The sequence below is a fragment of the Phaenicophaeus curvirostris genome, chromosome 1, assembly GCF_032191515.1.
Source record: "Phaenicophaeus curvirostris isolate KB17595 chromosome 1, BPBGC_Pcur_1.0, whole genome shotgun sequence".
Classification (NCBI taxonomy): domain Eukaryota; kingdom Metazoa; phylum Chordata; class Aves; order Cuculiformes; family Cuculidae; genus Phaenicophaeus; species Phaenicophaeus curvirostris.
In genome coordinates, this window is record NC_091392.1 from 83,674,118 (window position 1) to 83,813,234 (window position 139,117).

Below are 139,117 nucleotides of genomic sequence, written 5' to 3' on the forward strand. Positions count from 1 at the left end.
TGCCCTTAGGAAACAATGCTAAAAGCAGCCCTTGACTTCAGAATTCTTGGGTGTAAATGATCTGTATGTGATGATTTAAAAGTGACTCTGCCAGACAGAAATAGCAGCTTTATATCCTTCCCAGGTGTGACGGGACAGGGAAGTACTTCAATGTCATCACATGACATACACCAATCCTGGTCCAAATCCTAGCCAAACAGAGGTAATTGTTCCATTTCCATCTCCTTTCCATCCATCACCATATCACCCTCCCTTTAACAACTTCAGAGGTTCATACTTGGTGTTACTCTCATATCTTCTCTCCACAGCTGCCCAACTGCTCCTCCATCAGCCCGCCTGATTCCATCGCTCCCTTCAAATTTCCATGTAATTTGATGTTAGTTCTCCTTTGAGACCACCCAATCCAGAGCACCTCCAGTTGTCGCTCTGCTTGTCCAAACCTGTGGTCTAAACCAGACAAGCCACTCCCTTTATGTCACCTAAGAGTGATGCAAGAGTGACATCAGCCTTAGTCCTTACTGTTCCCATCACCCTGATGGCTTTCCTTACCCACCCCTACATCTCCCAGGGGTTTCCTTGGTCCTTACAACATCCTCCTCCTTGTTCTCTCTCATATTCCTGGCTCCTTTTGCTTCCTTTTGTAGTTTTGTTCTTCAGGGGGATTTTCAGTGTTTGCGTCATTTGGATTTTCGCCCTTTAACTGACCTTTCCCCAGCTGGATTGTCTCGTCTGTTTTGTGCTTCCCAATTATACTAAACATATTCGTCAGGATTTGAAAAGGTCAGAAAGAGCCCATGTGGCTAATGCAGCCCCTTCCAGAGCTTTCTACCCTCTGCTACCCCTAGGTGAGAAGGCAGGGGGAGAAGGACTAGAGAGCAAGACAAGTTGATTGTTGGCTTGTGCCACGCCACCGTGTCGCCGGCTGTGTCTGTACAGGTGGCTGCTTGGGGTGAGTGTGTGAGGGATCACGGAGTGAGGTGCTGGAGGTGAAATGGCTGGTGAACGTGACAGAAGCCTGGATAAACTCTGACATGAAGTCCCGTTTACACGAGGGGGACAAAAGGCGGGGGGCTCAGATGTGCGCACGCCTGTTGACACACAATGGCACTGTGCATCACACAAACCCGGACCGTGACATCGACCCCAGCAGTACCGTCCTTCCATGCCTTGACCTCCCAGTAATTGTAAGCCCTAACACAACCGCATCCCTGTGCCGATATATCCAAGCACGCAGAGGCATTACTCCCAAACACATGCAAAACCTGTTGATTCTCCCAAACACGCTTACAAAAACACATGCAAGACTCAAATGTCCTGACACGGGAAAGGTCGGATCAGCGTGGTTCGTTAGCACGAATGCTCATGGGAGGCCTGACGAAGGACAACGGACCCAGCCCCCCCAGGTGCTTGGCCAAAGTTGGCACGACCTGTTCCAGGCGTCCTGCCATGCAGGAGTTTGGTACTGTCTGTGTCCATTTGTCATCCGTATTCATTCCTAACACAGTGGCAGGTTGCTTTACAGCTTGGTGCTGTCTCTACTATTTCTTTCATTTTTTTTTTTCCTTTTCTTCCCAGGGTCAGCCACAGTCTTTCCTCATCGCTTTATGATGAAAAGTTTGATTGTTTCTGAGGATCTGAGGAAATTACTTTCTCTCTTCCTCATATTTCAGACCCTGGAGTGGAAGCTGTCTGTCTGTCATTGGCTTTCTTCTCTTGCCTGCTGCTCCCTTCTGATTTGGGCTGCGCTTTCTGTTTGGTACTTGATGGTGGATGGAGATTATCCCTGTAAAACACCCAGACCCTCAAAAGGCACATCGGCTTCTTTCTTTCATTCCGCTGTCACATCCCTACCGTTTCCAGACGCATCCCATCGATCCCCATCAGAAACGCGCTTTGGAAACGCGTTCAAACGACCGGGCTGATTCCTCCACTGGGAGGGGGGGGGACCCCACCTCGGGCAGCCCCCCCCTCACTGCTCCCACAGCACCCGTGCATCCCACGCCGTGCCCGTAAGCCTCGACCGAGCCCCACCGGGAGCTCCCGCCTGCCTCCCGGTACCGCGGCGGGCCGGGGGATGCTGGAAGCGGGGATGCTGGATGCGGGGACGATGGATGCGGGAACGCTGGAAGCGGGGATGCTGGGTGCGGGGATGCGGGTCCGCGGGGTCGCATCTCCCCTCGGGGACCGGTGCGGGGAGCCCGTGGGAGGGGGGTTTCGGGGAACGGACCCGTCCGGGGGTGGCATTCGCCGGAGGGAGCTGGAGCGACGGGTCCCTTGGAGACACCTCTCTCCATGGCAACCCGATCGCTTCCTGTGAAGATCCCGAAATAACCGCGGAGCCGGGGGAGCGGGAGCGGGCGGCGGGGGCAGGTCCGGCGGGCGGCGGGGAGGGCTCGGTGCTCAGCCGGGACCGGGGCGGGGGGGGTCGCGGGGCGGGGGGACACGCGGGGGTCCCTCCCGGCTCCCCCCCCCACCCCCGGCTCTCCCCGCGGGCTGCGGCGGGGGACGCGGCGGCGGTGCCAGCAGCCATGGGGTTAACGGGAGGCAGCGAGCGAGGGAGACGGAGACGGAGAAAGAGGGGCTGGACCAGTCCTCGGCAGCTGTTTATTTCAAGGCATCTCTCGCTCCCTCTCCCTCTGCCAGGGCTCAGCCTCACCGAACCTTCCTCCTCCTCCTCTCCTTCCTTCGTCCTGGCCATGGGAGGCTCCGGCGGCAGCAGCTGCGCTCCCGCAGCCCCCCGCCCCGCCAGCCTGACCCGCTCCTCTCCCCGCAAGGTAAGTTCATCCTCTCGCTCCGGGTTTGGGGGACGGGGTGGGGACCGGGCTGCAGGGGCGAGGGGTGTCTGCCTCCAAGTCATCTCCCCCTGTCTCCTTCCCCGCGTCCTTTCTCCCCTTTCTTTCCCCCCTCTCTCCCCACCTCGCCGCCCTGTCTCTTTCTAGCTGGTTGCCTCCTTCCCCCTATCTCCTTCCCCTCCTCTCTCAGCCCGGGGATGCCCGAGGGGCCGGGAGGGAGAGGGCACAGCCGAGGCATCGCTGCCTCTTGCCCTCCAGGTCTGGGCTCCATCACAGACCTGTTGTGCTGGAGCTCCGGAGCCTGCGCTGAGGAAGGCAACTTCAGCCAAATTGGCGCAGCTGGAGAAAGGCAAGAAAGGGGTCAATCCCTCCTCCTGCCCAGCCAAGGGTGCCCCGTGCGAGAGAGAGAAAGATTTGGGTACGGAGACTCGGCACCTCGAGCCCTCGGATGCCCGGGAACAGTAGGGAACCGTGAGGCAGAAGATTGGCAGACTCATGACATGTATTGCAGGCGCTAGATGGCAGGGGACCGGCATCCTAGAGTGCTCCTTGGAATGGGGCCGCACTCACAGCTCCCAGATGCAGGAAGGCTTGAGATCAGAGGACCACTGATGAGCTTCGCACGCCCATCCCCTACCTACCAAAATGCCCAAATGCACTATCTCCTTTCCAGCCCTGGATTCTGCCCCAGCCTAGGATTTCCATACCCAAGCCGTAAGTGCTCGCCCTGGTACCGTGGCACAGGAATTCCCCTGGCAGTCAGAGCGCTGCAGGACCTGCTCTAACGCAGGGCAAGCACTGTCAGTCCCTCCAGCAGTGTCTGCCAGATGCTCCTGGGTGTTCCCACCGATCCTCTCAGCCCCAGACACCAGGTAGAGCAGCCTGACGTGGGCCACTGCGTTCAGACTGTCAGGCCCCAAATTCAGGCTGCTCTGCCAGCTGTCGCCCCCGGCCCAGCACACAGCAGGAGCTCCTTCCCCAGATGGGCTTGGCATCTCCCAGGGTACCAGCATTCGGATTTGTGCTCCCAGCTGCCGAAACTCCTCTGAGCGCAGCAGAATTACCTCCCTAGGGCAGCTGCTCTGGGATTCCTCCCTTTCCCCATCCCCACCCAGCTGAATGCAACCCTTTTTCACGCTTCCTGCTGCCAAATGAGCAATGACTGCATCTCTGCCTCTTGGACCATGAACTCTGGGATGTTTGTGGCCACTAAGAAAAATATAGGTGTGGGGCACCCGAAGCACCAAATAGTGTGTGTGTAGGTCTCACTGACAGTGCCTGAACTCACTCTGCTCGATACTTGGCGATAGGTTCCACGGTCCCAGATCAGTCTTGTATCGGTAGCTGTCACTGTAGTCCTTAATGCTGGCTGCGAATGACAGCTAACCTAGCGTTCTTTCCCTGCAAAGAGGGCTGGGTCCTCCTCAGGTTTGTTTTGATTTTTATTTTTTTTTGCCACTATTTTGAGTGAGATTGTTGCTGTGGGGGAGCTGGGCGAAGAAAGGATTTGCATGAAGCTCTCGGTGCTGCGGGGTTGCTAATGGCAAGCGTTATTTCATCTGGCAGTAAGTTTCATCATCTTGGCCCAGCTCCGGTGGATGTTCTGTTCCTCAGGGTCATGAGCCTCTTTCCCCTTCTTCCATCCCTTCCCCCTCTCCCCAAACTGGTTGGCAATTTCATTGTTCCAGTGGAATATATCCGTCATGTGAGGTCATCGCTGCATAAGGAGAGGTGATTGATTGCTTAGGTCACTGGGGCCTGTCCCATGCTGGGCTTTGAATGCTGGGTTTGGAGACCTTGAACCGGACTCTGTGCTCAAAGACGAGGTGATGTGGTGTGTGGAGGGGCACGGTGATGCATTCCCGGCAGCTTGAGTCGCCGAGCAAACAGACTGCTGCATTTTGAACTAGCTGGAGAGCTCTGAGAGCAGACGGCTTCATTCCTAGAGGCACAGTATCACAGCAGTCAAGCTCGAGATGTTACAAAAATACAGATAGATCATCATCTGGCAGCCGAGTGAGACGGAATCGGGTGCAGCTCCTTTCCCATCCCCGGATGGAGGGAGACTCTACCCGCTTCTCACTAACACAGCTTGTGTGTGCTTAGCTTCATCCAATTGCTCTTCAGTCAGAGCTGATCTTGGGTAGGCATCGAGAAAGCGGTGAGATTCTCAGATTTTAAGGCCAGAGGGACCATTTTGATCATCGAGTCTGACCTACAGCAGAGCACAGGCCAGAGCTTTTCACCAATTTCGTTTCCTGCATCAAGCCCATAACTTCTGATTGAACTGTAGCCTCTCTTTTAGAAATACGGCGACGCTGAGGCTCCAGGCAGTAGGGGAATACACCACCTGCCTAGGTGAATTGTGCTAGTATGTGACCCTCTTTATTAATAGTATTGTTCCTCATTTGAATTTGTCATACTTCAGCATTTTGTAACAGAAGGTTACAGATTGCATTTGATGCGAGGGAGCTACAGCACGGCTATTGCTTGCAAACAGCTGGCTCCTCGGCTCTTTTATTCCTGTTACAGCTTTTATATTTGGATAGGATTTATCTTTGGGACCGTGGTTTATTGGTGTCCTGGACACAGAGAAGGAGTTACTGGCAGCAAATCCTAGGGCTTCCCCAGGGCACAGTAGCAGCTGAACTCTGGAGCTCATGGTGTCATATTCAGGGTTTAGTCTGAGCTCCCTGCTCAGAGCAGGAGCGCAGCGGGCTTTGCTCCTAGCCATCAGTTAGGAGATAAATTCCCAGCCCCATTGGTGAGCTGGGATACATGCTTTGGGGTCTGGCTACTGAGAGCTGCTCTCTCATGTCCCAGCGGCAGCAGGTCCGTGCTATGGCAGACTTACAAAAAAGGGGGAAATACAGCTGGGTCTCCGAAGCTGAGGAACAGCAGCAGGATTCATGCTTCCATCCTGCAAATGTGATGAGAGCAGCTCCTAATAGATTAGCCCCAGGGATGTCTGGTCTGGACCAGTAGTGGGGTCCATATGCAGTAGCAAAAAGCAGAGTAATTCTTACTCACAGCTTTCAAGCACCAAGATTCACAAACTGAGCTCAATGAAGTACCCTGGGGAAATAGCTTTGTCATTCACACTTTGTCATCTGTGCATCACAGGACTGGAATACTGTGATGAGGGCTCTGTACCTGAAATGAAAATATACCAGTCCATCTTTGGACCCTGGGAGTTGCCCTTGTCCATTTTTACCACAATTCAGCCTAGGAGACAGATCTGAAAGCAAAAGCCATGCCACACGGCACTGGTGCAGAAACCCAGTCTCTCTGCTCTGGCACACAGAGGCCTCTTGAATGGTGTAAGGTGCATGAATACTAGGATTTATATATCCAGGTGGTAAGAACCTTAACATCCCCTCCTCCCTTGTGAAGATCTACCAGTTTATTCAGCATCCACACCGGGAGCAGCGTACAGACCTGGATGAAAGATATTTATTACACTTGCCCTCCAATGCAGCAGGGGCTGTGCCCAGGACACAATCTCCCCTGCTGGTGGTTAACTGCAGAGTGCCCCAGACATGCTTTTTCTGCTGCTTTGTCAATAAGCCACAGGGACATCCATGCTCTGCTTTGAACATGAGTGCTCCATGCACAGTGGAGTCAAGCCTTCGCTGCCTGGCATTTCCACCTGAAACCTTCCTTTGCTCTCATGGCATTCATGCTATGGGACGAATGGGATGAACCGTGCTTCCCAGCTCCGTAACCCTGCCTGGGGGTGCTAGTGCAGGACACACTCTCAGTCTCCAGCCCTGATATGTTTAGCAAACCAGAACATGTATGACTGAGACCAGCTGACTTTGCCGCAGTCCTGCACTCACCTAGAGCCACCTTATAGGCACCAGGAGTCACCTGCTCTTTACCAGGACCTGTGCACAGCAGTGTCTCAGGTCTAAGGCATTCACCTGATGTCCGGGCCGTCACCTCCACAGCATCATGTGTACACGAGGAAGCCAGTGCTAGGGCTCCTTCTTTCCCCTCAGCTCCAGTTACAGCCATTACCTGCTCCGTAGGGCTGAAATTCAGACTACCAGGTGTGAAAGCCGTTCAGCATTTGGCTCTTTGGGGTTTCTTATTCCCAGGCTTTAGGCTGGGGTTCTGTTGCTGGAGCTCACAATCTCAGCTGAGAGAGAGGTCTCTTTTATAAGACATCCTAACAAGCAAGAAGAGTGCAGTGAGCTGGGTAACCCATAAGACTGTGCACCTACATCCAGGCACACTTCTGCTGGTAGAGCCATCCATGTTAGGAGGAGTGCTAGCAGTTACACATGGATGCCTCACTTATCATAGAATCAAACAATGGTTTGAATTGGAAGGGATCTTAAAGATCATCCGGTTCCAACCCCCCTGCCATGAGCAGGGACACCTCCCACTGGATCAGGCTGCTCAAGGAATCATCTACCTGGCCTTGAACACTTCCAGGGATGGAGCAGCCACAGCTTCCCTGGACAACCTGTGCCAGTGCCTCACCACTCTCATAGTGAAGAAATTTCTCCTTATGTCTAGTCTAAATCTTCACCCCTCCAATTTCTACCCATTGCCCCTAGTCCTATCCCTACAAGCTTTTGTAAACAGCCCCTCTCCAGCTTTCTTGTAGCCCCTTCAGGTACTGGAAGGTCACTATAAGGTCTCCTTGGAGCCTTCTCTTCTCCAGGCTGAACAACCCCAACTCTCTCAGCCTGTCCTTGTATGGGAGGGCTGGAGCACTTAAAATATTCCTCTGTGGGACTGATACTGAGGTCTAGCTGTACCTGCCCCCTCCTGGGGTGGGACTGTCCAGATCCACATCTCCTGCTGCGTGGTGTAAAACAGCCACCCCCGTTCTCTCCCCCCAAGACCACAGCTGTAACTGAGAATGCTGCGGCACAAACAGAGCAGGCTTTTCGCCCCAGGGAACTACCATCCCCTGGTGAGTCCTGGACATGGCCCGAGGCACTCCAGGCCACCTTGAAACCACTTGGGTGGTTTGTGTGCCCTCCTACCCAAGGACTCACACGGGGAGGTCCCCAATTCTTGGAATTCCCTGCCTTTCCAAAGTCCAAAATAAATTCTGTCACGGATTTGTGTTGCCAGACATGATCCTCCACGGCATCGTGATCATAATCCAGATGGCCAAGATCTCGCCAGCCTCTGGCTTCGGAAGAAATTTGCTCTGTTCTGCTGCTTCTCTGCAGAGCTGCATTTTAATACTGAGTCCCCTCCAAGGCTTAGAGTTTCAGGAGCAGAGTACAAAGAAATGCTGAGAATAGCTGCTCTTTTCTCCTCATCTTCATCTCAGGATCCCTCCTGAGACTGATCTTGCCCCTGAGGGAAGGGCAGGGCACATTAGCCGACAATTCCTTTTTTTCTGTGAACTTTGTTTAAATATTTAACAGAAGGAAACTAAAAATATCCCCGGTTAATGCAGCAGGAGCTAGAGAGCTACTCAGTCTTGGTGCCCTTCTTCTCATCCCCTCTCCTCAGGTGTACAGCAAGGGAGTGAGTCCCCTGACCACAGCAAGCACCTGGCTCTGCCCTCAGCAAGCAGAAGCCTCCCATTCCTGAGGGGCTGCGGTTTTAGTTCAGGGCATGGGCAGAGCGGGAGGGGATGCCAGTAATCCCTTGGGAGTCGGGAGGTGCATCACATCTGCTTCAGGGCTGGAGGTGCGGGGTTGGCCTCTGTGCTGGCTGCCTCAGCCAAGCGTCCTCATTTCTCCATCCTGGCAGCGTGACCGTGGGTTGTTGGCATTCATGCTTTCCCCTTCATGATGAAAGAGCGAGCTGAATATCTTGAATGATTTTATGTGTGTGTGCGTGCGTGTGTGCAGTCTTTGTTGCGGAAACGGTCCCGGGTCAGGCGCATAAGAGCTCCTCAGGGATGGGCCAGGGCTGCTCGGTGCCCAGCCAAGGGAAGGGGCAGACTGCATGAAGGGCAGCCTCGCTGACTGATGCCAGAGGGCGGTGTGTGGTCGATGCAGAAATCCATCCAGGGGGACCAATCCTTATTCCCTGTTACCACTGCTAACTAGTGCTGCTCAGCCATGGGAGGTGGGAAAAAAAGGAGAGGGATGGGGTGGCAAAGAGGACACTAGGACAAGGAGTGTGGGAAAGTAATTCTGTGTTAGCTAAGAGGAAAGTAAATACTAAATATTTGATAGTCATATTTTTTTCCTCTTGAATTCTTTAGTAAGGCTGGACTTTTCACATTGATTCACTCTCTCAATCTTCTTGGTTTATCACTCTTACGCTTCCCTTCTTGCTCCCTCACTCTAGCACACACTGAAGAGTCTCTTTTTTTAATAAATGGATTACATGCTCTACACTATAAATAAACACAGGAATTAAGATTCTGACTTGTTCCAGCGATAAGCAAACAAAGATGCCGAATCCCCCTCTCGGCCCTCAGACAGGAGAGTCCCTGGGGAAGCTGCGCATGTTCCTCTGCACGTGTACTCCAGAGACTGCTCTTTGCTTTCTCATGTATACGCTGACGTGCGTGTGTCTGGGAGGCATTTGGGTTGGGCAATGATGCACCTCCATGCAGGAGAGCACACGGGCATGGGGGTCACGAGAGCAGGATCTGGGTGCACGTGTGGGTGCTCACTCTTGGGTGAGGGCACAATGACACCCCTCCCTTTTGGTTCCCAGTGAAGAAGATGACACAGGCTCCTTGCTGAACAAAGACGCTGTTGCATCTGAGATGGAGCCCAGTGCCTGGTAGGTTCACAGCTTCCCCTGTTTGCTGGCAATGCAGGAAGATGGTGGGAGCATGGTCAGTGGGCTGCTCCCGGCTTCTCTGGGCTTGGTCCTTTGACCAGAGGCACATTTCAGCTAAGAGTCTCTTCTTCCTCCTCCCCACCCCACAGCAGGATGCCTCCACTCCTCTCCTGCATCCACTCCCTACAGCTTTGGCATCTTGTCCTCCTGGTCTCAGCTGTCCCTCCTCCTGGCGTCTGGTCTCTTCGCTCTCGTGGCCCAGCTGCCGCTCGACCTCTCTGTGCCCGTCGGAGCCCCTCGGCATCGCGGCCCATTTGCATCTGGGACAGGACCTCACTGCCAGAGAGGGATTCTCGTTTTGCCTCGCCACGCCAGCGGGCCCTGGCACCCCGGGGGACAGAGCTGCGGCACGTTGTGCGGCTGAGGCGCCAGGCGGCGGGGGCCCGTCCCGCCACCCCGTCTGGGTTTGAGGACGGCATGCCCTCCTCCCAGTATCCCTGGGCAATCGTCTGGGGTCCCACGGTGTCGGATGAGGATGGAGGGGACACCAACTCGGCCAACCCCGGCTTTCCACCGCTGGGATACACCTTTGTCTCGCCACACGGGATGGCAACAGCTCAGCCCAACTCCCACTCGCTCCTGCACAACGCGGGGCTCAACCTGCGTGAGACACCAGCCACCCTGCGGCCCTTCTTGTTTGGCCCCAGGGGGGAAGGTAAATCTGGACTTGGCTTTTTTTGCTCCCCTCATCCGTGCAAGAGCAGGTCCTGCAGAATGCAGGAGGATCCCAGCATGAGCCTCTCCTTGTGCTGCTGCTCTCCAGGGGCTGGGGTGGGCACGGCCATCACACCCACCTCTCCCCTTCTGCCTCACAGGTGTGGATCCCCAGCTGTACGTCACCATCACCATCTCCATCATCATTGTCCTGGTTGCCACTGGGATCATATTCAAGTTCTGGTGAGTGAGGTTTGGGCCGATGGAGACCATCACCATGCCAGTGTCTGCAGGTGGGTGGGCAGGACAAGTAGACTTGGAACCCAGTTGTCCCAGGGGTGCAGATGTGATGCTGGAAGCCCTTGGGATGTTTGGCATGTGGCTACACTGGGGTCTCACACTGAGCACAGCAGATCCCCGTGAATCTCTCTGTCATCAAGGGCCAGGGCTTGACTGAAAAGGCATTCTTCATCTCACCCCTCATCTCTCTCCAAAGCTGGGACCGTAATCAGAAACGCCGGCGCCACTCGGGGCAGCAAAGCAGTGGGAGGCAACAGGAGAGCCAGCAGCCCCTCACAGACCTCTCCCCCACCGCCGTCAGCATCCTGGGGCCCTACGGTGACTCCCTGGCCCCCACGCCTGAGGCAGAGGAGTCCAGGCAGGGCCAGGAGGGTGTGGAGAAACTGGGAGGTCATGGGAAGACCATGGCCTTCCAGCTCAACCGGTGAGCGGCTGGTGAGCTGGGGTGGGAGTGGGTGGCAGAGGCAGGGCAAAGGCTCTGGTTCTTTAGCAGGGGTGGGGGGAGCAGCATAAGCACCCATCATTAATTAATTTCTCATTCCCTTTCCCCCCTAGAATCCCTCTGGTGAACCTGTGATGATCATGGGAGAGGCAGAGCTGGCACTACCCACCCTCCTGTCACAGCCGGCGAGTGCAGATTCCCGACGCCTCTGCTACCCCAGGACAAAAATGACCTCCTTGTGCCACGGCGCACCACCACCACCATTATTAATTAATTCCACCAGGGCATACCTGGGCAAACAGATGAGCTGGGCCTCCTTAGCCTCCCGCTGGGGGAATGCTGGGGACCTCTCCACCCACGCAGGACAGGGTGATGAGAGAGCAGGATGGTGGGAAGGAAGACAGCTGGTGGTGGTGTGAAAACTTGGCCTCCCTGGCCCCTCTCCTAGCACACGTGCAGACACACACACACACACACACACTTGGATTTCTGTGACTTTCACCAGTGCATGCCTAACATCAGGGGTAGGTGAGGTGGAAAGGCATACCCCTGTCCCCATAAGCCCTAATCCCTCTGTGTGTCTCTTCCCATGTCGTGTTCTTTGAAGTGAACATCTGGAGTTCAGTGGCTGCAGGATTGTCCATTTGGGGCTTGGTCTCACCTGAGCCAGGACTCAGGTCATGGCAGGTTCTTCTGTTCCCAAGGCTTGGGTCCTCCCAAGGGTCCTAAGGGCGGGTGAAGCTTGGGCAGTAGAAGCTTACACAGCAGCTGGCCCCACCTCACCAACCCACTTCCCTGAAGGAAACATTACCTCCTCCCCTAGACAGAAGACACATCTTCCCATTTTCTTTCTGCCTAACACCCCTCTGTTTTTTCTCTTCAGCTGTATCCTTCTTCATCCTTCATCCCTCATTTTTTCTCTCAGCTCTTCCTCCCACCACTTCTCTGGCCAGTTAAAGCTGGAAAATGTTCCTTTAGCTTTTCAAAAATTTTGTTCTCTTGGAAACCTCTTTACTGTCCCACTCCATCCTCTTCCAGCAAGGTTTTTCTGAAGAACATCACTCTATGGCGAAGTTCTTCAGAAAACCTGAGGTGAAGCCCTCTGCCTCTTAATTATTTAGCAAGTGTCTTGTACATTGGGATAGTGGCAAAGGAGCTAAAACATGGCTCGCAGATATAGCTGGGCACGGACATCTTGAGTTTTTCCAGGCTGAAGTAGGGAATTCCTTTCTGACACTCATGCTGCAGGCAACAAGCAGCAGACGTGACTCTCTGTACCCGGGATGACAAAGAGCCGTTTAGAGCTGACCTTGGGAAGAATTGGAGGGTTGCCATGTGCTGCTGGTAGGTCTCTCCTGGAGTGCAAGGTGACTGGGGACCCACGAGGAGATGCTCACCAAGGGTAATTGAGAGGGAATATCTGGGGTGCCAGATTTCATCAGTGGCTGGGAGGCTGGCTGGGGACCCCAACCAGCTAGTTGAAACCAGTGGCACAGGTATTGGTGCAAATCAGTTTTCTGAGTATTTGGTCTAGGGTTGTGGTGGTCTGTAGGGCAGGCAGCCACGCCGTCAATTACTTGTGTGAGCAAGATCAGTGCATCTCAACCTCTTTCTGTGTGTGGACCCATAGGTGTCACTCCGAGGAAGTGTGAAATGGCAAATTTCAGTTTAATTTCAATAGTTCCTGTCCCTTGGCTTTTGTGAACACCTTCAAAATAATGCACAAACCCCCACATAGACAGCCACCATGCTGAAATGTTGCAAATTTAGGCAAGGTTGCCCCTATACTGTACAAACACTGCTGGACAGATGTGGCAGACAGGAAAATCACCCATAATTGGAAGGCCCTAATGCACCAGACAAGGTCTCTGAGAAAAGTCATTTGGGAGGAAAAAAATGGTCCTTTCATCCTTTTCTCTGCAGTAGAAGCCTATTCTTTATAGGACAAAGCACAGGGAGTTTCATACGGTGCCTGGTTCTGCCCATATACCCGGACGAACTATTAGGTGATCTTGGGTCCCATCTGACTCACCGTGAAGGACATTTAAATAAGAAGGTGAATTACAACAAGCTTCACAAAAAACAGCAGAGATTTGGAGAAAATGACAGGTCATATAAAATTACTGACTTATTAAAAACCCAGAATGGCTGAAAGATGTAGGTGGAAAAGGACTCCGGAGGTCTCTAATCTAAGCACAGCTGAGTCTCTGCGTATAGCAGGGGATATTATTGCTTTACTGTCAATCGATATATTACCCAGCCTTTTCCTTATTCAGGCTCCATTCAAGGCTTTAGTGGACAATCAAGCTACGGATGGACAGGATAGAGACAGGGGTGGCTGTGTGCTCCTGCCTGCTGCCCTTCTCACCATGGCCCCTGCAAGCTGAGGGCATCTCTGGGCTGTTCCACCTCTCGCTGGCACATCTGGTGCTGAGGAAGGACATCTGCACGCAGCCTGCAAAAGGCAGCAGAGCTTATTGCTGGCAATTTACGATAGAATGCCTCCAACTGGTTTAAGTAATCCTCCAGACCAGATTAATTAGATTGCTCTTTGATCAATAGTGCTTATTGAAACAAGGCCAGAGTCTAGACTCTACCACTTCAAGGGCTGTTCTTGGACTTTCCCTTTCCATATGCTGCGTGGAGAGAAGGTCTATAAGAAAGTGGCAGAGCACTGCCGGAGGCTTAGTGGAAACATTTTGCAGCACTAGATGCAAGGAAGCCCTGGGCTCTGCTAGCCAGACTTTTGTAAACTCTGCAAACGAATCAGAATTCACTGTTTTGGCGCTTTTCCTTCCCATAGCATGTCTCTCTTTCTGTTAAAAGTACCTCCAGGGTATGAAACCTTCCACAGATGCTGTGGTAAGGGGAAGTTGGAGAATGCAGTGGAGAAAACTCCTGCGATGACAGAAGCTTGGATAAGCTGAACATCTTTTCCAAGACCAATTTTTCTAGCCAAATATATTTTTATCACAGTCACTGACTCTCTCACACAAAACAGGTTAATATGGGAAACAACTTCATTGTCCTGCCACAACTTTCATTGCTATATTTTGTCTCTGAACAAAACATTCAAAACACACGTTTGGACATACAAGCTTCTTCCAGTCAATAAATAATCTCACTGGGTTTGGCTGGAGCCTTATAAACCATCTTCACTGGAGCCAGAGCATGTCTGCAGTTTCTTCCCTGACCCAAGCTGATATTCTGCCAGAGGTGCACAGGGACAGCTTGACAGCACCAAGTGCCAAGCCAGGGCAGAGGCCAGTCCCTTCTCAGTCACAGCTCTTCAGGTTTCCCAGTCTTCCAGGTGCCTGGAGGAGAAAGATCTAGACTAAGTTTTTCCAGGGAAATTATACAGAGAGAAAGGTGTGTGGGAAAACTGACTGAAATGGTTTGTAACCTTGGGCTGAGCCCACTCAACATCTCTGTGCAGTTAGAAGGAAACATCCATAAGGGTTAGGTGGGTTGAAGGAACCGAGCTTCTTCTGAGCTCTTGGAGGGCTTGTTAACGCAGGCATGTGAGTGCAGCAGGAAGGAAGGAAGAGATGGGGGATAATCTCTCCCTTCTGCCCTGTATTGTTTTGGAGCAGAAACTGGATCTCCCTTTATTTACCCAGCAGAATGGCATGACCACAAGGCCAAATCCTGTTTGGGCTTTCCCATCTGGTTGGTTGTGGCTGGTAGGGAGGGTAGCAGATCTCTAGTGTGTGCTTCCTCACCGCTCCTCCAGTCCATATTCCAGAGACTCACATCCAGCCAAGCATCCCATGACTTCAGAGAGGGCTATCTACCTCTTCCTCAACGGCACCTAAGTGCCCTTGCAAATCTGGTCCCTTCATTCCCCAGTCCCTTTCCCAATAAGGAAAAATGCTTGGAAAAGAGCGGTTTGTTCATTGCAAGTTCTCAAACACGATCACCTTCAGACTGTTCTGAATTAAACTGTGGTTTCGGGTTTTTTTTTTCACTTTGACAAACCACATCTATGGCACAGCCTTAGAGCCAAGTCCTGCAGCACAAAAGCCCTGGGCCAAACTCCAGCTCCTGACTGCATCCCCGCTGGTGTCTCACTGTAGTCCTGGCCCTGCCTTGGCAAGACCACAGAGGGCGGCACCCTTCCTTCACCAACTGCTGGCTGTCTACTCCTTTTTTCCTGTTGTTTTCCCTCTCCCGCTGTTTTCCCGCTTCCCACTCCTGTCCTGTACCACAGTCTCCCTCCTGGTTCTCTCTCCCCTCCTGCTGTTTCGCTTTCCCCACTCCTCTCTGTTCTCCCTTTGCCATTTGGTCTCGTTCCGCTGCAGCTCCTCATCCTTCCCTCTGTCCTCCCTCCTGCTCCTCAGCTCAGTCTCGCTCTTCCCCCTCCCCTGCCCTTGTGCGCTGTGATATATATTTTTGTAGAATTTCTCTTCTCCTTGTCGTGAAATATTCAATTCTTGTGGGATGTTAGTTTCAACATTTTTAAATAAACCTTTGCAAAATACTGAAAGCAGAGCTCTTGCTGCTGGGGAAGAAGCTGTAATGTTGATCTCAGCATGGGATGAGAGAGACTTCACCCTGGGCAGAATCCACTGGGATGGGGACTCAGACAACTGGCATCCTGTGTTTTCCTTAGACTGAGGAGTGTAGATGGGGTGATTTGGCCTCACATCCATCTCACCTCGGTCTCCTCACTGGACGAAGTGATTCTTTGACCCTCCTCATGCATTTGCACAGGAGGTGGCTTCTGATGGAGGAGGCTACTGGGGCCTCACACAACCACCTCTCTGCCGGGAGAGGCTGTTTTGCCTCCAGAACTGCTGCATCCCAGCCAAGCCTTGGGTCTGCCTGTCACACGTCGGTTTGTGCTGGGAGCCAGGGTGGCCGGGAGAGGTGAGAGGAGCTGAAGGGAAAGGAAGGAGACAGAGCGATGCAGGCGCAGAAGCCTTCCTCACTCTGCTCCCTGCGGCTGCCTCCGCAATTTCTATTTACAGCCCTGCTGCCTCCCCTCCTGGCCACAGTGCCGCTGCCGTTGCTGGTTTCCAGGGCTGCTCTGTAATTAAGCATCCTTGTCTCCTGCAAATCCCCCACTTTGCAAGTCTCGGCAGCGATCGATCGGTGCTGGGGTGGGCATGGAGGGGGTGCTGGACACCAGCACCAGTAATGGTGGCTACTCCAAAGTGCATAGGACTTCTGGGTATTGGGGATGGTGCTTAGCCTCTGCTCTCTCTGCTTGTCGCTATCCAAGTTCTTCGGGGACTGGAAGCGTGCCTGATCGGCTGCTTTACTTTTGGAGGAAAGAGCAGGCTCCCCATACCAGACTTAACCTCAGACTCTGTCCTGGGGTCTCTGCCCACTGGATGGACCCAGGACATGGCACTCTGTGCCCTGGACTGGATCCCTGGGGGCTAGAAGTGGCCCATTAGAGAGCAGACACGCCTGTGGTGGCTGTTCCAGGGCATGCATGCACGAAAGGCTGAACAGCACCTCTTCTGCCCCTGTGCCAAGTGTGGGAGGAGGGACTCCCTCACCCCTATTGCTTTAGGTGGGTGATCACCTGCTGCTGGGGCTGATCCTCTCCAGTCAGCCGTGTGCTGTGGCTCTGGGGCTGGGCAGGCTGGAGAGCTTGACTGAAGAGGTGGTAGATTCTCACTGTGCTGAAATTACAGGCCCACGTGCTCATCGGTGCAGTGAAATATCTTGCACAAACCTCATCTCCTTCCAGCCACAGCTTCATCCCTTCCTGCTGATTCCTCTGTCATCAGGTGTTTTTCTCTCGGTGCAGACTGAGGCTGCAGGTGCTCAGTCAAAAGTTCCCTTTATTCACCAGGATTCACTCTCTGCCTCACAAGAAAAGCTCCATGAGCTGCCCCTTTTACTTCTGGCTTTTTAATTACAGGCTCCCCAGTCTAGTCCCTTTCCCGTCACCACTTGCCATCAGGTCACTCCTGACCACTTCCCCACATTGACTTCCCACTCTTCCAGTCTAGTCCCATCCCTGCCTCCTTCCCTAGAATCTCCTCAGTACCCTGTTCTCCGACAGGGGTCTAGAACAGGGAGCTGTGTGCTGCATGATGATGGCAGAGATGGAAGTTATGAATGCTATCATTTAAATAGAAGAAGAACAACTAAAAGCTGTACAACCTCATCAAGACACATGAAAAGCTCCCCAATAAGTGGTCAAAACCAAGCATGAAGTATCGCTGACCACTGTGATTTCCTGGGAAACACAGTATTTCAGAAAAGCATTATGAAAACATCTCCCAAAGCTGGGATTCCCTCCAGCTGAGTGCCTTCTAGAACCTGCAATAAATTATCCCATTATAGAAAAAAAAAACTAAAAAATCAAGCAACTGTCAGCTGGAAGCGCCTGTCAATGTAGGGATTTGGCAGCGAGCTAAAGAGCTTGCTTGCCTCCCCTGCTCAAGCAGTCTCTCCTAAGCTGGGGCTGGAAGTTAGGTCTCCATGTTCTCCAGCTCTGCCCTCCTCCCCAGGCTTGTCCTGTTGGTTGTCACCACTCTGTGTGCCATCACAGCACACCCTGTGAGGGAACCAGCGTGATGCTGTGGGCGGCAGGGGCCCCTGCGGAGCTGGAGGCATCACTGTGTTCCTTGGAGCCATGGTGTGGACAGGGCACGGCAGCACGGATGAGCTGTGCCAACTCAAGCATAAACCTCGGTGCAGAGGGGACGGACGGCTTAAGTTAGAGATGTCTTTGCACCCTGCTAAAGGGATGTGGCTGTGTAGGTGCCCGTTAAAATAGGAGCAACACACAACTTGAAACTGCCATGATGAATCGCCCTGAAACAAGAAACTACCCTCTTCAGCATCAGGTAAAAGGAACTGAGCAGTTCCCTTGGTTCATTCCCACCTTGATTCTCGGAGGCAGAATTGAATCTTTATTGAGGGCTGCTGTGTCTCTGGTTTGGGTTTGTGCAGCAAGGTTTTGATAGTGGGGAGGCTACAAGGGTGGCCTCTGTGAGAAACTGCTAGAAGCTTCCCACAACAATCCCATGCAGTGCTACAGACTCGGAGAAGTCTGTCTAGAAAGCTGCCTGGAGGAGAAGGACCTGGGGGTGTTGGTTGACAGCGACTGAACATGAGCCAGCAGTGTGCCCAGGTGGCCAAGAAGGCCAATGGCATCTTGGCTTGTATCAGAAACGGCGTGACCAGCAGGTCCAGGGAGGTTATTCTCCCGCTGTACTCGGCACTGGTGAGACCGCACCTTGAATCCTGTGTTCAGTTCTGGGCCCCTCACCACAAGAAGGATGTTGAGGCTCTGGAGCGAGTCCAGAGAAGAGCAACAAAGCTGGTGAAGGGGCTGGAGAACAGGCCTTATGAGGAACGGCTGAGGGAGCTGGGGTTGTTTAGCCTGGAGAAGAGGAGGCTGAGGGGAGACCTCATTGCTCTCTACAACTACCTGAAAGGAGATCGTGGAGAGCAGGGAGCTGGCCTCTTTTCCCAAGTGACAGGGGGACAGAACAAGAGGGAATGGCCTCAAGCTCCACCAGGGGAGGTTCAGGCTGGACATCAGGAAAATTTTTTCCATGGAAAGGGTCATTGGGCACTGGAACAGGCTGCCCAGGGAGGTGGTTGAGTCACCTTCCCCGGAGGTGTTTAAAAGACAGGTGGATGAGGTGCTCAGGGACATGGTTTAGTGATTGATAGGAATGGTTGGACTTGATGATCCGGTGGGTCCTTTCCGACCTAGTGATTCTATGAATCTATGTCTGATTGAGCCAATCCCAGCTGGCTCCAAGATGGACTTGCTGCTGGCCAAGGCTGAGCCCATCAGTGATGGTGGTAGCATCTCTGGGATAACATATTTAAGAAGAGGGAAAATACTCCTGGGCAACAGCAATTGCAGCTGGGGAGTGGAGTGAGAATTGATGAAACAATTCTGCAGCCACCAAGATCAATGAAGAAAGCAAGGGAGGGGGTACTACAAGTACCAGAGCAGAGATTCACCTCCAGCCTGTGATGAAAACCATGGTAAGGCAGGTTGTCTTCCTGAAGCCCATGGATGTCAACAGTGGAGCAAATATCCACCTGCAGTCCATACAGTATCCCATGCTGGAGCAGGCAGATACATCTGATGGAGGCACCATGGGAAGCCTATCCTGGAGCAGGCTCCTGGTGGGACCTGTGGGCTCATGGGGAGAAGAGCCTACACTGGAGCAGGTTTGCTAGCAGGACTTGTGATCCCACAGAGGACCCACGCAGAAGCAGTCTGTATCTGAAGGACTGCACCCCATGGAAGGGACCCGTGCTAGAGCAGTTCGTGAAGGACTCTCTCCAATTGAGGGACCTCATGCTGGAGCAGGGGAAGAGTGTCAGGAGTCATCCCCCTGAGGAGAAGGATTGGTTGAGAAAATGTGTGATGAACTGACTGAAACCTCCTTTCCCTATCCCCTGTGCCGCAGTTTGGGGGAAGGAAGTAGAAAACTTAGGGAACCTAAGCCCAGGAAGAAGGAAAGGGTAGGGGAAAGGTGTTTTTAATATTTAGTTTTATTTTTCATCATCCTACTCTGATCTTATTGGTAATAAATTAAATTAATTTTCCCCAAATCATAGAATCATAGAATAACCAGGTTGGAAGAGACCCACCGGATCATCGAGTCCAACCATTCCTATCAAACACTAAACCATGCCCCTTAGCACCTCGTCCACCTGTGCCTTAAACACCTCCAGGGAAGGTGAATCAACCACCTCCCTGGGCAGCCTGTTCCAGTGCCCAATGACCCTTTCTGTGAAAAATTTTTTCCTAATGTCCAGCCTAAATCTCCCCTGGTGGAGCTTGAGGCCATTCCCTCTTGTCCTGTCCCCCTGTCACTTGGGAGAAGAGGCCAGCACCCTCCTCTCCACAACCTCCTTTCAGGTAGTTATAGAGAGCAATGAGGTCTCCCCTCAGCCTCCTCTTCTCCAGGCTAAACAACCCCAGCTCCCACAGCCACTCCTCGTAAGACTTGTTCTCCAGTCCCTTCACCAGCTTTGTTGCTCTTCTCTGGACTCGCTCCAGAGCCTCAACATCCTTCTTGTGGTGAGGGGCCCAGAACTGAACACAGGATTCAAGGTGCGGTCTCACCAGTACCGAGTACAGAGGGAGAATAACCTCCCTGGACCTGCTGGTCACACCATTTCTGATACAAGCCAAGATGCCATTGGCCTTCTTGGCCACCTGGGCACACTGCTGGCACATATTCAGTCGCTGTCAACCAACACCCCCAGGTCCCTCTCCTCCAGGCAGCTTTCTAGACAGACTTCTCCTAGTCTGTAGCACTGCACAGGGTTGTTGTGCCCCAAGTGCAGGACCCGGCACTTGGCCTTGTTAAACCTCATGCCATTTGACTCAGCACAGTGGTCCAGCCTGTTCAGATCCCTTTGCAGAGCCTCCCTATCCTCCAGCAGATCGACACTTACACCCAGCTTAGTGTCGTCCACAAACTTGCTAAGGGTGCACTCAATGCCTTCATCCAGGTGCCCGTCATGGTAATTGCTGAGTGATCTCCCTGTCCTTATCTCGACCCATGAGCCTTTTATTATATTTCCCTCCCCTGTCCAGCTGAGGAGCGGAGTAATAAAGCAGCTTTGGTGGGCACGTGGCGTCCAGCCAGGGTCAAACCATCATAGTCTCTGAGTGCACGTTACAGTCAGTGAATAATAGACTGTTCAGTGACACATTCCATATTGATCCAAGTCCTGGCTTTCTCTAGGAGTGACCAGCATACAAGCAAAACCAGCTTCAACTTCAGATCAGTCCCCACGAGGGATCTGGCAGAGAAACAAATGCCAGTCTCTGCTCCAGGGACTTGTCCTGCATCTCTGTGGCTCCTAGTTAGATCTCCAGTGGCAGGAGAGCTTTAGGGCAGCCCGCCTAGTTTGAAGCCTTAGACTTCCTCAACAGCTGGGCATGCCATGAAGGTTCAACAAACAAGCTAACAAACAAGCCTGGGGTGACTCATTTTGTGAATGTCAGAGGAATATAGCGCGATGCCTACAGTGTGCACTGGTCAAATCTGCACTACAGCCTGGCCTGGCTGAAGAGATGGTTGGTTTCCCAGTTAGTTTGCCTAAGGAAGGTTGGTTGAACAGGCATACATGATGCCCTAGGGTAACATGAAGACACAGAATGTAGTATCTTTTCGAATCCTTCCTAAATCAAGGGGCAGTCAGTGGTGGGTGTCCTTCGTTGGTGCCAGGGGAATCAATCTAGCAAGGCTAGTGCACTGTGAACACACACAGATTTGGTTGAATGTGTGCATTAGCCAAAAAATGAGTGCAACGCACGAACACGTGGAGAGGAGGGAGCTAGCCTCTTCTCCCAAGTGACAGGGGACAGGACAAGAGGAAATGGCCTCAAGCTCCACCAGGAGAGGTTCAGGCTTGACATCAGGAAAAAAATTTTCATGGAAAGGGTCATTGGACACTGGAACAGGCTGCCCAGGGAGGTGGTTGAGTCACCATCCCTGGAGGTGTTTAAAAGACGGGTGGATGAGCTGCTGAGGGGCATGGTTTAGTGATTGATGGGAATGGTTGGACTCAGTGATCCAATGGGTCTTTTCCAACCTAGCGATTCTATGACTCTGGGAACACGCCTACAGTGGAGGCTGGTGCAGTCTCATTACATTGATTCAGGCCCATTTCATGATACCAGGATGAGTTAGTTAAGCCTGAAATGGTTTCTATCTGATGTCTTTTTCTGCTTTGCCAATTCCTTTCTTCTGTGGCATATTGCGTGTGAGTGAACTTCACTCAAATGAGGTCTGAGGCACTGGCTTAGTGTTACACTGCGTTGGCTGGATCCACAGCAGGAGCCGTAAGAGGTGGAAGAGATTTTCCTTATTCCAAGTGTCAGCACCAACATGGCAAAACTAATGACCAAAAAAATGATTGCTAAATGGAGATTTCTTGTAGATACTCACGTTGTCCAGCTTACCTGTAGCTAATAACACAGTGCAGTAATTCTAAGTGCAGTAAATGAGGAAGAGAGAGATTTTCCCCTGACACCCGCAAGTTAGAGGAGAGCTGGAACAAAATGGTGACTAAACATAACACTGCCTCTTCCAGGGTTTTGGTGACAGTTCTTTGCTGATACTCAGGCAGCCCTGTGGAGAGAAACAAATTGCCTACCTAAAATACAAGGAGCTGAAGCTGTTGAGCACAGGCCTTAAAGAAGAGAGTTACGAGGTAGCACGAACATGAGGGAGGATGGGAAAAGTCACAATGAGGAGAGAATGGGCAGAATCAGAAATTGTGGCTAGGACTAAAATATGGGGCAGGAAGGTGAACTAGGGTCAGAGGAAGGGATCAGGATGGAAGTTTAGAGCTAGAGGGTTTTAAAAGAGCTGGGTAAATGAAGACAAGATGGGTAAAGTAGGTGTCTGGGAGGTCAGGTGTATCACGATGCTGCTGATGCCTTTGTTTAGCCTGATCCCTGTGTCCTAGCCCCACTGATCCTTCCAGCTGTCTCAGGAGCAGCAACCAGAGCCCCCCACCACCTGTCTCCTGGGGAAGGAAGGAGAAGCAGTCGCGACTGTACCTGTTCTGGCTTAGCCCTCAGAGCTCAGCCTCATTGCTGCAGCATGGACCCAGCCCATGTGTCAGAGATGCAGGATTGTCATAAAATGTAGGTCGGGGGTAAAAGTCCCTCTTGGCAGGTTTAAAGGTCTCAGCCCTCTGAAGGATGATGCATTTCCACATAAGGGATGTTGTTCCCTTTTCTTGCCAGCCTGCTTTTCTTATGGTAATCCCTCCGTCATCATTTTCCAGGAGCTGAGATGGAGGCCACATCCCCTGATCTACAGGGGCACCAAGAATTGAACCATAGGGATTGTACTCTGAACAGACACAGCACCGGGACCACTAGTAATTAGACTGTTGGTGTCTGCCTGAGGAGTCCCAGAACCAGTATTTTGGCCTCTGGCTACTCCCGCTAATGGGCAAGAACTTGTGGGGTGGTGCGTGGTGAGAGAAGAGTCCCTCAGACTCAGAGATGAATGCACTAGGAAGCCCAGAGAGAATGACGCATAGGAAAAGTGTTTTGCAAAGATGAAGCCAAGGATGCAAATGTGAAGGAGTGAGTAGTGGCGTGATACAGTGAGCACCATCCTCTGCACCAGAAGGGTCTGGTGGAAAAACAGCGCATGCCTATGTAATGAGAAACATCTATCAGAATGGTGGATGAAGGAAGGGGCTGGTGTTTCACAACTTCTGAGCTGACTTTGCATCCTAGGTGGTTGCTGCCATTTGTTTTCTTCTTCTGTGATAATTGTACGTTGTTTCTCTGCATGGTTCACTGCACAAATGATTTCACATACCCGCCTGAGCTATGCTTTATTGTATTTTGTTTAAATATGCAAAATCGTATGCAACTCCATGTGACGTCTTATGCAAATTGCTTCTTGTGTTACTGTGCATATTTGAAATTAATTTGAGTATGATCACAACTCTGACTCTGAAGCCATTGTTTAGGCTGAGCCCTTACCCAGCTCCCCTGATCCTTCCAGTTATCTCAGGAGCAGCAGCCTGAGCCTCCCCCGCCTGCCTCAGCCTTGATCCTGAGGCAACGTGTGCTGGAGGTGACACGGCTTAGATGAAGGTCATATTTCAGGCCTCTGCTGAGTTTGCCAGTTGGCGCAGTCAGAGAGTGAGTATTTAACAGGGAAGCTGGAACACCAGACTCATGTCCCAGAAGGGTCTACAGACATGCACTCACAGGGAGTGATTTTTAATCCCTGCAGAGCCAGGCCAGACTTTGGACAGTGACATGTCATCCAGAAGTTCAATAGCTCACTAAGATGTTCAGAGTCATCTAGGCTTACAAAAAAAGCACCGATGTTTTAACACCAGGAATTAAAGTTGCTTTCTGGAGAGGCTTGTTTCTTAAAGATCTGCCCTTTATGGCAGTAGATCTGCAGATTCAGGCAAATGCTTTACATACAGGTGCCCCATCTTCTTAAAAAGATCAGATTCCATTAAAAATATTTACTAGACACACAAGCCATAGCACAATATGGGTGCAGCGGTACAGTAACCACACTAATCTCTGAACAGACACAAGCCATTCCAGCAATGTTCTTCGTGCTAATTTTCCCTTTTCTCTTCTGCCTGGTTATGAGTCAGCAGCAAGGCTTGAAACCCCTAACCTTCATCACTGAGGAAGATGCAGACGTCACTCTGCCAATGCCTTAATCTTCTATTATAAAACAGAAAAGCGACAGTCAACCACAGAGTTTGCTGTAACTCTCATTTTATCCTCAGCTCGTATAATCCACTGTGAGCCGGCAGTGAAGTATTTCATGAAAGGATTTCTGCTTTGAGTGGCTGAGTGCAGGCGTGTGCCGAGAGGCAGGGGTGGCTGGGAGCTGTGTGCTGTGTCCCAGGGCTGCTGGTCTCCTGGGTTGGTGGCAGGAGGGAGTGAGGCAGGAGGTGCTCCAAGGCAGATGCCACCGGTTCACAGAAGCACGCAGCCTGCAGCTGCCCTGGAAGAGCTGCTGCTGTCTTTCTCCTTGACAGCTGCTTTTGGGGCATCCCCTTCTCTCATCTGTTTTTGCCGACCTGTGCCGAGCTGGTCTCATCCAACTGACCACCCTCTCAGAGAAAGCGGTGAACGATGGGTCTTGGCCCAGGCCGGGTACTAAGACACAATTAATGAAGGTGAGCTAAGATGGTGGAGGAGTTGGCTTCAAAGCCCTAGGTGTCAAGCTAACAAGGGCGCTTTGTCCCCTGCAGTGCGGAAAGGCTTTCTTCTGTTCATCAGAAGTCCCCTCAGATCTCCAAGACATCCAGCTGTCACCCAAGGCAATTGGTCCTGGGCCTGCCTGTCACATGCTGTCCCCTCCAATTTCTGTGCTAGCTCCTGACATGCTGGAGGTGGCCGGGATGCGGGCCCTGCACTCCCTGGGTAATTACAGCCCTACAGCACTGTCTGCAGTGTCCCCAGGACACCATCCTTGCAGTCCTGAACACCAGCATGTCTCCAGACAAGCCTTGGGCACCCAGCTTAGCTTATGCTGCATTAAAAGCATCATTATGTAAATGTCCTGCAATTGCATAAGAAGAGAGGACTGGCAGAGAGCTCCTGGCCTGTGGCAGGCAGCCCCACTGCATACTCTTGCTCAGAGACTTCCAATCCCAAAACAAGTTCAGTCTCTGGCCTCACTGCTGCTGTTGAAAGGCTGTTCCAGATCCTTGCAGTGGCGGGTAGGAAGCTCCTTCTAATTTTCAATCTCAGCGTACCCATGGCCCAGCCTGTCATAATTCATTCTAGTGCCAGTATTGTCCTCAGGCTTGAATTCAATGTCAAAACCCTTTGTTAACACAGAGTTAATGTTGCTTGGTGATAGCTCATTCCTTTCCAGAACATTACGTTCATCAAAACTCAAACCTGTGGAAAAACAGGACATTTAGAGTTAAAGTACATGCCCAGACAACCTTACTTCTGCTCCTTCTGAGCTGGCAGCTGCCAGAGGAACTGCCAGCTCTCCATCTGCATTCACTGCATCAAGCATAAAGCATTCAGCAACGACCAGAGGGACCATTACCTGGGACATGTTGCTGGACGGTGAGCACCGGAGTGGGTGAGCAAGGAGGGGACAGTCAGTCCTTTGGGGGCAGATGAGGGGGAATGTCTGGCTCCCATCTCTGAGACGAAAGGCAAAGTGTTTCTGTCCATGGGATGCCCAGGCCTTTTCAGTGCAGCACTTTCAAGGACAGAAGAAGATATGATTGGGACATCCTGGGGTAAAGATTTCACCAGGCACTCTCCACTCTGCAACACAGAAAGGAAAACCTTTCTGGTATAAGTGAACTTAGAAAAACTCAGTTGTGTGGCGGCATCAGTCCTCTGAGAAGAATATCAGTGTTCACAGAGAGTGCACTGCAAAGTCACTGGGGTCAGGGAGAGCCATCTCCAGCAGCAAGTTTAGTTAGTCCAGTAGATTCAGCTCTACCACCGCTAGGGAGAACTTATGCAATTCCTGGTAGCAGCAAGCTGTCTGCCCTTTCGTGCAGTCACAGTCATGCTGCTTTGCCAAAGAAGCTGCTGTGTCTAAGGGGAAGGATGCTAGGAGGTTGCCACAAGCTTCAGCCCCACCCATGGCTGTCAATATTAAGAGCAGAGTATTCAAGGCAGGGTTGCCAGCAGGGCCATTGAAATGCATGGTGGGCCACAGGTGAAAATTTCAGCAGATTTAATACGTGTGATTGCAGGAGCTTCAAGCACAGAAGCAAAGAATAGCTATAGGGACTTCCTCTCTACATCCCTCTCTATGCTACTTCCAGATTATCCACGCTGCTGCCACTTCAAGCTCACCTTCCTCACTGCATTAAACCATCAGTGCTTTAGAAACTCCTGATGTTTTAAAAGGCTTCTAACAGTCTTTTCTGCTAAGAACGTATTTCCTAAGCACTGCCTTGCAGGAGCTTCAGTATGAAGTGCAGCCACGAATCAGGTCCTACCCTAGACAGGCTGCTCATTGTCACAGAATCACAGAATCACAGAATCACTAAGTTGAAAAAGCACTCCAGGATCATCAAGTCCAGCCATTCCTATGAAACACTAAACCATGTCCCTGATGGGAATGTCCTTCTGTCCAGCCAGGCTTTGTGCTGGCCTCCTGATATCCAGCAATTTTGGCGTGTCAGGCAGCATTTCTGAAATTTATTGCCTACTTTCCATAGTTATTTACATGTGTAGGACCTGCCCTCTGCCTAGAATTGCCCCTTTGCTGACCTAGAAGGACAGGTGGCCACGCCTGCCATGGCAAGTACATGCAGATGGCAGGAGCTGACCTAGGAGAAGCTAGGGCTGTAGACTAGCAGGTCTGAAGGGCTCTGCTCCAGAAAACGGAGGGAGGTAATGAGTATGAATCTGTTTCCCAGGTGGCAGCTGCTCCCTAGACAGAGCCAAAGGCTTCTGTGACAGATGCTCACTCTGCCTGTGAGGCTGGAGGAAACAAAGCCCCAGGTGACCGCAGTGCTGAGGGAGTCCCTGGAAAACACAACCATCCTTGCTAAAATGAGGCCCAGCAATGATGCAATTTTTTTTTCTAGGAACTCTTGAGCATCTAAGTGAGACTGAGAACTGCCCTGAAGATGTAGAGATCATCATGCCTCCTGTCTGGGAGGAGGAGATTAGCCAGCTGAGTGAGAAGTAGGCACTTGCACCTGCAGAGTGCTGCCTGCTTCAGCTCTGAACTCACTTGCCCTGACCCAGGGACTTCATAGAATCACAGAATAGTTTGGGTTGGAAGGGATCTTGAAAATCATCCAGTTCCAACCTCCTTCCCATGGGCATGGACACTTCCACTGGATCAGGCTGCTTAAGGTCGTACAACCTGGCCTTGAACACCTCCAGGGATGGGGCAGCCACAGCTTCCCTGGGCAACTTGTGCCAGTGCCTCACCGCCCTCATTGCGAAGAAGTTCCTACTTATATCTAGTCTAAATCTGTCCCTCTCCAATTTATAGCCATTGCCCCTAGTCCTGTCACTACAAGCCTCTGTGAACAGTCCCTCCCCAGCTTTCCCGTAGCCCCTTCAGTTACTGGAAGGTCTCTGTAAGGTCTCCTTGGAGCCTTCTCTTCTCCAGGCTGAACAACCCCAACTCTCTGAGCCTGTCCTCATAGGGGAGGTGCTCCAACCCTCTGATCACCCTTGTAGCCCTCCTCTGGAGCCATTCCAACAGCTCCGTATCCTTCTTATGTTGAGGTTTCCAGAACTGGACACAATACTCCAGGTGAGGTCTCAAAAGAGAGGAACAGAGGGGCAGAATCACCTCCCTCACCCTGCTGGCCGCACTTCTTTTGATGCAGCCCAGGACATGTTTGGCCTGGGCTGCGAGTGCACATTGCTGTCTCATGTCGAGCTTCTCATCAATCAGCATCCCAAAGTCCTTCTCTGCAGGGCTGCTCCCAATCACATCATCTCCCACCCTGTATTGAAACTGCAGCTTGCCCCAACCCCGGTGTAGGTCCTTGCACTTGGCCTTGCTGAACCTCACAAGGTTTGCACAGGCCCACTTCTCCAGCCTGTCCAGGTCCTTCTGGATTACATCCAGACTTGCTGCTTCTGAGGAGGGATCAGGCAGGAAACATGTTTTCCTCTGGCTGGAAGACCTGGCAACTTCTAAATTCCCTAAATTTGTATTTGAAGTTAGAGATGCTTCCACGCGGAGGAACCGTAAAAAATCCAGGAGCTCAGCTTTTGGGTCTATAAAGAGGCCCCAGGAATAAGCTCACAACTATAATGTGCTCAGCTTGAACAGTGGAAAACTACCTAGAAACCAGACTGCACTGTGGAGTGTGAGGAACATAAAGATGGAGTGTACAAAATGAGAAAAGAACAGTGCTCTGTCAAACAGACAGAACACATTCCTAGATACAGGCAGCTGGATCTGCTTGCCTGCAAAGCAGAACCACCACATCAAATCCTGATGGGATGAAACCACAAGTGCAGAGGGAGCTGGCAGATGTCATTGCAAGGCCACTCTCAATAATCTTTGATTGATCATAGCAGCTGGGATAAGTACCTGAAGACCAGAGTAAAACAAACATCACTTCTATTTTCAAGAAGGGCAAGAAGAAGGACTCAGAGAATTTACAGGCCAGTCAGACTGACCTTGATCCCTGGGAATGTGGTGAAGCAGTTAATCCTGGGAAACATTTGCCGGCACATGAATGACAAGAAAATACTCAGGAATAGTTGGCATGGATTCACCAAGGAGAAGTCATGCTTGACCAACTTGATAACCTCCCATGATGAAGTGACTGGCCTAGTAGACAAGGGGAGAGCTGTGGATATTGCTCTACCTTGACTTCAGCAGGGCCTTTGACAGTGTCTCGCAGAACACCCTCACAGATAAGCTGCTGATGTATGGGCTGGATAAGCACGCAGTGTGGTGGGTTGAAACCTGGCTGAATGGCTGGGCCAGGTAGTGGTGAGCAGTAAAATCAAGTTGGAGATCAGTACCTAGGACTGACCCTCTGCAATGCAGTGGTCAATACTGGGTCTAGTCCTGTTTAAAATCTTCATCAACAATCTGGACGACGGGGCAGAGTGCACCCTCAACAACTTTGCTGATGACACTAAACTGTGAGGAGCAGCAGATATGCCAGAGGGTTGTGCTGCCATCCAGAGGGACCTCAACAAGCTGGAGAAATGAGCTGGCAGGAACTTCATGAAGTTCAACAAGAAGTGCAGAGTCCTGCACCTGGGGAGGAACAACCCCATGCACCAATATATCATAGAATCATAGAATCACAGAATAACCAGGTTGGAAGAGACCCACCAGATCACCGAGTCCAACCATTCCTAACATTCACTAAACCATGCCCCTTAGCACCTCGTCCACCTGTGCCTTAAACACCTCCAGGGAAGGTGACTCAACCACCTCCCTGTCAGCCCGTTCCAGTGTCCAATGACCCTTTCTGTGAAGAATTTTTTTCCTAATGTCCAGCCTAAACCTCCCCTGGCAGAGCTTGAGGCCATTCCCTCTTGTCCTGTTCCCTGTCACTTGGGAGAAGAGGCCAGCACCCTCCTCTCCATAACCTCCTTTCAGGTAGTTGTAGAGAGCAATGAGGTCTCCCCTCAGCCTCCTCTTCTCCAGGCTAAACAACCCCAGCTCTCTCAGCCACCATATGCTGAGGGCCGCCCAGTTGAGAGGCAGCTTTGCGGAAAAGGACCTGGGGGTCCTGATGGATACCAAGTTGAACATGAGACAGCAATACACCTTTGCCTCAAAGAAAGCAAATGGTATCCTGGGCTGCACTAGACAAAGTATTCCAAACAGGCTGAGGGAGGTGATCCTTCTCCTCTACTCAGCTCTGGTGAGGCCACACCTGGAGTTCGGTGTCCAGTTCTAGTCTGCTCAGTAGAAAAGAGACAGGGTTATACTGGAGAGAGCTGCTAAGATGATTAAGGTATTAGAGCATCTCTCCTATGAGCAAAGGCTGAGAGAGCTGGCATGGTTCAGACTGAAGCAGAGAGGGTTCAGAGGATCTTGTCAATATATCTGAACAGCTGAAGAAAAGCTGGTGCAAAGCAGACGGCACCAGGTTCTTTTGAGTGGTGCCCAGTGACAGGCCCAGAGGCCACAGGCACAACCTAAACCACAGGAGGCTCCCTCTGAACACCAGGAAATCCTTTTTTACTGTGAGGGTAATTGAGCACCAGAACAGGTTGCCCAGAGAGGTTGTGCAGTCTCCCTCCCTGGAGACAGTCAAAACCCATCTGGACATAGTCCTGGGAAGCTGGGTTGAGGACCCGTTGAACAGGGTTTCCAGAGGTTTCTTCCAACCTCAACCACTCTGAGATTCTGTGAAACTACTCACTGGGAATGGTCGCCGAAATGTGCCACCCCCCAGCCACGACCAGGATTTGTCTCAGGTAGTAGCAGTAGTAGCTGGATTGGGCCAAAACTGCAGCTGCGCTGTGATAAAATGGGTGGTTTCAGATCCCCCTCAGCACTGTGTCCTGTGGCTGTGGACTCCATAGCACAAATACAGTCACAGCTTCTGGAAGACTACCTCAGGAGATGGCAGGCTGAGGCTGTCCACAGCTGTGTCTTCTCACAACAAGGGCAGGGTGACTTAAGCATCCCAGATGGAGGTACAATGAAGGAAGGATATAGGTAAAGACACAATGGCAGGGAAACTGCCTGCATCTTGCTCTGCTTCTCTTCAGGAACTGTCCCCTCCCACCAAATGGCTATATATCTTGCCTGCTGGGGAGAAAGAAGTGTCCAGGTATGCCATACAGGTTGAGAAACAGTGGAAAGCTTGCAAGATGTATTGTGGCTGGATAATACTACTGCTGCTGAGCTTAGCTCTTTGAGAACTACAGCATGAGGAGGACAATGAAGTATTCCTGGGAGATGGACTGTCCGCCGTACAGTGAGAGGAAGCAAGGCAGCTGGTGAGTTTTCGTGATGATGTTGTAAACACATCTAAAAAATTACTTCCCTGAACATTATGTTTACCTGAAGTGTTGGAGCTTTGCCCAGAGGGATCTGCTCCAGACACTGGGAAAGCTCTGGGACACAATAAAGGGGCAAGAGCTACTGAAACCTGAAAAGCTGCCCAGAGTGATGCAGCCCGAGTCTGTTACTCTGAAAACCTCTCAGTGTTTCTGAGTCTGTAATGAATTCCAGAGGGGTTCACGGTGCACAGACTTGATGCATTCCTGATGTTACAGACTGTTAAAACACTTGTAGCAGACTGTCTTTCCAGGCTTTTGGCACTTACCCAAGGGGCTCCTGGCAGACCCTGTTATGCTCAGAACCCAACAGCAGACTACTTGTCCAGCACTGCATTTTATCCTGGCTGGTTTTGCCCCTACGGCTTGCCACAGCCCCAAGTCCCTTTCTCCTAGCCTCTTCTCATCCTTGTCAGGCAGCAGCTGCACGTATGAACTGGCTCCCCCTCCAATGAGTGCTTCAAGCCTGAAAAAAACCTTCCAACGTCAATTCATCAGGAAAATCACATCAAGCCCACAAACCTCAGTCTCTGACAGCCTAACTGGCCTCATGGACTGAGGGGATGTTGTAGATGTGATATGTCTTGACTTGAAGGCTTTTGATGCAGTGAAAACCATGAAGCTCTCATAAACAAACTATGGAAAAAAACCCCACAGTCAGAATTGCTGAAAGGTGCACGCAATAGCCAAAAAGTATACACAACCGGTTTGGGGAGATTGCACTGTCAGAGTGGAAAAGCACTTTCCAGCGAGGCTGTGGAAATCAACAGATTCATTTTTGTCAGTGAAAGCTTAAGCTGTGTGGTAGGAAAAGCTTTTTAAATAGCTAGCAATAAAATGCCGGACTAGACTGACCAAGGGAGCCTTGTCAGTAGAGGCTGTTCAGAACTTGTTCAACAAATACCTGTCAGGGATAAGTTGTGCTTACTTAATCTCGTCACTGGGTCAGGAAGATGACTTAGATGATTGCCTGAGGTCTCATCCCAATTTCATTTCCCTCAATTAAATTAAATAAACCTCACAAATCATTGGCAAAAGCAATCTGTACACAGGGCATCCCCGCGTGTCAGATGTTAGACCAGCACTAACCCTGTCCAGGCGTAAACTAGGTTGGGGACCAATAAGGACTTGTCCCCCTGATGCTGAAAAGCAGCATGATGAAACCCTTTTGGCTCTGCTGTCTGCACAGACATGTGTCGTGCATTTAGTTCAGACGGGCTTTTGTGTATTTCTCCAAAGAACTGATCCTTTTCGGAGATGGTGGTTTTAATTTCCTTCCTCAGAGGGCTTATGGGAGCAGGCGTTATGTGGGAGAAACACTAAGCAGTTGCCTGCACAGAGAACACAAGGCTTTGGACTGTTCTCTTACCCTTTAAGGAAAAACTCTTTGGGGGATGGCGCAGGGAAATGGAGCAGGGAAATGTGGGCTTGTGGGCCTGTGCTCAGCACCTCTTTTCTTATAACGCTCCACTTGTGCTAACCTGCTCTGCCTGCCAAGGAAGAACAGCAAATTGCAGAGAGAGGTAGATCTGTGCAGCCTTAAAATGAGCCAAACTCTGAAGAGAAAAGGATTGCTTGCCTCGATCATGGCTGAGCTCCTTCCATTCTATAATGGCTCATTTTGCTGGGCGCATCCCTCTATATATAAAATGGATTTCTAGAGAGTTCACCCATCTCAGCCTTTTGCTAAGCTAAACAAGCCAACCCCTCTCCACATCTGTTCACACAGTGAGCAGGAGGAGGCACAGAGACAGACTCTGTTATTCTGGCTCCCTGACACTGCAGCCAGCCCCAAGCCTACTTCCCTGTATGGGTGACAAATTTTATATGGCATCCTAAATAAGATTAGTGTAATGATCTCTTTAAGGCTGTTGTCTTTGTGATCACGTCACTCTGGGGCTTCATAATCATCTTGTGAATGAGGAATGCACCCAGATCTGTCTTTTCCCCTGTCATTTCTAACCTGTGAATCTGTGTGTGTAAAAGACATTCCTGTTAGCAGGAGCAAAGAGCAGGACCTCACGCTTCTCTGCTCCAGACTGTGAGTAATTCCTCTAAATGCATTTAATCAGCAAACTTCCCTCTCATGCTGCTTTTTTTTGCTGAGGTAGAGCCATTACTGCAAGTAGAATTATTCCCAAGGCCAGTAACATTCCTCCATGGTGGCAGTTCTCTTTTGACTTCCCATGTCATCTGCCTTTCACCAGCATTTTACCCACCTAAAATTCTCCTATTAATTCGTTTCACTTTAGCTTACCCAGCTGCCTTCCAGCCTTCTACTGTATCAAATGCCCTACTCAAATCCAGACAGCTTACTTACCAATTTATTTGTTTTCACCCAGGTAAGGCAAAGGAGGTAAAGGAAAGGATCAAGTTAAGGGCACACAGTGCTTTTGTTGATAAACCCATTCTGTATTTGATTCCATTTTCCACTTACTGCTGTAGCTTTAATTTTGTTTTCCTTCTGTAATTTGTTCTTAACCTTATGCTCTATTGAGACTAGACTAATGGGCTTGCAGCTGCCCGGGGTACTTTGTTTTCTCTCTTCCTGAAATATAGCTCCCTTTTCCCAGCCCTGGCATGCTTAGCCTTTATTTGATGGATATGCTGCAAATCTTTGCTCCCAAACCTGCAGTTTCCTCGGCCATTTTTGAGAAAAACACAAATACAGAGGTGAGCTGGTGAACTCCAGTCTTATAGAATCATAGAATCATTAAGGTTGGAAAAAACCTCTAGGATCATGTCTTGCTGTGATAGAGCTTCGTGAGTTCTGCTTCTGCCTTAATACAATAATTCACTGCTCTCCACCCTTTCTTCTATCCTCCTCTCCCATCTTTTTCAGCATCATTCTTCTTATTGAGAAATTATACAAGGTAGCTGTAAAGACCCAGAGGTGCTTTAGCAGCACTGTGGTGAGCACTGAAGGCAGCATGAGGAGTGCATCAGCCAAGCACCCACCACTATGCTCTCCTAGTGGATTAAATGCTACAATTTAGGCTAACAGATGTGTACATTTCTGAAAAACGGGGAATTTGTGAAGGGACTATATAACTTCTGAATGAGAGCAGAGATCCCCTGAAGCTCATCACACATTCTCTGATCATACAGAAACATGCAGACACGTAAAACGAGAATGAGAAGGGGTTATTAAAGTTTCTCTCCTTCTGAAAACGTGAAGGTAGTGGTGAGGGAGAAAAATCCTAGAGTCTGCAATATGGTTTTCAATGACATTTTGGTCAGTGCTGCTGTTCAGAAGAACATGGATGTCACAGGTTAGGGAGTCACCCCCAAAGCAAACAGGCTCCACTGTTGGGAGAGTCACCTGTACTTAGAACAGTAAGATGGTTCAAGTAAGGCTACAGAAGGTGGCAAGCCAGCTGGAGTAGAGATGTTCACGCGGAAGGGCTTCACAGATGCTAAGGCTCCTGTCAAAATAGATGTATTTTCACAGGATCAAGCAAGCACACTACCCTTCTGGCTTCCAACATCATGAAGACACTGAACATTGGCTCACAGCAGATCAGAAGCACAAAACCACTGATCCACAGGAAAAATCAAATGGGAAGGGACCTCCAGAATTCTCTAGCCCAACCCCCTGCTCACAGCAGGGTAACTCCAAAGCTAGACCAGGCTGCTCAGGGCCTTGATCACAGAACTTCTGAACATCTCCAAAGGCAGAGATTCCCCAAGCATGCGTTCCACTGCTGAACTGCTCTCAAGGGGAAGAAATTTTCCCTTATACATGTTCAGAATATCCCTTGTTGCAACTCATGTCCATTGTTTCTTGTCCTTTCACTGTGCCCCCTTCTCACAATCTGGTTCCATCTTCTCTACAACTTTCCTTTAGGCAGGAGCACACAGGGATTAGATACCCCCTTGGCATTCTCTCTTGAACAAACCCAGTTCCCCAGCCTTTTCCTTGCACACTGTGTGCTCCAGCTCTCCACTGTGGGGCCCTTTTGCTGGCCATGTGGCACTTTGTCAACGTCTGCCTCATACTGAGGAGCCAGCCCTGGGCATAATCTCCCAGGTAGCGACTCACAGCTCTCAAGTGGATAGGAATAATAAATTCCCTTGATCTGCTGGCTACACTTTTGCTAATGCAGCCTAAGCTGCACAGGGATCCGTCAGTGCTTAGAGGGTTCACTGCTGAATTATGTTCAAAATGCTTCTAGAGACTTTTTGTGGCGATCTAATAAAATCCATTTTGTTCAAGCCTGTTGAGGTTATCACCACAGGGAAGATATTGCCCCACTGGAACAAGTTTTGCCTATGTATGTGTGGTGTGCTTTGGCTGTGAGCACGGAAAAGAGATTCCCCCGCCAGGCCCTTCTGAAGTGACTGTGATTTCAGACTTGTGCTGAAGGTCCTCAGGCACAGCCCCTCTGGCTGTCTTGACACATCCAGTGATATTTTTTCCTCCTCTCAAATTACAGAATTTATATTCACAGCACACTGACCAGAAGGTTCGGTAACTAATTGCCCGTACTAGAGCGGCCAAATGAACTCAGCCTGTAGCTAAGGTTGATCAATCCCAGGTCACCACATTCCTGCCCAACACGGACTCCCACAGCCCCACTTCCAGAACAACCTACTTCTTTCAGCAAAAAAAAAAAAAAGCAGTGGATTGTTGCCACGTATGCTTCTAATTCCAAAGTATATTCCAAGTGCATGGTTTCAATTCCTTGCCTATAAGGAGAGTAGAGGCCACTAAAATGCAATGATTCAGGCAAGCAAGCACATGCAGGATAGCACACACTGTAACTCTGTTACTGTGTATTTCTCAAACCTTAAAGGACACTAACCAGAGAAGTTACCAAGCAGGGGAAGGTGCAATTTATTTCCATGCAGTGGAAAAAAAAGCCAGGAATGAAGTACTAAAATGCACTCTGCTGTGCGCTGCCAGGGGATTTAATCAGCTGATTGCCAAAGAGATGTCAGTTCCCTGAAAGAGTGAGGACAACATGCCTTGCTGAGAAATGTACTCGCAGGATTAAAATACCAGCTTCAGGATAAACCTAATATTGTCCCACAGGCAGATGAAAATCTGGGCAAGAATGAGCAGCCTCCATCCTTAAAATGTGTGTTACTACATCATCACACCTTCTGAGCCCATCTGTACACCTCTGCCTACTGCTCAGCTACCTCCAGCTAATGCAGGTACCACTGAAAACATCAGGCCAGGTCTAACAGGTCTAGCAGCCAACCAAGCAGGATCCCATGACACAAAGTCCCACCTATATTAATGGGATGGACACTGTGAACAGCACAATTCACACACAGAAAGCAGACTGAAGGTTTTGAAGAATAAAGCACACACAGTGGCAACGAGAGCTGGTATCTAGTCATTACTGAAGGTCTAGTCTGGGTGCCTTGTGTTAGAGTGGTGAGGAAGAAGAGAGATAAAGAAATCAGGCGAGCTGAAAGAGAAGGGAAGAGCTGAAGTGGGAACGTGACAGTCAGATGTGACTGTGGAGGAGTTAACAAGGACGGGGAATGGAACAGGCAGCCAGCATGGAGGTGTGTGTTTGCCACCCTCCTGGGTCAAAGCTGTGTAGAAGAGTTTATTACAAAGGTTGTAAGAGCAACTGCCATGGTAACTTTGGGCTCAGATGGTTTACTCTACACATTTTCTTTTCTAAGCTTGTTGGTAGCTGATGCCCTCAGCAGGAGGTGGGCAGCTCGCTGTGCTGCTCGCACACTCTGCTCCCAAGAGCCCCACTAACCTCCACCTACCACCCTCTCCAGGGCTCAGTTACCTCCTACAGCTGCTTTTACATTGCTGCTGGCTTATTTTCTTGCTGCACAACTGTAAACTTCTTCAGTCACCCCCTTTCCAGCTATCAGCCTGGGCTGGCAGCGCTACTGGGCAAACCCCACAGCAGGGACAGTGTGGTCACCCCTCCTCGCATCGCTCAGAGCCCTGCGATGGCAAACTCTAAATGACAAGGACTTGTATGTAAGGAGACTGTACCAAAGCAGAGTTTTATAAAGAAATGAGCCAATCTGGTAGCAGCCGCTGGGCCTGAGGGTCCCATGACACTTGGCCAGGGTGCAGCTCTCGGCCAAGCTCATCCCTGTGTGCCAGCATGGATAAGAATGGCACCTCCTCAACCCTCTGCTGCCTGCTCTGCTCCTCCCACCCCCAGCATCAGTGATTATACACGGGCTTTTAACCACTGCAGCCCTCAGTTGCGCCCAGCTGGTAGATTATGAAATGCCAGAAGCCCTAAGCACACACATGGGATATGGGCACACCTCACTGGGGAGAAACCTGCAGTGGCAGCCAGAATGCTCCTCCTTGATGCAGAGAAGGAGCAAGGGCAGGCAGGGTAAGTAAAGGGGTGCAACAGAGAGCTGGGAAAGTGGGTGAAGAGATCAGCTCTACTCTCCAGAGACTCACATCCCTATTTCCCTGATTTTTTACCTCCTGCAAAGGAAAGGAGATAAGACAAATCAAGTGCCTGTGACAGATGTTAGTCACGCTGCTTCACGTGCTCCTGAAGGGTGCTCGGCAGCTCAGGGCGGGAGGGGGAAGCAGAAAACTTGGCTTAGTAAGACAAAAATAACCACTTTGTCCCATTCCTCAGCTGGCAATTATGACTTTTCCTTGTGCAGCACAGGGCATTTTGACCAGCCCTCCCAGTTACCAAGCCCTCTTCTTGGAGACTTGCGGTCTTTTTTCTTTCTGGGCAGCATGTGAAGAGGAAGGAGGAGAGCCGAGTGGCTACGGGGGACTCTGTGGCAAAGAGAAGGTGAAAGAGATGTCAGTACCAGGCCAGAGTTCCTCTTCCAAGGCATATGATTGAATACATTTGCCGCGTTGCAGAATGAGAAATGTCACCTTCAGAGGTGATCTGACAATCACAAAAATAAATTACATAGAGAAGGAGAATAAAAAATTAGATATGAGTATTTGTGAATATTCATGAGCAAGTCAACCCCCCCAAATTAACAAGGAAATTAATTTCCAAACTGATTAGGCTGCCAACTCCTTTTATTTAAATAAATCAACAATTGCCTTCATGTGACTCCTGCTGAAGAACACAGAGCTAATTCTGGCTCCTCCCAGGAGGAAGTTTTATGCTGCCTGGGATGACCAATGCCCCAGCACCTTTTAGGGACAGGCAGGCACTGCGGCTTCGGCCGCCTGCCTCAAAGCCGCCAGGAGATTCCTCTTTGCCCACTGCTCCGGATGTTGCGGTTTCATGATCACCTGAGCCAATCTAACCGCTGGCTGCCAGAGTTGTGCTCTCCCTGGTCCCACCCTCTTACTCATGCTGTCTCTAAAGAGCTGTTCTAGCATGCCAAGCTGGCAGAAAACTCATGCAACAATTTAAAAAAGGGTTTCTCCCAAGTCAGAGCACTGAAACAAATCAGCTGAGCACCCAGTGAGGAACACCACAGGTGAGGAAGGTAACCTAACCCAACCTGGGAGGTGGGTACTGTGCCAAAGTTAGCTCCGCTACAAGCAGTGGGATAAAGTAGATGCTACCCAGAGGTCTCTTTTCACCTAAATTGTTATGCCTAAGGCAGAGCAGAGCTGCAACAGCCAGCTTGGCTGAGCAATTTTGTGGGGTGTCTCCAATTTGCAGTGCGGGTACCAGCCAGCTTGGCTTTAGCTATCTTGCGTCGTCTCCTCCACGAGCAGCCTAGAGTCTTCTCTTGCACCATCGCCAAGGCTCAGGGCTCAGCACAGTGAACTTACACTATGCAGTTGACTTCTTGGTGGTGCCAGCACGTTGGAGACAGCAGGGAACCAGACAGCCAAAAACCTTTGGTGGGTTTAAACCTGCGAAGCCAAATTCTCGTAGAATCATAGAACAGGTTGGGTTGGAAGGAACCTTAAAGATCATCCAGTACCAACCTCCCTGCGACGGGCAGGGACACCTCACACTGGATCAGGTTGCTCAAAGCCTCATCCAACCTGGCCTTCTCAATTAGCGAGGAGTCAGGGGTCAGGTTGTGAGTTGTTGCAAATAAAAACTAAGTTGTTATATCCTTTGGTTGCGGTACCACTGAACCCCGGGGCTGCAGTAGCAGGGAGAGGGGCATCCTGGCCTCACTCTCCCAGGACTGACATGGGCCAGCATGGCAACCCAGCAAGAAGCCCAGCTTGCACTAAGAATCATATAATCACCAAGTTGGAAAAAGACCTCTTGGGTCATTGAGTCCCACCATTCCTATCCGCCATTAAATCATGTCCCTGAGCACCTTGTCTACCCGTCTTTTAAACACCTCCAGGGAAGGTGACTCAATCACCTCCCTGGGCAGCCTCTGCCAGTGCCCAATGACCCTTTCCATGGAAAATTTCTTTCTGATATCTAGTCTGAACCTTCCATGGCGCAGCTTGAGGCCATTCCCTCTTGTCCTGTCCCCTGTCACCTGGGAGAAGAGGCCAGCACCCTCCTCTCCACAACCTCATTTCAGGTAGTTATAGAGAGCAATGAGGTCTCCCCTCAGCCTCCTCTTCTCCAGGCTAAACAACCCCAGCTCTCTCAGCCGCTCCTTGTAAGACTTGTTCTCCAGTCCCTTCACCAGCTTTGTTGCTCTTCTCTGGACTCACTCCAGAGCCTCAACATCCTTCTTGTGGTGAGGGGCCCAGAACTGAACACAGGATTCGAGGTGCGGTCTCACCAGTGCCGAGTACAGAGGGAGAAGAACCTCCCTGGACCTGCTGGTCACACCGTTTCTGATACAAGCCAAGATGCCATTGGCCTTCTTGGCCACCTGGGCACACTGCTGGCTCATGTTCAGTCGCTGTCAACCAACACCCCCAGGTCCCTCTCCTCCAGGCAGCTTTCTAGACAGACTTCTCCTAGTCTGTAGCACTGCACAGGGTTGTTGTGCCCCAAGTGCAGGACCCGGCATTTGGCCTTGTTAAACCTCATGCCATTGGACTCAGCCCAGCGGTCCAGCCTGTTCAGATCTCTTTGCAGAGCCTCCCTACCCTCCCGCAGATCAACACTTCCTCCCAGCTTAGTGTCATCTGCAAACTTGCTAAGGGTGCACTCGATGCCTTCATCCAGGTCATTGATAAAGACATTGAACAGGGCTGGACCCAGCACTGAGCCCTGGGGACACCGCTTGTGACCGAGCCCTCCCTACGGGCACATCGGGGCGAAGGCTCCGGGCGCGCCGCCTCGTTCATTATTCATGAGCCCTCGTGCATATTGATGCGGGGGGGGGGCGACGCGCCTGCCCTCGCGCCGCGCGCGTCACCCCGCCTAGGGTGGGGGGGGGATGAGAGGGAGGGGGAGGACAGAGAGAGCGCCCCAGCCGGAAGCGGCTCTCGCAGGCCGGGCGGGCGCGCGCGCCCCCCACGCCGCGGCCCAGCCGCCACTTCCGCCCTTCCTTCAAGCTGCCGGCACCCCCGCACTTCCGGTAAGGGCGCGCGCGCGCGCGCGCGCGGTGGTGCTGGGGGCGCCTCGGCCACGGCGGCTGCTGGAGGCGGCGGGAGGAGGAGGAGGAAGGGGAGAGGGGCGGAACCGGTCCCAGCACCGGCAGCCGCCGCTGCCACCGCTCGGTTCTCGAAGCGGAGGCGCCGATGACGCCGTTCCGCCCCGGTCGGCGCCCCCGGAAGAGTTGATCCGAGGCTCCGCCCCCTCGATCCGGAAGCGACTCTGCCGCCCCTCTTTCCGGTGAGGAGGCCGCTGCCGCCGCCGGAGCAGGAGCCGCGGTCGGGGTCGCCGCTGAGGGGAGCGGGGGCGGGTACCCGGTAACCCGCCGGGGGGCGGCTGTGCGGGAGTGGGAGGGGAGGATGGGGGACGGCAGCGGGGCTTCTGGGGCCGCGGCGATCCGGAAGCGGAAACGGAGGGGGGGGGGGGGCTGTCTGTCTGTCCGTCTGTCTGCTTGTCTGTCTGCCTGCCTGCCTGCTCGCCACCCCCACCCTCCCCCGCCCCGGTGTCGTCCCACCGCGCCCCGCCCGCCGTGTGCGCGGGGGCAGGCGGGTCCGGTGTCCCCCGTGCCCCCCTCCCCCCCTCGGTCTGGACGTGGCCGGCGGGTCCGGGGTGTCCCCCCCCGGTATTTTGCGGTGTCGCGGGCAGCCCCGTAAACCCTGGCGGTTTGTTTGCAGAGCCGGCTCTGGAAGGAGGAGACATGCAAGAGGAGGGAGAGTGAGAGGGGTAAGGAGCTCCCGGAGCTGCGGGAGGGACCCCTGCCCCGGGGCTGCCTCTGGCCGCACCGCCGGGACGGGGCGGGTCGAGGGTCGGGGGCTCGTAGTCATCCTAGATTCGTAGAACGTCCTGAGTTGGAAGGGACCTGCAAAGGTCATCGAGTCCAGCTCTTGCCCCTGCGTAGGAAAACCCCAGCGTTCACACCGTGTGGCCGAGGGCATTGTCCAAATGCAAAGTCACTTGCAGGGCGGGAGAGGGAACTGATTGCCTGGAGGGAGCTAAGGTGCAGGGTGCAACCCCTGCCAGGATCCTGTTCCAGCAGAGGTTCAATCATTTGGCGGGACGCTGTGCATGTGTTGTGGGAGGGCACCAAAGTTTTCTAGCTCTGGTGTGCAGGTTTGGGATTCAGGACTCTGTCTGGCATGTTTTGGGGTGTTCCTGATGTGTGTCCAGATGTGCTTGTTCTAAAGACATAGCAGCCCTTGAGCTTTTTTGGTGTTTATGAGCTTCATGGAAGCATTTTTGCATTTGATCTGTCAGCCTGCATGGCTTTCAGCATCCTTAGTATTTTGCAGTAGTTAAGCTGAAAAATGCCCTGTTATTGACCAAAGTTCTTGGGCAGACATAAAACAACATTGTAAATAATTTCTGAGTGTTGTATTCAGAGCCTTTTGTCAACTGAAAACTCTACACCAAATGGAAAATAAAAGCTAGGTATCTGGAGAATAAAGAAAACTGTATTAAAAGATAACCTCTAAATACCTGCATATCCAACCTTGATTATGCCTTCCAGAAACACAGTCTCTACCTCACTGTATACTTGTACGTGCTTTTATGTATATGTCTGTGATTAAAGTGATTACCTGCAAAGAAGTATAAGTCCAGCACGTTAAGTATGTGATTCTGTGACGTACTTTGAGATCTAAACTCCAGATTCTTTGTCCCTTGTGAGTTCTCTGGTTCACTTGGTTGTTTATTTGGTGTATGTATGTTTGTGGTGTGTACATAGAAGGTGTTTTTGGTTTATATCAGGAGGGTACGTTGACATCTGTCTAATGCTAGACTGGTGAATAGGAAGAAGGTCCCATCTCTGGCCTGTTTGTGGAAGCTGGGATGATGAAGGCACCGCAGTGGGAACGTGCTGCGGTACAGGGTTGACGCTCCAGCCCATGTCTGGTAGTTATAGAGCGATTGGAAGGGTTGCGTGCAGAGTTCTGGTAAAGTAAGTGTGAGCAGCATTAAAGTGGGGGCTGTGAATAGGGGTGCATGTTTTCAAAATGTCCTTTAGCCTAAAAGTGGGTTCGGGGAGGGTCAGTGGTGGGTATTAGGGCAGGAGTTTGGTGGAGGAATCTTATCTTTGTTTTCTCCCTTTGGAATAGTGGCTTGCTGGTGAGATTGCATGAAAGCTTCAACTCTTACACTATTTCTCCTTTTCCTTCACATTCTTATAACATCATCACAATTCAGCCTTTCAAGCTAAAAGTTTTGAGGCCTGATATCCACAGAAGCATGAAGATTTATGGATGGGGAGGTGGATTCTAAGAGAGTTTAACAAAAACAGTGTAGTTATCTTTTGAGAATCAATAAGAGCTTTATTTTGACTTGCACGCTTTGTAAACTGAGCAAGCAAAACTTAGGTGCTCTGTGAAGTTCTGGAGACAGGCAGCCACTGAGTGCCCTCACTCACGCTAGTCTGGATTTTAGAATATGGAGGTGGAGTTGCCTTTCATTCCTTGTACTTTTCAAATAAGAAAACTGTGGAGAGATTTTTGTTTAAATTGGCATGTTTCTGTTTAACTCCTGAAGTTTGCAGTTGAATCTGAAGGAGTCTTGGACATTTACAAAGTTTACTTGAAAAAGGAACTGATGGTTATGAGAGACTTTATGTTTTTACGTAATCGGGTTCACTTTGATGTTTTTAATGTGGAAAGTAAGCAAATAAGGGCTTAGTTATTTTAAAACCAGAAACAAACAAAACCCCCCAAAACCCCAAACTTGACATTCCAGACAAAAACTCCCTCTTGATTCAGATGGTGCTCAGTTGCCAGGAATGCGTTGTATCTTCATGTGTATCCATCCAGTGGCAGAAAAAAGTCATATAATTAAACGTTACATAGGTAGGGCCTTGCTGTGGTCAGTGTACTTAATTTGGCTCAGGAAAGAAAGCAGAGGAAGGAAAGTAAGAGTCTTGCCCCATCAGACTCTGATTGAATCACAGCGATGTAAATCCAGAGTAATTCAGTTAGGCAGCTCGCAGTCTGACTGCATGCCGGCTGCATACCACCAAGTCAAGGTAAAAAATTCACCCTTAAGTGTGTTTATTGGTTGATTTGGAGTGAGTAACTGAGGCAGGAATACTTGCCTTTGCTGCTGCACAAGCAATTCATCAAAACAAAATCATTAGGTAATTTGGTTCATTTAAATAACTGCTTCAGTATATAGAGGAAAATTATCTTTGCGTTTTGGCTCACAGGCAGTAATTCCATGTGTATTTATTCTGCCTTAGTATACTTCTGAAAAGTGTTTCATGGTACTTGGGGCACATCAGCTTATCTGATGATTGAGATGGGTCCTTCAGAAATGATACTTATTAATTAGACTACTGCCACATCATGACAGGAACTAGAGTGGCACAATTTGCAGGTAGCTGCATGAGAAACCTACGGTGCTTGTGTTCTCTAAGCAGCTTCCCCTGCCAGATGTTCTCTGAGCATAGTTTTTATTGCATCTACTAGTTTTGCCATATTTGTTCAGGAATAGGCGTATCTTCTGCTTCAGAAAATTTTCTTTTGTGAATTTATTTAGTTTCACAAGTGTAACAAACTTTGTCCACTAATGCTTTTACACGGAGGAATGAAAGGATTAGAATTGAAAGGGCTTCTTCATCTGGGTGTTCCTAAAGAGATTACTCCTCTGTCTTCAGAGGGCTAACTTTTGATGTCTCACTGGTCCTCCAGCTGCATGGAGATTTGAGGTGGAGCAGTGGGCACTTGACTGGGGACAGAGCCCTATAGAATCTTGTCCCAAAAGCGGGAATGAAATGGGTGATAGGGAATCATGACATAATCTCATCTCAAAATAGGGTATCTCAGGAGCAGTGCGGCTAGGTTATTTTCTGCTGCCTGGTCTCATTGGATGACAGCAGAGGATCTTGTCTGTCAGGAATATTGAGTGATACTTCCAGGTTTCTCCAGAGAGTGGGTGGTCAGAGCAGTGGGCAGCAGGAAGTTAGGAGTCCTAAGTTTGATTTCTTGGTCTGCTGTAGCTGTCTATTATCTTGGGCAAGTCTGTTTCCCTCTCTCTGCCTGTCTTCCTTCCTGTGTAACACAGTGCTAATGTCCCCTTGCTGCATTTGGGTCCTTAGCGTTGGGCTGGGGTGGAGGGACAGGCAGGGTCCAAAATTGTCACTGCTTATGGGGTCAGACTGTCTGTGACAGTGAAAATTTTTTTTCAGCTGTATTTGCCTGGTTGCAGATACACATACTTCATCATTTATGCCATATACTTGGGTGGATGATAATTGGGGAATTTTGGAGGTGTTCTGGGTTGATAGACAGTCTGTCTTTTGCGTGGAGGACTACCAGACAAGATGCTTATGAGGTGGACCCAAGCCTGTGGGAACAGCAAATGCCTCTTCCCTCTGAAAATAATTTTTGGATTCGGGCAGATAGCTCAAAAGTGGGAAGAAGTTGCTTAAGTGAGAAAGGGGAGATTAAGGAACTGTCACAGTGTTAGACTGAGTCAGTTCCATGTTAGACTCTCTTTGGGTTTAATGTTTTTTTTATGTGCATGTCTGTCTGTCTTCCTTCTCCTCCATTCCTCTTCCCTTCCCCATTCCTCTTCCCCCCTGTGCCCAGCTAGGATGGAAGAATCTCATTTCAACTCCTCTCCGTACTTCTGGCCAGCAGTGCCCACCGTCTCGGGACAGGTAAGATCTTTGTATCCCATCCTATTATGCTGATCTTGCTTCTTAAGAAATCCGTGCATAAGTGTTTCTGTTGCATTTCTTGCTCAGCCAACTGCTGAGAGAAGCTGTGCCAGGGTATTCTAAAAGCTGCTCTTCTCACCCGTTTAGATTGAGAACACCATGTTTATTAACAAGATGAAGGAGCAGCTCTTACCCACAGAGAAGGGCTGCAGCCTGGCTCCCCCCCACTACCCTGCCTTGCTGACAGTCCCCACCTCTGTGGCCCTTCCTACTGGTATCTCCATGGACTCGGACACCAAGCCAGAGCAGCTGACACCACACAGCCAAGCCCCTGTGACTCAGAACATCACCGTGGTACCAGTGCAGTCTGCTGGGCTCATGACAGCAGGTAGGGGACTTCAAAGACTTCGTCAATAAGACTCTGGGATGGGGGAGATGAGGGATCCCGGAGAATCCTTTTTGGGCTGCAGATTGTTCCTAGCCTTGCTGATGGTGTAGATTGCCTTGGCAAGGTTTCACTGGGAATCTCTAGGCACTCCATACATCCACCTTCTTTATGGAAGTTTGGCTTCCAGCAGTGTAGATGAGGAATGTGTAGGGTACTGTTTAGTTTGCGTTGTAGTCAAAAGTAGGTGCTTCTGTGGGATTAGGAGATTGGATGTAATTAGAGATGTAATAAGTGACTTCCTCCATCTTTCTTTCTTTACAGGTCCTGGTCTGGTGATAACTTCCCCGTCAGGTTCCTTGGTGACCACAGCTTCCTCTGCCCAAACCTTTCCCATCTCGGCTCCCATGATTGTCTCTGCACTACCCCCTGGCTCCCAGGCAGCCCTCCAGGTTGTTCCTGACCTATCCAAGAAAGGGACAACCACCCTCTCTGAAAGTGGTGGGGGTGGAGGGGGTGGGGGAGTTGCCCCCAAACCACCCCGGGGCCGGAAGAAGAAACGATTGCAGGAGTCGGGGCTGCCAGAGATGAGTGACCCCTTTGTGCTGACAAATGAGGACGATGAGGACCAGCACAAGGATGGCAAGACATACAGGTGGGGAGCGGGGTTAAACTTTGACTGTAACATTGCATGGGGATGGGGTGTATTTAACCCTTCAGAGGGTTTCATGGTGAAGAAGCAATCTCTGCATTTTCCCTGTAGAGAATTTTTCAGCTGTAGAAAGAGTTGAGTTTTCTATCTGACCAGGAGTGTTTGCAAGCTGGTGGGTTGACCCAAAACTAGGGATCTCCTCCTTAGTGGACAGCCTTGATTTCCTGAAAATACAGATGTTAATGTTATTGGGTTAGTTAATGAGCAGGATGTTACGGGTTGCTGAGCCATATCCTTGATACTGGGCAGTATGACTGGTGTACTCCTGAATCCAGTACAGTGTGGTGCAGCTGCAGCACTTCTGGTGTCAGTGAGACCCTTAGTGTACCTGGGTGCCTTTGAATTAGGACTCCAGTCTGTCCAGTGTAAAGACTACAAACTGGGGGAACACAGGGCACGAAGTGAAGTGTGGTCATACTGTCTTGTCTCTGTGCGCGTTGCCCCTGGTTATCTCCTCCTATTTCAGCATTCCAAACAAAACAGAAAAAAAGTGTATTTCTGAATTAGCTATAAGGGTGTTTCTGAGCCCTAAAGGTATCAGATAAGAATGGGGGAGAGTTCTGAGCCCTGAGGTTGGATTTCTAAGCTTGTAGGAATGTGGCTTCTGTTTACAAGTGAGTGCTGGGAAAGGACAAGGTTAACTAGGAGGGAATATTTAAACTGGAGTATAAGGAACAGGGATGTTTTAAAGAAAGTGGGAACTGGACAGAGTGAGTTAGTGCTAGGGAGGAAGTGTGATGGTCTGTGTGAGTTGTGAAGCAGGAACACGTACGGGTGATTTAGTGAGAGATGTTCCTGAGGGATGCTTGAAATGAATAAGGAGCCAAGTAGCAGCCAGATGGAAACAGAAATAGGAGGTTGTGCCTAGATTGTGTCACTTCCTACTACGTGCCCATAAGCCCATCTCCAACAGCTTCCCTTCAACCACCTTAGACTTTTTTATTTTGGAAGTTATGTTTCAGGAATTAAGTCATGACAGTATGAACACATGTACACAGATGCAGTGCATCCACCCTAGGCACTGTTTCACTTTTAACTATCGCATTTAAAAACTGCTTACATTTTTAAGTCAATACAGTTAAAAGGGTACAAAACCAGAGCTTGGATCAGCCTTTTTATTCTCTTACCCAGTGTCCTGATTCTTCCACTTTGAAAATCTGCATATGGTGAAGAGGGGTGGGAGTGTTAGGTAGCTTGCTATTTGTAATCCCACCATTTATTTTGGGCCTTAGCCACAATTCCACACTACTCAAGCTGCTTACAGTCTGGGTTGCTAATTAGGTTGTTAAATATGTATTTACAGGGGACACAATTGGCAGTGAACACTAGAATTAAAGCTGAACCAAGGCTTTAATTATAGCTCCTTGTTTACTTGTAAGTTTGGAAAAAAATGTCCAAGACCAGGTGGAGTGACTCAGCAGAAACTTTATGAACATGCAGAGTCTGCGTAACAGCCTATGAAAAAGACTTTGCAGGAAAAAAGTGAATGAGTTTATATGTAGGAGCGTGTAATCAGGAAGATTTCCTGTCTTCATGTTTAATCTGAGTGTGATTCCTCTGCCTTTTCCCAAGCAGGCCTCCCTCTGAGCAGTGCTAAGGTGCAAGGTAGCTAAGTTGAGATTTATCAAAGACCACCAAGGAGTACTTCTGCCTTCCTTAGAATCTCCTCTTTGGGTGATGCTTTCCACCTGAAAATTTGGAACTAAAAATAATTTTTGATATAACAAAGGAAAATGCTATCTTCTCTTGGAGCTGTGAGAGAGAAAATCATTGTGAAAAACAGTAAAATTGTTTCTCCATAACAGGCATGTGAATAGACTCGCAAGTTTAAACTTTGAGGACCCCTGGGTTCCTTCTGCATTCTAGAGGATGATTTGGGTAGTTCCCATTACTGCGGTATGCAGATATATCCTAGCTAAATCAAGGCTGTGGGTGAGGTTCACCTACTCCTGCTCCCTTCTGAGGCTGGAGGAGGAGTTGCTTGTGGTATTCATACGTCTACGTTTGTATGATTTCACTGATTCTGATGGTGACACACTGAGGACAGTCTAGTCAGATGCCCAAAAGGAGTTGTATTGTGTTGATCATTATGACTTTTTTTTTGTTGGCACCTAATTCCTAAAGCCTGGGATTATTTTCTTAAGTTTAATTATTTTTTTGTTTTGTTTTAAATTGCTTTTTGAGCTCTATGAGGTCTGTTGTCCTGAGCGCTTGGGCAGATGGCTGATTTCCATAATTCCTGATACCTAGTATATTGGTGGGGATGGTAAGGCTTGAATGGGCAGCATTGCAAGGAAAACTTGGAAGGAATTGGAGCGCAAAGGTCATACTTGTATTGCACCTCATCCCATTCTCTGCTGAAAGTAGAGATTCCTGCTCCAGCAAATGGCAGCTGATTTGCTGCTGTATCATCTCTAGAAGTGAATTAGTAGCCTGCTGTGAAAGTGATGCAAGAATCTTTGTGGCTAGGTTTTTCTGTGTAAGGAAAGGTATGAGGCTTTTCCTAATGATGACGATCCTTGCAGATCTTGGACATCTAGCCTTAGGATTAGTCTGGCAGAATCCTTGACACTTTGCTTTGTGCTCTTAGAAGAATGCTTACACCTGCAGGGGACAACATCTAACCCAGGCTTCTGAAGCATTTTCCTACATGAGTAATGTCACTTCAGTCTTGTCTGGATTCATTGTCAGCTCTTCATTAATCTTCATTAATCTTCCCTGACATTTTTGTAGAGTTTACTTTTTTTCCATGGATAATGGTATGACATCAAGAGACTTTCTAATAAGATGCAGGCAGTGTGAGGAACATGGTTTCTTCTCAGTGCTTTGAAAGGTACTGACGAGGAGAGAGTAAGCATAGGTCCTGGAGACAGTCGTAGTGTTTCTTAGTACTGTTTCAGAGCCCGTGCCTGTACACTGCTTGAAGTCTGCGGTGTGGTGTGATGTGATTAGTGGACAAGACTGATGAAGTGGTTCAGCCTATCCGGACCAAGTGATCAGTTCTCCCTCTCTAACAAACAGTTCTCTAAGTATTTTCTTTTTTGTAAGCAGAAGAGAGTTCTTTATAGGCATTGCATGCTTGCGCTATTAAGTTTGTAAAGGCTAGGACAGATATCAATTTGTAGTCTGGAACAGTTTTGTGAGTTGTGCTTTGGAGCCTAGGACACCAACAGGAGAGGTGTGGGCTTGAGAAGGGCCTCTGCCACCATACTGTAACCAACAAGCTGTCTGTTCCCCACTGCTGGTTCTGAGTTTCTACTTTCACTAGGTCATGGGAACAGCAGAGGGGTTGGGTCTGGGAGACTGTAAGCAGCTGAAGGACACAGGAAGCTTCTGAGGTGAGTCCAGGGTGGAAAAAAAGCACAGAAGGCTTAACAAGAAGCAGAGTTGAGCTGTAGAGGGTGAAGAAGATGGATAGAGGCCTGCTTTAGTGTGGAAATTAGGGACACAAGGGGAGTCAGTGGTCTGAATGCAGCAGGTGGGCATGTTCATAGACGTGTTTCATTTTAAGCCTTCTTTTTCTGCAGTGCTGTTTGATGAACTTCCCATTGTTTTGAATATGTTTGAAATCTGGCAGCTGTGGCCACATATATATGTGAAAATACGGTCAAATTTGATCAAATTGTAAGCTTGGAAAACAGTTCCATTAAATGTGCTCTGAAATGCTCTATAGTTTGGTAGCTGAAATATGTGAAGATTATATCCTCTTTGATATTTCCTGAGGCTTACATAGCCTTGCAGGCACTGACCAGACTGTCTTATCTCCACAGAGTAGATAAATGCACTCTAACCTCTCTCAGTTTCTATATGAGGCTGGGCTATACATGTACTCTGCAGCAATATGCATCTTCTAGACTAGCACTGAAGCGCCAAGCATGCTTTTCTTTCAGTCATAACTGTTCCTTCTGAATCATAGAATCATAGAATAACCAGGTTGGAAGAGACCCACCGGATCATCGAGTCCAACCATTCCTATCAAACACTAAACCATGCCCCTTAGCACCTCATCCACCTGTGCCTTAAACACCTCCAGGGAAGGTGACTCAACCACCTCCCTGGGCAGCCTGTTCCAGTGCCCAATGACCCTTTCTGTGAAAAATTTTTTCCTAATGTCCAGCCTAAACCTCCCCTGGCGGAGCTTGAGGCCATTCCCTCTTGTCCTGTCCCCTGTCACTTGGGAGAAGAGGCCAGCACCCTCCTCTCCACAACCTCCTTTCAGGTAGTTGTAGAGAGCAATGAGGTCTCCCCTCAGCCTCCTCTTCTCCAGGCTAAACAACCCCAGCTCTCTCAGCTGTTCCTCACAAGACTTGTTCTCCAGCCCCCTCACCAGCCCCTCATTGCTCTTCTCTGGACTCGCTCCAGAGCCTCAACATCCTTCTTGTGGTGAGGGGCCCAGAACTGAACACAGTACTTGAGGAGCGGTCTCACCAGTGCCGAGTACAGAGGGAGAAGAACCTCCCTGGACCTGCTGGTCACACCGTTTCTGATACAAGCCAAGATGCCATTGGCCTTCTTGGCCACCTGGGCACACTGCTGGCTCATGTTCAGTCGCTGTCAACCAACACCCCCAGGTTCCTCTCCTCCAGGCAGCTTTCTAGACAGACTTCTCCGAGTCTGTAGCACTGCATAGGGTTGTTGTGCCCCAAGTGCAGGACCCGGCATTTGGCCTTGTTAAACCTCATCCCATTGGTCTCAGCCCAGCGGTCCAGCCTGTTCAGATCGCTTTGCAGAGCCTCCCTATCCTCCAGCAGATCGACACTTCCACCCAGCTTAGTGTCGTCTGCAAACTTGCTAAGGGTGCACTCGATGCCTTCATCCAGGTCATTGATAAAGACATTGAACAGGGCTGGACCCAGCACTGAGCCCTGGGATACTGCTTCAGAAGGGAGTCTTTTGTGCCCAGTGTTGACCATAGCCTCCCCCTCTGATGAGCGCAAAGGCAAGGTGTGAGAAGACACTGCTTGGTTTGAATGTAATAGAGTCAAGAATGGGCAGGACCTGGAGCTGGTTGTGTCCAGGAAGTCTGTACACTTGGTAAAGTGGAGATGGGAGTCAAAAAGGAGAAAAAGACAAGAGCCTGCAAAATAGGGAATTTAGCAGAGGATGTGATGGGAAGTCTATTTCCAAGAGAGGGATGACACAGAGACAAGCTGTGAAGGGCCAAGACTGAGGGAAGGAAGAATGAATCAGATCTGCTAGGGGCTGGAAAATGAGGAGATACCTAGACTTAGCAGAACAGGATGGAGACAAGCAGGTGGGATGTGGAAACAGAAACAAGGGGGAGAGGAGAGGCACATGGTTTAGTGGTAGATTGGCCGCACGATGTTAAGGGTTGGACACAATGATCTTAAAGGTGTTTTCCAACCTAAAATATTCTAGAATCGTAAATGTTAGATAATTGAGGGAATGAAATAAGGAAGAGCTGCTTCAGTAGAGGATAAACAGGCCAGGGAATGTAGGAGCTTGGGCTGGAGTCTTGGTGCAGAAGAAGCGGCGTTGCATCAGGTTAGAAGGCTAAGGGCAAAGGGGAAATGAAGTTTAGTTGTCAGGCAGATTGTTTGACCACATTCCCTCCAAAGCCTAGAAATGTTAAACCAAGTATTTCTAAATTTTGCCATGCTTCTCATGTCAGCACAAGAGTGTGATCTCCTCTAGCAAAGAACCTCCTCCCCCTTCAAGGCCAGAATAAGGTGACAAACTACTATTGCTGTCGTTTATCATCCTGGGGCTGCAGTGGCAGAGGTCTGTGCAGTGGATCTTAAGACTGCTAGTGACCAACGTGGATGTCGGCATGATGCCACATGTTGGAATTTCTGTTGGCTTTTTTTAACAAGTAGTTCCGTGAGCAGTGGAACTAATGAAGCCTGGTTTCCAGCAGCTCTCTCTTGTGTGGATTCTCTGATGCCTAATCAAGGGTGAACTTACTAGCCTTCCTTTCAGCAGGAGGTTCCGAGAGAGTCTCTTCTTTCTCAAACTGCATATTTTTGAGACTTGTATTGACTTTCAAAATCTTCACTCCTTTTATAGATTTAGTAGAAATTGGCGATCTCAGAACTCTAAGGAGGACAGGTGTACAGGCAGATCCATTTATACATATACAGTTTGTAGACTTAAGTTCTGCATTGTATGTGAATGCCATGCTTAGAGGTTAGAAAATGTCAGAATTAGGACTGACCACCATGTCTTAGGATATAATAAGGTAAAATGTGGTGTTATTTTAGGTTCTCTCCCTTTTGCTGAAATTTTGTAACTATATGTGTGCAAGTGTGCTCTGGGTTCATCACAGTGCCAAGCAGAAGGAATTAACAGTAAAGATTCTGCTGTCATGAGTTTTAACTCTAGCATTTGTTACTTTCATATCAATGAAATGAGTGTGTGCGAGGGAATGAGAGGGGTGGTTACGGTTTCAACTGGGGAGAGAGAATTTCGAAACTGTTGCGCGTCTTATCTATCACACCTTAATTTGGCCCTATAGAGTCAATGCACTTTGATACCATCCTTGATTATGTGATTATAGTTATTGTGTACGCGATGGCCTGTCAGAGTCCAGCATATTTACTTGGAGAACCTGAAAGGAATGGTTTAAAAAAAAAATAAAATTAAGATATTGATGTGGGGTTGCAGAACTGAGAAGGACAATTTGGGGAAGGAAGCTGACTGTTACTCTGAAGAACTGTAGGCGATGCTTGCCTCTGCTGCGGATTTGCTGTGGTATCCTACAGCCATGTGGTTCAGGCCTGTGGATAATCTTGCCTCGAAGCATGTGCAAATATGAGTTAGATCTAGTCTTCAGTGGATTTGCATTTGCCGCCGGCTAAAAGTGGCCACAGCCAGTTATCCTGAAATAATTAACATTTTGTGTTCCCAAAACCGTAATCTCCTCTTAAGTATCATTGAGTAGTCCTCTGCTATGTGTCAGACCCTCTATTGCTTTGCACAAGCATTGCATCACATAACTGTAGCATAGAAATCCATAGGAGCTGTGCTTGGAACGTGTATAGTATGATTTTTCCTTTAAAGAAGTAGTCACAGGTAACAGTTTAGACACTTCGAATTAGAGGGTACATCTGCCTTACTGTATTTCACTCCTCTGTCTTTTGTCACTTCCCTCCCTTAGAAAAAATAAAGCTGGGACATTGTAGAGAGAGGGAGGGATGGATGAAAAAGTCTTACGAGGAGCAGCTGAGAGAGTTGTTTAGCCTGGAGAAGAGGAGGCTGAGGGGAGACCTCATTGCTCTCTACAACTACCTGAAAGGAAGTTGCGGAGAGGAGGGAGGTGCCTCTTCTCCCAAGTGACAGGGGACAAGACAAGAGGGAATGGCCTCAAGCTCCACCAGGGAAGGTTCGGGCTTGACATCAGGAATAAATTTTTCACAGAAAGGGTCATTGGGCACTGGCAGAGGCTGCCCGGGGAGATGGTTGAGTCACCTTCCCTGGAGGTGTTTAAGGCACAGGTGGATGAGGTGCTGAGGGTCATGGTTTATTGTTTGATAGGAATGGTTGGACTCGATGATCCTGTGGGTCCTTTCCAACCTAGTGATTCTATGACAAGGGGGAATGGCCTCAAGCTGCACCAAGGGAGGTTCGAATTGTACATGAGGAAAAAATTTTTTACCTGAAGGGTCATCAGGCTGCCCTGAGAGATGGTTGAGTCACCATCCCTAGAGGTATTTAAAAGGCAGATAGATGAGATACTTTAGGACATAGTGGCAGATAGGTATGGTTGGACTCAGTAGTCTCAGAGGTCTTTTCCAACCTGGTGATTCTGTGATTCTGTGAGTTATTATGGAGCACTGATACTTCTATAGTGGGTAAAACAGATGACTGATTCTGCTTCATGAAGTTGAAATTGCCTGTGGTTGACGAAGCTTGAGGCTGTATACAGGGTGATGAAAAAACTGAGCACTTGCTTGTTGAGTATCTGTCTGCAACATAATAAAGATGCAGTTCTGTGGGAACTGTCAATAAGGCTGTATCGGAAAACACCTGCATTGCGGACCCAAATTATGGTGACATAGATGACCTTAATTGTGGCATTTCTGAATTTGCCAGTGCTTTCTCATCAGCCTTTTGTGTTTGTTTAATTTTAGCTTTTGCATGTTGTCGATACACTAGGAAGCCCCTTGTTAGGTTTTATTGTTTTGCTGATCTTTATGCTAATGGTGACTGATTTCAGAAGTTGGTAGAGAAGGTCTTAGGCCTGCTGTTGTTCAATGATTTGGAGGTCAACAGAAAGTCGTGGGTGATCATTTACAGTTAGAAGCAATGCTGGTGGATAGCTTAAAATAATATGAAAGTTTTCTGTGATTGATAAACTGGATCTGATCATGGAAATGTATTTTAATACAGCCCAATGCACGACTTAGCCCTTTGTGTGACTTCTTTAGCGGTCAGGGGCTGAGGCTGAGGTGTTTGGGCACAGTCGAAAGCAAAATCGAACAGAAGTGTCCCATTGGATAGTACTGAATGTCTTTTATCTAAAGAGAAGAAATATGGGGAAACAATATCCTGGAAAGCAATGACTGTGACAAAGACTTTTAGGAATTAAGTGACATCATGTGAGCTCCCAGTGTGAGGCTGTGTCAGAAGAGGGTAAATGCAACTCTTGAAAGCATAAATGCTGGACTCATTGAAAAGAAGTCAGGCAACTTGTGAAGCATACTGAAATACCACAAAATTCTAGGTCTGGTGGTTTTAAAAGATCATTTAGAAAAATGAATAAAATGTAGGAATACTCCCAGAAACCTGAGAACTAGAAAAATGCTGTGTGATGAGAACATTTACAGAGACTTGCTGCCTTGCCAGGAGAGTATGATTTTATGTAGCCTTATCAAGCCATTGTGTGACTGAAGAACTGCAGTAATTATTTGACTAAGATCTCTGAGCATAGCTAATAGATTTGATAGTATGTATGCTGGTAGTGTAAACTGGTAAATGGAAATGTAATGGTTACTTTTGAATAGGAGTTGATGCTGGGTGTAGAAGTGCCGAAGCAAAGGTACAGTTCATATGTTTTCACTTGGCATTTTCATACTGGCTGATTTTATTTAGGTCTTATCTGAGTTTTCTGGATTTGCATCTTCAGTGTTCCAGCTCCTTTCCCCTGATTCTTACAAAATATTAGCAAGAAAATTTAAATTCAGCTTTTTTTTTTTTAAAAAAAAAGGGAAACGTGAGGGTTAAATTAGAGATTATTGTGACCTGTGCATCCATTATCATGCTATGCTTGCATTAGTTACTTCATTAACCCTGCATTGCAAAGGCATTTCATCTCTGTCCTTGCTGAAGTGAGTGCATGGCTCTGGCAGCCTAAGCTTATTCTTATCATTCAGTTTTAACTTCAGACATTTTTGATTATTTTTTTATTAATTTGTGGTCTAACTGGCATTTGTAGCCTGACAGAAGGAGCAAGGGTTCAATTAACTTCTGGGGTTAATCTCAACAGATACTTGGAGTTTGAATTCTCAAAGACATATAAAAGCTTATATAGTTTTCACAACTGTGATACTGATTAATTGAGCACTTGATTGAAAAATGCTATTAATCCCTGTTAGGCAAATTTTACTATGAGCTGGTATTTCAGATGGCTTTTATATCATAACAGTGTCTGAGGCATGAATGAGGGAGAACATTCTATGTAAAGTGAAAAAAAATATGCCACTGTGTGCCAGAGTTGTAGTCTTATTGCTATAAGCATCGTTTTGTTCGTGACTCATCATGATGACTTTCATATGGGAACATAATTAGAATTGTACATCCACCTTTTATTGGTATTTCATGATTTTCGAGGGTGTTTCTGTCTAACGTGAATATTCTCTTAATGTTTCTCTTTATTTCCCTGTAGATTCCCTGTAGAAAGAAAGAATTATAAACACTGAAAGGGGTTACTTTTGATCTCTGGCATATGATCGGGTACTAAATTAGCTGTTAACTATTTATATGGAGAGGTACACCTCTGTGTTATTATGACTGTGTTCTCCTAGGCTCTCTAAATTTGCAGAGCCGTAACAAGCAGCTGTAGGGATGTTGCATCACATCATCAATGGGAATGCTGCAGTCATTTCTGTTATTTGCTCCCAGAAAGAATACAGTGGAAGTAATTGTGGTTTAGAAGTACAATGAGGAGAAAAGATGAAAAATGGATATTAAAAAGAGGAAAAAAAATCAATTATTTTATATAGTGTTTTGCTTAGCAACGAGCGCTCCCAACTTTTTCCTCTCAAAAGCGAGGAGAATTTCACTGAAATAGAATACTGAAACGCTGCTAGTGTCAGATTTGATGTTCTCATTACCCATGGAGATAAAACATTTCTTTTTAATCCATATTTGCCCACTAGAGGGCTGATTGCATCTTCCCCTTTAATATTTGATGTTGTCTGAGGCAGAATGTGAAGCCCTTAATTAAATGGATCATTTGTTCCCTTGAAAATGCCTGATAGCGCACAATAGGAAACTCTGACATGCAGCTTTCTGCTGTATTCTGGGGCTTTTGTTAAGTTATGAGGCTCATGAATTTCTTAATGCTACATCACATTCTTGCCCTCTCAGGGCTGGTGCTGATTAGATGGTAGGAAAATGAGTCCTTGCAAGACTTTCTTTTTAAATGTTGTTTGCTGAATTCAGAGAAGAGTCGTTTGTTTTTTGGGGAAAGTTTGCAGATGACTCCAAGCTGAGTGGTGCAGTTGCCACAGTGGAAGGATGGGATATCATCCAGAGGGACTTGGACAGGCTGGAGAAGTGAGCCTGAGAACCTCATGAGGTTCAAATAGGCCAAGTGCAAGGTCCTACGCCTGGGTCGGGGCAATCCTCTGTTTCAGGACAGGATGGGGGATAGTGTGATTGGGAACAGCCCTGAAGAGAAGGACTTGGGGGTGCCAGTTGATGAAAGGCTCGACATGAGCTGGCAATGTGAGCTCGCAGCCCAGAAGGCCAACGTTATTCTGGGCTGCACCAAAAGAAGCGTGTCCAGCTTGTTGTTCAGCCTGGAGAAGAGAAGGCTCTGAGGTACCTTCCAGTACCTGAAGGGCCTACAGGAAAAGCTGGAGAGGGACTGTTTACAAAGGCTTGGAGTGATAGGACTAGGGGCAATGCCTATAAACTGGAGAGGGGCAGATTTAGACTAGGCATAAGGAGGAATTTCTTCACCATGAGAGTTGTGAGACACTGGTACAGGTTGCCCTGGGAAGTTGTGGCTGCCTCGTCCCTGGTGGTGTTCAAGGCCAGGTTGGATGGGGTCCTGTGCAGTCTGATATACTGGGAGGTGTCCCTGCCCATGGCAAGTGGGTTGGAGCTGGATGATCTTTAAGGTCCCTTCCAACCCAAACTGCTGTATAATTCTGTGAAAGAGTGTTTATGCTAACGGTCAGATTTATCTTCTTTTTTTAATGCAAGTGCAGGAGAGTTTTGAAATAACTTTTTAATAATTTTATTTTGAAATTGGAAAAGGATGTTAAGTCTGTTTTTCTTTATTATAGTTTATTCTAGGGAATTTCTGACCTGAAGGCAGATACATGACAAAGCAAATAAGTGAAGGAAAATGACATAGACAGCTTTATGGCACTACAGATTTAGTCTATGAGACTACTTAGACTTGATGACAAAGTTCCTCAATTTTTCAAAACGGAATAAATTGCTTAAAATGCAGTCATGTATATGGCACAGAAGAGATTAGTGCCCATCGTTGTATTTAAACTAGAGGAAAACTTTTAGAAATAATTAATTCCAGAACAGGAGCTGTATTCTCAACATGCTGATTGTATCATAGAATCATTAGGTTGGAAAATACCTCTAAGATCATCAAATCCAACTATACCGGTCTACTACTAAATCATATCCGTAAGCACTTTATCCACCCGCCTATTAAATATGTCCAGGAATGGGGACTCAACCACCTCCCTGGTTAGCCTGTGCCAGTGCTTGATAACCTTTTCTGTGAAGAAATTTTTCCTAATGTCCAATCTAAACATAACATGACGCAGCTTAAGGCTGTTCCCTCTTGTCCTATCACCTATGATTTGGGAAAAGAGACCAACACCCTCCTCCCTACAACCTCCTTTCAGGCAGTTGTAGAGAGCGATAAGGTCTCCCCTCAGCCTCCTCCTCCAGGCTAAACAACCACAGTTCCCTCAGCCACCCTCCTTAAGATTGTAGGGGCCAAGTGATTGAGACCATTCTGTAGCCTCCCAGCGTTGTTCCAAAGTTGCGTTATTCTCATGATTGGAAAGATCCCATTTCCTTCTAGATTTTTTTTGACTACTACTGTCAGTTACTGTTTCTTATTCTACCTTTCTTTGCTCATAAACAAGCCCCCAGTAACTGATATTAACTCTCCCTACATCAGTTTTTACAGGTATTGACCAAGCTGTCTTTTAAGCTTTTCTCCAAACTTAGGTAGACTGAGCTCAGTGAATCTCTCCTGTGAAGCTGATTTTCCACATGCCGTCATTCTTTAAGTTTGCTGAACTTGTCTGAGTGTTTCAGTAATCGTTGACTACATGGACTTAAGAATTAGATGTGCTGTTGCAAGAACAGTTGCACCTGTTTACAAAAATTATTCCCACTATTTCCCTTTGGTTTAGTAAGCCATATTAGCACAGCATTGCACTGAGAGCTTGTTCTCAATTGAATGGTTCCTTAGCAGAGGCCTGATATTGTGCAACAGAGTTTAACTAAAGGTAATGGAAGTAAGCACCTGCTGACGAGTTGCTTGATTGAAGCCATGCATGAGATTGTCATAATCACTTGAATTAGCTGGAAACTGGACTTGGCAACTGAGATATTATTTAGTTCAGTATTCACCTCAAAGTTCTTTCTAGCATTGCTGCTTTCAAAGATAGAATCCTCATCCTGTAGGTGTGACTTGATAAGTGCAAAATGCGTATGCTGTATTCAGGTCTAGCTGGAAATGTTTCAGAAAGTCTGGAACAAATTGCACAAGTATTTGGATATAGCTGGGTTTATAAACCAAGAGCTGCTTTTTAAAAAAAGATGAATCTGATGTTCCTTTTTACTCCTCCTATCTCTAATAGAGCTTGGGATAAACAGCCAAATTGCTTCTGTTTGTTGATTCCAGAAGGGATCGTTATGTGTATGAGGCGGGATTTATGTAAGGATGTGATTAGTTTGCATGTTCTGTTAAGGTCTGCAATTAAAGTGGATTAAGAGAAAGATGAAGGTAGGAAACAACTGTTAGAGATGATAATGAATGTAAGAGAAGGAAGGCGGGGAGGGAAAAACATTATGGCAGGTGTGTGGTGGAACGCTTGCTAGGGAGGCATTGCTTCCAATTAAACGGCTTAAAATCACGCTGTGGCTTGGAAGGGCCTGTGGAAGTTAAGGTAGGTGCTGGATAAATATTGCCTACATTACATATGCTAATCAGACTGCACACTCCATAAAGCTCCTGGCTCCAACATCAGTAGTCACAGTAGTAGATGCAATGAAGTATCCTCCTGGGAGGAGATGGATATAAGGAAGAGCAGGCTCAAATCTCTGTGGCTTGTAATACCTGCAGAGTTTTGTCACTGAGCAGGTCTGTAAACACTTGTAAAAGTTAAGGAAATTCCCAGACAAAAACATAAGTCAACCTGCTGTGAAGGTTGTACTCATGTTAAATGGATTTCTTCTGCCTAGCATTTTCTCTCTCAAATGTGACCCTGGAAGTTCCAATTGCAGGTTCAATTTTGTCTTGTTTAATTGAGAAGTCTGCAGATGGAAAAACATAAGTTCAGAGAAACCTTAACTCCGCCCCTTGGTTGGCAGACATTTAAAAAAAAAAAATCAAGAAAATCAGATGCCACCTCTATATCTGTCAAATTGTCAACCACAAAAAAGCTTTTTACCATCCTGAATTGTATAACAGTGCAAGCTTCTCTTAACAGCCTGGTGTCACGATGGAGGAACAGTTTTTAACAGCAGCATCCATAGCAGATAGATGCCAACTGCTGCTTCCTGTTCAAAGAGTCTGTGTGTTACCAAATACATTTCTGATCATTATGGGAACAGATGGGTCCAAACTCCTAAACAAAACATTTTGCATCACATCATTAAGGTAAAAATGATGAAAGCCCATTAGACCAGTGAAATACCACACTTGAGATGCAGAGCGTCTTTGTGAGACCCTGCTAGGAAAGCAGCACTGTTGTTATTTTCAGCAGTTTGTATTCTAAATACTTGAGTGTCTTCTCCAAAAATGGGAGCAGAGTTAAATGAGTTGGTCATAACTGCTTTTGCAGACTTTGCAGTGCATGGAATTAACTTTATTATGAAGATGAACCTTAACCTGGGATTTCCAGGTTTTCCAGCCTTTTTAACTGAAATAAATCATAGATGAACAAAGTGGTTTTTTGTCTGGGAATTATTATTCCTGCCCCCTTCGTATTGCTGTTGGAAAAGTTTCAAAGGACTGCCCTGTCTCCCTTGTAAGCCTAATAAATTAACCTCTTTAACTCTTCCAAGACCTTTATTTGTTTGGCTACAAGGTATTGTTTGGTCTCTTTTGCGAGTTCCTAGCTTAAGTTTGTCCCCCTGGGGCTGGAGCACTCGCAGCTGAGCACAGTGTCCCGCGTGAAACCTCCCCAGAGCCACATAGTGAGAAAACATCCCTTGGTCACTCATAGTGGAAGACCCCATCCCAGTTAGAGCTGATAGAAATTGGGGCTTGCCCCCGTGTGACACTGTCTCTTCCCCTCGCCCCGGTCCTAGGTGCCGGATGTGTTCGCTGACCTTCTACTCCAAGTCGGAGATGCAGATCCACTCCAAGTCCCATACGGAGACAAAGCCACACAAGTGTCCTCACTGCTCCAAGAGCTTCGCCAACAGCTCCTACCTGGCCCAGCACATTCGCATCCACTCAGGGGCCAAGCCCTACACGTGCAGCTACTGCCAGAAGGCCTTCCGCCAGCTCTCCCACCTGCAGCAGCACACACGGTAAGGGCCAGAGGAGGCTGGGCACCCTCCGCACTGCATGTTGCCGTCATCCCAGCATGCTGTGAGCACCCTCAGTGGGCAACTGCCTGGGGACGCCTCGCTGTTTTCCACAGGCTGGTCATACCTCATACTTGACAAACCGGCAGTAGTGGTGGTATCTGACATATGAGACTTGTCACTTGTTGTGAGGGGCTGGGTGTGTGCAGAGGTTAGCACTGCTCACCCTGAGGGGTGTCTGCAATGGAGCGATGCTTTCTGACAGAAGGTAGGACTGGTTATGTCAGAGTGAGAGCAAAGTGGGCGTAGGAGAAGTGTTCCCTGTTACCCTAGCATAGTTCTGCCAAACGTCTCAGTCCGGGCTTGAGGGCCCCCTGCTATTTCAGCCGCAGGCTTCCCACACACAGCTCTGCCAGTGCCCCTCAGTCTGAACTCTATAGTTCCTCTCTCTGGATCCTCCCCCGGTGCAGACAGACCATGGTCTCTTGAACCCAAGAGGAGCACAGTTTAAGACCAAGCGAGCTCCTGCTGTGTTTGGAGTTCCTCTGTGTAGCAGATAGCATGGTGCTGTCCCACCCCCTTTGTGCCCTCATTCCATCAGCACTAGCCAGATGGCGGTCGTGTCCAACTGCTGCTGCTCCTCCTCCTCTTCGGCAGGATCCACTCCAAGCTCCACACGGCGATTGTCAAGCCGCACAAGTGTCCTCACTGCTCCAAGAGCTTCGCCAACACATCCTACCTGGCCCAGCACCTCCGCATCCACTCGGGGGCCAAGCCCTACACCTGCCGCTACTGCCAGAAGGCCTTCCGCCAGCTCTCCCACCTGCAGCAGCACACACGGTAAGGGCCAGAGGAGGCTGGGGGCCTGGCCCTGGCCCCCCCGCGCTGCCGGCATGCACCTGTGGAGCACGCGCGCCAAGCATGCGGGGGGCGGGCGGGGGATGCGGCCGGCTGCACCCACAGAAGGAGGTGACCCCCCCAGAGTGGACGGAGTGGAGGCTGCGCAGGAGACACTGACCACGTCAGGGCTGAGGTGGGCACATGCTGTCCCTGGGGATCCTTGGTCTTGCACCGTGGGGGGCACAGAGAGAGAGAGCGATAGAGAGAGAGGCATTGGCCGTAGGGGATCCCAGCCTGGCACCACGGGGGTTGGACTGAGTGTGTGGAAGCTTCTCCTGGCATTGCAGGGGGACAGGGACAGATGAACACTGTAGGTGATCTCAGCCTGATAATGTAAAGGGAGAAGTGTTGGAGAGTGTCTATCCTGAGAAGGAGTGGAGCTGTTTTCTTAGTACTGCAGAAGCAAGAAAACAAACTTGGTCATATGGGACTCCTGAGCATGGAGCAGGGAGCCTGGTCCTCCAGAACTCTTCCCAACCCATTTTCAGGTGGCCCGCGTGCCAAGCTGGCAGGGCATTCATAAGCTCTTGCTCCTCAGTCCTGGTCACTCTCTGAAATCTGATTCAATGCTTATCTTCTCTGACTTCTACCTGGACACAAGAGCTGGGTAGAGCTCTCTTTGCCCAGATAGAACACCATCTGGAGGCAACATCATCCCCTTCCATGCTCTCTTGAGTGGCTGTGAGATTTGATCACAGCATCAGGCCCTGGCAGTCCACCCTGCTTGCCTGCTCACTGCCTCCCATTTGTGCTCTTCCTCCTCAAACAGTATCCACACCGGGGACCGACCCTACAAATGCGCTCACCCTGGGTGTGAAAAGGCTTTCACCCAGCTTTCCAACCTGCAGGTAAGGGGCTGGGCTTGTCCTGCTCAGCAGTGGGGGTGGTAAGGGTGGTTGTCAAGTGGGGAGGAGAGACCACTTACCTGTGGTGGAGGAGATAGAGAAATTAGAGCAGCTGGGAGGAAAGAATGCAGAAAAGCTGTTAAAGCCCTGGGCTGGCAAGAGATTCCTGGCTTTGGGGGCACTAGCAACTCAAAGAAGTCATGTAAACAATCACATCCTGTAGAGCTGTAAACTTGAAAGCAGTGAGACCTTGGTCAAGTTCCTCCCATCTGTTCTGCAGTTTTCAAACTTAGCTGGAGCAAGAGTTTTGCTAGATGTCATACACAGAATAAAGTCTGGCTATCTGAATAGGGACTTTTGTTTGTTTTACTATGAAATGGAGGGCATAAGAGGAGGGATTTAGGGAAGCAGAGATGGTGTGTTCCGTTGTAGTGTCTTGGAGGAGGGGAACGGTAGGATAGGCCAAATGGCAAAGAGTTTTAAATGCTTGTGAGCTGTTAAAGCAGATCCTGCCCTTAAGGGCAGTGGTGGATGCGGGGAGCAAATGTATAATGGGGCAGTAGAGGAGAGAAGGGGAAAAGAGATAAAGCATTGTATGGAGACTTAAATGGGGTTTTTGGAGAGTTTGGAGACTGCTCTTCAAGTACATACTGTGCCTGAGAAAAAAGGGCCTCTATAGGGAAGAACCAGTGGGCTGGAGGGAGGTCTGTCCCTTATGGTAGGAGCCAGGCATACCTCCCTGAGCAGACAGGGGCCTGGGGAGTGTGGAGCCTGGCTGGAAGCAGGTGTCAGAGGGAAAACCTCCAGTATTAATACTTGCTTCCTTCCCTTCATGTCATTCTCACCCCCCACAGTCCCACAGACGGCAGCACAACAAAGACAAACCTTTCAAGTGCCACAACTGCCACCGTGCGTACACGGATGCGGCCTCATTGGAGGTACACCTGGCTACACACACGGTGAAACACGCCAAGGTCTACACCTGCTCCATCTGCAGCCGGGCCTACACCTCGGTGAGTGTTTGCTGCCCCGGGGAGAAGCAGAAGTGGACCCACTTCCAAGGGATTAGCTCCTTTAGGTCCAACAAGAGCAGCCCCCTGAGCTGTTGTGTCCTTCCCCGTTAGCTTTGGCTTTTGTGAACATCGTCCCCTCCTCTCACGCCGTTCTTCCTGTTGCAGGAGACGTACCTGATGAAGCACATGCGGAAACATAACATCCCTGACCCACAGCAGCAGGTGGTTCAGGCACAAGCCCAGGCCTCTCAGCAGCAGCAGCAGCACTTCCAGCCGCAGGGCGGGGGGGCAGCAGGGGGCCCTTCTGGAGACACTAACCAACCCAACCCACCCCCCCAGTGCTCCTTTGACCTGACTCCTTACAAGACTTCAGAGCATCACAAGGACATCTGCCTCACTGTCAGCACCAGCGCCATCCAAGTGGAGCACCTCTCCAGCTCCTAGAGAGACCTCAACCCAGGGAGCAGAAAGCCTCTTGTGCATAGCCTGCGCCCAGGGGCACTGCTTGTGCAGCGGCCCTCCTCGTGCAACAGTCTCCGGCCTCTCCTCCTGCAACAGCCTCTTCTGGCCGTGTAACCCTGTTCATGGCAGCCCCTTGAACAACAGCCTGTCTCAAGGGGGTGCTCCTTCTGTGCAACAGCCTGCCTGGTAGGAGGATGCTTCCTTGTGCAAGAGCCCCTTCCTGTGCTGGGATATGAATTCCTCACGCAAGAGCCCCTCCTTTGAAACCCAAAGAAAGGCCCCCATTTTACCTTCTCTCACTGTAGGATGAGTATGAAGGGGGGGGGTTACGTGTTGAGACATGTGTGGTGGATGGGATGGAGAGACAGTCCTTGTACGTACAGGGGCTTGGACACAAGTTCTCAGCAGGCCACAGAAGAATGTGGCAGGGTTCACAGCTGGATGGGGTTCTCTGAGGATTTCCTTGAGTGTCTAAGAGATAAATACCCATTCCTGCCCCTCCTGCTTGTGAAAGGGAGGAGGGGTCGCTCGTCCTGCCCCAAGGACTGGATGGGAGAAACCTCCTTCTCCCCAGTGGAAGGCGAGACCAGTGGCAGAGGGGAGGGGTGAGGCGTGTTCTCTGGGCCGCACAGGTGCCTACACTGCCCGAGGGCTGTGGAGTATTGCACACTTTCTCTTCCCCTGGTGGAGAGCAATAGAGAGGAGTCGGTCTGAATTGGCTGCTGCCTCTCTCCCAGCTGTCTGAGCAGTGTGATGGCCAAGGCCCTGTAGGAATGTGAGTTCCTGCTCATTGCTTTTCCTGCCCGTTGTGGATGATGTCCTAGCAGCTTGTAATCCTCCTCCTCTCCCTCCTGCTTCCCCCCCAACCTCCTCAAAAAAGCCTGCAGGCATCAACAACAAACCAAAAAGCAACTGGAGGGAGGGTAAGAGACTGCCAAAATTATCATCACCCTTCTCTCTACTCCCTTTCCTGAAAAGCGGGAACGACAGCAGTTCTGACTCTCACATGCCTGTCCTACCCCCAGTTTCCGAAAGGGAAGGAGGAGGACGAGGAATAGACCAGTCTTTTCAAGGAGCAGGCAGGAGGCAGGGAAATGTTAGCTTCTCCTGCTCGCCTCCCATCAGAGTACTCTCCCAGGCTCCCTCTTGCCAAGACGGGCTGGACTCACATGGCAGTGGTGGCCTCTTCTGGACCCTGGTCATGGGAGAGAATCCCCAAAAGGTGGACAGTGGAGAGAAGGGGATGAAGATCCCCAGAGAGAGACCAATCTAATGAGAAGGGGGAGCCAACAAGAATAAACTGAAGGCCCCTTGAATTTATATATATATATATATAAATATCTATTCCCACCCCTAGCCCGCTCTGTCCTTGCTGTAACTGTTTCTATCTCTGTGTTTATAAAACGCATTATCCTGGCGAATTTTTACTTTCAATCTTTGTTTGTTTTTCCCTTTCTCTTCGTCTTCAATTCTCCTTTCTTTTTTTTTTTTTTTTTTAACTGGTCCACATGACAGCTAGTCTTGTGCATCACTTGTTAGTTTCTTTGCATCATGGAGGCTGACTCGGAAGAGAATGAGAAGGCAAGGGAGAAAGCATGTGTTGTTGGGATTTAAAATCAATCATCCACCTAAAGCCTATAGAATCCCAGACTTCTATATGAACAACTAATAGGGGCTTTTTTTTTTTTAAGCCACCCTGTATAGAAATAAATTGGTATAAAAGGCTCCTTGAAGGTGCTGCTGTGAGCACCCTCCCCCTGTGACGTGTGTTCCTTCACCCTGCACCAGACCACTGCACGAACATCTTCCTGCTGTGAGTCCTGAGCGACCATGTGGGCGGGCGTCAGGGTAGCACATCTCTGCCTCTGGAAAGCGAGGAGTTTTGCCCTCTGTGCTCTGCACCTGTGGAAAAGCCTTTTTCTCTGCATTTAGTCACCAGGGTTGGGTCGAACGGTCGGAGTGTTTTGTAGATTCTTAGGATAGGCTAGCAGAAGCTGTCTGAATTGACTCTTGCATTTCACAGGTGTCATTTCAACCTATTTATCCTGTGTTGAGCCCCAAGAACTAAGGTGTATTTGAAGTATGTGTTGACAAAATGCATTGGCTTGATTTTGAGGCACTGAGACACAGAGAATCCCTTCCATGGGTAGCCTGCTGCAAGGGCTTTGTGTTCTCACTGTTCAAATGTTTAGCCCAAATTCTCCCTTTGATCTGTTTGCCTTTGGCTTCCAGTTACTAGTAATGGATCCATCCATCTTGCAGATTCAGAGAGCCTTAGAGCACAGTGGGGTGTTTTCCCCTGGACTGGTATTTAAACACTGTAATATCCCTTCTCAGTCCACTTTTTGACGAAGTAAATAGATGGAATCCCTTAAATGTTCCACCAGAAGGAATTTCCTCCAGCCCATGAATTATTTCTGTGTTTTCTTTCTACATCTTGTTCCAGTTTTTGGAGTTGAGTGTTAAAGCCCGGGTGCCATGGACATGGTCTCCTAGCCCTTTGCCTTAAGCCTGCAGAAGATTGCCATTGCCCTTTTTTTGCAGCATTAAACGGGAGCTCATATCAGCTGCTTGTCTGGTTTGAGCCCTAGATCATCCCAGGTCTCGGCTTCCCATGGTAGTGTTTCCCCTTTCTGTAGGTACGGACCGAGTTCTCATTTCCTAGATACTTAATGGGAAGCTGTATTGAAGTCCAGTTTGTGTGAATGGACCTGGCTTTCCTGACTGTCCGTGTTACTTGCTGCTTTCCCAGTTTTGTCACCCACTAACTGTTTCAGTTGTTATTTTTTACTTATGGACCCAGGTTGAAAATGCTATATTGCATCTGACTTACACTTGAAAAGCATCATCCAGTGCAACTTTTTATTAGCTTCTTTTTAAGGCGTGCAGTTGAGGCATTTCCTAATCCTCTTAGTATGTGATTATGTACAGTAAATCTTCTTGACTCATGGTGCTAGGTCAATGCCTTACAAAAATTTTAAGTATGTTGCACCTATGCAGTTCCCTTCGTTAAACCTAATGTATAATGATGAGAATGAAATTAAGGTTTGGGGCTTTTCTTCCTTTTTTTTTTTTTCCCTACAAAATCGATATTTCATAAACCCTTTGGAGTATAGGTTTTATTTTGCATTCATTAATTCTTCATCTCAACAGCTTTTCCATAATTTTGACATCAAGTCACTTTGCTTGCCTTTTGGGAATACTGTCATGAATGTCTTAAGGTATTTCTCTAATATCCCAAGTTTAATTAAAATTGGAATCAGTGGGTTAGAGTGCTTGTTAGTGAACTCTTCTAGGACTCTTATTTCTTTGCTGACTTAAGAATACACATTCGTCGCCGATGCTGTCTAATCTCCTTTGATACTAAGGTACTGGATACAACTTGGTATTTTCATATGACTATCGCATCGTGTTTCTTTCTGAATATGGAGCTGGAAGTATTTGACTGATTACCCCAGTTCTGTGTCAATAGAATGTTCACCATTCTTGTCTAGCAGTACTATTATCTAGCCATAGTTTTTCTTGTTTATTTTTTATTTAATGAAAAGAATTAAAGATCCCAAATCCCTTTCCTATTACCAGTAATTTTGCCAGCCACAGAGCTTTTCTTGCCAGTTTTCTTTATTTTATAACGTCTAATTTATGTCGATTGCTGTCTGGCCCACCCTTTTTCCATGTGTAACATTTTGGGGGGCAGAGGGGGAGGTTAATTGTTTCTTCTTGCTCGCAGACTTCTCACTGAACCCAAGATGGGTTTTCTTGCTTGTGAAATTAGGGCATTTTTGGCAACATAGTACATTTTTGCTACAGCAGAGTTTCATTCACATTTTTCTGCCTGCTTGCTTTCTTTCTCAGATTATAGTTTTGCTCACCTTGGAAATTAGCACAGACACAGCACAGGTTTATAACTACCTGTGGCTCTTCTCTGCATGTCCATATTCCATATGAACAGGGCACAAAATCTGGCAGTTTCAGTGAAGTTATTGTCTTGTATGCATCACCTTGAAGTCTGAAAAATTGCCTTGTTTTGGGTGCAGTGTCTTGTATTAAGAACGCTAGAGTTTTAGAAGTTGGAAAGATGTTTTACTGACTGTTTCAGTTCCCCAAGGAATGTCTCACAAGTTAGAATTCCTTGCAGTGGTTTTTCATTTTATATGTTCAGGTGCTTGAAATCGCCTTTCCTGGTCCCTGGTTTCTAATGCCTGCTCTCCTTCCCCTTCTTGGAATCTGTTTACTTAGCATCGGGATCCATATGGATTTAAGGCTGAACAACTCCTGTGTTATCAGTTATTTCAAAGATGTTATTGCTTGTGTTTGTGCAGTTTCCTGTTGCTCCTAGAGCTTTCACTGTTGCTCAGGAAGAAGCTAATGATTTTTTGCTAAGGGACTTCCCCATTGAGTTTCAGAAATGCCACTTTATTCCAGGTGTCTTTTTTCACTTGTTAGTGAGAATTTCTTATTTCTCTGTTTACTCAGAGTCTTATTGCTGGTGTAGAAATAATTGACGATACCTTACTGTCACTATCTTTGTCGTTTACTTGTGGTTGGATTAAATCTTCCTCTTCGGACTCCTGAGATTGTTTAACATATTCAAGCCCTCCTTTGGATCTATTCCAGCAGTTCCATATCCTCCTTACATTGGGGATTACAGAACTGGACACAATCCTCCAGGCGGGATCTCCCCCTCCAGAGCTGGGGGGGAGAATCGCCTCCTCGACCTGCTGGCCACACTTCTTTCGATGCAGCCCGGGACATGTTTGGCCTCCTGGGCTGCGAGCAGGCATTGCCGGCTCATGTCGCACTTCCCATTGACCAGCACCCCCAAGTCCTTCTCTGCAGGGCTGCTCCCAATCACATCATCCCCCAGCCTGTACTGAAATTGGGGATTGCCCCAACCCAGGTGTAGGACTTTGCACTTGGCCTCGTTTAACCTCATGAGCTTCACACAGGCCCATTTCTCCAGCTTGTCCAGGTCCCTCTGGGCGACATCCTGTCCTTCTGGTCTAACAACTGCACCACTCAGCTTGGTGTCATCTGCAAACTCGGATCTCGCTATCTCTGTCATTGATGAAGAAATTAAACAGCACTAGTCCCAGTACAGATCCCCGAGGGACACCACTTGTCACCAGTCTCCATCTGGACATCGAGCCATTGACCGCTGCTTTCTGAATCTGACTATCAACCACTGAACAGTCCACCCATCAAGCCATATCTCTGCAAATTAGAGAGAAGGATGCTGTGGGGGATCATGTCAAAGGCTTTACAGAATTCCAGATAGATCACACCTGTTGCTTCTGCTGTGGTTGCCCCATCATAGAAAGCCACTAGGTGGGTCAGACAGGACTTGGCCTTGGTGAAGCCGTGCTGGCTGCCTCTAATCATCTCCCCATCCTCCATGTCCTTTAGCATAGGTTCTAGGAGGATCTGTTCCATGATCTTCCCAGGCACAGAGGTGAGGCTGACAGGTCAGTTTTCCCCAGCGTCATCTCTTCCACCCTTTTTAAAAATGAGAACAATGTTACCCTTATTCCATTCACCAGGGATTTCTCCTGATTGCCATGACTTTTCAAATATCATAGAGAGTGGCTTGGACACCCCATCAGCCCATTCCCTCAGGACTCTGGGTTGCATCTCATCAGATTTACGTAGACTTAACACGTGTTCACATTCCTCAGGTGGTCGCGAACCAGATTATTAGATTGCATCTTGTATCTTGACTGGAAGGTGGGAGCACTTCTTGTCCTTTATGGAATCAGTTGTCTGTTCTTAGCTGGATTTTGCAAATTATTGTCGCTTTAAAAGGAAAGACCACGTAGGCTGGAAATCATTTAAGTCACCCACAAACAGTAACTGAATCTCAGCTGTGACTAATGATAGTATTGCTGGTCTATAATTCAGTTCAATCTTCAAGAAAGATTAAAGACTCTTATAATTTAAAGCCTTATGATTAATCAACCACATCCCTCTCTAGAGTTTTTTTGTTGGTTATCACTGCCGCTAAGGCTGTCATTCTATTTTACTGCTTTTTTTTTTTTTTTTTATCTATAGGGTCTTGTTATGCCTTTGTTCAGCACATTGAAGTCTTCTCCTATAAGATGATTTTTTTCTTTTGTAATTACAGACCATGATCGAGTCACTGTATTCATCTTTCCAAACAGTTACATTAGAGTTGGTTTAGGTGTCTCATATGAAGGCTTGGCTCCATTATGTAAGTATCCATCTATTGCCTTTCTTTTTCCTTTATGAAGGACCACGCTGCGTGGTGTTCTCTTATAACTCTTGCTACATTACGCCTAGATGGTTGTCTTGAGCCACCAAACTTACATTGCCATAAAGGGATATGAAGATCTTTTATTGAGACCTTTTTCTTTAAATTAAAATAAATCACATGTTTCTTCCTTTAGGCGAGTGCAACTCATATCAATGACACTGTGATTTTGTCAAACAGTGTTTGGTTAACTGGCTTACACCAATCTGGATGATCCCATTTCCTTTTCAAATACTTCTTAAGTAAAAGTATTTGCTGCTCTTCTGGAAAGCATTCAGAGCTCCAGAGTTGTTTAGAAAACAAAGTACATTGCTTCCATCTGCTTGCCAGATAATTCTTTTAAAGTTATTGATTGTGAGTTTCTAGCTATGCAACTTCCAGGATGTTTTATTTAATGGGTAGAACTGAACATCTTCCTAGATCTCATTGGCAATAGGTAATATTTTATTACTTCACAGTTTTAGCTACATCGTCCATCTTCCTTCCTAGTAGAGAATATGATTATGAGATTCAGCCTGTCTTCTATATTTTTATTGATTATTTTATAATCTTTATATCAACTAAAGGATATATATAATGTTTAGGATTTTCTTCTAATATTTTGCAGGTAAAACACCTGAAAGCTGCCCCAGTTTACTAACGCAGTTTCAGAACGTAGAATGAAATTGCTCTGTACATTTCCTTAACTGCAAGATAGGTACCTGTTCAGTCATCATTTCAGGCACAACAGATTAAATGTGTGTGCATGGTTTCTGCTTTCTGTATAGCAGAACACCAAAGTACTAGAGAGATGTAGTAACTTGGTCCAACAAACATTTCGATTTCATGTAGCGTTTATGTAATGAATGGAAAAAAAACCTGCAAGAAAAGAAATTGTGACACCAAAGAACTAGAGTCTATGCCTAGTTTTGCTGCTAAATTAGGCTATGTTTTTGGAATACGGACACAGCTGTAGTCTGGGGCCTTTGGCATCCGCTTTCATTTGTAAAGCTGATTAACCACCCTGGGGACAAGTGCTGTGGATCAGTTGTTTGATGTTTGTGAGAATGAAATGTGGTTGCATCCAGTCTTTCCTGAAGAGAAGGAAATGCAGAGCAGGGACCTCTGAACTGAGAATGTTAAAGAGTGAGGAGAGCTGAATGCGTACTTTGACAGCAAAAAGGGAATCAAACAGGGCTGTGAAGTCATAGGTCTCCTCCTAGGGTATGCGTAAGGATCGCTTTCAAGCACTGACCTTCACCTTGTGGTCCTCGGACAACATTTAAGAGGTCTGTAAAGGAACTGAAAAGCTGGAGGCTTAAATTTGGTATGCAGATGTTTACATTTCCAAGGGAAAATACACAGGCATCTGTAGATCAATAAAGGTTGAGAACCACCACTACTCCAGACTACTTCAGCAGGCTGTTCAGCTTCCCTTTGTGAGATGCCCGGGCTTTCTGGGCAGTCCACACACTCATCACTCAGGTCCTTCATCTAACCAAGAGGCATTTACCAGTTTAACAGCAGGATGTGATTGAAGTGGGGGTGATGTGTGATAACCCATTGGGGTGAGCAGATGTGGCTTTGTTACCACAACAGTAAACTTCTTACCAATATATGTGGCTAGGCGGGGGGTAGACGTAAATAGTCTTGTACTCCCACAGTATATTCCAATTGGGGAAGTAGCTTCCTCTGCAATCGCCTGTGCCTATGCTAGGACTTACACTCACAAAAGTGTTTACTCTAGAAAGTATCACACCTCTCGGCAAAGAACTGCCATGGTAACACTCCGTCTGCGCCTGAGGCTGCATCTGGAACCCAGAGCGATGCACTTCTCTGTGCTTTGACTTTGTAAAGAAAGCATAAATAGAGAAACAGCAAAATTTTATAGATTCAGAGCTCAGAAACTCGTTTTTGCTGGACTGGAAGAGTTTCCACTGCGGTGAGACTACAAAGGTCCATGAAACTGCTTCTCCCCTTTGTTTTCCAACTTCACAGTGGCAGGTCAGGAAGTTATATATGTTTGTACACTTTCCTAAGGTTTGCCATTTAGATTTTAGGCAAGTGTCTTTTCTTTTCCCTGTCTTTTGTATCAGCAGCAGCAATGAGGCCGGAAGAAGCTTGTCTTTCCATTTCAGCACTCTGGTGTTTTGACATCCTCCAAGCCTTGGCTTAGAGGATCAGGTGGGATTCCCAGGCTGTCTCTTAACCCAACCAGTCATGTCTAAGCCCACCTGCTTCTTAACTTCGTCTCTGTTCAGCCCGGCGGCTCCAAGCCAGGAATACGTGAGGGTTCTGGTTTAGTGCTGGGACAGTACACAGGGAGCAGATTTTTTTATGCAACAGCCATGTCCTTAACTCCTTAATTAAGAGCATACGGCAATTTATACGAGAATTTTGCAGTACTGTAAAAACAAAGTGAGGCTCCAGATTAATGTTCAGCTAAATGAAGGCAGCTGCTTCACACAGGAACTGAATAGAATCAGAGCCATGTTTTGTATAATTAAAAATATGTCATGAATAACCTAAATGATTATAGGAATAGGACTGGAAAACACTGTATCTTCAACAACACTCCAGAACACAATCTGTTCTCTGAATTATCCAAATAGAGTCACAGCAAGATGGTCAATAGCTCAAACAGCTGCAATTTGTTTTATAACAGCCTCTCAGCCTTACATTGCAGGCTGCTGGAAGACTTAATCCTGGTGTATTCATATAAATAAAGGCACGGTGCCTTGGTGGATCTTTGGGAGGAAAGAAAAGAAAGTCTGGTCACTTCTGCTTATGGCCAGAATCCAGCAGCAAGCAGTCCTGAGCAATGACTGTCCTTACACAGGATACCAGGAAAAAATGGAATTGCATAGGTCAGCAGGCAGGAGAAAGGCAAATCAAACATTTGCCAAACAAACCCAGCGCCTCCTAAACAGCATGTGATGCTACATTAACGCTGACCTCTTGAAACAACAATCCTGAATATTATAGACTGTGAGAACCAAAAGAAATAAGATCATTTTGTTTCAGTTCCTTCATAATCCCATGTGTGACTTCTCCCTCTTGGCCCAGCACAGCACCGTACCGTGATAGTGTACATCGATTGCTGGCGAAGGATGTGCTGGGGGAGTGTTCCTGAGCTCTGTAGCAAGGTCTCTGACCTAGAAGTGACTCCTGCTCTGAGGTCATGAAAGCCGGTCTGGAAAGATGGAGGAAAGAGAGCACGGGCAGACGCTCAAGTTCGTCTCACTGTGGTTTGGGGTTGTTAGGTGTCATGTTTGTACCCCAATCACTTTCCAGCCCTGACAGTCCCTATTTATCACAGCAGCAGTCATGTGGCACTGGCAAATGCTGTGGTGAAGGGAAGGACAGAGTGTAAAAACCACCAGCCCTGCCTTGCCCAGGCTGCCCAACAGCAGCATCCGCCTGAGCTGCAGGAACCCTCCGAGGCCAGGTGAGACCGCACCTCGAATCCTGTGTTCAGTTCTGGGCCCCTCAGCACAAGAAGGATGTTGAGGCTCTGGAGCGAGTCCAGAGAAGAGCAATGAGGGGCTGGTGAGGGGGCTGGAGAACAAGTCTTGTGAGGAACAGCTGAGAGAGCTGGGGTTGTTTAGCCTGGAGAAGAGGAGGCTGAGGGGAGACCTCATTGCTCTCTACAACTACCTGAAAGGAGGTTGTGGAGAGGAGGGGGCTGGCCTCTTCTCCCAAGTGACAGGGGACAAGACAAGAGGGAATGGCCTCAAGCTCCACCAGAGGAGGTTCAGGCTGGACATCAGGAATAAATATTTCACAGAAAGAGTCATTGGGCACTGGAACAGCTGCCCAGGGAGGTGGTTGAGTCACCTTCCCTGGAGGTGTTTAAAAGACGGTGGACGAGGTGCTTAGGGACATGGTTTAGTGATTGATAGGAATGGTTGCACTCGACGATCTGCTGGGTCCTTTCCAACCTGGTGATTCTATGATTCTGTAATTCAGAGACGAAGACGACCACAAAGATGATCAGGGGGCTGGAGCACCTCCCCTATGAGGACAGACTGAGACAGTTGGGGTTGTTCAGCCTGGAGAAGGCTCCAAGGAGACCTTATAGTGACCTGCCAGTACCTGAAGGGGCTACAGGAAATCTGGGGAGGGACTTTATCAGGGAGTGCAGGGATAGGATGAGGGGTAAGGGTTTTAAATTGGAAGGGAGAGGGCTTAGATGAGATATTGGGAAGAAATTCTGCACGATGAGGACAGCGAGGCACTGGAACCGGTTGCCCAGGGAAGCTGCGGCTGTGTTCAAGGCCAGGTTGGATGGGGCCTTGGGCAGCCTGATCCAGCGGGAGGTGTCCCTGCCCACGGCAGGTGGTTGGAACTGGATGGGCTTTAAGGTCCCTTCTGACCCAAACCACTGTGTGACTCCCCAGCGCCGAGGCGGCGGTGCCGGAAGCGGCTGCAAGGCCGGGCGGAAGTGGTGGTACGGCGGGGCCGGAAGCGGCTGCAAGGTCGGGCGGAAGCGGCGGCCCCGCCGGGCGGAAGCGGCTGCCGGGGCGGTGTGGGGCCCAAGATGGCGGCGGGGATGTACCTGGAGCACTACCTAGACAGTAAGGGCGGCCGAGGCGGGGCCGGGACCGAGCTCTGCCGCGGCCCGAGCCGCCCGGGCGGTGCCTGGAGGGGGCGGCCGGGCTGGCAGGGGCGCCGGGGCGATGGGAGCGTGGTGCGAGCCGCGACCCCGATGCCCGAGAGCAGCGGCCCTTGCGGGAGCGGGAGGACGAGGCTCGGAGCGGGTGTTTGTCTGCCCCGCGGGCCGGTCCGAGGAGTTACTCCTGAAGGAATTGCTGCCGGGCTGGCATTCGGCAGCCTGTGCTGGGAACAGCACGGTTTTCACCTCGGTTCGGTACCTGGTCTAGTTAAACCTCTTGTCACCTGTTTGCTTGGGCCTGGGAAAACCGAAGCTGGGTTCTTGGAACATTTTGCTATGCCAGGTTTCCTGCAGCACAGAGCTGATGCGGTGTCGATGGGTGTCGTTCCTTGTGTCTGTAGTGCTCCTTTTGTCACCTCTTGTGACTTAATTGAAGGAGAGGCATAATAAATTTCAGTGAAAGCCAAAAAGAAGTTGGAAGTGAACAGGCAAGGATCAAGGAGCTGTGAGGAAGGAGGGTGCAAAAGACAGGAAGAAGAGTTGGGTAAGGAGGCAGACTGTTAGAATCATAGACTCACCAGGCTGGAAAAGATTTCTGAGCTCATAGAATCATAGAATGGTTTGGGTTGGAAGGGACCTTCAAAATCATCCAGTTCCAACCCCCCTGCTATGGACAGGGACACCTCCCACTGGATCAGACTGCCCGAGGCTCTATCCAGCCTGGCCTTGAACACCTCCAGGGATGGGGCAGCCACAGCTTCCCTGGGCAACTTGTGCCAGTGCCTCACCACTCTCATCATGAACGAATTCCTCCTTATATCTAGTCTAAATCTGCCCCTCTCCAGTTTATACCCATTGCCCCTAGTCCCATCACTACAAGCCTTTGTGAACAGTCACTCCCCAGCTTTCTTGTAGTCCCTTTCGGGTACTGGAAGGTCACTATAAGATCTCCTTGAAGCCTTCTCTTCTCCAGGCTGAACAAGCCCAGCTCTCTCAGCCTGTCCTCATACAGGAGGTGCTCCAGCCCTCTGATCATCTTTGTAGCCCTTCTCTGGACCCGTTCCAACAGCTCCATATCCTTCTTATGTTAAGGATTCCAGAACTGTCGAGTCCAACCATACCTGTCTGCCACTAAACCATATCCTTAAATGCCTCATCTACCCATCCTTTAAATACCTCCAATGATGGTGACTTAACTGCCTCCCTGGCCAAGCCAGTTCCAGGAGTAACGATTGCTGAGCAAAGTTATAGGTTCTGCTGTGGAAGACTGCAGTTGACTGAGGCTCTTCAGCAGCAATGAGCAGGCGTTGGGAGGAAGGGGGCTGGCCAGGAGGGGAAAGAAGCAGATGGGCAAGGAGTAAGTTGTGAGAAATTTGCAGGGTTTTCCTACTGTGAGAACACAATTTGAGGAAGAGCTGCAGTGCGAAGATAAAGGAGTGACAGGCTGGGATTTGCAGCTGGGAGGCAGAGATGAGAAGGATGCCACACAGAGTGTGGAAAGGTGTGGGAGATACCAAGTCAGAGAGAAAGGAAACTGTGGATGAACTTGGCAGTTGAAGAATGCTCCCAGCAAAGCGAGATGCTTGTGTATCTCTTTGTCACTGTCAGCTAAAATCAATAAATCCCCTAGAGCTCCTCTGTCCCCTTCTAGTACGAGCATGCAGAGAAAATGAGGAATGCTTATTTTCTTCCTCAACTGTGTGGTCCTGCAGTTGAATTGGCGATTCTTATCCTGTTGAAGGTTGATGGTGGTGTAGGCTGTCGTTTTTAAGGTGTCTTGCTTTAGAAGAATTAATGTACTTTAAAAACGTCTGGTTAAAGGAAGGACAAAGCATTCTTTGCTGTGGTAGTTTAGCTTTTTTTTGCATATTCATGGAGCTCTTAAAGCCTTTTTCAATTTTGTCTGGTGTCCTGTATAGAATATGCAGCATTACTGCCCTTCGCTGGTCAACTGTAAGACACTTGCTGTGCTTAATCTAGAGATTCTTTGAGAAAAGCACATTGTATGCATGTCAAGACTTCCAGTCAAAGAGCATCCATCTCAGTCTTCAGTGAGTTAGTTTGCTGATAGGCTTTCCTACCCTGATTTTCTGACTTTTGTTAATTTTCACAGTTCCAGTATTTACTCGTTGCACCTGTAACACCTTTTACCTGCCACGCTGAAATGTGCGCTTATTAAAAGTTTCTGCCCTGTGTAAATTGTAATTGATTTTAAAATTGCCTGTGAATAATGTATTTTTGACTTTTCTAACTGGTCATGCTGTTCTTCTCCAAGCCTGCTTTGATCTTGTGACATCCTACTGGAACGTCTGACTTTGTGACAATCTTGACAGCCCTCTAGTAACCAGTCGTCTTTGTGGTACTTACTAAAGAGGCCAAGTTATCATTCTCCTGTTGGGTTCGTTCTTCTCCCTGCTGGCTGTTGTTGGCCGTTTCATCTGGGAGCTCACACTTGGGTAACATATCGTGATATCAATATGATACAGTCTTTCTGTTTCTTAGAATATGGTCCAACATCCTTTATCCATCACCTGTATTAGTTGTTCCTAAATGTACTGCCCTCCATAAGACTTGGTGGAAAAGTTATCTGTTTTCAGCGAGGCTGGCTCTTGCTGCCAAATTGTTCCTTCCATTCTTGTTCTTCCAGTCAGTATCTCACTCCCAAGGGATTAACTTCTCTGTTGGATCAAGAACTGTTTCACATGTTATTGGCATGAGCAGTGCAGCCGCTGCTGGTGGTTCTCTGCAATGCATTCTAAAGCCTTATGTAGCCATTGAAAGTACTTTAAATATAGTTATGTTTGGAGTTTTCCTTATTCTAGCTTGTTGGGCAGGATAGTTTTTGATACCAAATCAAGTATTTGATGCAAGTTGTAGTTTAATCTCAGCAAAAAATTATTTCCAATAATGAAATGTATACTCTACCAAAAAAGGTCCAGTCAGGCAAGTTTAATACTTTATATTTTCAACTTTGTTTAATTCTTTGAGGTCATCTCGGGTCACCTGTTCTGTTTCTTTTCATGCCTAGCTGACAGCTTTCAGTTTCCTCTTCCCCCTCCTTTTTACATTGTTTTAGTATTTTAGAAACATTCCATTCAGTTTTAAAGTAGTTCCTTAATGTTCCAGAACTTCCTGAAAATTGATACAAATAAATAGTCCAGAAGCTTTGGCCAGCTCTTCCAAAAATGTCTAGTATTTACATTTACTTATTGGAATGGAATTCTTTTAGTGCAATAGCGCTAATGCAGACACAAGTTTCAGCTGAATTCTCTTTTTCCTCCCGCAGAGATTCTCTTTCCTATGGTTTGCTGGCTGGATCTGCTCAGGGAATGCATGAGGAGTGTGTGATGAAAGAGGGCAGTTTTTCGTAGGACCTCTTCAAATCCTTGAAGAAAGGAAGGTGTTTGATGAATGAAGTGAAGATTGTAGGAAGAGAAAAGGTGGCCTCGTGCCTGAGGCAGCTGAATACCACTCTGACAAAGTGACTTGGAGGTTTGTGCTTGTTTTGGGGGTTGCACTTTTTACAGGTTCTCCTTCCATAGATTGTGCTTCCCTCAAATTGTGAGTAAAAATTTATAGTGAGAGGAGCAGTTGTGCCGATTGCTTTTTGCTGAAGTCTGCTTTGAGCAGGTAACTGAAAAGTCAGGCTTTGTACCATTTTGAGGCACTTTGAGAGATGCGTTTTTAATTAGCTGGCCACCTTGGCATTAGTCCCTGTGCCTCAGTAAATCCCTTGACCTTCATTTTATTGGTAAGGGAAGCAGGCTACTCCACAGCACTGCTGTGAAAAAGTGTTCTAATGTCCCAATAATGAACGCCTCGAAAAACTGATTACCGAGGTAATTTTCAGATTGAGGTTTGGGTCATATTTGAGGGACTCTGTATTGGGCAAAGAGAACAAAATGAAACTTTGAATCACTGCTCAGTCACTGGGAATGTGAAACGCTTTGTACAAAATTCTCATTCGGTGAGATAATTAAAAACGATGTGTTAAAATGCCTGAGCTGTGCATGCAGCTTCAGTTCTTTCAGTTCATAAATACTGCATCCTCTGCTTTGGACATCTGAAGTTCTCTTCCATAAGATTTTCATAGAGTAGCCAAGTTAACAACGGTTCTTTTATTACAAGGTGTCTTGTGGTTGCTTAGGTCTGGTGTTCCAGTAGCTTTCAAGTCCTTGCTGTAATTTGAAACCGGGTTTAGACCTAGGATTAGCCATGCCCTGGCCTTTGCTCTGAGCCATTAATTGCAAAGCATGCTTGTCTGAAATGTGTTATTCTCCTCGCAGATGTTTTTTTTGCAGCAGAAAAATGTGCGCATTCTTTCTGTGCTGACCATCCTGACAGAGGAACTCCATATCTTGTCTCCTCCGATCACCTTCCTTCCTCCATCCTGCTGAAGCTGTCCCTTCCATGACTACAAGGTCTGACAGAAAACCCCAGAACGGTGCCTGTTCCTCTTTTTGTTTAACAGATTAAGAAAATCAACTTCTGAATACCTTCAGAATGGTTCCCTTCTGAGCTGAGACACAGCTGCATACGATGCTGCCACCACTCAAAGCCATTCCACGGAGCATTTTCTGAAAGGCTGTTGAGTATCTTTGTCATTTTTGCTTTCACATCTTCTGCCAACGTAAAAACAGATTCCTTTGAGCATCGACTTGATCTTTGGGAAGAGGGAGCCAGGTCTGATGAACAGGGTGGGCGCTCAAGCACAGCGATGTTGGTGTTAGCTAAAAACTGCTCCACAGACGAAGTGTTGTGGGCTGGCACATTGTCTTGATGTGAACTCGCTGGTCACTCTTGCACACCAACACTTTCTGACCGAGGGTAAGAAAATGTCTACTACATTTGAACACATGCCCATTCATACTGGGAGAAGCGATTGAGTTGAGCCTTATCTCACTGTGACAGGTTAGTGCATGTTCTTTAGCCATCTCTTTGTCTCTCAAATCCCACTCAGGAACCCTGTAGTTCCTGAGCTACAAGGTTAGTCTAGGGTTTTCTGTCAGATGTCACATACTGAGCCTAAGGATTCAGGGAAGAGGAAGAAGAGGCATGTTTCTTGTTCCGTTTCTCCTCTTCCTTAGTGTTTTTCTTTGAGCATGGCTCTTTCCTTAGTTCTCTTCAGCGGCTGAAGTTAAGCATGAAAATATTTCCATTTCTTCAAATACTGCCCTGTTTGTGGTCTCTAAACCATTTCATGCCTGGTTCTGAGGGGAGAAAGCAAGATACTGAAGTGCTTTTCCTCCTGGCAAGGCAGCAGCATGGCTTTAGCATGGGAAAAACTATGGGTGTGAAGGATTTTGAGATGCGGAGAGGGACAGAGGAAGAATAAGAAGGAAGAAGCTAGCTTTTTGTGATAAGACTGAATGTGGATAAAGACTCATTAGAGGAGTTTGTGCTTGCTCAAACTTGAATGACTGTGCTTGGCTCGATATTTGCTTTCGTACTGTGTTAGGAACGTAGTGGAGGCTTTGAGGGGGAGAAAGGAAGGGTGACTGATACAGATTTTGCAGAAGATGAGACGCAAACACTGCATTTTCTTCGTGTTTGGAACTTTTTGAAGGGTTGCAGAGCTTCTTTGTAAATGGGTATGAGAATAAAGTAAGGATCTTTAGTGCTAGTGCACAAGTTTATCTGTTACAGCAAGAGGACCAAAGCCTGTACCCCTCCTCAGCTCCCTGGCGGCTGGATGTATTGTGAAATGGCATCTCTGCTCACCTACCTGTGTTCAGATTTCCAGATGGTCGAACTAGTCTGTTACTGCATAAAAGTCAGCATTGAAGGTTGCTGAGGAATGGTAAGAAAGCAATAAAAAGCGCTTCCATCTCTCCCCACCCCAGACCTCTGAGGAATGAGATTCTGCCAACATTTGGTGTAAATTAGATGTAAACACTTGGGAGAGTCGTAGGCAGAGGGCTAGGAACCTTGGTGAGCTTGAGAGGCAGAAGAACGTCACTGGCCTATGTACTCAGATAGCTGCTTGATATTCATTCCATTGTCTTGGAGGCAACAGGCTTAGATGAGGAGCCCTCAGCTGGTAAGTTAACATGGTATTGTTTAGTCATTTTCTTTTGAGTTTTTCCCATTTTTTGTACTGATTAGGGAGGCATCAGGTTTTCTTTGCTCCTTCCATTTGCTGGGTCAGTTGGCGCACAGAGTCGCACCAGTTCAGGGCTTGTCAGTACTCAAAAACGTACGCCAGAGTAAGCACAGAGCAAGAGGAGCACCACACACCCTTTTGAAGGTCAATGTCTTTCTCCTACAACTGACAAGAAAATGTCCTCTCGTTCCTTTATAACCTTGGTGAACCCAGTAAAACAGGATTATTCTTTGAGAGCATCTGACAGGGGTTTCCTCTATGCAGTGTCATCAAATGAGGGTGTGATGTGTATTGCTGTCTTAGCATTCCTAGTGGGCACAGGTGTGATTTCAGAACTTGCTGTAGCTTAGCCCTTCATTCCTTCCCAATCCTGCTACTACCTAGCTGCACTGCAAATACCCCAGCAGTTCTTTTATCTCTCACTTTACCTACTGTTGTTGCTCTTATCCTCTCCACTCCTCTTCTTACCCCTGAAGTTTCTCACATCCTACCTCAGATATGCAGATCTCTTAAATTGTTTCTGTGTTCAGCGCTGTTTCAGGGTAGTGGAAGATGCCTTCAGCCTTCCTAAGACATCGTATCAGTTGCATCACAGATGCAGCACACATGATTTACGGAAATTATGGAAGATCTCATGTAGGGGAGAGGACTTGGTGATTCATAGGCATCATTTGTTTCTGTGTGAAAGCTCCTGGCGCAGCCCACGCTAAGCTGATACATTTATTATTGTTAAGGATTGGTTTATTTAGAACTGATTTTGTCGTTGACTGATGTTTTTATCAGAGGTGATACCAGATGGCTTTCCAAGACAAAGAATGCTGCATTTTCTCTGCCTTTCTTCACTGACCCAACAGATATCTGATGTGACCATTGTGGGAAACAGCCCCGTGATCTTTTTGGCGATGGACCTTCCCATTGGAGATCCGTGACAGGCTGGAAATGCCTGGAGCTGTGTGAGTCTCATCTGACACGTCAGTCTTCCAAATCCTCCAAGCTTCTGAAATCAAGGTTGATCTTCAACACAGCAGTAAAGATACCTCTTCTGAAACTTTGCAACATCTGCTGTCTTGGCTGCCGATCCTGTAGCATTGAACTAATGTAAAAAGAAAAAGACAAAAAGATCTGTCCCAGAGCCTGGGATGTAGAGCATGGCCACAGGGTTCCTGGGTGCCCGAATCAGCCTACCATGCACCCGAGTACCATGTCTGTTTAAATGTAGGTTCTGCTGTCCCTTACAGAGCTGTCGTGAGGATAACACTGCGGGTTAGGATGTGTAAATTGTGGTAGGGTTGAGCCATCTGTGAATAGAGAGAAAGGTGTGTATTCTGCTCGGGCACCAATTTCAGTAAGCTGCATAGGAAGATAAATAATTAGGTGAGGACACGGCACAATAGAAACTGCAGTTGAAAGGGCCATAGCCTCTAAAAGGAGGAGTGGAGAGATAGAAAAGACATCCTTCCCCCTAATGAGGAAGCAAGGAAGCTCTTGAAGGTTGCTGTCAGCCAGTTGTCCTGCAGTAGACTTCAAGTGCTACAGAATTATGAGAATCGTGGGGTACTGGTAAGTCCTGTGTGCTTCCCCCGCAAGATCCCAGCCAATTTCCTATCTTGTGGGGCCAGAGAACTCTCCTTCTCGTGTCAGTCCCTGGCACAAGCATGATTTTTTATATTTTCTTAAGCAATGTGGTGTTCACAAAGTGCTGAAATCTGTGCTGTTCAATAAAGCAGCCGTCATTAGGTTTCCAAATGTATTTTAACATTTTCCAATCCATTTAAATAAATAAATGAATCTGAACACGGTGGGTTGAGAGGTGTCTTGGGAAAGGCACCGTTTATTCGGATGGTGCTCTGTGCAATGGACTTATTTTTAGGAACCTGGACACTGTCATGATACAAGCGCATTGTTTGGCACAGGTGAGTGACGTGCGGTGGGGGAAGGAAGCGTAGGGAAGGTCACCAGGCTTTGTAGGCTTGCTCTGTGTGTGTCTCAGAGTTAGCATTGGAGTTAAGCAGCTGAAGTTTAAATAGCAGCTGCCCACACGTGACACCTCACGTGAAAGGAATAAAGTAAGAATTGGAGGGGCAGGAGTGAGGTGATGGATTCTGACTTTTGGAGAGTGAGAGTGCTTGGTTTGTGAAGACGTCACCATTGTGGATGGCTGCAGAAGAATGAATGGAGAGGAACAACAAGGAAAGAGGAGAATGGGAGAAATGGAAGAAGAATGAGGATAGTGAAAGGGTAAGAATGTAGGAAAGGAAAGCCAAAGGTAGGTAGAGAGGCTTTTAACTTGTGTAAGAAAGGAAAACAAGGCAATAAAAGGAGACGGTAGGAAAAACTCAGTGAGAGAGCTGCTCCGATGTTGTACAGGGTAATCATACTGCGACAGGAATGGACAGGGCACTGTGCAAATGAACTCAGTTGCATTAATGGCAGCCCACGCTTTGGGGCAAGCTGCTGGCCTTGCTTGCATTTGCTTCACTGTAATCTTCACCATCCTCCTCTTCTTCTCTTGCCACTATGCCATTCATGTTGAAAGACACCCTGGCTTTTCTTTATTCTGTCAGATTGTTGCCTTTCTGGGACAGAGTGGCTGCCCTTCGCTGCCCTCTTCTCTGGTGCCAAGATGCCTGTGGGGAGTTTTTCCATTCCCGTGATCATTTCAGAACCAGAGTTATTTAGGTACGTTGCAGTAGACAGTGTTCAGTTATGAAAGGCTTGGATGCATCTTGCAATGAGAAGAAAGGGCAGATTAATTGTAAACAGAAAAGGAGAAATTTAGGAGGAAATTAAATAACCGAAATAACATGACATTAAATAAATAACGCAAATGTTTTCAGGAAAACTGAGGGAAAGTGTGTTTTGTTCGTAGGTATAAGGAAACAGAAATTTGAACCTGAGATGATTTTACTCACTGGGACTGTTAGGGCAGTTGTACCCGATAGCCGTCACAGCCCGGGCGGAGCACTTTCAGCAAGCGTTCTTTCCACTGTGATAAATTCTGTGATGTAAGAGCATCACTTTGTTTTGGTTTTAAGGGTAGATGAGAGCTTTTGAGCTAGGCTGCAGACAGCAGAACACTTCCACACAGTTCGATTAAACTATAGACCACAGAGGTTGCTTATTGCTCAGTTAAAACTTGCTTAGCTCCAGCTTCATGTTGTTGTGCTTTCTGTTCTTGCCGCGCTCTCGATGGATCATGGTTTGTAATGGTGTACTCGGCTTCTTTCCTCTTGCAGTTGAGTAGAGAAAGCATCTTTATAGCAGTTCTGATTACAACATTACTGTACTGTCACTTGCTTTGTTTTCTCCTAGTTTATTGACAAAGCGATTACAGGATGTTGGTCCAATAATAAATTTGCAGAGTGAAACATTTTGCTGGGGTTTTAGGAAATCCTTTTGCTGTTCTTTTAGCAGGGAAGGAATTCAAACGGCAGGGGTTTGTCTCATCAGTCCCTGTGGCAACCTGCCCAGCTAATGAGCCTCGGGAAGATAGATCATTGCTCATATGTGCTTGGCTGGTAAATGATCCTCCAATTGTGTCTGTGCTGGGTGTCTGCTAGACAGGAGCTGGGTAACGCCTCTCTCATGCCGCCGAGAGCAGAGAGCTCTGCACGTTTGGAGGCCGGTAATGAGGCAGGGGAGCGACTGGCCTGCCTGAGGGGCTGGCACTGGGAAGAGGAGGCCCTGGGAAGAGGGAGTCTCTGAAGCACAGATGGCACAGACCAGGCACGCAGGGGCAAAGGGAGGACAGAGGCTTTCCAGACAAGGCACACGATGGCATTACTGACTGATAGTGGCAGATGGCTGTAAAAACGAGGGCACAGTCCCTTTCAGGTTCTGGAGCAGAAGCAAACCCTTGCCCAAGTTCCTCCTGCTGCTAGAACATCGCTTTCAGTCATGGCCATAGTCTCGTGTAGGGTTGTTCTACCAAGAGAATAGCATCCTACTGGCTTTTGTGCTGGCTCAGGTGCTCGCTTTATCTAAAAGATTTCTAGCCCTGCTGAGGGAAGACTGACTGTACCCGGTGGAATTTGCGCTCTCACCGACTTTCCTTTTTAGAAGAGAAAAAGAAATAACTTTCATCTTTTTTAAAAAGTACAAAGACAAGAATTTAGAAGTCATGATCTTCCAGGACTATTAAACTCTGTGTAACTTGGAGGTAGTGTGTGCAGCACAAGAACAGATGCTGCTTCCCCCTAGAGGATACCTGTCTTGTCTGCTGCAGGAGATGCTTTGGAGAGGAATGAAAAGTAGTGCACTGCAGCGTGACCCATGTTTCGTTTGCTGTGCAGATTGAAAGGCCTGGGGTTGACCAGACTGGGGACTGCAGGAAGCAAAGTCCTGCTCTTGAGATTCCCAAGCTGGGTTTCATCCCCGCTATAAGTTCCCTTTGTGAGCAATGACAGGTTTCAGCATTGTGTCCCCATTGTCTTCTGAGATGTTTTTTGAGCTTAGGGATGTAATCTGGTCATCGGGTGCTTGAGCCTTGTGAGAAGTCTGTCCTCCCAGACCAACGTGGAAGGGCTGGATTTAGGAATGTGAAGACAGCCTTAATTTTGCTGCTTACTAGTTTTTTTAGAATTTGATTTTGCACCATTACCTGTCCTGGAATGTAGGGGAGCGATGTGTGTGCGCCGTGTGATTGCATGTCTGGGTACTGAAGGACACCCATGATCTGAGCATTTCTCAGGTATTTAAGTTAAAAATGGCAACAGCAAACCATCGAAGCCATAGCTCAATTACTTATGAGGAACCTGTGTGTAACTTACTGTATTCTGTTTGGGGGAAACGTACGGTGAAGGAGCAGCGCCTGAGCACAGCAAAGCCCGAAGTCGTCTTTGCCTCTTAAAGGAATGAATCTTGTGGCCCATGGGTAGCGCTTGGTAAAACCTGCCTCTTGCCTGCAGCCCTTCCTTGCTGGCTGAGTGCTTTTCAGGGAATGTCTCCACTGTAGAAATATGTGGCAGTGAAAAGAGTGGACGGCTGCTGGAACTGGTGTGTTGGACGGTTTTGCTGATGGGAGGCACACCTTCGATTATGCTCTCTGTGTGTTGGAGAGTGAGCTCAGGAAGAAGATACGTGTTTGTAAGTGTTTTTCCCCCTCCTCAACAAAAGAGGTATTTTTTTATTAGGTATAAAGGTGACATCAGTCAAGCCCAGCCTTCAGGTTGATGCAGTGACACTGGATCTTGGTTTGATTAGACAGGCATGGATAAAGGAGAGCTGTTTTCCTCAGCTTTGTCAGTTGGGCATCTGGTGATGTCCAGAGGCTGAGTAGCAGAGTGCTCTGAAAATGAATTGGCTGTCAGCGTTGCGTTGCTCATCAGAGCTCTCCAGCCATTTATTATTCACAATGTATAGCATCCTTCCAGGTGTTGGACAGACCACACTGAGGTTACACTGTTGAAGGCAGAACCAGAAGCGTGTGGCAGGGGTTAAGGCTGCTGTTCCCTGCTTCCTGTCCTGTCTCAGCCTGGCTTTTTGGCTCTGCATAGCATCTCCTGGCTCTGATCTCTAAAATGGGTGCACTAATATGGACTCGCGTTTCAGTGAATTAGCATTTGATCAACTTTAGTTTTGACATCCTTGCATAGAAATGACTCAATACGTTATCTACTGGGTGAATATGTTGTGTTATGATGACTGGCTTCATTATAGAGTTTGGATTTCTACTTTCTTGATGTAGGTCATTCTGCCTGGCAGCAGTTTTATGTTAACTGCTCTGTGTTACAGAGCTGAGCTCCTGCCTTAAATGGATCACGTTTTTATAGTCTCTCTCCTTTGGAGATGACAACAAGAGGAAGCACACTAATGTGCAGCAGGAAGAGGCATTGGGAATGGCTGGGGTGGTGTGTGGATTGGTATCAGTTAGCTTTGTTCTTGCCTTGGCATTGTGGACAAGACCCTGACTTTTCCATGTTTCCTCTCCCTGCAGGTATTGAGAACCTGCCATTTGAACTGCAGAGAAACTTCCAGCTCATGCGAGATCTGGATCAGAGGACAGAAGGTGAGGATTAGAGGTAGTTTTGCAGCTTGAACAGGTTTTCTTTCCTTTGCCTTCATCCTGGGGATCTCAGGACAGGGGAGGAAGCCCTACAGCCATGCTGACCTTTTCAGTCTCTTGATGGAAGTCACTGTAGTCCATGTGTGAGTACGCCCACTGAGAAGAAGGGCAGCAACCCCGTTATGCCTTCGTAGGAGAAGGGTGAGGACTGTTCCTCTTGCAATGGGAAAGAAAATGAGGAGGGTGAAGGAAGAGCTGCTGGGGAAAGAGTTAAGAGAGCCAGGGAGCAGCTGGAGGTCACTCTAGTCTGTGTGTGTGCGTGCATGTGTATTTTCATATTTAATGGTAAACTTGTTTCAGACCTCAAATCAGAGATCGATAAGTTGGCCACGGAGTATATCAGCAATGCACGGACCTTGTCTTCAGAGGAGAAACTGGGGCTTCTCAAGCAAATCCAAGAAGCCTATGGGAAGTGCAAGGAGTTTGGAGACGACAAGGTTCAGCTGGCTATGCAGACCTACGAGATGGTATGAAGGGAAGTGTCTAGTGCTTATCGTATGCAAGGCTGAATTGTAGCCTTCAATCCTGAAAGGCCCTGATCTCTCTTTTTAAGCCCTGCCCACTCTTGCTTCTCAGCTCTTAGCGAGCCCCATGCCCACTCCTCTTTGCCCTCCTGGGCTCTGTTCTGCGGTAACTCCTGGGCACTCTCGTCTTTGCAGGTCGATAAGCACATCCGGCGTCTGGACACAGATCTCGCTCGCTTTGAAGCAGACCTGAAGGAGAAGCAGATAGAGTCGAGTGACTACGACAGTTCTTCCAGCAAGGGCAAGAAGAGTGAGTACCGCTACTGGGCTGCAGATTGATACAGCAGGCAAACAAGTGACTGTGGAAGTGGTGGGGATGAAGGCAGGCACTGGAGTGGTGCAGATCAAAGACTGTTACGCTGGAATCTGAAGGACAGGTAAAAAGATGGTGACCTGGGCTCTTCTTGTGTGAGCAAATTCAAGGCCGCTAGATAGCATTGAGATGGGGTGCATGGCCCAAAGCCAGTATACACTCCAAAATATTGCAGTACTGAAGAGGTGTTTCAGGTGTCTGTTTTGGTGGAGTGGCAGATGCAACACCTTTTTATCTTCTTGCCAGAGGGCCGAGCCCAAAAAGAGAAGAAAGCAGCCCGTGCTCGCTCTAAAGGGAAGAACTCTGATGAGGAGGCGCCAAAAACTGCTCAAAAGAAGTTGAAGCTCGTCCGCACGTAAGTGGTTAAGAGGTTTGCGGGAATGAGGAGCATCACTGCGGATCAGACCAAGGGAGGCCTAGCCAGACTTTCTTGCAAAGGATCTGATCCCCACCCAGACCAGGCGGTGCGTCCCCTGTTCTTTCTTGGGATGCAAGAGGAAGGAAGCCTTTTAATTCTTTCAGGGGAAAGCAAGTCACTTCAGTGGAGGGGGGTGTGCCTAAAAAAGAAGAAGCATCTGTCCCTGGCAAACAAATGCATTGTCTTGGGAGCCATGAAGGGACTTGGAACCAGTTATTATGCTGACCACGTTATTCCTGTCCTGCAGTAGCACAGAGTATGGGATGCCTTCAGTCACCTTTGGAAACGTGCACCCTTCGGATGTGTTGGATATGCCCGTGGACCCCAATGAACCTACTTACTGCCTGTGCCACCAGGTCTCCTATGGGGAGATGATTGGCTGTGACAACCCAGATGTAAGAACCTGCACGTGATCGAAATGAGGGAGAAGGGGGCGGGGAGGGTCTTGCACAGAAGGTTTTGTCCTGCTCAAGTGGGGCCTGATGCAGCAAGGACTGACAAGAGGGCTTAACTCAGATTTAGAAGGGCAGAGGGGTGGCTTGCTAGGGCCTGTTACGTGCATTTTTCCTCAACGTTTTCCTTAAAACGACAGGTTATTTTCTTGCCTCCACACTTAGCGAGGGAGGTTCTCCTTGCTGACAATGTATAGATTCAGTGTGAATATCTGTTCCTTGATCGCTGCTTGGGATTCAGGAGTTTATGATTCAATGCTGGGAAACTTTGGTAGCCCAGAAACAATGATTTCCAAAGAAAACTGCTCTTAACTGGTTGCTTTCCTATCCCCAGTGTTCCATTGAATGGTTTCATTTTGCCTGCGTGGGTCTGACAACAAAGCCAAGAGGAAAATGGTGAGCGAACAAGCAACCTAGTGGGCCCGTTGGCCTTTGGAAAGGGGAGATCCTGGGTTGCAGAAAGGAGAGTACTGTGTATACAGACCTAGAAGACCCGTTAAAAAAGAGTATTTGTATTAAGGCTTTGTCTGGGACCTTAGTAAAGGTCCTTTGGTACTGTATGTTTATCGTTCGTATCATGCCGTAAGTGCTGGCGTTTTGCTTCCCTTTCTACCAGGTTCTGCCCTCGCTGTTCCCAGGAGAGGAAGAAGAAGTAAAATCCCGTGAGGCCTCAATACTGCTACAGGAGCTCTCTTCCCCCTGCCAGGGCCTCGTCCCAGCTCCCCCAGCCCCTGGGCCCTTGGCTGGGGGGGAGTCTTGCCCTGTTTGTGGTTTGGGCCATCCCTGGAATGGTGTGTAACCTCACAGTGGTTCCCGTATGTCCTGTATCCCTGGTTGTTTCCAAATCCCTAAGGGAGACCCTCTCTATGTACTATTCCAAACAGGTCTCTGAACCTCAAAGGGAATGAATGAGGGCACCAGGGTAGCCACCAGATTCCCAGGGATTCAGGTAGCCCCTGATTTTCCTTGGCTTTCCTTCAGCCTCCTCTGAGTTCATTGCCTAGTCTCTGCTTAGAGAACAAGGCTATGGCATGGGCGAAGGAAAGGAGGTAAGTCTTCACCATTTTAGGGCTTTGGTTTTCCTGGATCATTTTCAGGAGAGAGGGAGTAACCAGGCCACTTCTTAATCTACAAGGTTGGTTAAGAGAGTGAAACCCTAATGTATTCCCTGTCTTTAACCATTCCACTACTGACATTGAGTAGCCTCTTTTGTTGGGGAGAGGAGGAGGAGGGAGGAGTGTTTAGAGCTAGTTTGGTCTCTCTTATTCCTGGGGTAAACGTGCTGGTCTGGGAAGCACCCTGTGTGAAGGAGGAAGAATTTCTGTGGGAAATACGTGGGGAGAGGTGGCTGGATCTAGCCTCTCTTCTGGCTCAAATTCTCCCTTCCTTTTGTGCAGTGGGGCTTCTCCATTATGTTGATGATCGAAAGTTTGGGGATTCAGATCCCCCTTGTATAATAAGTAATTAAATAAAGTTCATTGAAACAGATGATCTATTTGTCTCGCTGTCACTTCGGAAGCAAACTATGGCAATTGGTCTCTTTAGTTATTCTTTCTTTCTCAGCTCTGCTTTTATTTGAAATGATGGATGCGGTGTGGATTTTTCATGTATCAATCCTGAACAGCGTTAGTAAGTGACATTCTGCCCAACCCAGGCTTCAAAATGTACCTAATAAACTAGCAAAAAGTTACTAAGCTTTCTAGTGGCTGTGAAAAATCTCTGCCCTTTCAGTCATGGCTCTGCGAGAGGGTGGACTTTCACTCACGTTTTTGTTGGATCATTGACTTCATCAGCTCTAAGATGAGGAGAGGCAGCCCCTTTCAGACAGTGAATACAAGACCTTCTTGATAAGCCTTTTTTCTTTTTTCTTACTTTATCTTGTTGTTTTGGTTTGTTTTTTTTCCCCTTGTTTTCATTCTTTTCCCCCTTTTTTGCTCCTGGTTCTCCTGGGGCCCTGTAGGCGGAGGGGATGGAGGGAGGCCTAGGGCCAGCTTATCCTGGTTTCCCCCCTCAGCACCCACAGACCGGAGCAGGCTGCCCTGCCAGACACTCTTTCCTTTCCACCCACTGCTCTGCCCTGTTCCAGAGGGTTAAGCCCAGCCTGCCTTTTCCCACAGGGTTGCTGACCTTGCTCAGTTCCGTTGCTGCATCGGCGGCCCCTGCTCCGGGCAGCCCCTGTCTGGCAGGGAGTTCATGACCTTCTTCATCAGCCCGTGGTCCCCTGGAAGGCAGGGACGTCCTGCCAGCTGCGCCAGACATACGGCTGCTTCAACGCTGCCATCCTGAAGCTGGACGAGGAGGAGAAGCACCGCGTTGTCCCCAAAGGTAAGGGCGTCACCCCACCTTCAATGGTACAGGTGGCCATCACCCCCACTGGAGCGGAGCTGGCTGTTTCTCTGCCACAGGATTACAGGAATGGTGGTGGCCTGGGTTGTTGTTAGGTCTCCAGCCAGAAGTTTGGCTTGGAGCAGGACACTCCCAGCAGTAGCACCACGGCTTTGTGCAAAGGCAGTTTGTTTTTGTGGCTTCTCTGGGCATCCGTTCCTGTGCTGCACCACTTTCCTGGAGACCAAAACCTTTTCCTAATGGCAAGTCCCAACCTCCCAAGCAGGAATTTGCACCATTTTCCCTCTCGTGTTGTCTGGCACCACCAAGAATAGTTTGACTTTGTCAGCTTGCAGCTTTCCTTCAGTTCCCTGGGGGCTGCTGTTAACTCACATCCCCATCTCCTCTTCACCCAGCTGAACAACCACTGCTGCCCCAGCCTCCCTTTGTGGGCCACAGGCTGAAAGCCGTGGCGACTTTGGTGGCCCTTCCCTCAATTCTCCAGTTTTTCCACAACTCCTTTGGTGGAATGGCAGCAGAGAAAACTGGCCACAGCTTTCTGAAGCTCATCACCTCTTCCCCGTAGTTTATCTTACAATCTGCCCAGCTCCTTCCAGCTTGATCTGAGGCCAAATGCAGGAGCCTGGCTTGTGGTCTCTCATGGGTCTTTAAGAAAGCTTGAGCTGATAAGATGATTTTAAAAGTATTTAACATCTGAGGAGCCAAGAAACATTCCAGTTCAGAGAGCGCCATAGCCACAGCACCCTTTGAATCTCTGCAGCCCTGCTTCCACTGCACCCCTGCATCAGAGAACACAGGTGGCATATCTGTGCAGCTGAGAAACCTGGGAATACTCTGGTTGTATTTTTCTGCAGAGGAAAAAAAAGGTAGGAACATTTTATTCATACAAAAATATGTTTCTCCTTTCCAAGCAGTGACTGTGTCGGGCAGTGAAGCACGGCAGCTCCCAGTCCAGTGCAGCAGCTGAGCCCCCATCCCCCATGTCCTGCAGGCATTTCACAGCCCGTCCCCAAAGGACAGAGTTGGGTTCTGGCTTGTTCGCTACAAGCTGGGAATTCTTCTGGGCTGGGATCCTGGTGGATCCCTCAAATTCTTCTTTTGCTGGTGAATCCCTTTTCTCAGCACAAGATAAGTGTGCACAGTGTAGAAGGTGGTATCCAAGCAGCTAACAGGAGAACAGTGCAATTCCACTTCTGACCTCCTCCAGCTCAGCCATCACTTGACCCCTTTGGTCTGCACCAAGGGCTGTCTCTGGTAGCACCCGCAGAGTAGAGGGAGGACAAGACTAGTCCCCTCTACAAGTCTCCCAGGGTTTTTGGCTCTTCTGCATGACCTCAGCTTCACAGAATCACTAGTTTGGAAAGGACCCACTGGATCATCTAGTCCAACTGTTCCTATCAATCACTAAACCATGCCCCTCAGCACCTCATCCACCCGTCCTTTAAACCCCTCCAGGGAAGGTGACTCAACCACCTCCCTGGGCAGCCTCTGCCAGTGCCCAATGACCCTTTCTGTGAAATATTTTTTCCTGATGTCCAGCCTGAACCTCCCCTGGCGGAGCTCGAGGCCATTCCCAGTGATCACTGCAGGAAGAGCTGCCACCTTTGAGCTGGGAGGGTCCCCTGTGCTTGTTCAGACTGGTGCACTGTGTTGGGCAGGCAAAGCCTTTGCCAGCAGCATCTTGGCCCTGTGGGCTTTTCTCCGTCTCCTCCACGCCTGAAATCACTGTCAAACTATTTTGCTCTCGAAAGATTGTTTTCTGTACTGCTCCTAGGCCTGGACCCATCACAGCACTACCTGCCTTTTTTAACCTTTCGAGGACTAATAATGAGTCCTTGTCAGATCCTGGAAAGACAAGGTTTTGGCTCTCTCTAAAAGGGAAGATAGCAGGGTGATAAAGGGCAAAAGGACAAACTGAGCAGCTGGGTGGTTTGTAGGGAAAGCACGTGTGTCTCCTGGAATCGGGAGCTATCACAGCATAGGGTGGTGATCTCCACTTGAGGGCAGACAGCTTTCACTTTCCTTTCTGCCCATCAACTCTGCTCTGTGCGCCTCTTCTCAGCTCTGGTGGGACCTCACCTGGAGTCCTGCGTTCACTTCTGGAGTCCTCAGCGCAGGTAGGACATGGATGTGTAAGAGAAAGTCCAGAGGAGGTCATGAAGATGACCAGAGGGCTGGAGCACCTCCTGTATGAGGACAGGCTGAGAGAGTTGGAATTGTTCAGCCTGGAGAACAGAAGACTCTGAGGAGATCTTACAGCAGCTTTCAGTACTGAAAGGGGCTACAGGAAAGCTGCGGGGGGGGGGGGGCTCTGTATCAGCCACTCTGAAAAGAGCCATCTGAGAGGTCCCCATCTCTTATTGCACCCAGGCCAATTGGTCAGATACCTAAACTTATTGCACCCAGGTTGCTCCTCGAGCCCCTCACTGCAGCACAGATTGAGCAGGGAGAGGGGGACCCAGCACTGCTGGGGCCCAGCAGCATTACTGTCCTTGCACCATGAGCACGGTGCGTTTAGGCTGGGACTTAGCTGCAAGCAGGGCTTTATCCCATGCATGTGCCACCTCTGCACTCCTCCATTCATAGAATCATAGAACCATAGAATCATAGAATCTTAGAATCATAGAATCTTAGAATCATAGAATCACCAGTTTGAAGAGACCCACCAGATCATCGAGTCCAACCATTCCTATCAAACACTAAACCAGGCCCCTTAGCACCTCGTCCACCCATGGTGCTCATGAGCCCTCCCAGCTCACATCTCTGGGGAGCCTGGATGACATTGCAGAAATAACTTGTTGCGAACACAGCTCCTTGGATGGTTGGGTAAACGTGTGTCTTGCTGTGCTCCTTCGCCTCTCTGCATGCAAGCCGAGGCAGGCGTTTCTTCAAACAGTCTGACCTGAGGAGAGATCCAAGGGGTGCTCCGTCTGCACCCAGGTAGAGCAAAAGCAACCTTTGGCTAGGGAACAGAGCCGGGAGCACAGACCCTTGCTTCTAGCTCTGCAGGACCGCTACTTCTCTTAGAGCACATGCACCTCTCTGCACTCTGGGTCTCTGCATTGCTTTCTAAGGGGTTTCTGGTTCACCATTCTGGCTTTGAAAGCAGCTGCACAGCAGTTCTGCGCAGGGCCCCGTGACAGTCCAGCTTGCTGCAATCCTTTTCCATTCCCTTCTTATTTCCTCTGGCCTGAGGACACTCTAGGAGCTTGTTGAGCATCTTGAGCTCTTCTCAGCTCAGCTGCCAGGATCCATTCACCTCCATGCTCAGGCAGCTGGGACTGGTGAGCCCAAACAGAACAGACTTGCAAAGTAGTCGGTCTGTTTTCACTCAAATTTATGGACCAGCAGGTCCAGGGAGGTTATTCTTCCTCTCTACTCAGCACTGGTGAGACCGCTCCTCAAATCCTGTGTTCAGTTCTGGGCCCCTCACCACAAGAAGGATGTTGAGGCTCTGGAGCAAGTCCAGAGAAGAGCAACAAAGCTGGTGAAGGGGCTGGAGAACAGGCCTTATGAGGAACGGCTGAGAGAGCTGGTGTTGTTTAGCCTGAGGGGAGACCTCATTGCTCTCTATAACTACCTGAAAGGAGGTTATGGAGAGGAGGGAGCTGGCCTCTTCTCCCAAGTGACAGGGGACGGGACAAGAGGGAATGGCCTCAAGCTCCGCCAGGGGAGGTTCGGGCTTGACATCAGGAAAAAGTATTTCACGGAAAGGGTCCTTGGGCACTGGAACAGGTTGCCCAGGGAGGTGGTTGAGTCATCACCTTCCCTGGAGGTGTTTAAAAGATGGGTGGATGAGGTGCTGAGGGGCATGGCTTAGTGATTGATAGGAATGGTTGGACTTGATGATCCAGTGGGTCCTTTCCAACCTAGTGATTCTATGATTCTATTTTTGATCCTTTAGTACTTTGTGGCTGAGAACCAGTTGCTTTGACTGAGATGCAAAGATTCTTCTGCTTGCCAGGAATAAAAACCCTGATATCTAGATGTGGTCATCGTGGAGAAGTCATTTTGGTTTCACTCTTCTTGTGGCCAGGGGCATTCCTGTAAGCGCTCAGGTTTAGTGCATGACTGCACATCTGTGGTTTCTATTCAAAACCCTGCACACTACTCCTGTTGAGCCACAGATCCCCCTTCAGCATGGTGTGGAAAAATGCAGTGCATCATGTTATTAAAGCTGTGAATGTTCTCTTGCAAGGCTGTAGCTTATGTCATCCTCCTTTCTAATACTGTAGGAAGCTTTTACTGCCTGGCAAGTTTTTCCTGGTGTTCAGTACGTGACATTTCATTGGGGATCTGTTCATTTTCCTTGCCTCTGAAGTTGAGCCTTGCTCTGATTTAGTTCTGTTGGGGTTCTTGAGAGACTGCTATGATGGCAGGTGACACTCACTGTTGTGCTGCCGAGTCCTCCAAGACACTAATGCTGTTTGTCTGTAACCAGGCAGCCGAGCCCCATCAATCATTCTGAGCAAAGCTTAAACTCAAGTGAAGATAAAAAGGCAAGATAGACCATGCCTGTCGGCTTTGCTGCTCACCACATCCTGCCTCCTCTCAGAAGGACTTCAAAGCATGACCTAGAAAAGGGGCAAAATGCTTAGAGGTATTGCCGTTCCAGGGAGAGGAGCGCTGCTAGGTGGCACTGGCCACTGTGCGGGGGTGCCAGGCAGCATCTGGTTTAACAGAAGGGGTGTGAGATTGCAACAGGCATCGAATGCAGAGCTGAGTGTCTTCCCTAGGGTCTTAAGTGCAGAGGGACGTCCACCTCTTCTCACTCAGCCCTGCTTGTGGCAGCTGCTCTGGTTGCTCTACCAGCTTTCATAGTACCTGATGAAGATAGCTGTGACCTTTAGAGAGAGACACAGTGAAGAATTGGCAGTGTGCTAGCAGGGAAAAAAATGTCTCTTATTGCACTTAGTTTCAATTTTTAGCCCTTACAGTTCTTTCTCCCCCTCAGTTAAAGAGCTACTTATTTCCCAGCGTTTCGCCTGCTCAAAGTTCACTATATACCCTGATTCTGTCTTGCAAGAAGTTAAAGAGTAAGCCAATGCATCACTCATTTTGTGTGGCAGTTTTCAGTATCCCTTTCAAACACCCACATGCTCCAGCTCTGGGTGCACCATTCAGCAATGGGTTTCAGCATTTGGCTGTGCAGAAGAAGGTCAGCCTCACTTCTTTTCCCTGCTTTTCTCTTTGCACACAAGACTTGCATTTGACCTTTTTTCCAGGGTTTCCTGCTGTTGCTTTGTTTGCCTACTATGACCCCTGCACCCCCTTCAGCATCAAGGCTGTCCTGGATACAGACCTTGTCCTGTTGGAATTTGCATGCGGATGCTCATGGCTCACGTGAGCCCAAGTTCATCAGCCAGGATGAGCCAAGCCCTCCCCGCGGCTGTACCCTCCTGCTTTTGTTTTACGCCTCCAAACAGTCCTTGTGGTGCTTACACACTTCATCTCCAACAGCTTTAACTTTAAACCCAGATCCTTCATGAAAAATACTGTCTGCAGAAAAAAAAGCCCAAAAAAAACCAAAAACCAAAAAACACAACACTCTTTTTGAACGACCATTACTTCTTAGTTTTTGGCCTGGTCTGGTGGTGCAGGCTGGGATCCATTCCCCTGGCGATCCTCAAGGCTTTTAGGAACTGGCTGTCCCTTAGGGGTGGTGCAGATGTCCCTTTTGGCTGTTCGGTAAAACCAGGGCCCAGTTTGGTGTCTCTTTATCACTTCTGTGCATGGCGAGTTGTGAAAGGTGGTCATGACAAGGCAGGTTGTCTTCTACCCACCAGGCTAGAAGTTGTTCAAATGGTCCCAGGCTTTTGGGACTCTCAAAGCAGGGGGTTTTCAGTGTTTCAGTGTCCCAGGGGACAGAGGTATTATAAAAAGCTGCCTTATTGTGCAGGTCAGCAGAAGAGATGCATTTCCGAAATACAACCTTTCCCACTCTTGGTGCCTCTGGGCCCTTGGACAGGCATTACGTTCCTGTTCTTCCAGTGGCTTCTACGTTGGGTTCAGTGCTGGGTTTGATCTGTCAGGTACCTAACTAGCCTGCCCCTCTTCTTGGCATGCAGGCCAAGATCTCCTTTTCTTTCTGAAACTGTTAAAAATGGCTTTTTCCTTAGTGGTTTTAGGTTCCTGCAGCAAAATCAGAAATTGCTAAGTGCTGGAAAGCTGCTCTTTGCTCCTTATCTTCTTTTCTGCTGGCCTCAGGTATTCACTCCACTTCACGCAGCCAGCAGAGTCAGGGAGATTCAGCAGCTGAAAGGTAATGGCCCAAGTCCTTGTCATTACCTTGAAAGAGAGGTGGATGTTGTTAAGCAGCACTCTTCCAAGACACCACAGAAGTAGGCTCCGTGTGTGTCGCTCTGTCTTGAGATGCTAAAGCAAGATAGGCTTTTATCTGAAGTTCTTTCTTTTTGCCTTTGAGCAACTGAACATCTTGGCCCACAGATTCTTCTGACAGTTTTCAGCTCTCCTTGGTGTTTCAGTGAATGTGGTTGACCTGCAGTGATTTGTTCACAGGTCCGTATCCACAGGATACCATTTGCAGCCTCCCTACAGCACAGCAAAGGACAGCTGAGGGAGCATCTTCACTTGCCTTGATGCCTGCTAGAGCAGCATCTGCTGCACTGTGATAAAACAAGTTGGACTGTAATGTCTTTTAAAACAATCTAGCAGTCATTACATTTCCTGTAACTAAGATTTTCCAGGTTCGCTTGCAGTATCTTAGGGAAAGAGCTGCCTTCAGAGATCATAGATTCATGGAATCACCAGGTTGGAAAAGACCCACCGGATCATCGAGTCCAACCATTCCTATCAAACACTAAATCATACCCCTCAGCACCCTCGTCCACCCATCTTTTAAACACCTCCAGGGAAGGTGACTCAACCACCTCCCTGGGCAGCCTGTGCCAGTGCCCAATGACCCTTTCCATGAAAAATTTTTTCCTAATGTTCAACTTAAACCTCCCCTGGTGGAGCTTGAGGCCATTCCCTCTCATCCTGTACCCTGTCACTTGGGGGACAGGACGAGAGGGAATGGCCTCAAGCTCCTGGCATGCTCATTTGCTGCTGGTTAACGTGAACTGTTTAGGTACAGCAACACTTGTTTCTGACCTACTGTGAGTGCAGAGCACGTGCTGTGAGCTCCTCCATCCATGGTGTGTGGCAGTGCCCAGGGATCTATTAATGAGGTGCACAGAGCTGCTTCCTATTAGTAGCCCTAACGCTCACCCATATTCTTCTTCGTGAGCGTGCACCTAAACCCAGCGCAAATGCCAGGCGTCTGCATGTTCCTGTGCATATGGTGTGTGCCTCTCCCAAGGCCAGGGAGGTGTGACCACCAGCCATTCTTTACAGCTTGATTTCTTCACACCCCATGTTACCGCAAGAGCCTCACAGCAGGGAGGTTGATTTCTTGTAGCCTTTAGACCTGGCAGTTCCTCTGCTCACTCACCCCGGCCTTCCTGCATGGTACAGGATGTGGAGCTATGCTTGGTGAGCCCCGAAGGACAGCAGTAGTGTGTGGCTGAGCTACAGATGCTTCTCCTAAGAGAAATTTGAGGTGTCTTTTTGAAGTCTCCAAGCTGTGGAGAAACCACCTCATGAGTTGCTCCCATGATAAATAACCTTTGTGTCAGGCACGCGCAGCTAATTTCTGCTTTGAATGATTTCGTCCCAAATTTTGATAGGAATGGTTGGACTCGATGATCCGGTGGGTCTCTTCCAACCTGGTGATTCTGTGATTCTGTGAAATTACAGTCACCAAAAGGCAGCACACTTCTGTCTGCTGAAAAAGAGAGCCTTCCAGCCGATCCCCACCTTGATCAAAGGACTGACTGACTGAGAGGCTACTCACTAGTGTCTTTGCTCAGCTAATTAAAGTTTGATTAGCTTCTTGCTCTAGGCAAAACTTCTCCAGGCCTTAGGAAATCTCATCTTTGTGTCCTTCCACCAGGTTCTCTACCTACTCTTAATATTTTTAATTCTAACCTGAAGGTCTCCAAAAAGTTTCAGCTACTCTGAGGAAAACTCCTTCATACAGCTTAGCCCATGCATGGGTTTGAACAGCCTTTTAGCGTAAGCAATTGCTGCTCTTATCTTCTTCTTACTTTCTGCTAGACCAACGTTTGTTTCCTTATCACTAGTTTTGTTTCCAGACACAGGATACAAATATTTAACCAGCATTTTGAGCTCTCTTGCATCATTGCTGATAATTGACACCATCCCATCGTAATAATAGTTCTGTGTCATGTCTACGATTTCTCCTGTTCCTAAGAGATGCAAAATATTCTTATTGTCCTTATCCCACTGTCCTGACATTTTCTACCTCTGGCTTCCCCCGTTGCTCTGAATAAACAGTTCATTCATTGTTACCAATCTTTTGCCTTTCTGTCAAATCCCTTGGCTCAAGCAGGAAGGAACCTTAATAAGTTCCATACTCTAGACCCAAACGGGTCTGCCCAATGGTCAACACTCAGCAGACCACAAACAAACATCTCCTTGCTGTGCCCTCAGATGGAAAAAACAAGGCAGCAGATCCTGCAGGGCCCTGGACAAGCTCCTCAAGCTGTGCTCCTCATCCAGTCCCTCTCACATGCTCCTGAATGCCAACACACCTCTGTAGCCTGTTCCACAAGCATGTAAAGGCTCTGTGGATTCCCACATTCCTCCATGCAGTTTGGCCTAGAGTCTGAAGTTTCTTTGGGAAGGATTTCTTGCTGTGCTTTGGGGTTGTTTTCCTCACTTACAGTTTTTAACTAAAGGTCTCTCTCTTCAGCTGATGACAAGAGATGAGGCTTGATTTCCTCCGTCCCCTTCTCAGCCAGTCTTTTAGCCCTGATGAATGATGAGGCAGTGATGATCCTGTGCTCTGCAGTGATGAAGGAAAACTGTCTCACATCAGCAGTCACTAAGGCCTGGAAGGAGATGGAAGAAAGAATTTTTGGGTTTGAAGGTTCAGTAAGGATGCTGATGGTCACCTTTGAGCCTGCTGTGTGCAGGGCTCCCTGCAGTGCTGACCATGATGCTTTGATGGGCAGAGCTCATCAGCGTTGTCCTTTCAGGTACCGCCTCTTGAGAAAAACTGATCTGAGTGACCAGGGAGTCAAGCTCCAAGCCAGGGATATGGGAGCTCCTCAGGCTCCTCTTCCCACCCTGACCTCCTCACTGCATCCACCTCGGGTGGTGTCACATGGACGTGAGCCCTCACTCTCCTTTCTGCTCACTGAAGGTGGAGCAGAGTCACAACAATACAAACCTGCACTATGTTCAGTGTGATTCAGGCAGCTTCACTGACTACATCATCCATCAGACCTCAGCCCAGCTCCAGGCTGCAGGCAAGAAGGTACTAAGCACGTTGCACGTCCCACTGGCCTCTGAGGAGGAGCCTGGATCTCATGGTGGGCCAGGGCAGGGAGAAGCATGGTTCTCTTTACCCCTTTGCAGACCAGCTCCTCACAGCCCTTGCAGGTCACTGGCATGGAGAATTTAGGAAGGCCAAGGGTGGAGCACTGGGCAGCAGGATAGCCAGCCAGGGCTGTGACGAACCTTGTGTGTCCCTCTGGCTGAAGGCAGAGAGCAACACCTTCCAAGAAGGAGATGCCCCAAGCCAGATGCATGTCCAGGAGGTGCTCCCATCCCTCCTTCTCCTCTTCTTTCTCTGGCCTTCACTCCCATTTCCCCAGATCGGCAACTCAAATGGAGCTCAGTACCCCAGCTATGGCACCTCCATAGCCACCAGTATCTCCAGCAGAGCGTCTACAATCAGAGGGCAAGAAGCAGCCTACGTTGCCTTCTACACAGCCTTCTCCCCCATGGCTGGTCCCTTCCCAGCCAGTGCTGGGTCCCTGCAGGACTCACTACCCACTGCTCTTCCCTCCAGTAGGACAGAACTAGGGGGGTTTGGAGAGATGACGACAAATAGTGACCCAGGCTCAGCTGGGGTGGAATTGAGGCAGCAGGATTTGCACAGATGGTGTAAGGGAGGGCAGCGGAGACAGCCACTGACAGCGAGACAGAGGTATTGCTGGATCCATTCACATCTCCTGGGTGCTTTGTCACTGCTAACAAAACCCAAACCCACCAGAGCAGGACAGAGGTCTAGCCCATGGATCTAGGAAACACACAGTGCAGCTGTCATCCTCTCCCTCCCACTGCCCAGCTGGTTCTCCCTTCTTCCCTCTGGTGCCCCCATCACCCCAGCCTCCAGATGCCATCCCTCAGGGGGGTCCTCTTTCCCCGGGGGCAGGATGGGCAGTGGTGTTAGTCTTGTGAACTCAGGCTCTCCTCACAGGAGTCTCGACGTGGCTGCCAGAGAAACGAGATGTCCCTGGTGCTGAGTGAGAAGGAGGGAGAGGAGCAGGTGCAGCTGTGGCACCAGAAGTTCCACAGCCTGTGGTGAACAGGCTGGAGGGCAGGAGCAGGAGGATGTGTGGGAAGCACAGGGCTCTGGGGCAGGCTCTCTGGGGCTGTGGTGGAGCAGAGAGCCTGGAGAGACTTGGGCAGCTCTTCCCAGAGCCCCTGCTGGCCAGCCAGCTCCTCAGGGCCAGATGTCACCCTTGGAGCACCTGCTGAGCACCAGAGCCAGCAGCACACCATGGCTGGAGCCTCACTCACCAGCATTTCCCTGTGGCACCCGCTGGGGCTCCTCCTCGAAACACTTTCTCCAGCCAAAGGAGCAGCTGAGCGTTTGTTTTACCAGAGTGGGCAAAGCACAGAGTGCAATCAGCACAAAAAGCCCAAACTGTTTTATTTCACTTATTAAACCAAGAAAGGTAACAAATGATTAGTAGTGATTAACAGCGAGCCAACAATAACAACGATCCATCACAGAGCAACAAAGCTGGTGAGGGGGCTGGAGAACAGGTCTTATGAGGAGCGGCTGAGAGAGCTGGGGTTATTTAGCCTGGAGAAGAGGAGGCTGAGGGGAGACCTCATTGCTCTCTACAACCACCTGAAAGCAGGTTGTGGAGAGGAGGGGGCTGGCCTCTTCTCCCAAGTGACAGGGGACAGGACAAGAGGGAATGGCCTCAAGCTCTGCCAGGGGAGGTTCAGGCTGGACATTAGGAAAAAATTTTTCACAGAAAGGGTCATTGGGCACTGGAACATGCTGCCCAGGGAGGTGGTTGATTCACCTTCCCTGGAGGTGTTTAAGGCATGGGTGGACGAGGTGCTGAGGGTCATGGTTTAGTGCTTGATAGGAATGATTGGACTCGATGATCCGGTGGGTCTCTTCCAACCTGGTTATTCTATGATTCTATGATTTATTCTATGGTCACTAATTGCCCTGTTGTCACCATCTCGATCTGCTGTCACTGGGGAGCCCCTGTAGCAGCAAGGATTTTGTTGAGCCTCTGCCTCTTGGGAGACAGCACCTCCCTAGGTGACTTTCCAATCCAGATAATACAAGTGCAACGCATACTTGCAGCCAGGTCACGGCAAGGATGTGCTGCATGTGGAGCAGCACCACGTACACCACGCCATCTCCATCCCATCCTCAGCAAAACTCTACGTGCAGCCACGGTGCAGCAGACGTGCTTCCGTGACTTCCCACTGCTTCTGCTGGGCAATCCCTCTCACAGCAGCTCCGGCACCGCACTGGAAAGCATGAGCAGTCCCTGCCCTGAGCAATGACCATGGGCTGCTCCACTGGGCCTGACCCAGTGGCCTGCAGAAGGCTGGCAGGCTGGCCATCCATCAGAGGGATCTCATGTATCATCAGTGTCAAACTCCTGGTCTCTGCTGTCCAGGCAGCAGACAGTTTGGTCGTCTTCCTCCACAGCCAAGTTCCTCCATCAGCAAGAATCAGCCTGAGATCCAGGCAGCAGCACCAGAGCCTTTCCACAGGAGAAGAACCTGGCAGCACCAAGCAGCCGGTGCCAGACCCACCAGCTCATCATCACCTTGTCACCAAGCCCTGGAGGAGAGTTTCCCTGCAGTGACAGCTCATGGGAGCAAAGGGGAAGCCTTGCAGCCTCCCTCAATCCCAGTCGCTGTCACTGAGGGTCCCTCCCCTCCTGTGATCCTTCCAGGCTGGAGATTCTTCCTTTCTACCCTGCAGCCCACAGAGTTACAGCTAATAGAGGAAGCCTGGCTGCTCCCTAGGTCTCTTAACTCTTTCCCCGACAGCTCTTCCTTCGCCCCCCTCATATTCTTTCCCATGCAAGAGGGACAGTCCTTGCTTTTCTCCTAAGGAGGTGTAATGGGGTGGCTGCCGCTCTTCTGAGTGGGCAGCTCTTTCCTGAAAGCCCTGGGAAGTCCAGGCAAATGCGAGTTGCGTGAGCTGAAACAACCTGAGAGAAAAGCCTGTTGTTCCCCAGGGGGCCTGGGAAGTGCCAGCCGTCCCCACTGCCCAGGAAGGTGAAACTCCTCACACAGCCTGGAGGTTTCTGCTTTTCCTGTCTGAATCATTCAGAAAGTGAAATACAGCTGCTCTGGTGCTGCTATGGTTTTTCCACCACGGTCTTGGATACGTGGTACCCCCTTTGCAGCGCTCTTCCAGCACGAAGAGGTCTGAAGAACACTGGGGTTTATCAGTCATCCTTTCAAACCTGAGCAGCCCATTTCCGCCTCTCTCCTTGCCTTCCCAGCTCCCTACATCCCTCCTGCTGCTGAGTCTTTGCTCCTGCTTTCTGGAGTCGGCGCTCTGGGGCGGCAGGCGTGTTGGGATCTGCAGCATCAGGGTGTAGCCTCCAACACACACCCCAGTAATCTGGTCTTACCTGCTGTCGACTCAGACAGCGGTGAGGAAATGCCAGGGGTTGCTCTGCTCTTCCCTACGAGCTGAGCCTCCAAGAAACAGCGAGGGGCAGAGGTGGAGATGGGAGTTCACAGGCTGGTGCTCCAAGACCCAGTGAGGTGAGTTAACCTGGCTGGGTAAGGGACATGGGGCAGCGCGGGCTTGAGGCATAGGCTAAGTGCCACCACGTCCCCCTCTTCTGACACTCAGGACAGCTCAGCCAGGTGTGTGCACATGTGTGCAGGGAGCGAGGGCCACAGGGGAGGGGAGAGCTCCCACAGAGGAGGGGAGAGCTCCCACAGAGAGCGTCAGAGACTCCTTTTGCAAAGGGAGGACATCCTCGTGGTGTATCTGTAAGCCTTTATCAGTACCAGAGCCTCGACAGGAACTGAAGAGATACAAAAGGCTGTGAGAACAAAGATCCCAGTGACTAGGAAGTGAAAAAGGGTGTCTGGTTAAAAAAATAAAAGAAAAAGAGAAGCACTAAAAAGAAGCAGGGTGAGATCAGTGGTCAGGTACTATTGTACCCTCCAAGGATTTATGAACAGTGGGAACATGCTGAGATGCATGGTTTAGTGATTAATAGGAATGGTTGGACTCAACGATCCAGTGGGTCTTTTCCAACCTGGTGATTCTATGATTCTGTGTGTCCCTTGGTGTGTCACCCCCTGAATGAAGAGTCAATGATGGCAGAACAAGGGAGGCAGGGAGCGAGAAAGTCAAACACCGACTGCAACAGCCAGCAGGCAAAGGAGCCCTGCAGGGAAAGGGAACCCACAGTCACAGCACCTTCTTTTCAGAGCAGCTGCTCCTGAGGAAGGAAGGTGGTAGGATTTGGAGTGCACCCGTGACCCGTGTCTTCTTCCAGGTGTGCTAGGACAGGCAAAGTAGTAATAGGACTTGAAGCAACCAAGTGCCAGGTGGGCTGTGCAAAAGGGCGGACTCCTTCCCAGCTGCATTTGATGGTGTTAGGTCACAGATTTCTTGCTAAATCAACCCTTGCACTTTCTTATTGTCAGGCCTCCTGCAGACTTTGATGTGGCAAATATGCCTTTGCCTGCTGTGGGCATTGACGCCTCTTCAGCGCTCACTTCTTTTTGGGTTCCTGCCAGCATTGTGCAAACAGGGTTCTGGGAAGGGGCTCAACCCCAAAGCTCTCCAAGCTCATGAGATTGAGAGGACTCACAGCCTTTTTACTGACTAGTGGTTAAATCAACTTTGCTCTCACTTCCTGTATTTCGCTTCTACCTCCTGTTTGGCAGTATTTTGGGGAGAGAAATGTTTTAATTTTCCCCTGTCTGTCCTCAGGGTGGCTGAGTTAGCGTGGGAGCAAAGATGAGAAAATGCTTGGCACTATGACCCAGGGCAGGTCTCCTTAGTTGCAAGGACACCTGGGTGGTGCTTCTTTCATGATTACGTTTGCTTTCATAGGATGTGTTTTAGCTTATCAGCTTTGGATAGCAAAGTTCATGCTTTGTGACCAGTCAGAAGTGCATCAGGAAGTGAGAAAGGACAGGAGGCAAATAGCAGCGTGACAGACATAGGACCAGCCATGGCACAGTAGGGGATGGCTGTGATTTGGATGAACAAGTAGCCAAAAGAGCCTGCCTGCTTCTGTTTTGATTCAAGCTGCTTGCAGTTTTGGTGCCTGGATTGAGACCTCTGCAGCTACAGCAATCGCAAGCCAGCAAGCCTGCCTGCACTCTTGGCTCTTCAGCAGCAGAGAGGTAAGCAAGGTGGAATCATCTGGAGAGCAGAATGGTCTGGGTGCACTGGGCACTGGTCCCTGTGAACTGCTGCGTATGTGCTGACAGACCTGGCGACAGGGCACTAGGCGACCCTCTACGCCTCTTCAGCTGCCTAGTGAACCTAGAGGTGCAAGGCAAATCTCAGTATTTATTCAAAGGGAGGCTTTCCTTGGGATCTTGTGATACTAAAAGCATGGGCAGCCTGTGGAGCTTACTTGCCAAGGTGCCCTCAGTGGAAGTTCTCTTCCATGGGGCCCTCAGGAGATGAAGGGGGGTGACACCTCTAGGGAATAGGCAGTAGCAGTGTGATCAGACCTCTTGAGTTAAATATGGAGAGCTCAGGCTTGATGACGCGTATCTCTCATTTAAAACAAGCCATCCTAAGTCTTCAATGTCTCACAGTATTCGTCACAATAATCTAATTTCTCGGTTAGAAAAAAGTGAAATGTGGGGCTTGAGTATCACCTAAAGCAGGCAAAAAGAATGCCCATTTATGAAAAAATATACCTTCAATTTCTAAACCAAAGTTTGGGGGAAGGGGATTGAGGTTTCATGATCTCTTTGTTATTTCCTCTTGATTTACTAAGCGAGCTTTGTGCAGTTTGTGTTTTCAGCTGCACTGCTCAGCACCCCAGTGCTGCGTTCTCTGCCTGCATCCTCAGGGCAACCCCAAAGCACTCCAGGGTTCAAATGACAAGTCACTCTTGGAAACATTGGCCCTGTGGCATGCTTGGCAAGATTTTTCTAGCTTTTTTTTTTTCCGCCTCATTTCTCATCCCCGTCCATAAGCCTGTGTCCCACCGCACTGTGCTCCTTTGTCATTTTTGTGGAGCTAGGAGGCAGTGACTATGGGTGAGATAATGCCAGGAGAGAAGATGCTTAGCACCAGGCAGCAAGATGCCAGGCACACGTTTCGGGTTATGCCTGCCTGTTCCAGCCCTTGTATGCAAGTATGGTTAGGGTTTCCCACCCTAATTAAGAAAAAAAATCAAAATCCCTGTGGGTTTTTCATGTCCTGGGGGGACTCCTAGCCCAGCAGCTGTTTTGCTGCCTCTGGTGAGAGATGCTCACCTTGTGTCTGAGCTCCTGCTCATCTCAGTCCAGCACCTCATGCCCCTGTCTCACACCTATACCAGCATTTCTTCCCCTATCCTCAGTGTTTCCTCTACCTTCCCATTTTAGCATCTCCTCTGACCCCTCAGCAGTTGCCCACAGTGTGTGTGTGAGTGCACATGCTGGTGTCGTGTCTATGTCATTCCCCCTGCTCCCCTTCCCCGAGCAAGACTACTAGCAACAAATTCATTTTCTACCTGAAAACAGAAAGAACTATCTGCCTAGGTAGCATCTGTAGTTTTAATTGCTCTTTTCTGTCCCTGCTGGGACCCTGCCATGGTCTCAGCAGATGATCTCCAGGGGCTCATATTGGTCTTCACTGATAGGTAAGAAGATGCTTCTTCCACCTTCTGGGCCACAGAAGGTCAACCACCAAACAAAGTTCCTCCAAGATTCAAAGACAGCTTCTCATTGTGAGCAGGATTATCCAGCTATGGTACAATTGCCTCTGTGCACAGCTGATGACTCGAGACCTTTCAGCAGCTTTTGTTTGAAGCAATAAGCACTTGAGGTTAGGCAGCCACAAGGAACATGGCCTGTGGCTCTCAGACATTAACCAACAAGGATAATCCAACCACTTTCAGCTCTTCTGCCTCTCTGCTACCAGCTCACTTTACCCATAGCTTTCCTTTTCAGTGAGGGACAGTTCCTTCAGAGCTCTGCAGAGAAACATTCTGTTCCCACAGCTTCATTTTATCGAAGACCACTTATCAATGCATCTCATATCAGGTCTCTGAGATCTTTATTACAGTCTGTGTTATCTCAAATTTGAGACTATCACCTTAGCTTCAATAACTCCACTGTAGTGGATTCTTGCGTCTGTGTTTCCAACCACACAAAAGACAAAAAAAAATCCCCACAAAAAAAACCCTCAATCTATTTTTCAGTCTCCATGATCTCTTTGCTGCCAGTTTAGAACTCTGCTGTTTGGTGTCTGGAAAGATGAAGAGCTAGTATGTGAGGAATACAGAATAAAAGAAAAGAGCGATGGTGGGTAAAAAACTAAACAGATTTCTTGCAGTGGTGTTCATGGCAGGAAAGCCTTGAACATTTCCACAGCAGAAGCTCTCTTTATAGGGAAAATCATCAAAGGATTGTCTCTGATCAAAACGGTGGTAGGAACAGTCATGGAGCAGCAAGATGAACTAACCAGTGTCTGAAACCACGTGGCTCCTAGCCCAGCGGTCTGAAAACAGCTGAAGTGTGGAAGACCTGGCTAACTATGGTGTAGAAACATTTGCTTAAAACTACTTGCTCACTAGCAGACACAATTTGAGAAAAGGCTCTTGGGGGGTGTTCATGTCTGTGCTGAAGAAATTAGTAGAAGCTATAAGAGAGGAAAAAAGTCAAATGTCATGCAGTCACATCTAATTACCAGGGAAGAGTCATCGTAGATTTTATAAAGGGATGCTGTGCCTCACAATTCTTCTTTGAAGGAACCAACAAGCACGTGAATGGTGGCCCATGTGGATTTCCAAAAGGCTTTCAAAAGGGCTCTTGCCAATGGTGCTTAAACAAATTTAGAGAAAATGTTCTTACCTGGATAAAAAGGTGCCTAAAAGATACAACAGAGAATAAGGGTGGCTGGCTGCTTTTTTCAGTGGAGTTCTAAGACACCAGTGCTGAGGCTTGGACTGTTTTACGTATTCATGGGGGGTGAATAATGAAATCACAAATCTGTTGGAGACATAAAATCATGCAAGTTAGAAAAGTTGAGGGTTGGCTGTGAAGAACTGCAAAGATTAAGAGAAGTGTGAGTGACTGGCCTTAAAATAGCAGCTGAAATTTCATCTAGCAAAGTGATGAGAATAAACAATCTGAGCTGACCATTACCCCTTGCATATAAGATCAACACCTACTCAGCTCAGTGCATCCACATCATCAACATTGTGTGCATCTTGAGCACCGCACCACAGGGCTCACAAAGGCTGTGGCAGAAGTGTAAAGGTTCCGAGAAGAGCAACAAGAATGTTTAAAAGTACAGAATGGTTCCTCTGTGAGGAACAGCTATGAAGATATGGGCTCTTCAGCCTCCCTGCTCCAAAAAAAAAAGAAGAGTTATCTAGGGGGAACATGGTGGTTATTTATAAAATTATCTCCGACAAGGTGAAGGTGAATAGGTATGTTTTTTTCCACCATCTCTTCCACTACTGAAACTAGAAACTGAATCTAGCAGGTGGTGGTTCAGAAATGAGTACAAGGAAGTGGTTCTGCATCTGAGATGCAATTAAACTGTGGAGCTCCTTGGCACTCCTGCCACTGGATGTAGTAGGTGGTAACTTTTACATGGACTCCAAAAGCAACTGGAAAAAAATCACAAAAGAAAAATTCCCTGAGGACTACCAAATACAAATAGGTCACTTCTGGCTAAGGAAATCCCTGGGCTACAATATGCTGGAAGCAGGAAGAGAACTTGAGGGAGCATAACCACTTTTGCACTGTTCCCATACTATCCCTTCCAACATCCACCATTTGAGACAGAATATTAGTTGTAGATAGACCACTGTTCTCACACAGTATGGACCGTACTTACATATTATATTCTTAAGACATGTTTATTGAAACACCTTTTCTTCTCCCAAGTAACAAGTGATAGGATGAGAGGAAATGCCCACAAGTTGCAACAGGGGAGGTTTAGATTGGATATAAGGGGAAAAAATATTTACCAAAAAAGTGGTGAAGCATGAGCACAGGCTGCCCAGGGGAGTGGTGGAGTCTCCTTCCCTGGAGGTGTTAGAAAAATGTGTAGATGTGGCACTTCACGGCATGGTTTAGTAGGCATGGTGGGGCTGTGTTGCGAGGAGAACAGCCGTAGTCAAGACCACACCCAATGTGAGTTTAGATCTTGCTCAGTTTATTACGAACCCGCCACCAACTTTTATACACCGCGTTACAGTCTACGCGTAAAGTGCTTATTGGTCTGTGTCCACTACTCACACACTGATTGTTCAGCAGTTACTACGTGCTACGTGCCTATTGGTAGTGATTGCCAAGCATGCTCTGTTCTTGTTCCACCTTGCGTTCAGCTGTACTACTTACTACATTACCCACCTTGCCTTGCTACAAGCCAACTTCCTCTAAATGTCAAGGTTATTCTGAGATTGAGGTGCTGCCAAAATATCAAACCTTAAAGAGCCAGTGTCCTGATGCCCTTTCCTTCTTAACCAATCCTCTACAATTCCCCCTTTTTGTTTTTTTGCACTATCAACACTTGATTTAACCACTTTCCTGCTGCTCCTTATCAACTATGTAACAAGCAAGGTACAATTAACAATTATTACAACCAGTATCATTCCTTTAACCATCTCCGAGAGCCATTCAAAGAGTTCCAGGTTTCTAAGCCATTTATCCAGTCCCAGGTTATTACTAATTCGAAATTTTTTCAAATAGCTTCTCGTCTGGTCAGATATCACCCAGACGTTAGTCTTTGGTTGCGATGGAATCTATGCAGCAATACCATAGATTACCGTTAGCATCTAAACTCCTCTAATCATGCTCATTGTTCTCATTCTCTTCCTGATTCATAACAGAGTTAGTCCTTTCCACTGTACTAACGTGGGTCCATTTACTGGGCACCCACAAGGGTCCTGTCGGAGTAAGAACACACATATATCCTCGTCTGTTAAATAATACATCACTTGGTCCCTCCCAGATCCCTGACCTGGGATTTCTGTAATAGACTGACATAGTTGAAGAAGTTTGTCCTCTTTGTGCCTGAGTATAATGTATAATTACTGGTGGCTCCTTACTCTCCCCAAACAAGCATAAATGATTTAAAACAAACAAGGTTTTGTTTAAATGCTCCTTGGGGTCTAGAATGTCTTTAAATTTATTCAGATAATCTTTCAGTGTACGATGTGCCCATTCAATAATACCTTGCCCTGTGGGATTATTTGGGATCCCTGTCTTGTGCTGAACTCCCCACGTGTTCAAAAACTGCTCTACTACTTTGCTGACATACGCTGGTCCATTATCTGTTTTAATAGTTTCAGGGACACCCATTATAGCAAAACAAGATGTCAAATGTCGGCAAACATGAAGAGCCTTTTCGCCAGGCTGAGCGGTTGCCCATACCATTCTAGAATAAGTATCTATAGACACATGCACATATTGTAACCTTCCAAACTCCGGTACATGAGTAACATCCATCTGCCATAATTCTAATGTTTTTAACCCACGGGGGTTGACCCCAATCCCTAATCCCGGACCATGATGACTGCATTGCGGACAGCTTCTAACTATTCCCTGAGCATCAGTGATTGAAAGTTTAAACTGTCGTTGTAAGCCTCGTGCATTTTGATGAAACTGTTCATGTGCCATTCTAGCTAACTCAAACTGATTAAGAGGAGCCTTTGGCTGACCAATCGTTACCAACTGATCTGCCCGATCATTCCCTAGGCCCAAACCATGTTGCCACTTATGGCTTCTTATATGAATAACACAATATGGAGCAGTTCGTAATATCAGTGCTTGTCGTAACTGCTGAAACAGATCAAACAATCGTCTATTAGAAATATCTCGTAAGAAAGCGTCCTCTATTCGTTGGACAACTCCAGCCACATACAATGAGTCCATGACCACGTTTACTGGATGATGTAACCACCGTTTCATAGCCCAACAAACAGCAGTTAGTTCTAATGTCTGCAAGGTGTCGCCCAATTCCGCGTTGAGTATCTGGTGAGACCAATGTCCATTATGTTCCCAAGTAACTGCTGCTCAGCGAGATCGTTTACCGGCATCAGTAAAGACCGTCAAGGCCCCTTGTATGGGTTTTTCCTTAGAGCAAGGAATAGAGATCCATTGATAATTCCTTAGAAGATGTCCAATCTTTTCCACTGGCATTTCTGTAGATACATGTCCACTATACCCCAGCAATGCAAGTTGTAAAGGTATAGAATGTCGCATGCACCATTCCCAGTCGGCCACTGTCATTGGAATGTGGATGCTGTCGGGCTCATTTCCACTTAATGCCAATGTTCGTGATCGTCCCTTTCTGATTACTTCTCCGACAGCCACAAGTCGCAGTTGAATATTTGTCCTTGGTTGACTGGACAGAAATACCCACTCCAAAATCTGGAGGGAATTTCCCCCTTTTTGTTTTTGCCAATGTGCAATGATAGCACATACAGACAAGCGTAAAGACACGATGATCAGTCGCAATGGCTCATCTAAAAGACGTCGAGAAGCCCAACGCGAGCTAATCAATTGTCAAAATATCCACTCAATAATTTGTAATGAATCTTTTGAATTTTCCTCTATAATTGCCTCAATTATCCCTAAAGGTTGTCTGCACTAGGACCCAGCAGCCGCTGACTAGTTCCAGTGAGACTGGAATGCACAGTGTTCTCACAACATTCCCCTAGAGAGATAACACCTTTAACTCCTCTGGACTTCTTCAAGGCTGAAAGAAAAAAAAACTTAGAAAGGAAGGAGGAGGGCGGGGGGGGGGGTGCACTCACACACTTACAACTGCATGTTTTGCTAGGCATTTTAAAACTTTTTCTTCTGAAGCCTTGCATTCCAAATATCTCCAGGTAAATCTACCTGTTTGCCAGCTTAGTGGACATTTGAGATTGAAAGGTCCCAGAGTTATATTTTCAAGATTAATCAAAACCAACTTCTAAGTCTTACAAACGTTTGAAGCACTTCAAACACACACACACATACACAAGACCACTCATTTCTCAGCTAACCGAATACATTCATACAATGTTGGTTATCACTATTGGATCCACAATTTTTCTTATATAGATTGTCTAACAAATATTTCACTTATGGTAGACTTTTGTAGTTTCTGTATTGATAGAATCACGGACTGGTCAGTTGAACCACAGCCTCTGTCTCTTCATGGGGTGCAATTGCTGAAAAACAAATCAGATGAGTGATTCTAGTGCCCTTTGATATAGTCAGAAGGCATAGGCATCCAAACTATTACTTGCATCGCTCTCGTAAAGTCAGCATCAGTCAATTCTGGTAAAATAAACAATCTTTGTAACAGGTGATCATGCAATTAACAGTGCAGTAAGTCCATCTTTGCATTCTTTAAGGCTAATTGTTTAAGCAACACTTATCTAGCGGCGATATTGTCTGCCTGCTTATTTAAGGCCTCTTGTAGTTTGTCTAGAAAAGTCATGTGAATAACGCCATTTTCCAGATTTCTTTTTTATCACAAACACAGGTGCATTCCAAGGACTATTAAATGGGACTGTATGCCCATGATCTATTTGCTCTTCCACTAAATTTTGCAATGTACCCAATTTTTTCAGTCATTCTGGCTTTCCTTTTTTTTTTTTTGAGTTTGTAGGGACTAAACCAAATGTATTTCAGGGATTCTTATATAGACTCAAATCCTTGTGAGCCATGCTCTACAGAGTCAGCTTGGAACACAGCTGCTTTGAACAAAATTAAATACACTATCCGGCTATCTGTTGGTATTAATACTAGTGGAAATGGTGTTCGTAACACTAGTGGAGACAGCATCCATACCCTTGCTTGAATTATTCCAGTACAGCCTGCATCAATGACCCCAGGTAAAACAAAGATTCCCAATCGAGTTATTGACAATCACTCTAATTACAAGTTAGTAAAGCCACCCTCCAATGGTCCTTTTACGTTCCATGGTATTGTGTGAAGTGCAGACAATTGCAGCACTACCGCAATAGTGGTGATCACGTCTATCTCTGTGCTGCATCTGGTTCTTGCTCTGAGGTGAGAGCTGCTGCTCGCTGCGGAGGCGTCTGTGTTGGTACGTGCCTCTGAACCATGCTTTGCTCCTGGTTTTCTGACAATACTGTCCCATTCTTATCCCATTTTGATTTACACCAACTGGTAAAACGTTTGCACTTTCCACACCAAGGGCAGATTTTAGGCCCTCTATCCTGGCGTTGCGTGTGGCAGTCTCTTTTAAAATGTCTCTCTTTGCTGCGTCTCTGACAGAACGTATTTCTGTCCCAGTTTACAGTCAGGGCAGCTACGAGCTGTGCTTAATAGGTAAATGATCCCAGCTGTTATTGTAGGAGTTTTCAGACCACACCATATCTTTCCATATTCGTCATTAGGATTTTTTTGTCAGCGATTACAAAATTAAGGCTTCTGTAACTGCTCGATTGTCTTACTTGCTTGTCAAGCACATCCTTCAATTTATCTATAAACACCATATACGGGTCATGCCTGTTTCAACTTTCTAACATCCGGTATCTTTGTAAGTGTTTGATAAACCAAAAAGCCGCATCTGTTGTAAAATTGCATTATTTAAACTGTCTTGACTCTTGAACTGCTACCAACATTGTATAATTGAGCCATTTCTTATCATATCTGTTAACAGTCCCTTCTGCAATGCTGAAAACTGTTTGCATTTTGCAGCAGCAGGCAGCCCCCCCTCAGCCCAGGGCAGAGGCCCCCCTTCGGCGAACCATTCCGCAGGAGCTGGAGGGGTGGGGGAGCGGCCCTTGGCCAGGTGGCTTGGTTCTCTTCTTACAGTTTTTGGAATCTCCTTTATCGCTTCGTCACTAATTGGTTCCCAGCACAGACCGTTGTGCCATGCACAGATCAAAGCTTGCAATATTTCAACTTCTCCCTGCTGCTGTGTCTCCCTCCTGGCTTGCACCCGTAGGTCTGAGAGACAGTGAGGGGGTGAATCGGGCTTCTTGTCGGTGTCTATCGGACCCGGATCAAAGGGATTGTCAGCCCTCCCGTCGTGGGGTGCAGAGGCAAGCGCAGCCAGTTTAGAGAGGTGGGAGGTTAGTTGTTGACGATCCTGCACTCAGCTTGAAATTATCTCTCTGCTTTTTAGAGCCGACATGCGGCTTTAACACTTCAAAAACTTTCTGCCATTCCATGTCAAAATAAATCTTTGGGTCTTTAAAACAACCCCGTTTAAGTCCCAAGTCCGGTAGCTCAAAAGGCTTTTTCTTGCTCACGCCTACCTCTCTCTTAAAGAGAATATCAACCAAAAGCGTGAGTGCCGCGTCTCGACCCATCTGCGCGGTCTTACCGGTGCGAGGCTCCTCCCCGGTGCACTCGGTCCCAGAGCTCCAGCTGTCTGCTACCCAGCAGCAGATGCCTACTCGTTCTGCTCTCCCCTTCTCCATCTGCTCCCTGTTTTCAGCAGATTTGAGAAGTTCTACGCGATCCTTCTTCCCCTGGATCCTGCCACGTCCCTGTTCATGGGCGCCAATATGTTGCGAGGAGAACAGCCGTAGTCAAGACCACACCCAATGTGAGTTTAGATCTTGCTCAGTTTATTATGAACCCGCCACCAACTTTTATACACCGCGTTACAGTCTACGCGTGAAATGCTTATTGGTCTGTGTCCACTACTCACACACTGATTGTTCAGCAGTTACTACGTGCTACGTGCCTATTGGTAGTGATTGCCAAGCATGCTCTGTTCTTGTTCCACCTTGCGTTCAGCTGTACTACTTACTACATTACCCACCTTGCTTTGCTACAAGCCAACTTCCTCTAAATGTCAAGGTTATTCTGAGATTGAGGTGCTGCCAAAATATCAAACCTTAAAGAGCCAGTGTCCTGATGCCCTTTCCTTCTTAACCAATCCTCTACAGGGCTGGGCTGGACGTTTGGATTGGATGATCTTAGAGGACTTTTCCAACCTTAATGGTTCTATGATTCTATTAATACCTCTTGATAAAAATAGCTTGTCTGCCGAGACAAGTCACTTTCACCAGACACTTGAGTTTAACAGGTCATGGTCTCTCACAGAGTGTAAGTCTCACTCACTTTCTTTCAGTCAAGATGAAGGTCTCACCAGTCTGTTCAGTCTGCCATCATTGCAAACCCTTGGCTTTAGCAAAAGCTGGCACATGTTCCTTGAGGTTTTTTGAAGCATCTAATCATTTCACTGGAACCCAAAAATATTCTTGCACATTTGCTTTGTCTTGCTGGATTATCACATACTTTAAACTTGTGCAAGTCTTCACATAAAGTTATTTTCCATCATTGTCACAGAAGGGTGAAAGCTACTCAGATGTAGCTTGACGAAGCACTAGAAGTTCCTCTGAGAAACCTATCTTGGTGGTGAACCTGCCCAATAATACAAAAGGATGGGCAAACTGATAGCTGCCTACCATCATTAGACCTCCACTTCCATTGTTTAACATATTGCTGCCAGAAATAATCTTTTCTTCCCCATGAGGTCAGCACGCACTTCTGTCTTTTGTAGATCCTCCCTCTAGATCTGTGCATTGTCCCACAAGGCCATCCAGAAGGTCTGACATGCTTGTCATTCCTGTCAAGTTGCTGAGCAGCTTCCTCTTACAGTAATATCCACCTTATGTAAAAATTTCTTCTGGACAGAAAATTCTACTTTCCTTTTGAAGTAAATCACTCTCTATGTGGGCTCTGTGAGGGAGTCCCTATCTAATCCCTGCAAATAGCTATGGGGAATTCTGTCATACCTACCAACCCCTACCCCACTGCGATAGCTTTGAGAGTGGATGCCTTGCTTAAGGATCACAGAATAATTAAGGCAGTCCCTAGCCCAATCGCCTTCTCAAAGCAGGATCAGCTATCAGATCAGATGAGGTTACTCTGGACTTCACAGAGTCTCATATTGAAAATCCCCAAGGATGTAAACTCTACAGCCTGTTGGGGAAACACATTGCAATGCCTGACAGCATTTTTCCCCTATACCAGTCTGAATATCTACTTCTTAAATTTACGTTATCATAGAATCATAGAATAGTTTATATTGGAAGCAACCTTGAAGTCCATCCAGTTCCAATCCCCCTGCCGCGGGCAAGGACACCTCCCACTGGATCAGGCTGCCCAAGGACCCATCCAACCCAAGGACCCTGGCCTTGAACACCTCCAAGGAAGGGGCAGCCACAGCTTCCCTGGGCAACCTGTGCCAGTGCCTCACCACTCTCACAGGAAAAAAATCTTCCTAATATCTATTCTAAATCTCTCCTCTTTCAGCTTAAAACCATTCCCCCTCATCTCTCCCTGCACTCCCTGATACAGAGTCCCTCCACAGATTTCCTGTAGCCCCTTTCAGTACTGGAAGCTGCTATAAGGTTTCTCCAGAGCCTTCTCTTCTCCAGGCTGAACAACCTCAGATCTCTCAGCCTGTCCTCATAGGGGAGATGCTCCAGCCCTCTGATTATCTTCATGGCCTCCTCTGGACCCTAACAGCCCCATGTCTTTCCTGTGCTGAGGACTCCAGAACAGAACGCAGGACTCCAGGCGAGGTCTCACCAGAGCAGGGTAGAGGAGCAGAACCTCCTCCCTTGCCCTGCTGGTCATACTTCTTTTGGTGCCCCACTGTGAACAGCTAACTCTGCCCTCTTCCAGTAACCACCTTGCACATATGAGCAAGATGATGTTATGTCTCCTGAAGTCACGGGAACGTGCCCAGTTCCCTCAGCATCTCCTCACGGGGCAAGTGCTCCAGCCCCCATGCAATTTTGGTGGCCTTCCACTGAACAATCAAACAATGTTTGGCAGGGCGGTGCTACCATTGTTATCTAGAGTGGTTACTAGCCTCACACAGCTTCAGGGTCACAGGTATGTTTGCCCACATGAATCCCACAGCTCGCTGTTCTTTACTGTGTGCTCCCTTTCCTGGCTGTGCTATTCTGTGTGTGTGGGACATGTGCTGCTTCATGCTTTATGGTGCTATAAGCAGGAAATATGATCTGAGGACACCCAGTCCAAAGGAACTGTAAAAATGTAAGCAACATAAGGAACTCCAGATAGCTGGGACTCAAATTTATGGGAGTTGTTTCACCTAGGAGAAGGAGCTAGGGTGGAGTTAAGTCTGACTGTAGTATAATTCTTTTTATCTGCAATGGATGTACAAAGTCCTGCTTCTCTGACATAAAACAATATTACGTAGGGGTTTTCTTTAAGTTCCTTCCAGTCAGCATTTTCCATCAAAATGCTTCTGGCCTTCTTTCTCTCTCTCACTCTTTCTGGGGCTGGCTTGGCTGCTTTCCCTGTGTGCCCTTGTGCTGTCCCCTTCTTGTATACACGTGCTCTCAGCAGTGATCAAAGCAACATACATTTTCTGAGGCTGAGGGATAAATGATTCTGTACAACAATTACCTTTGCTAAGCTCTGGCTTCTTCTGCCATGTAATTACTCATTTTCCTACTGTCCATTTTTCTTAGTCATTTGGTTTCTTTGTGAGTTCTTGCAGCAGAATCCATCATGGTGGGATTTTGACCTTTGAAGAGATTTCCCTCTCTAACTCTCCTGTCTTGGTCTTCCACTCTGACCCCAGGAATTGTGCTGACATTCAACAACTGTCGATGACCTTCCATTGCATCAGCATCCCCATAACCACTGAAAAGAACTGCTGACTACGTTACCATCCCTGCCAGCCGACCACTGACGAGCAATCCAAAGCAACACCAGCCAGGAGAGAGATGTACCCATCTACTCCCAAGCTGCAGATGAGGGGAATGGCCTGCCTGTGGCTTCCTAGAGGGGAATGACATCTCTCAGTGCTTTTCTTTGCCCCTCCTTAGTCCACCAGAAGGCTCAGCCGTCTCAGCAAGACTCTCCCTTGACCCCTACTGGGCATGTCATCTCCCAACGTGTCTCAGACATGCAAGGATTACAGAGTCAACCACCAGTTCCTCCTGCCTGGCTATACCCTGATATTCATTACAGGTTTGCTGCTGAACGTGATGGCCCTATGGATATTCATCCGGTACCTGCGTCTGAAGTCGGTGGTGATGATCTACATGTTCAACCTGGCTGCGAGCGACCTTACCTTCACACTCTCTCTGCCGCTGCGCCTCTACTACTATTCCAACCACCACTGGCTCTTTGGTAACACCCTGTGCCAGGTCTCTGGCTCTGTCTTCCAGATCAACATGTATGGTAGCTGCCTCTTCCTCATGTGCATCAACCTGGATCGCTATGTTGCCATCGTTCACCCACTTCGCTGGCGGCACCTGCGGCGCCCCAAGGTGGCCAAGCTCCTTTGCTTGATTGTCTGGGTTGTGATCTTCATGGGCTCCATCCCCACAGTCATGGTCCACAAGCAGAACCACTGCGAGATACACAACAAAACCATTTATCTGTGCTTCGAAAGCTTTAGTGACAACATGTGGCAGAATAACCTTTTCCCCCTAGTTGTCCTGGCTGAAATCTTAGGGTTTCTCTTGCCTCTCAGCTGTGTGACATACTGCTCAACACGAATCTTTCAGGAGCTCTGCCAGGACAGCCAGACAAAAACTCTGCGACAGCAGAAGACTGTCCGTCTCCTAGTGGTCAATCTGGTAATCTTTATCATCTGCTTTGTGCCCTACAACACTACCCTGGCAGTTTATGGGATGATAAAGGCCCGGGTGGTGAAAGTTGAGCAAGAAACACAGACATCCGTGCGCCAAGTGTTAATTACAACAATGCTATTAGCCAGCATGAACTGCACACTGGACCCCTTGATCTACTACTTTAGTACTGAGGGTTTCCGTAACACCTTTAAGAAGCTGCGGCGGGGACAAGCCTGGGACTCTGATACAGGAATGCTTAAGAATCAAATTGTGGACAATAAGTCAACTCAAGACCATACTGCCCCAAAAGTAAAACGGTTCCCAGCTGAAAACTTTATTCATCCCGATGAATCTTTGCCGTCACTTCCTACTGCAGTATTTTTGAACGGCCCTATTGAGGACTCGGAAATATAACCATGGAAAGGTCATACCCTTGCCGAGTCACCCATTCAGCAACAAGTGCAAAGCAGCTCAGGGGAACTCAGCAAACCGTTTGAAGGAGCGCAGCAGACTGTATGTGGATGAATGCGGTGGTACAAAGCTGAAGGATGGAAGGTTGTTTTAAATAAACAGAGATTCTTTGGTGACATGGCCCCACTTGACTCTTTTGGTACAGGAAACATAGTAGGTAATAAGGCCATGAAACAAACCTGGTGTGACTAGGTCTGGCCAGCAGAGTTTCCTATAGCAAGTCCACCCTGCCTAAGCACCTCCTGGCTGCACTGCAGTTGGGAAGCAGTTCTGGGATTGATCAGAGCACGGATGTGGTCACTGCTAACAGTGAATTTAGTGGTAAAGACTGAAGAAAATTTGGAGGTTGTTTTTTAACTAGATGCTTCAAATTTCAGTCTAAAATCCACCTTGGGACACCTAAATAGCTGTCTTAATATTCCAAAAGTGTTGAAGCATTTAGCAAGCCTTGTTGGAGACAGGGAGAATAGCTGGATGTTCAGTATTCTGGCAGAAAAGAGGTTCCTAATTGCATAGTAAGTCACATACCTTAGCAAAACAACCTTTAGGAGGTACATCAAAGGTGCTTGTGCAGCTGTACACACATACACACACATGCAGCGCAATGGCTATACATTTACCTAAAGCAAAATGATTTGAGAAACACGAGCATACTTGAAAATACCTCTGGCATTCATAATAGCCCCAGAAAAAAAAGAGGATACTGATATTGTCATCGTTCCTGAAGCTCACATTGACCTTAGTGCTTTGTGTTTGGCCACAGAGTGATTGATTTCAGGTCTGAGTGTTTTTTGTTGTTAAAAAGAAGTGATGTCACAGAATGAGGCTGCAAGGAAATATTTTTGCTCGCAGAGTTTGTACGTGCCTTTTCAGCCTGCACTGTATGTGAAAGCCCTATAAATCTCCCCAGAAGCAAGAGACCCAGCTGTACACAGGTAGTGCCAGAAACCCCAGTTATTCATTTCTGTTAGTGACCAGAACTTTCTGTGATTTCCAGCAGGACTCAGGCTATCCCAGAGTGGGTCCATCATGGTATATTTGACTTTTTTGGAGAACCTTAAAGGAATAGGGAAAGTGATAAGAAATGCTGTTCAGAGTAAAGGCCTGGTTCTTAGACTTCTGCATTAGTGATTAATTTTATTACAATTCCCTACCTCATGAGTGTTGCAGGAATAAATGGACTGCAATGCATCATGGGTTTGTGTGACAATACGGTTTAGGAGAGACAATGTTTTGAAAATATCTTCCCAGTCTCCTTTGAAGACCTTCTGTTTTACTACAGGCAACTGTAGAAGCAGGTCTTTGAGAAGACCTGTAGATGGTCTTACCTGTAGACCTGTAGACCTGAGCTTCTCCATAGGGAGATTCCAGTCACAAGTGGTGTCCCCAGAGCTCAATGCTGGGTCCAATTCTGTTCAATAACTTTATCAATGACCTGGATGAAGGGATTGAATGTACCCTTAGTAAGTTTGTGGATGACACTAAGCTGGGAAGAAATGTCAATCTGCTTGAGGATAGGGAGTCTCTACAGAAGGATCTGGAAAGGCTGAATCGATGGGCTGAGACAGGGTGACGTTTAACAAAGCTAAGTTCTACACTTGGGCCACAACAACCCTGTGCAGCACTGCAGGCTTGGGGAAGAGTGGCTGGAAGGACGCCTGGCAGAGAAGGACCTGGGGGTGTTGGTTGACCGCAGGTGAACAAGAGCCAGCAGTGTGCCCAGGTGGCCAAGAAGGCCAATGGCATCCTGGCTTGTATCAGAAACGGCGTGGCCAGCAGGATGAGAGAAGTGATTCTCCCTCTGTACTCTGGACTAGTGAGACCGCGCCTCAAATCCTGTGTTCAGTTTTGGGCCGCTCATTACAAGAAAGACAGTGAGGTCCTGGAGCGAGTCCAGAGAAGGGCAATGAAGCTGGTGAAGGGGCTGGAGAACAAGTCTTACAAGGAGCAGCTGAGGAAACTAGGTTCGTTAGTCTGGAGAGAAGGAGGCTGAGGGGAGACGTTATCACTGTCGTGATAAGGTCTGAAAGGAGGTCATAGAGAGGTGGGTGTTGGTCTCTTCTCCCAAGTAACAAGTGATAGGACAAGAGGGAATGGCCTTAAGCTGCATTAGGGGAAGTTTGGATTGGATATTATGAAAAATTTCTCCATCGTAAAGGTTCTCAAGTACTGGCAGAGGCTGCCCAAGGAGGTGATTGAGTCTCCATCCCTGGAGGTGTTTAAAAGACAGGCAGATGAAGTGCTTAGGGATCTGGTTTGGTAGTGAACATACATTTAGTAGTGGTTGGACTCAATGATCTCAAATGTCTTTTCCAACCTAGTGATCCTATGATTCTATACATGGGCAACCTTGGGGGACATATGCCCCAGGTAGGCCAGCTCTGTCCCCTTTCTCAGAAAGATTTGAGTGGTAAGGGGCCTCTGGAGGTCTCTACCCCAATTCCCTGCTCACAGCATGTTGTTTGGGCCACAAGGGCTGGCTGCTCCCTAAAGGAAGAGCAGCTCAGAGTCAGGCATGGTAACAAGGTAGGTAGAGGAAGCAGCTAGACCAGCAAGTGCCTTGTCCCACAGCAGCTGAGCATGGTCAACAAGGCAGGTATGGTGATGATAGCCAGGTTCAGCTGAAAATCCAGATCATCAGACAAGCCTGTGATGACAAGGCAGGTCTAAGGTCAAACCAAGAAGTCAAGTCAGGCTTCCAGCAGAGCTTTCTGGAAACTCTCCCCAAAGTTAGCAGAGGGAAGGGGCAGCCCTCACCTGCACTCTGACTTCACCCCAATCTCACTGTGCCAAAGCACCAGGAACAGGGAGGATGCACTCGGGACGCTGAACTAGTTCAGGTTGCTTAGGGCCTTGTTCAGGTGTCTTTTGAGCACCTCCATGGGTGGAGATTCCTCAGCCTTTTGGGGCACCCATGCCAGTGCTGACACATACCCTAGGGAGAGGGTTTTCCTAATGTTCAGCCAGCATCTCCCCTCTTGGAAATCATGGCTGTCACCTTTTGTGCTTTCCCAGGACCAATGTGAGCAAAGTTTGGGTCTGACTTCTCGTGGCAAATTTTCCAAGTATGAAGGCAATCTCAGGTGGTAGATGCCACTCCTTTGGAGGAGGCTGATCCTCTGCCAAAGACACAGCATAGACACACCCCCCCCAGCACTACATAGAACTTCCCAAAAAGAACGTCATCTTTTCTTATAGTTTCATTGCTGAAAATGGCGGGGAACTATTTTTAGCTGGAACATTTTATACATATCCCACCTCCAGCAGAAGAAATTTTATCTCAAATATTTTGGCAAAATTATAAATGACTTTGCTCTCTTAAGGAATCTCATCAACCAATTTATCAATAAAGGGGGCTGCTGGCCATGTCGCACACAGCAGAGAATTTCTTAACGTGGAGTTTCTGGATGCTTTCTTTAACTGTTATACAGAGACAACAGTGTGCCCAGTGTGGGCCGTGTTGTCCATTAGATTTAAATCATTTTCAATTCTCATTGGTTTTGTTTCATTTTTAAGGAGGGGATTTGGAATGTTTTGCATGTCTATCAGAGAGAATCAGTGTTAGCTAGGCCTTCTGCTTCTGTATTTTTGCCTTTGTCAGCCTGATTTTTCAATTCCCTCACATGGTGATAAAGAAGAGAATGTATATACTGTCTCTCAGTTAAACAAGTCACTCATGGTAGCTTGCTTCTCTTTAATGAGTATGTACAAAAAAGCAAACCAAACAAATATGAAAGTCCTAGGGTATAGTGGCGTCCACCTTACCTATTTAAAAAGCTTGTGACACAATACCAGTTGCTACAAAACAGAACACAAAGCATGTGTTTAAAACAAGAACAAACTATATGAAGCAATGGTATTCAGGAAAGGAAAGTTAAATGGGAATATAAGCTCACCAGAGCCTTTTCAATTTGTATAAATATTAGAATCATGGAATCATGGAATAATGGAATTATAGAATGGGTTGGGTTGGAAGGGACCTTTATAGGTCATCCAGTCCAACCTGCCCTGCAGTGAGCAGGGACATCTCTGACTCGATCAGGTTGCTCAGAGCCCCATCCAACCCGACCTTGAATGTTTCCAGGGATGGGGCATCCACCACCTCTCTAGGCAACCTGTTCCCATGTTTCACCACTCTCAGCATGAAAAATTTCTTCCTAATATCTAGTCTTAAGTTGTCTTCTTCTAGTTTAAAACTATTACCCCTTGTCCTGTTGCTACAGGCCCTGCTAAAAAGTTTTTCCCCATTTTACTTACAAGCCCCCTTTAAGTATTGAAAGGCCACATAAATGACCCTCTACACCCTACCATGGTAATCCTTGAATTAGTATTCTTGCTAGGTATGTAAAGGGTGCCTTTCGTTGCTCCCCTGAACTTCTTGTCATTCACAGATATGAACATTAAACAAATGTTTTCTTATCGGGTAAGACTGAACAAGTGAAAGGTCAGAGAGATGACAGAGGAGCACAGAATGCTTATTCTATATGGATTGGACAGGGTAACTGCAAAAATGCAGAAATACATTAGGATTTCAAGTCTTTTGATTTCTAGAACAGACATGCCAGTCACTTCTGGAAATGGTTCCTTATTTGGATGATATAGAATAATATTTTTGTGACTATTAATCATGAGCTTAAATGTATTTTACACTTTCTAGAAGCCTGCTGATGTGCTGGATTCTGTACGTCAGCTTGATGAGATGTTTCAGGAGTCCCAGAACAAGCCAGACGCAACCTTCAAATTGTTTTTATTACTGTTTGTGTTCCTTCCACCATATACTGGCTGTATGACTCCCACCACTCATGTATCTGTCCAACAAAACATGCATCGTGTGCTACAAACACCCTGAGCAACCTAAGCTGTGCTTGCTTTGAGCTTGGGTGGTTATCCCCCTCTCTTGCCCTCCCCTAGTCGGTCGGAGTTACAGCCCATGTCCTCCAGAGGTCCTTCCAACCTAAAGAATCGTATGATTCTCTGACCTTGTGTTTTGGATGCTGATCTGGTGTCTCAACCTTTTTTCAGCTTCTTCATTATCCTTCCCTGTAAGAGCTGCACTCCCTTGTATTATGCTTTGCGCACCCTGCCTGCCTCCCAGCTACAACCAAAGTCCTTGATCCTGTGGCTGAGAGCAATCAATCTAAGCTGAATTCCTTTTGGAGCCTTTATTTCAAACTCTTGAGTTCTGCAGTGCTAGCAGAATCTCAGCAGAGGCTAGGTTGCCGCTGTGCTGATACCATGTTCATCCTGCTGACCAAAATCGTCTCAGGGTTTCCTTGCAGTTCCCCACATTTCCATGTCATCTGCTGTCTCTGCTTTTACACTCAACGAAATCTTTGGGCATCAGTCATTTTTTGCTTGGTTTGCACAACACCTTGCACGCTGGGATGGTGTCTCTGAGGGTTCCTAAAGAAAAGAAGGAGAAATAGCATAATATCAATGAAGAACCTGTTAATTCTGTCTGAGGACATTTAAGAAGCTGGATGTGCTAAAGCCAGACATCTCTATCCCTGCTTTAACATATTTCATTCAAGTACTGACAGTGACAAGGGAATGGTGATCTATTCTTCTACACTAGCTGTAAAACCTCCCTGCCCTGCAAAAGCACCCCCTGAAGCACAAACACTGAGCTTCAGACCCTGCACTTCAGACCCCTCTGCATTTCAGACCCCAAAATACAAGGGAACAAGGAAGTACTTTTCTCCAGGAGGGCAAGGGGTGGAAGGGAAGGATCAACATTTTCACCACAAAGTGATGATGAAAGAGCTGTTCTGACTTTGGGGGTTAAAAAAGAGGAAAGACCAAAAAGGAGGGGGAAGGGGAAGAAATGAGAAAAGCAGTGCAGACATCACTGAGCTAGAGAGCAGCCTGTCCCAGCATGAGGATGACAGGAGCATGAGGATGACCCGGAGCAGCGTGTGACACCTGGAACAGCCTGTCCCAACTTCAGGGGGATATTTGCAGTGTCTCACGCTCTTCTTCTGTGAACCTCATGAGGTTCAACAAGGCCAAGTGCTAGGTCCTACATCTAGGTCAGGGCAATCCGTGGTTTCAATACAGGATGAGGGACATGACTGAGAGCAGTCCTGAGAAGAAGGACATAATGGTGCTGGTGGATGAGAATCATAGAATCCCTAGGTTGGAAAAGACCTTTGAGATCATCAGCCAACTATATCTGTCCACTACTACACCAGATCCCCGATCCCTAAGCACTTCATCTAGTCACCTTGCTTTGAGCAACCTGATCCAGTGGGAGGTGGCCCTGCCCATGGCAGGGGGCTTGGAACTGGATGATCTTTAAGGTCCTTTTCAATGCAAACCATTCTATGATTCTTTGCCCTCCTAGGAGCCCAAGGGAGCCTGCATGGGTCAAACACATCAAACCAGGCACAGCCAGGGCTACTTGAAACAGGGCTCGGGTGGGGGGCTGGTCTTTTCACCAAAATGAATGCTTTCAAATGAAAAAATTCATTTTGACCAACATTACTGCTTGCTTCCTGCTTCAGGTTGGCTGAGCTTTTTTTCTGAAACAGACAAAAGAATTTCCAAATCATAAACCACCTCTCTGTGATCACACCTCTGCGTCCCTCAGCAACCACACATGGAAGCACAGACAGGTGTTGGCGGCGGGCACAGAGGGGAACAAGAACTTGGTGCCCAGTGGTCAGGGAGGGCTGCAGTCACTCACCCTGGGGCTCTGCCAGCAGACAGAGGGTCTGGTGCTGCTGCCCAGCTCTCCACTGCCAACAGCCCCGCCGCATGTCAGAGTCATAGAATGAATTGGTTGGGAAAGGCCTTTGAGATCATCAAGTCCAGCCATACCTGTCCACTACTAAACCAGATTCCTGAGCACCTCATGTGGCCATCTCTTAAGTACCTCCAGGGATGGGGACTCCACCACCTCCCTGGGCAGCCTGTTTCAATGTTTCACCACTCTTCCAGTAAATATTTTTTTTCCTAATATGGAATTTGAACCTACCCTGGTGCAGCTTGAGGCCATTCCCTCTTGTCCTGTTGCTTGTTACTTGGGAAAAGAGACCAGCAGCCACCTCACCACAATCTCCTTTCAGGTAGTTGTAGAGAGCAATGAGGTCTCCCATCAGGCTCCTCTTCCCAAGGCTAAGCAACCCCAGGTCCCTCAGCCACTCCTTATAAGGCTTGCGCTCCTGCCCCTTCACCAGCTTCATTGACCTTCTCTGGACACGCTCCAGGACCTCAATGTCCTTCTTGTAGTGAGGGGCCCAGAACTGAACATGATTCGAGGTGCAGCCTCACCAGTGCTGAGTCCAGGGGCACAATCCCTTCCCTGGACGTGCTGGCCACACTATCTCTGATACAAGCCAAGACGACATTGGCCTTCTTGTCCACCTGAGCCACTGCTGGTTCATGTTCAGCCTGCTGTGGATCAGCACCCCCAGGTCCTTCTCTGCCAGGCTAGGGACTCAGAGCCAGTTATTTTTCTGACCCCTGTTCTTCCTGTCCTGCGGTGGCACAGAGTATAGGACACCTTCAGCCACCTTTGGAAATTTGCATCACCCTGAAGCTGCATTGGACCTTAGCGAGCCTTCTTACTGCCTCTGCCACCAGGTCCTTCTCTGCCAGGTGAAGTTCCCTCTGCATCCCCCCTGGATCACCACCCCCAGCACCCTGAAGCACTGGGATGCACCGGGGGGAGTGCAGCACCCGCTGCACCAGGTTGAGCCATGCAGGGCACAGCAGCGGTGCTGGGACAGGGTCACCCACCACTTGTCCCCATGAGGACATGATTGTCGGGGCCCTGCTGCGGCCAGGGGTTTGGGGTGTCCACAGGTTGTTTGTGGGAAGGGTTGTTCCCAGGATTGCAGCCACCAGGGATGATTGTCCTGCATTACCATGCAGCAGGGCACAGCACTGTTCCTTGCTCTCCTCCCCTCAGCCTCTGGGGTAAAGCAATTTAAAACAAATTATGGGAAGAAGCTGTAAACCAGAAGGAGGTAAAGGAGCCGGGGAGAAAGGGAGTTAAGTCTATTGTCAGGAGAGTACACCCCAGTACAAGATGAAGAATAGGAGAAACAACAACAATAAAAGCATTTGAAAGTAACCTCACCTATCACATAGACCAGTGTCTTCCGTGAGGGTGTTGTCTGGCCAGAGCCAGGCAAATGCTGAACTGGCACATCTAGGGAGCGCTGCGACAAATGGAAACACGCACTGAACAAAGGTTTTGGAGCTCTGCACTTTGGGTTCAGAAATGCCAGGTTTAGTTTTCTCCTTGTGGGCTCCTTGTGCATAGGTGTCATGGTTGTCCTTGGTTACGCAATGACAGATTGTTTTCTCCACAAAGTCTCTTCTTTGTTCCCCACCTAGGAAGAACACTGCTCACAGAAAGAGGGAAAATAGTAGCCATTTGCTATTTTTCTTTTCTTTTCCTTCCACTTGCAGTGTATAAATCCATCAGCTCTTTACTGCATATATCTGAACTCCATTCTGCAAACAGGGCTACTGATCTTCTCATGCTTTTCTGTAGTATTTATCATTATTGTGTCCAACAACTTCATAAATTTGAATTAACTTCTTACACAAGAGGCCCATAAGCTGATACAGTATTATTACTCTTTTATAGGCAGGAAGCTTAGCAGCTAAAATGTATGTCCTGAATTACTCTGGATGTCACTTTTCAGAGTGCTATAGTGCACATATACATTCTTTGTGTCACTTCTGATTTCAGTCACAAATACAAGACCTAAGCAATTCAGCACATCAAACACCAAAGCCTCGAGCTGAGAGCATTTGCAAGAAGGGGCAAAGGACTGGTTGCTCTGGGGGATAATTTAGCACATGTGCTAATGCCCAGATTCACCTGGGGGCTCTGGGGCAGAGGCAGGGGCTGTGACAGTGGTGGCAAGGGGTTGACAAATGCTGTGTTGCAAGGAGATTAATTTTTTCAGATGCTTCTGTGTCAATGTGTGACATCTAGATAACAAGCAAGGGGAATTAGATGTTCTCATTGATAAGCATGCATTTGATATAATTAGCATTACAAAAAAGCCAGTGGGACCATTTGCATGATTGCAGTGCTCCAGTCCCAGGTTAGGGCCTTCTCAGAGGGAACAGGAAGGTTAAAAAAAAAACCAAAAAACCGTTGGAGAAATGCTGCTATGGCTTAGGGACAGCAGTAGCTGCTCTGCAGCCACTGGGAGCGTTGCAGTGTGCCCAGCAGGCTGCAGAGGTGGGGGTGGGGGTGGCAACAGGGGCAGAGCTGATGCTGTTAAAGACCTGAATCTGGGTGCTATGAGATATCTGAATCTGTGAGATGTGCAGGAAACTCCTGCAGCTGTAGCAAGGATGCCTCACTAGCACTCACCAAAATTTTTGGAGACAAGCAGGGAAAGGATGGGCAGTGCCACAAGATGGCTTGGTTTTGGGGTTCATTGCAATGTGTAGCGAGGCATTAGTTGTTGGCCTGAGAACTGGAGGCTGTCTTCTTCACCTGGTTGCCTTGTTTGCGCACCTGGAGCATAACCTGAGCCACCAACATTCACGCTTGGTGCTCGCGAAGGACCTCCCTCCAAACGAAAGAAGTGATGTGGGGAATTAGTCAGGAAGAAAAACACCAGCGAGAACTGGCAGTTGTTGGCACAAAGTTTATTATGTAGCCCAAGAGCCCATAGCTATAATCAATGGGAAAATGCCATCTTAGTTCAAAGACTGAAAAATGTGGAAAGTAAAAGGGTGAGACAGACAGAAATGTTGACATGGGTCACTCTGTACTTTCTAATGATGAGGTAAAGGAGAGCCAGTGGGTGAGACACTGTGTCTTACCGGACAAGGAAGAATTAAATAGAAGAGAAGCAATAGGAAAATTCTCTGGCTACTTAATTTAGAAATGGTACTTATTGACTTAAGCTGTTTCAGAGTAACTGCCAGTAGCAATATATTGTCGATGTGATACGCAGATCATTGCCACAGGCAGGGTGACGTCAATACTTCAAAGGGAAATGGTCAGGCTCATCACTTGAGCTATTTTTGAAGCTTGGGAGGGCCCTGTCATACATACAATTCCGGTTTGCCTTCCTCAAACGTGACCCAATGCTACTCTGTTCCCTCCATGCTGTCTGTCCTTATGTCGTTTTCTAGACATGTAGTCTGAAAGTACTAAGAAAAACTATTCTTCCCAACACCTGAGGCATTTGGCACCAAAACCATAATTCACTTAGGAGGAGAACTTCCCAGGGACGCCAAAACATGGAATGAAGCTGATTGTGCCTGCCTTTTCCATCACTTCTGTTTCTGTCCTTGGGATGGCTTCCATTGCCCTCTATAGGGGGTAGCCTTCACCAATTAAGAAAACAAAGATGGTGTTATTGCTACTGAGGAAGAACTTCCTCAGCACTGATGATATGATCTGTCTGAGGTTTGTACCACCTTTCCTGCCTGTTGGAATCTCACTCTGACAGACAGATCTTCCCTGAGCAGAATTTCTGTTAGCAGGTGAATACTGGGGCGGGTAGTTGTCCTGCTTCATGTTGCAGATTGCCAGGGTTGCCTGTGAGACTTCAGACGCTGCACTGCAACAAAGCCTGAAAAGAACAGGAAAGGCTCCAGGACCTGCTGGAGAATATCCTTGTGCTCGTAACCAGAGGAACATTTTGAGACACTGACCCTACCCATTACACAGGATCTTCATAGCACTGTCTCTAAGCATGGATGCCAGGGAAAATGTCCAGAACAGCCTTTTGTCTCAAGCTTTTGGACTCCAGCCACAGCGATGGATGCTTTTGGAATGCGAGATGGGGCTTTGCTTGTGCCTGAACCTGCAGCCACTTGGAGCTTACAGCTTCCCAGTCTCATGTAGCTCACGAGTGCCAGTCGATACACCTCATCCTGCACAAAACCTGCAACAAATCTGTGCCTAGTTCCTTCCCCAGATAGTTTAGAGAGTGATTCCCAGCCTATAAATTTGAAGAGAAAGCTGGTCAAGGAAAGTGAGCACCTCTTCCTTTTTTTCTTATTTCTTTTGTGTGTTACTTGCACAGTTTCTCAGGGTGGGGAAGCCTGAGCATCCATAAAAGGCAGCAAATGACAGAAAGACAGATTCCACTTGGCTGTACATGCAACTACTACAGGGTAAACTGGAAACTTTGTCAGTAAGGTGCAATGTCCTTGTTTTGGCTGGCTGGTGGACTTTATTTGGCTGTTGATGAAAGAATTGCTTTAAAAATGATGGCAACACAAAGACTTGATGACCAACTTTAACACCTGACTTTGTTCCTATGGGTAGTGCTGGAGGTGCGCGGGAGTCTTAATGCCATCCTTGTTTCTACTTCAAGTCTAGTTGACTGCACCTGTCAGCAAACATACTAGGTGGTGTTGCCAAGAGAGAAACCTGTCTGGGAATGGCACACCTTGTAAGGCTTGTTCACACTCATCTGGTCCTGCTCTATCCTCCGTGGCACCACAGTTCTTGAAGAGGGTGGGTAAAGAAGAAGAATCGCAGCTTTCAATAGATTTTGGATGGATCCCATCCAGCTCTGGCATCCCACTCACCCGTCCCATCAGCAGTTCTGATGAAACCCCTTTCAGCCTGGCAGTAAGAGAGTGCACAGGGCAGGTATGGCAGCTCTAAAGGGAAGTGGGCAGAGCATGTAGGAATTAGGAAAAGGTACAGCACAAATCTTGGGAGCACCTTACCCAGATGGAGCTTTCTATCTGGCTGGCTAATTTTCTCCCCATGCCCCACTCCAAGAAAAAAGTGCAAGATTTGTTAACCAAAGACTTTAAAACAGATGAGTCTCCACTCATTTTACTCCTTTTCTATGACATTACCAAGGAGTCTGGAAAGGGAGCAGATGAGGACATGGGGACCAGGAGGGATTGTCTTCCCCATAAGATAGTCACAGGATGTCATTTATGAGCTGGTGAAGCATAGAAGAGTTTGGGTTGGAAGGGACCTTAAAAATCATCCAGCTCCAATTCCCCTGCCATGGGCAGGGATATCTCCCACTGGATCAGGCTACACAGGGCATCATGGGTGGAAGTCACTTTTTAATAAATGTATCTAATCTACTTGGTCCTCAGACACTAAAAACATCTCAATTGCTTCTGTCCTCCATGGGTGTTTTTTAGTGTGACAATGAAGGCTTCTGCTGACTGAGAGACTTCAAGTTATGAAGAAAAAGGAGCTGGAGGTGAGGTGGGAAATCTTGGAGGCATTCACAATACAGATGTGGCCAGGTGTCATACCAAGTAATGTTTCAGGGAATCTTTGCTTTCAGGGAATTTCAGGAAGCGGTGTCTCGTCGGGAATCACAGAATAGTTTGGATTGGAAGGGACCTTAAAGATCATTCAGTTCCAACCCTGCTGTCACGAACAGGGCACCTCCCACTGGATCAGGCTGCCCAAGGCCCCATCCAACATGACCTGAACACCTCATCGGATGGGGCAGCCAACAACTTCCCTGGGCAACCTGTGCCAGTGCCTCACCACTCAGTGTGAAGAAATTCCTCCTTATGTCTAGTCTAAATCTGCCCCTCTCCAGTTTATACCCCTCACCCTGTCACCACAAGCCTTTGTAAAACGTCCCTCCTCAGCATTCTTATAGGCCCCCTTCAGGTACTGGAAGGTCACTACAAGGTCTTCCCAGAGCCTTCTCTTCTCCAGGGTGAACAACCCCAACTCTCTCAGCCTGTCCTCATACGAGAGGTGCTCCAGCCCTCAGATCATCCTTGTAGCCCTCCTCTGGACCTGTTCTAACAGCCCCATATCCTTCTTATGCTGAGGATTTCAGAACTAGACAAAATACTCCAGGTGAGGTCTCACAAGAGAGGAACAGAGGGGCGGAATCACCTCCCTTGCCCTGCTGGCCACGCTTCTTGTGATGCAGCCCAGGACACGTTTGGCCTTCTGGGCTTCAAGCGCACATTGCTGGCTCATGTTGAGCTTCTCATCAACCAGCACCCCCAAGACCTTCGCAGGGCTGCTCCCAATCACATCATCTAGCATTCCATATTGAAATTGGAGATTGCCCCGAGCCAGGTGTAGGGCCTTGCACTTGCCCTTGTTGAACCTCATGAGGTTTGCACAGGTTCACTTCTCTAGCCTGTCCAGGTCCCTCTAGATGACACCCCATCCTTCCAGCGTGTCATCTGCACCAGGCTGAAGTCTTGTTACACCTCTAAAAGCAGTTAAGGTGGACATGTTCTAGCCCCGCCTAAGACAGAACATTTTGAAGTGGTATAATTGAAAATGGTGAGTTCTTAAAGTAAAGGATGAGGCACCTGTTCACTTTGTGCCCCCAAACGGAGAGCCTGTGGGCTGGCGTGGCGTGCTGCTGAGCGCACTAATGCCCCTCCCATGCCTGCCTGCAGCATGGGGGCACTGAACTGCAGATATTGTCCCTGCAGGAACACGACTCCTGCTCCCCGGAGCAGCAGCCCAACTGTAGCAGGTGTCCTCAAAGGCTCCCAAAGGCTGCGTGGCACAAGACAGGCTGTGGGGCCTGAGGAGGAGACAGGGGAAGACGAAGGAGGACATGCAGCACGAAGGGGGAAATGGCCGCTGGCAGGGCAAGAAGGCCCTGAAAGGTAAGAAGCCCTGGTGGGGTTCAAGCACAGCTGCTGAGGTCAGGCCTTAGCGGTGGTGCTGTGAAGTGCTGGACTCTGCGCTGGAGCACGCAGCAAGTGTGAACATCTGCTCTGCCACCAGAGCTGAGAAAGAAGCAATTTCTACTGCAGTGGGTCAGTAGTGGACACCCAGGGGACTGGCATAGCCGAACTGCAATGGGCTTCTGCTAAGCATGTGGGTGCCCAAACTCCAAGTCCTATCCAATAAAAGCCAGGCTTGGAGCAGTGCAAGTTCCTTGTCTGCGTTAGGAGTTCTTGATGTTTAACTAAACAGATGCAACATGGATCTAAACATGACACATGCAGGCACCGTAGTATGGACCATATCTCTGTGTTAGCTCAGCTGGACATGACCTGGTGAGGGGGCTGGAGAACAGGCCTTATGAGGAGCGGCTGAGGGAGCTGGGGTTTAGCCTGGAGGAGGCTGAGGGGAGACCTCATTGCTCTCTACAACTACCTGAAAGGAGGTTGTGGAGAGGAGGGAGCTGGCCTCTTCTCCCAAGTGACAGGGGACAGGACAAGAGGAAATGGCCTCAAGCTCTGCCAGGGGAGGTTCAGGCTGGACATTAGGAAAAAATTTTTCACAGAAAGGGTCATCGGGCACTGGAACAGGCTGCCCAGGGAGGTGGTTGATTCACCTTCCCTGGAGGTGTTTAAGGGACAGGTGGAGGAGGTGCTGAGGGGCATGGTTTAGTGTTTGATAGGAATGGTCAGACTCCGTGATCTGGTGGGTCTTTTCCAACCTGGTGATTCTATGATTCTATGACCTAGCTCGGCCCTTCTGTTTTTCTCTACGCAAAAGAAGTGAAAGCCAGCTCTCTCCCCAAGGATGCAGACTGGAGACCAGCTGAGTGGGAGCTTAAGTGCACAGAAACATGAAAAACAGCAAGCAGGAAGAGCTGTCAAAAGGACTCGATGATTCCAGGCTCTAAGTCCAGAGCTCCTTCTCCAAGACGGTGCTGTCTGCGTTACCTTGATTGCTTGCTTGTAACCGGTGCCAAAAGACCATCCATGAACAAAACATGGGATAGGCATAAGAAAACACAGGGCGCTCTGCAGCCTGCATCCTCCGCCACCTTGTGCTCCCCTGCAGTCGCGTTCCCTGCCAACAGATCTGCCGGAGGGTGACTCCCTGTAAAACATGGAGTTTGCTAAGGGGATGCTCGTGCAACCGGAAAAGCCACCAGACAAAGGGATCGCTGCTAGCCAGTGGTGATGGTGGCAGTGACCGGCACTGCTGGTGGGCACGAAGCCGTAGGTGTGCTCCTGCCAGACCCCTTCCACGGTTTGACTGGAATGAGGCTGGGGGAGAGCCTTCCCCCTGAAGCAGCGCGGGTGGGTTTCTCGCTTCGAAAACAGAATCCATCCCTCCTTTCCTCGGGGCAGCGTCCAAGCCCACTGCTGCTCCTGCTGCGCTAAAACCTCATTCCTGAGTGCATTCCGCAGGGATCTGGCAGAATGGATGTGGGCATCTCTGCTGCGTCCCACCCTAATTAGTGCCTAGGAGACACCTCCCTACAGATTACCATTTCCCAGCCCACTGAGATCCTTTCAGTCCCTGTCTGGCATTTTGGAGCTTCCATTCTGGCAAAGGAAATGATAGATTTTTCATTCTTTTCTTCATGCAAACCTTTTACGCGTTGTTATTTCAGCTTTCGGGGTTTAATGCTTTCCATTCTTCCATTTGATACTGGGACGCTTCTGGCTTCAACAAGAAGAACACGTTGCAGGTGCTGTGCTGCTCCTGTAAGGATGGGCAGGGAGTACGTCCAGGAAAACCACCGAGGAGCTCAGAAATGCTGCCCTGAGCCCGTAACGAACAGTAAATACAACCAGGGAACAAAAGCAGTGATGGGGCTGCCAGTGAAACCCTGAGACAATGGTAAAAAACACGTTCAGAAGTAAAACATGTTGATGCGAGTGGAGGGCAAGGTGAGGAGGTGTGTTCCACGGGACACACGATAATCATAAAGCCATAGAATGGTTTGAGGGGGAAGGGACCTTAAAGCCCATGCAGTTCCAACCCCCCTGTCAGGGAGCATCTCCCACTGGATCAGGTTGCTCAAAGCCTCATCCAACCTGGCCTTGAACACCTCCTGGGATGGCGCAGCCACCACTTCTCTGAGAAACCAGTTTCTGTGCCTCACCACCCTCACAGGAAAACATTTCTTCCTAAGATCTAGTAACAATCTCCCCTCTTTCAGCTTAAAACCGTTCCTCCTCATCCTGTCCCTGCACTCCCCGATACAGAGCCCCTTCCAGTACTGGAAGTTCGCTGTAAGGTCTCCTTAGAGCCTTCTCTTCTCCAGGCTGAACAACTCCAACTCCCTCAGCCTGTCCTCAAACGGGACACACTCCAGCCCTCTGGTCACCTTGATGGCCACTTCCAGACTCAATCTAACAGCTCCATGTCCCTCCTGTGCTGAGGATTTCAAAACGGATAACGCAGATGTGACTGGACAGCAAAGCTTTCTGCAAGCCCAACGAAACGCAGCATGCGGTGGCTACAGGCGAAAAGCAGGAGACCTCCTGGGCAGCAGCATGATGCCCAGCAAACTAGGAGAAGGTTTGGCCACTAGAACCTGGGCAGCAGGGCTTCCGTCTGGAACATTAGGAAAAAATTCCTCACAGAAAGGGTCATTGGGAACTGGAACAGGCTGCCCAGGGAGGTGGTTGAGTCACCTTCCCTGGAGGCGTTTAAGGCACGGGTGGACGAGGTGCTAAGGGGAATGGTTTAGTGTTTGATAAGAATTGTTGGACTCGATGTTCCGGTGGGTCTCTTCCAACCTGGTTATTCTATGATTCTATGATTCTAGGTGCAGGCAGGCACCCACCTGGTGCAGCGTGTGCTCCAGCTTCGTGTTTATCTGCAGAGTCCAGGGTGGCCAAGGGACACAACACCTGGACCCAGCCTTGTCCTAATCTCAGCTGAGGGTGGTGGGATGCAGCGCTAGGATCCAGCTTTGTCCTAGTCTCAGCCAAGGGTAGGGGGGACACACTGCTAAGAACAAGCCTTATCCTTGTCTGAGGCCAGGTGGGATGCAGCACCTGGACCCAGCCCTGTCCTAGTCTCAGCCCAGGTGGGACGCAGCACTGGACCCAGCTTTGTCCTTGTCTGAGCTCAGGTGGGACGCAGCGCCTGGACCCAGCATTGTCCTTGTCTGACCCCAGGTGGGACACAGCGCCTGGATCCAGTCCTGTCCTATCTCAGTCCAGGTGGGGACACAGCACCTGGCCCCAACTTTGTCCTAGTCTCAGCTCAGGGTGGTGGGTTGCAGTGCTAGGAACAAGCCTCGTCTTAGCCTCAGCCCGGGGTGGTGGGGACGTAGTGCTAGGACCAAGCCTTGTCCTTGTCTGAGCCCAGGTGGGATGCAGCACCTGGACCCAGCTTTGTCCTTGTCTGAGCTCAGATGGGATGCAGCACCTGGACCCAGCGTTGTCCTAGTCTCAGCTCACGGTGGTGGGATGCAGTGCTAGGAACAAGCCCTGTCCTTGTCTGAGCCCAGGCGGGACGCAGCCCCTGGACGCCGCGGAGCCCTATCTGGACCCGGGTGTCGGGCTGGCAGGGCGGGCAGCGGCGCGGGCCGGTCCCGCCGGGCCGAGTCCGTTAGGGCGCGTGGCGGCGTTGGGCACCGCGCTGGGGCGAGGCGCGCGAGGGGCCCCGGCTGAGCGGGCCCGGACCGCGGGGTCAGAGCCTCCGCTTGGCTATTATGGGATGGCAACGGCCGGATTGGGGGGGGGGGGGGCGGGGGAGGGCGAGCGGCTGGGGTATTATGGGATGGCAGGAGCCGGGGTGGTGGGGGAGGGAGGGCAAGGCGGGGGTATTATGGGATGGCGCGGCCCTTTGCGGCGGGGGAGGGCGAGGCGGCACTATTATGGGATGGCGAGGCCTCCCGCGGCCGGGGGGGGGGGGGGCAGGTGGGTGGCAGGGTAGTATTATGGGATGGCAGGCCGGCCTTCGGGGGGGGTCGGATGGGGGATGCCGGGGGGGGGTGGGGGGGGGAGCGGCTGGGTATTATGGGATGGCAGGGGAGAGAGTAGTATTATGGGATGGCGGGGGGGATAAAAGGGGAAGGGGAAGAGGGAAAAAGAGGGAGGGGAAAAGGGGAAAAAGGGAAGCAGGAAAAGGGGAAATGGAAAAGGGAAAAAGGGGAAAGGGAAGAGGGAAAAGGGAAAGAGGAAAGGGAAAGGGGAGAGGGAAGGAAGGGGAAAGGGAAAAGGGAAGGAAAAGGAGAAAAGGAAAGGGAAAGGGGAAAGGGACAAAGAAAATGGGAAATGGAAAGGAAAAGGGAAATGGAAATAAAAGGAAAAGGGAAATGAAAATAAAAGGAAAAGATAAAAAGAGTATTATTAGGGGATGGCAGGAGAGAGGCAGAGGAGTAGTATTATGGGATGGCTGGGGGAGACAAAGAAAGAAAGGAAAAGAATAGAGGGAAAAAAGGAAAAAAGAAGTAGTATTATGGGATGGCAGTAGAGAGAGAGAGACAGCGAGAATAGTATTATGGGATGGTAGGACCATTCCCAGCGCGTGTGACCGGGCGACTATTATGGGATGCCGCTGTACCTACTGCGGGCTGCCTCCCTGGAGCTATTATGGGATGCAGCGGGCCGAGGGGAAGAGGGAGGGGGTTATTATGGGATGTCGGTGCAGCCCGGGGCGGGTGGGGAGGGGGGGGCAGCAGCCCCAGCCGGGTCCCTGCCCCCCCCCGCCCCCCCGCCTCTTAGAACCAATAAAGCCGGCGGGGTATTATGGGATGTCTGCTCCACGGCGTGGGTATTGGGGGGGTGGTTGCCATGGAGCATTTCCCGTGGGTGGCTATTATGGGATGGACTCGCCTTTGTGCACCGCGCTGGGATGCGGCGGGGTGGGGCTGCCCGGGGTGGCGGTGGGGAGCAGGGACAGACGGACACGGAGAAACAGACACGGGTGTGGACAGTAACATGAACACCGACATGGACACAGGCATGCTCATGGGTACGGACACTAATATGAACACGGATGCAGACATGGACAGGGACACAGGCACATGCACACAGGACACAGAGACGTGGACATGGATGCACAGACACTGGCACGTAGGCACATAGACACAGAATCACAGAATCACCAGGTTGGAAAAGACCCACAGGATCATTGAGTCCAACCATTCCCATCAATCACTAAACCATATCCCTCAGCACCTTGTCCACCTGTGCCTTAAAACACCTCCAGGGAAGGTGACTCGACCAACTCCCTTGGCAGCCTGTTCCAGTGCCCAATGACTCTTTCCATGAAAATTTTTTTCCTGATGTCAAGCCTGAATCTCCCCTGTTGGAACTTGAGGCCATTCCTTCTTGTCCTGTCCTCTGTCACCTGGGAGAAGAGGCCAGCTCCCTCCTCTCCACAACCTTCTTTCAGGTAGTTATAGGGAGCAATGAGGTCTCCCCTCAGCCTCCTCTTCTCCAGGCTAAACCCCAGCTCTCTCAGCCGTTCCTCATAAGGCTTGTTCTCCAGCCCCCTCACCAGCTTTGTTGCTCTTCTCTGGACTCGCTCCAGAGCCTCAACATTCTTCTTGTGGTGAGGGGCCCAGACCTGAACACAGGATTCGAGGAGCGGTCTCACCAGTGCCGAGTACAGAGGGAGAATAACCTCCCTGGACCTGCTGGTCACACCGTTTCTGATACAAGCCAAGATGCCGTTGGCCTTCTTGGCCACCTGGGCACACTGCTGCCTCATGTTCAGTCGTCCTTCTCCTCTGGGCAGCTTTCTAGCCAGACTTCTCCTAGCCAGTAGCGTGGACACACAGACACAGAGACATGGACATGGGCACAGACGCTGCACAGGCAGACAGATACGGACACAGACACAGGCATGGACATAGACACGGACACATGGACACAGGCATAGGAATGGGCGTGGACATTGACATGGACATAGGCATGGACATAGGC

At 48.5% G+C, this 139,117-nt stretch overlaps 4 protein-coding genes across 17 annotated transcripts; all 4 read left to right on the forward strand.

Annotated features, from left to right (window-relative positions):
- Positions 1-2,408: 2,408 nt before the first annotated feature.
- On the forward strand, positions 2,409-15,448 carry PIANP (PILR alpha associated neural protein). Of its 4 annotated transcripts, none has more exons than XM_069866035.1 (6): positions 2,409-2,774; positions 9,438-9,506; positions 9,656-10,221; positions 10,382-10,463; positions 10,717-10,944; positions 11,076-15,448. In XM_069866035.1, the coding sequence occupies exons 2-6, from the start codon at positions 9,490-9,492 to the stop codon at positions 11,095-11,097; spliced, it is 915 nt and encodes a 304-aa protein (XP_069722136.1). In that variant the 5' UTR covers positions 2,409-2,774; positions 9,438-9,489; the 3' UTR covers positions 11,098-15,448. The 4 variants fall into 4 exon arrangements, with proteins under 4 accessions (XP_069722136.1, XP_069722113.1, XP_069722120.1 ...); XM_069866012.1 differs by lacking the exon at positions 2,409-2,774 and adding an exon at positions 4,254-4,523; XM_069866019.1 differs by lacking the exon at positions 2,409-2,774 and adding an exon at positions 4,254-4,523 and having other exon boundaries at positions 9,659-10,221.
- A 25,088-nt stretch (positions 15,449-40,536) lies between these two features.
- Positions 40,537-65,920, forward strand: ZNF384 (zinc finger protein 384). 9 transcript variants are annotated; one of them, XM_069865909.1, is made up of 11 exons: positions 40,903-41,034; positions 41,819-41,972; positions 42,058-42,247; positions 44,887-44,953; positions 45,101-45,341; positions 45,663-45,993; positions 60,754-60,978; positions 61,633-61,815; positions 62,645-62,723; positions 63,575-63,733; positions 63,899-65,920. In XM_069865909.1, exons 3-11 carry the CDS (start codon positions 42,195-42,197, stop codon positions 64,175-64,177), a joined length of 1,617 nt encoding a protein of 538 aa, XP_069722010.1. In that variant the 5' UTR covers positions 40,903-41,034; positions 41,819-41,972; positions 42,058-42,194; the 3' UTR covers positions 64,178-65,920. The 9 variants fall into 9 exon arrangements, with proteins under 9 accessions (XP_069722078.1, XP_069722031.1, XP_069722010.1 ...); XM_069865919.1 differs by lacking the exon at positions 41,819-41,972; XM_069865966.1 differs by lacking the exon at positions 42,058-42,247 and having other exon boundaries at positions 40,905-41,034; positions 41,882-41,972; positions 44,883-44,953.
- An 8,969-nt stretch (positions 65,921-74,889) lies between these two features.
- Positions 74,890-90,419, forward strand: ING4 (inhibitor of growth family member 4). 3 transcript variants are annotated; one of them, XM_069866100.1, is made up of 8 exons: positions 74,890-75,019; positions 87,096-87,167; positions 87,525-87,691; positions 87,884-87,998; positions 88,308-88,416; positions 88,727-88,874; positions 89,266-89,327; positions 89,548-90,419. In XM_069866100.1, the coding sequence occupies exons 1-8, from the start codon at positions 74,983-74,985 to the stop codon at positions 89,585-89,587; spliced, it is 750 nt and encodes a 249-aa protein (XP_069722201.1). In that variant the 5' UTR covers positions 74,890-74,982; the 3' UTR covers positions 89,588-90,419. The 3 variants fall into 3 exon arrangements, 2 of the variants coding, with proteins under 2 accessions (XP_069722201.1, XP_069722209.1); XM_069866108.1 differs by lacking the exon at positions 74,890-75,019 and adding an exon at positions 84,651-84,678; XR_011338223.1 differs by lacking the exon at positions 74,890-75,019 and having other exon boundaries at positions 86,274-87,167; positions 89,548-89,722; positions 89,816-90,419.
- A 14,798-nt stretch (positions 90,420-105,217) lies between these two features.
- LPAR5 (lysophosphatidic acid receptor 5) lies at positions 105,218-119,688 on the forward strand. Its single transcript, XM_069849892.1, has 2 exons — positions 105,218-105,740; positions 118,117-119,688. The coding sequence occupies exon 2, from the start codon at positions 118,418-118,420 to the stop codon at positions 119,528-119,530; it is 1,113 nt and encodes a 370-aa protein (XP_069705993.1). The 5' UTR covers positions 105,218-105,740; positions 118,117-118,417; the 3' UTR covers positions 119,531-119,688.
- Positions 119,689-139,117: the final 19,429 nt, after the last annotated feature.

What these genes read in the sequence shown, in the direction of transcription:
- PIANP (XM_069866012.1), top strand. Translation starts at nt 4,333, where the DNA reads ATGGCAAGCGTTATTTCATCTGGCAGTAAGTTTCATCATCTTGGCCCA. An exon ending in GTTTGGCCCCAGGGGGGAAG is followed by an intron (nt 10,222 to 10,381) that starts GTAAATCTGGAC and finishes TCTGCCTCACAG; the next exon opens with GTGTGGATCCCCAGCTGTAC. An exon ending in ATGGCCTTCCAGCTCAACCG is followed by an intron (nt 10,945 to 11,075) that starts GTGAGCGGCTGG and finishes TTTCCCCCCTAG; the next exon opens with AATCCCTCTGGTGAACCTGT.
- ZNF384 (XM_069865909.1), top strand. Translation starts at nt 42,195, where the DNA reads ATGTCTGGTAGTTATAGAGCGATTGGAAGGGTTGCGTGCAGAGTTCTG. An exon ending in TGCCCACCGTCTCGGGACAG is followed by an intron (nt 44,954 to 45,100) that starts GTAAGATCTTTG and finishes TCACCCGTTTAG; the next exon opens with ATTGAGAACACCATGTTTAT. An exon ending in GCAGCCGGGCCTACACCTCG is followed by an intron (nt 63,734 to 63,898) that starts GTGAGTGTTTGC and finishes TTCCTGTTGCAG; the next exon opens with GAGACGTACCTGATGAAGCA.
- ING4 (XM_069866100.1), top strand. Translation starts at nt 74,983, where the DNA reads ATGGCGGCGGGGATGTACCTGGAGCACTACCTAGACA. An exon ending in TTGGCTGTGACAACCCAGAT is followed by an intron (nt 88,875 to 89,265) that starts GTAAGAACCTGC and finishes TCCTATCCCCAG; the next exon opens with TGTTCCATTGAATGGTTTCA. An exon ending in ACAAAGCCAAGAGGAAAATG is followed by an intron (nt 89,328 to 89,547) that starts GTGAGCGAACAA and finishes CCTTTCTACCAG; the next exon opens with GTTCTGCCCTCGCTGTTCCC.
- LPAR5 (XM_069849892.1), top strand. Translation starts at nt 118,418, where the DNA reads ATGTCATCTCCCAACGTGTCTCAGACATGCAAGGATTACAGAGTCAAC.